At 46.1% G+C, this 144,179-nt stretch overlaps 4 protein-coding genes, 1 long non-coding RNA gene and 1 pseudogene across 10 annotated transcripts in view; 2 read left to right on the top strand and 4 right to left on the bottom strand.

Annotated features, from left to right (window-relative positions):
* Window positions 1-2,505, bottom strand: part of LOC144114691 (uncharacterized) — a 9,809-nt gene extending 7,304 nt beyond the window's left edge. For 4 of the 5 annotated variants that reach the window (XM_077648575.1, XM_077648578.1, XM_077648577.1 and 1 more), the window contains exon 1: window positions 1-2,505. This exon is cut by the window's left edge. In XM_077648575.1, coding sequence (XP_077504701.1) covers window positions 1,288-2,190 — 903 coding nt within the window. In that variant the 5' untranslated portion in view covers window positions 2,191-2,505 and the 3' untranslated portion in view covers window positions 1-1,287. The other variant, XM_077648576.1, reaches the window with a different exon arrangement.
* Window positions 2,506-2,636: 131 nt separating this feature from the next.
* On the top strand, window positions 2,637-11,726 carry LOC144115946 (uncharacterized). The gene is made up of 4 exons (XM_077650583.1): window positions 2,637-3,008; window positions 3,761-3,854; window positions 5,116-5,833; window positions 11,588-11,726. Exons 1-4 carry the CDS (start codon window positions 2,856-2,858, stop codon window positions 11,724-11,726), a joined length of 1,104 nt encoding a protein of 367 aa, XP_077506709.1. The 5' UTR covers window positions 2,637-2,855.
* Window positions 11,727-31,255: 19,529 nt separating this feature from the next.
* LOC144114690 (uncharacterized) lies at window positions 31,256-48,336 on the bottom strand. The gene is made up of 3 exons (XR_013311085.1): window positions 48,012-48,336; window positions 45,377-45,528; window positions 31,256-31,453 (listed from the first exon to the last, which is right to left on the bottom strand). It is a non-coding gene; the product is annotated as an uncharacterized LOC144114690 (long non-coding RNA).
* A 1,648-nt stretch (window positions 48,337-49,984) lies between these two features.
* On the top strand, window positions 49,985-54,928 carry LOC144114688 (uncharacterized). Of its 2 annotated transcripts, XM_077648573.1 has the most exons (2): window positions 49,985-53,363; window positions 53,436-54,928. In XM_077648573.1, exons 1-2 carry the CDS (start codon window positions 50,086-50,088, stop codon window positions 54,166-54,168), a joined length of 4,011 nt encoding a protein of 1,336 aa, XP_077504699.1. In that variant the 5' UTR covers window positions 49,985-50,085; the 3' UTR covers window positions 54,169-54,928. The 2 variants fall into 2 exon arrangements, with proteins under 2 accessions (XP_077504699.1, XP_077504697.1); XM_077648571.1 differs by having other exon boundaries at window positions 49,985-54,313.
* Window positions 54,929-59,148: 4,220 nt separating this feature from the next.
* Flo1 (flotillin-1) lies at window positions 59,149-128,790 on the bottom strand. The gene is made up of 11 exons (XM_077648574.1): window positions 128,255-128,790; window positions 123,210-123,285; window positions 120,523-120,613; window positions 115,572-115,715; window positions 115,030-115,149; window positions 106,023-106,118; window positions 105,608-105,727; window positions 102,482-102,742; window positions 100,033-100,170; window positions 71,443-71,649; window positions 59,149-67,054 (listed from the first exon to the last, which is right to left on the bottom strand). The coding sequence occupies exons 1-11, from the start codon at window positions 128,301-128,303 to the stop codon at window positions 67,025-67,027; spliced, it is 1,332 nt and encodes a 443-aa protein (XP_077504700.1). The 5' UTR covers window positions 128,304-128,790; the 3' UTR covers window positions 59,149-67,024.
* LOC144116418 (zinc finger BED domain-containing protein 4-like) lies at window positions 117,163-117,970 on the bottom strand (annotated as a pseudogene).
* Window positions 128,791-144,179: the final 15,389 nt, after the last annotated feature.

Genomic DNA, 144,179 nt, shown 5'->3' with positions numbered 1-144,179 from the left:
GTCAGGAAACATCTTTCTATAAATGCAAGTTGCTGTGTCACCCCACGAGCAGGGAATGCCCTTTGAAACAACTGACATTGCAAATATGGCTAAGCTTCGCACACTTGATCCTGCAATGAGGCACATGGCTTCCCTGCGAAAAATCTATTGTAGTTTGTAGTCTTGGGCACTAGAAGTACACCGTTTGAATCTCGCTTCTTTGCTGCTGCCTCCAAATGTTTTGTCATGTTTGCATGCCGCTTGACAGCAGAAGGACCATGCTGAGCACAAGAGATTGTAACGTTGCGTAGGACGCAAAAAGCATGCATGTCCTTGACGCCTGGCCTGCACCAAAGGCTGATTACATCCTTGTTGTAGCCCACTTCATTCAGCACTGAAGTGCAGGAATTTTGTGCACTGCCCTTCAAAGAATAAAATTACCAAGAAAAGGTCAAAAGACAGTAATTTCGCTACTAATACAACCTAACTGCAGTCAAGGACAGATTTTTTTCATCCTCCAGTGAGACCGTTGGTCCTGTCGTGTTTGTCTCTTTTTTGTCCCCGTATTTCGCACCTTTTTCTTTGTGAATCATGAACCAACTAGCCCAAGCTAGAGTTCTCCACGTTATACTGGCGCCAATGCGATAGCCTTAAGTGGTACACCTGCTGCACAATCCGACGAAGCAAACATGATTTTATCGACGAGACAACGTAGTAACATCTCGTAAAATGAATGACGCAACCGAATACCGGCAACTTCGAGGAGCCACAAGAAAAAGACATGCGACACGTGTATTGAATGAAGCATGTGCAGTGCCTAAAACACAATTCTATCAGTAAAAAATACGACCCGCTAATTTATGCGCGTCTGTTCTGCCGCTTCAACTAGAGCAGTGCAAACGACGACACCGTCCACTTTCCTAGCAGATATGCCCGCTCAAATGGACGGCGTCAGTGTTTGCAGCACCTGTCTAATGCCCAATGTCTCCGTCGAACATGCTGTCGTTGTCAGATGAGAAGGGGAGTTGGCACTGTACAGTGCCTCGTCCCTGGGTCACACATAATCCATCAACTCATCATCATCCATCCGACACCCCCGGCAAGGCCCCCTCACCCTCCATAAATGGGGGGAGAGTTTTTGTTTTGGGGCGAAGGTCCTACCCGGAGAAGGGCCGCAACGCGCCATAAGGGCGGTTACGGTCGCGAGGCGGCTGCCCCGCTATCCTCGTCTTCATCCGAGTTCGAGCTGCATGTGGTGTCGCTCAGGATGCTGCAGTCTCAGTTGGTGATGGCACCGCAGGACTCGCATCAGCGGCTCGCCTCGTCCTCGGACTGCGCGGAGTCGTCCCCTGTGAGAGAAGGCTCGCGCTGCGCATCACGCCGTCTGCGCTTCCTCCGCGCCCGGCGGGGTGGTAGGCTCGCTCTCCTCGTCCACGTGTTGCACCGGCTCATGCGGGCTGGCCGGCTCCTCGCTGGAGACTGCAGCCTGGGTGGCGGCAACAGGATCCGAGTTATTTTCTGGCGCGACGGGAACCTGCGATGCAGCAGCGGCAACCATCGCACGCTTCGCAACAGACGCGAAGGTGCGCGTCTCGCATTTCGCGACAGCGTGGTCGCCGCCGCACTGGGGACAGGGCAGCTCGCACGTGGCGTGGCCGAACACGCCGCAGCGCGCGCACAAAGGCACGTCGAACGCACGTGGTCGCGAGAACCACAGCGCCGGCAGACACGTGCGACACCCCCGTACTTGCACTGCACCGTGGACTCGGCCCCCTGCAGGAAATTAAGCAGCGCGGACTTCATCTCCATCCGCGCACGCCTGGTTCCACTCGGCACGCTGTCAAAGCCAGGCACGTATTCCAGGGCGATGTTCTCGACGGGTCCATACTGCTCCAGTGCTCCGCGCAGCTCCGAGACGTCGATGTCCACTGGGAAACCAAAAACTCGGACAATGGTGCTCAGCGTCCCGCGGTACGCAAAGCGCACCGCGGTGCCTCGCACCTCGATTATGGGGTTCGAGAGAAATCGCTGAACGGCAGGCTTGGACCTGAAAGTGACCTTAAATCGGCCACCTCCAAAGTCCTGCATGCCGCTCAACTCATTCTTCGAAAATCTCGTCACAAGCTCTTTGCAAATATCAACATTGCACACGCCTTGCGGCACGTGGCCGAAAAACGTGTGCGGTCGAAGCCGCTGCACAGGCGGTGACATGCCTGCAGCGCCCACTCACCACCTCCACGATAGGCCTAGGCTTGCTTGGTGCGAGCCATGGTGCCGGACGCGAACGCTGGGAACGGACGGACTGCCTTCGGAAACGGGCGACGAGCGACTGCTAGCACTGACGTTTTGTGAACGAAGCTTCCGCTTTAAATGGACTCATCTTTGCTCATCTTGAATGCCCATGCACAGGAGGGTTTGCAACCGGCGGGGAAAATCCGACCAAAACATTCTCCCCCAAAAACCAATTATTATTCACCACGCACAACAACGCACGTGCTTCCTTTGTTAAACCTCTCTGGGACTGGATTGGATTGACATCCGATGAAAACTGCTGGTCGCCAATGGCCGGCGTTATTTCCTGCAGGAAACCAGGGGGCAGCACTCTCGGCTAGGGAGCCTACATGTCGCGCCCCCTCCCGGCTTAGGGTGGTGACTTCCTTTGACACAGCACATGCCGCCTCCCGCTAAGACCCATGTTGCCAGCGCGTGTGTTGTCATGGTTACGGGAAGACGCCGCGCCATCTTGGTCCCCGCCGTGCATAGGCGCGCATTAGCTGCTGCAGCAGTTGCGTCTTCATCGCCGTTCCTCGTTGAGTGGGACAGTCATATGTTGTCGGTTGTTGCACTAAGTGCGCCAGGAAGCTTACGCAGCAGCAATGCCCGGGTGTTGCGTTCCGCAGTGCTCGAACCACTGCAGGAAGGGCACACGGATGTTTCGTTTCCCGGCTGACTCCAACCGAAGAAAACGTTGGCTGGCACAAGTAAAGCGAGACTGCTGGGAACCCACTGCTGCTTCTCGCATATGTTCTGTGAGTACCGTACCTTTTTCTCTTTTGTTACCTGCTCGCTTGTTATGTTTGGTGTACTGTGCTTCACGTTTACGATAATTAAACCACGGCCGCCTCGAACGGCGTGCGCGGCGTGGGTTTGATAACAGGCTACGCATTGCGGGCGTGGGTGCAATCTTCTCGTTAGTTTTTAGATGCGCTGGCGGCGTGTCTCGAGCACCAAGGGCGAGAAGCAACGGTTCGCATTCGCCCTCGCTGACTGTAATTCTCACGCGAGTGCACTCACGATATATTGGCGCCCGCTTCCTTGTTTGCGCTGTAATACATGCGCCAAGACTCATGTCAGAGAACATGACTGAGGTAGTGAAAATAAATTTCTACATCTCTCTGACATTGTACGCGTTCGCTGTTTCGTGAGCGCTGTGGTCGGAGGAACTTATTTTCAGTCAGGTCTGGTTATCTAGGCACCGTTCTGCTGTACGACGCTATTCGGTAGAAGAAGATTGGAAACCCAAGATCAGACTAAAAGAACACATTTTGTATATGCCCGGTTACTGGCATGCATATGAAGCCTTTAGGAAGCCCTTATCCAGTTTTTTTAGCTTGGCACTATAGCCTGGTAAAAGACAGCATGTGAAAACATTACAGCAGGTAGAAACAGCTCTGTAGTTGTAACGCTAGTCATGTTCCGGTTTGCAGCATTTGTCACAGTTATGTGCAGGTATGAATATACTTCTTGATGCTTATGAAGTACTTGCTGCCATTCATTTCAGGCACATTTTGAAGAAACAAGTTTCGAGCAAAACAGACAGGATGGCTTAAAGAAGCTAAGGCCAGATGCGGTTCCCACACTTTTTACTTATCGAGGTAAGCTTCTAATTTTGATCCATCTCTTAAATACAACTCTGCCTCATTCATATGAAATGTTTGCAAAGAAATTTGTCTACACGTATACGGTAGTGCTGTGGTTGCTTTGTGCAAGCTCAAAAATGTGCGCTCATCTGCTTTTAGAAGGCTGCAAAGAAAGGTTCATCACCATCAGCATTTCAAGGTCCATAGCAGGACGAAGCCTATCCTACTGACTTCCCTTTAACCGGTTCCTGTGCCATCTGTGGCCACATTATCCACACAAACTTCTTGGTCTATTGATATGGCTTTTATATCCAAGCATTCCTACAGCGCATGTTTGCATCAGCATCTAGATCCCTAGCTAGAAATTTGTTGGGATCCATGCAATTCATTTCTTGTAAAACTAAATCGCGGGCATAAAAAAATATGTATATTGCACGTTATTGTAGGATCATGCATTCGAACAGCACCTTCAAACATAAAATCACCTTAAGCCGTGTTTTAACGGCTTCTGCATTACCTCTGGCTCATTTTTCACTGTAGATTGAAAAAAAAAATGAATGAATGACAATTGAAATCTTCCGTGTAAGCCATAAAGGTATAAAGTATGGCACTAAACAAAACTTTTGCCACCTAACTCTCTGCCTACCCCTACTATATTTGCTTTTCTTGAACACCCACTGCTTCCCTAAGGGACTACTGTTTATCTTCTCTACACATTGAATGCACTCATATATATGATACTAAGATCCAAAACGTAACACACAGATATAGCCTTGTATTCAAAGAGCACAAGGCCACCTATAGTGTGTTTATACTTTGTATAGCATCGTTTTTTCTTTATAATTCACCCGACGCCTGCGAGAAAGGGGGCGTCTAGAATCAAACAAATATCCTAAAGCAGACTGCATACTGTGCTGTCTCATTTGTTCTATGTCACCTGGCACAGAAGCTAAAATGGCAAAATTCAGGACGATTAGTAATTCTAGTTGCATCAATGGTACCTCAGCTGCTAACACAACCTGCTGTTGAGCACAATTTTGCACGACTGAATCATTGCCAGTTGTAGCATGCTTTCCGACGCTGTTAAATATGCACTGGCGGTAAGAAATCTAAAGCCCCCCAGTACAGCTTTGGGGTCTTAAAACCCAACTGATATTACTACTCCTGAAGTTTATTTGGAAGTTTTATGCAGGTACTAGGTTGCTCTTCTGTAAATGCAGAATTTCTGCAGTTCTTGAGTGTAGTGCTACCCTATTGACTGAATTTTTTATTTCAGCCATCCCGAAACACCGGAAGCCTCCGAAGAAGCGGTCTTGCTTTCGTCCGGCCACGCCAACGCAAAGCCCAGTACTTGACCCCACCGGAAATGAACCATGTGGTAGTGCTGCTCTAGAGCCTGTCTTCGCATCAACAGCCGAACAAACACAAGACTCGGCTGTGAGTGACAGCATGAGTTCCCAGGACACTGTCAGTCCACTACAATGTGCTCAGGTACCAGGGTATGATCTACCTTTAACAACCACCTTGCTGCCGCCCAAAGCTGTCGACACTGTTATCTATGCAGAGAGCGTTGCCCATTCCTTTCTGAGAACAGATAAAGCCAGTGGGGAAGATTCCACTGATGCAAGTCGACTTCCTCTGCCCGCAGCTTCACCCATGGAGGCCGAATCCTTAAGCGCTGAAAGGTCACAGCATAGTAATGAGCGATCAAGTAAAGAAATACCTCAAGCTGCATTCACACTTGGTTCAAGTACGGCTTCAACTGACTTGTCTCTTCAAAGACAGAATGCTGAGCTGAGAAAGAGAAATAAGGACTTGGCCCAAAAGTACAGAAACCTACAGAGGCTTCACGAGCAAACAAAGAGAAAACTGCGCAGTCTTGTAAAGAAGTCACAGTCGCCACAACAAAAAATGATAACCTTGGAACAATTACCGTTCCTCAAACACGACCAGAGAAGGGCTTTGACGGTGAAAACTACGAAGGGCCTTAAGTGGTCTGAGAAGACTATTCGAGAGGCCCTTCAAATAAAGCACGCATGTGGAACAGCAGGCTATGAATTATTAAGATCATTATCATATCCACTGCCATGCAATAGGACATTAATACGAAGGCTTCAAAATATTAAATTTTTGCCTGGAGTTCTTCATGAAGTTTTTAATGTCCTGAAATCCAAAGTAGCCACAATGCAAGACATAGAAAAAGACTGTGTGCTCTTCATGGATGAGATGGAAATCTCCCAAGGATTTGACCACGATCGCTCGCTTGATTGCTTTTTTGGGAGCACTACATTGCCGGAGTCCGCTACAGATGTTGCCAACCATGCTCTTGTGTTCATGGTTGGTGGCGTGAACACGAGGTGGAAACAGGTTATCGCCTATCACTTCACTGGAAGGTCGATAGATGGCTCTATTTTGAAGGACATTGTGTTCCACTTGATTGAGCTTTGTTTTCAAATCTCGCTTAGAGTGCTTGTTGTCACAAGTGACATGGGAGCTGCCAACCGTGCAGTTTGGCGCCTGCTTGGCTTGTCCAACCACAGAAACTCACAGACTGTCTGCAGTATTCCGCACCCGCACCTCCGTGGCAGGCAACTATTCTTTATGGCTGACCCCGCCCACGTCTTGAAGAACATCCGTGCCCAACTACTCCGAGTGGGAGAATTCACTCTGGGTGAAGAAACTGTTAAGGAACAAAGTCTTCCTTCTGGCACTGTCAAGGTGGAGCATGTTGAAGCAGTGTTGAAGTACGACTGTCAAAGTGAGCTGAAGATTGCAAATAGGCTGTCGGAAATCCACATCAGCAGTGGACATTTCACTACCATGAAAGTGAACATTGCTGTGCAATTGTTCCGTGAGGCTCCTGCTGCTATCCGATATTTAATCCAACAAAAAATTTTGCCCCCCGAAGCAGAGGCTACAGCGTGGTTTTTTAACCTCGTGAGCAGGTGGTACACCCTTATGTCGGCCAGACATCCGGTTGTTGCTCTGAGCGATATAGATCCTTCAAAGCATAAAGAGGCCACTGCGCTTTTGGAACTGACGTGCAGCACTTTCCGTCAAATGAAAATGGGAGCAACGGCACATTGGAAGCCTTCACAAGCTGGCCTTCTGGCATCGACCACTGTTGCTCTCAGCCTGTCGCAAGACCTCTTGGACAACCAAAGCTACAAGTATGTGCTTCTTGGCCGGCTCGTACAAGATTGTCTCGAAAACATATTCTCTGTGTTGAGACTCAAGAAGCCGGTCCCTAGTGCATACGACGTTAAGTGTGCACTGAAGCTGATTTGTGTTGGACAGTTCATGCACACACCTACAAATTCTAGCTACGAGGTTGATGACAGCTTGCATCTAGCTGACCTCCTTGACCCAACTATCCAGAGACATGAAGGACAAAACCAAGAGCCTGAAGAGCTAGAAAACCTGTTTGTGTGTGCTCTCACAGAAGCAGAATGTGACATTCTTGCTTATCTAGGAGGATTCCTGGTCAAGTCTGTCATGAAGTCCATTGGTAACTGTAGTGACTGCAAAAATGCCCTTGTTGGAGATGCTACAAATCAGTATAGCAATCTTATTAAGCTTAAAGAGTACGTGAAAAATTCTGAGAACCTCATTTATCCAACGCAAGCAGTGATTAATGTCCTTATAGAATGTGAGGAGCAGTTTAAGACTTTTGCAGATATGAAGGAAATCATGGTGCTCAAAACCCCATTTGCTAGCATTCTGAATGCCCTGTGCAAGGCTGTCAAGTTGAACTTAGGTTGCTGTGAAACGCATCATGCTCAGACAGGGAAGGTCCTCCTGACAAAATATGTGAGGACAAGACTGAGGATCCATCTACGACAGCAGCATGCACAGAGGGTGGATGGAATGTCTAGCAAAACATGTGCCGCAACAAACCTGGTCTGAACTCTGAGAAGGATGGTAACATCATATGCTTAGATGCTTGCAGTCAGCTAGTTAATGATTTGGCCTTGCTTTCGTTGTTTTTCTATAGTTTGACACAACTCAAGAAAATAGGGGAGATGTCCTTAAAGAATTCTATCCAGCCAATGGCGCCAACCGATTTTCATGACACCATGTTTAATGCTGGGAAGTTGCATCGCTGGGAGTGGCAGATGAACGGCAGTTAACCGTGGCTTAATCGGATTGACCGCGTTGTCATGAAAATCGGTCACTGCTATTGGCTGGAGGGAAACGGTCGGGGGGCATCTGCCACTACTTCCTTGGGTTGTACCCGAATATAGCACTCTGACACTTTCACTGTGTATGTCGTGTGTACTTTGCTCGCCTGTAAATTGTTCACGTCTTTCAGCATATTTTTATGTCACCTCTCTGTAGCAAGCTGTTGCTTGCAGATTGTGTGCACTAACCAATGAAGCTGCTTTGCTTCAGTCAGCATTTGGAAATAGCAAACTGATTTACAGTGCGTGCCACTAGTGTGTTCATCAAAGGTGAAGTTTTTAGGAGCAAGTGTTGGAACTAGATGCAAATGTGTAAACCACTGTTTCAAGTCTTTTGTGAAGTGCGTAACAGTCTTATTTTTGTGGCTGGAGCATCACTACCATGCCTTGCATTATTTAGGGGCTGTAAAACATACGCTCCCACAGAGTTGCCGTGGTGTTTCTCATTATCATTTGAGTTGTTTGCATTACTAGTCCTGCTAATTTAGCCCATTTATTGTGTCCTCTGTACTGCACTCATGCAATTTGTTCATGGCTATCAGTATATTTTGTTTTATGTAGAAGTGTTCATTGAGCAACGAAGCTGCTTTACTTCGGTCAATGTTTAAAAATAATAAGCCTGTTTGCAATTACACCATCAGTGTGCGCACCAGATATGTTTTACAGGAGTGACTGATATGTGTACAAAAATTTCACTGGTTTCACAGATGCTGATAATGGAAGAATGTAATTTCATATGCACTTTAGCTGGCTGCGGATGCTTATATATTCTGTCAGTTTGCTTGAGAAAGAATATGAGCACCTCCCCTTTAATTGACAGTTGCCAGAAGTGTGTCGGCAATAAAAGAAGCTTCTTGAATGTTTACACGAAGGCGTCTGAAAATGTCATTTGGTTTCTTGATTTTAGGTTTTCTCACTTGTCCCATTGTTTGTATTGCTCCTCTTTCTCTGATTCCATTCCAGCAAGTCTCATGTTACAATCTGAACATTTGAGCCTCCTACTGAACACCCTGTGTAAGTTAGTTTCTCAGCACACGTGGAAAAATGGTAGGCAATGTGAAATGAAGCACTGCTTTAATGTTAACTCAATGGCAATCTGTACAAAACTAAGACGCTTACAACACTCGATCTTAATTTGTTAACATCAGCCTCAAGATTCCCTAAATTTTTTTAAGTATGTTTATACCTTTTGCTGAAGCTACAGTGTGCTAGTATGGGGTTGCATAGCTCATTGCGTAGAGCATGTGTAATTGCTCACAGAAGAGCAAAATGCACAAACTAATGGTACATTGCACACGCAAATGCCATTGTGATGTCGGTAATAGAACTACTGGGGCACTTAAGTCTCTTCCCGTGCTGTGAATGCATAAGCATTAGGTGCTACTGTTTTGCTTCTGTTGCGTGGTTTTATTTTGAACCTACATAGACCAGCGTTAGCTCGGTTTACCGTTACATTTTCGATTCTACTCATCGAGACCTTTCAACGATATATGACGATGCTATAGCATTAGGTTCAATTTTAAATCAAATAAATAATGGTAATTAAGACCTGCTATTACTCCGGTGGAATTATACTCGACATAAGCTATCCAACGATATATAGCTTGATGATGGAGCATAACGATTGATTTTTAATCACGGTTATCTAATTAATGGTCGGTAAGACAAGATTAGTTCAGTGCAATTGTACTCAACATAAGCTATCCAGCGACTTAGTGATGTAGCGTAAATTTCAATTACATTACAATTAACTAATTACCGGTAATTAATTGAGACCTACAATTAGTCCGGTGCAATTATACTCGACATAAGCTATCCAACGATAGAACACTTGCGGCGATTATGCCCGACATAAGCTACACAGCCACTACGGCCACATTCTGTACAGGCCGCGCATGAACCAAGTAATTGATAAGCATTAAAAAGTGGGCCTGCGTAATCTTTTGATTACCGTCATAACATTAAATTCTGAACGCCCAACACCTAAGCTCGGTTAGTGCTCATCGTGAGGAGGAACCCTTTTTACGTAATTGATAAGCGCTGCATTTTGGCGCGATGACGCGCGCAGAGGAGAGACCCGTTCGGAGTGTAATGCACCGTCGCTGAGAACTGCTCTATGTCGTCGGAACGGCGTCATCTGTTGGTACTAACTTCGAAAGAAACGCCGATAAACTAGAATATAAACTAATGTTGTAGATCGCCCCAGCGACCGCGCCACTGAAAGCCGGGGATGCTCTCTTCAAGGGGACCAACATGGCTGCCCGTCATGTTTAGCGGCCGTTTTCGGCAACACTGGGAGAGATGTCACCACCCTAAGCCAGGCGGCAGGTATGTAGGCTCCCTACTCTCGGCGAACAGGCAGCGCCGCCGGTGGCCGCCGGAGCAGATGCGTTGGGAGAGTCGCGGCCGCCTGGGTCGGGCGCGCTCCCAGTTTGGGGCGGTCGTCGGAAAGTTTTCGGTATATTTGCAGCGAAGTGGTGGCGATTTGGCCTAGTTGGAGTGACACAGCGATAAATAAACAGTTCGGAAACATGAAGACACCGCACAGAGAGACATGGATGAGCCCTGGTTTTATGCTGGGTGTCTGTTTCCAAGTAGCAAAGCACGAGAAACGGAGCAGACGACACAAGGAGAAGTGTGCCCAAGGGCAAGAAGCAACACACAGCAACGGATTGAAGGGAGGGGATAAAAAATACGGTGAAGAAAGAAGTAGAAAAATACAGAACAAGATTTGTGGCACCCCCCACATGTGGTACAACGCGACACAAAGCCAGCCACGAGCAAGTCGATCAAGCGGGACGGCCGGATTGTTGTGAGAGGTGAGGACGCACTTAGGCAAAAGCTGCGAGAATGAAAATAAAAAGAACACTGCGAAGGAAGTGGCGGCGGAGAAGGAAGGAAAGGGTACGGAAGAAAGAGGAATGAACGGAGGAGGAGCTGAAACGGAGAAAAAATACCAGAAGCTGACGAAAGGCCTGAAAATTCGCGTACGTCGGCCAGCTAGGCTCATAGGAAGCGACATCTCCCTGCCTGTGAGAATAATTGAGATAACTGACGTAGTAGATTGGCAGAATTTTTTTCAAAGGCTTCAATTATCTCTCCGGTGGGTCGGATTCCTCTTCTCCTGATGACAGAATAGTTTTAAAGGACGTACGGCATGTAGTGGTGGTCTTCGCAGCGAATCTAAATAAGACGTCCTTTGATCATTCTCTCCACACTGCACTGGTATGCGCACAGGAAGTGGCTGATCTAGTATACTAGGTTGACCCTTTAATTACAAATTTTCCGACTGGAACATACGAATTTAAATTTTTTATTTGCCTTCGACATACACTTTTTTTTAATTTTGTTTTCGCATCTGTATGATGATTGAGAAAATCATTGTAACTATAAAATTTCGTATCGTATTATTTAAAGACTCCATTATTATTGGAAAATAGATACATATTTTTTAGCCTGTGTCGGAGCCGAGTGTTTGTGGGGCCCTTCCCGGGAAAAAAAGTTACAATCCACAAAAGGGAACAAAAGCACTGACTAACACTTGCTGATATCGTGACAAAACCACAGGTTAATTGAGCATTATGTAGAAACAACCTGCGTCGGCGCGCGCCACCACGCGCGTTCTGTGGTTCCTAGGGCACGCCCTTTCGTTCTGTCGGCTAGGCTAAATGGGAACACAAAATACAAGGGCCACATTGCCGAATAGCTCGATTTTTTTTTCAGATGGTGAGAAAAATTACGAATGCAGGGGTTTGTGAGTGCCTTCTTTTTCTCTTTTGGCAACGTCATGCGGCGAATCCTGACATGATCGCCGCCTCACTGCCCGTCGGGACAAGAGCCATTCACGTCGCTTCGGGTCGTAGAACTTGTTTGGGGACGCGAAAAACATTGTCCCTGGGGAGTTCAAGTATGTTCTATTGTAGACTGCTGCGCAGCAATTGAAATGTGACCACAGAATATCCCCAAAGCAACGAGCGAAGGAAGAATACGACGCGCTCCCGGGCTAGGGTGCCTCGATGACATCGAGGCACCCTATCCCAACGTTTTAAAAACGTTGCCCTATCCCGGGCAGTTTTGCTGCATCCCAGCGGCGCAGGCCGGCGCGCGTCTCTCACCCGGTCTGCCCTTTCCGCCGCGAGGGGCGCGCGCATCGCGCCGGAGTTAAGAAAGCGTTATTTTCACCCATGGATTATGGATTGGCGTCATTTGTGATTTGTGGATAGCGGTCGTGCGTGCGTTTTGCATCACTTGCCTGTTTGATCGGCCTCTGGAGGCTCTGGACGTGTGGGTAGGGTCGCTAGAAATACTTGCTAGTCTGTCGTTCGTGCGGAGCTCTCTACGGAACCGGTTGGCCGCGCCTCGGATGAATGCGCAGGGGGCGCTGCACACATTCGGAACGTCGTGCCTGCAGGGGCGGTCGTGCCGTGGCTGCGGAAGCGATGCGCGCTGCTTCTTGGTCGCGAGCCCATAATACTGGTGTTTTTTTGCCAAATCCATGAACGCTGACTGGCGTGTGTGTTGGTGTGTGTGTTCATAAGGACGTGTCATCGCGTCATGTCTAGACAACGTAACAAATAAGCGCCACATCTTGTCAGCTCAATGCTCCATGCATTGAGCATTTGTAGGCAAATGGTTTAACGCACCTGAGGGTCGGGTGCACACTCAAACCGATACGAGAAGTTCGGAAAATGGACAGCCAGAGTGTTTCGCTTAAAGCCATGCCGAAGATCACCAGCATGCACCCGAATCACGAGTCTTTTGAGAAAACGGGAGTTTCTCCAGCATTCCAGCTATTTGGTGATGATATGATTACAGATCTTTTTATTTATCGCACCAAGTTAGCACGCTCTTATGACTTCGTGGAAGGCACTGAATCTTTTGCAAAAAGAATGAATAAGCTTATTAGTATAATGACTGCACGTGTGCCAAAAGCAGCGTTATACCCGCAGTCACCAAACTTTTTTTAAACGTGTTCCTTGAACACTTCACAAAGTGGAAAATTCATGCAAAGGCCACAATGCAAAATTTGATAATGCTGGCTTACTGTATCCGTCTGACCCCTTGAAGAATATTATCACCGTCTTGAAGACAACTTCACCACTTATTTTAGTGTGAATAAGATGCGCTAGAAGAGCATTGTTGACTTCGCTGATATTTTAACACATGTACATTTTCCGCCTCTGGCCCCTGTGAAACATGGACGTGAAATTGTAGATGGCATAATCAATTTCTATATTCTGCTTCGCCTGCGCTTCTACATGAAGTAAATCAATGTTGAGAGGGCTGCCAAGAAAGAGCAGCCGAAGCTGTTAAAGATGAGATGCCATGTATGTGGTGCAAACAAAAATGTGGGCAGCCTGAGTGCAAAGTGATGGAAATAAATGTGTTTAACAATGGTTTTATTTTGTGCTATACATTATACTGATCCTTGGGTATCTTTTCCCTGACATTACGTGTGACCTACATAGCATGGGCTAATAATGCCATTTTACCAAGCACGGGATTCGAAGAACTACTTACAATGCATGCTTGTGTTCATTACTTCTGTAACTCGGTTGCCTAAGCACTATAAGGAATGCGTTCCTGCAGTTTGCCTAAAGCACATGATTTACAGGACTCAGGTTCTCATCTTACATCTTTTAACTGCGTGTGCATCTAGAAGATTCCAGTGTTCAGTCTTTCTAGCTTCAGAGTCCGTAGAAGTTGAGATCGGATCAAGAGCATGAATGAAAATACCGCTGTCAATTAATAGCGCTCTGTTGCGCGCACACACGGTCATGTGGTGTAGAATCGTCGGTAATATTCTTGATGCAAGGATATTTTTATTTAAATTCCTCAGAAGATGGTATATGATACGGCATGGCAGCAATATTGAGAAAGGAGAATAGGGTGTAAAAATAAGTGGGCTCCTTTCGCCTTCGACTCTAGAACACACGCACAAAATTTGTTCGCAAGAAAAAAAAAATCGTTCGCGTCGCTACGCCGATGACTGAACTGCGCATTGCAAAAACGCGGGTAAGCTTAAATAAAAAAAATCAGTGCAATCGCATGCGTAAGTCACCTGAAAACGCGCAGGGAATTCGTTTCGCGGGGCGAAACGCGCGCGTCTACCGCAGACGCCGTTGCTGGCATGGCACACCGGTTGCTCGCAGCGCCACCGCGGCGGTCATTCATCAGCAGCCCCCGCCGCAGCCGGCGGACGGCAGACTAGCAAGTATTTCTAGGGACCCTAGTGTGGGGTAAAGCCCGTGTGGGGTGGGCACATTCGTTGTGAAAAGATGCTTGTGTGCTTGCGTGGTTTGTGTGCTCGCACTTGTGTAATGCCTGTGCCTTGTCGTAATTAATTGACCTTATGAAAATACGCTTTCAATTCGCGTAATTTATGGGTTGGTGGGCTCATCCGTTTCGAACTTTCATCCTGATTTGCGCAGAGTATAGGCAAGTTAGTAATGTGAATTCATTACATGTTGCAATGGTCAGAAATACGATCAGGCACGGCGGTTCTGCAGTCCCCGAGGCATTCGTCGGTCGAAGCGAGTAGCGGTCCCATACGTACAGGGTCGTCTACCCTGAACACGCAAGTGCGTGGCTGCACTCTGCAGGGCCACTGCGTCCGACAGGTCACTCATCGCAGTCGAGTGGCGCAGAAGTTGGACCTGGGCTTGGCGCTTCGCGTTATCTGCCACTTCGCTTCGATGCGCTGCTGTGTCGGACGCAGTGGCCCTCCAGAGAGCGCGACCATGCGCTCGCGTTACGGCAATAGAATTAAGGTTCTTAGTGGCACGTTGACAGGACCAGATGGTATTCCGATTATATTAATAAAGAAGCTTGGACCAAAATCCAAGCAAACATTAATAGAGGTAGTGAACAAAATGGTAGTGGATGGCAAAGCCCCCAATGAATGGCGATCAAGTAGAATGAACATGATTATAAGGGAAAGGGGGACAAAGCTGACATAAGTGAATACTGTCCCGTATCAATGACATCTGTGGTTTATAAGGTGGTGATGCAGATTATAAAGGACAGGCTGCAGGCTTGGGTGGAGAACAAGGGGTTGCTAGGGGAGCTACGAAATGTGTTCCGGAAACAGCTTGAGGAGGTTGGAGGACAATCTGTTTCAATTGAGATTGCTGAAAAGGAACACAGGCCCCTATGGCTAGCATTTCTGGATATCAGGGGAGCCTACCACCACGTTATTCAGGAGGATTTGTGGGACATACGGGGCATATTGGATGTGGAAGATAGAGTAATTAATATTTTAAAAGGTATATATAAAGGTAACAAAGTGCTTATAAAATCTGAAAAAAATGTATCGGGGCCTATAGAGATACAGCGGGGGCTTAGGCAAGGATGTCGTCTGTCTCCTTTGTTGTTCGATGTTGTACGTGCAAGGGTTAGAGACCAAACTAGAGAGGAGAGGACTAGGCTTCAACTCTTCTTTTTTCAAGCAAGGAGAATGAATTAAACAGCCATTACCGGGACTAGTGTATATGGATGATGTAGTGCTAATGGTTGACTGCAAGGAAGGTTTTCAGAAGTTGATAGACATCTTTGGTGCAGAGGGATTTGATTATGTTTCAAGTTTAGTAAGAAAAAATCTGCAGTCATGATATTTGATGATGAGGGCCGGCGGCGAGCATAGAATACAGGAGTTCACACTAGAAGTGGTGGATGAGTACACGTATCTTGGGGTGTGGTAAATAACGGTGCTGAGTATCTAGCAGAGCATGAAAAATATGTAATGAATAAAGCTAGTAGGAATGTAGCTGTCATGAAAAATAGGGCACTGTGGAATTACAATAGGTATGAAGTGGTAAGAGGGATCTGGAAAGGGGTTGATGGTTCTTAGCCTGACTTACGGTAATGCGGTCCTGTGCATGAGACCAGATGTTCAAGCAAGGTTAGAAATTAAACAACGTGTTGTAGGGAGGCTAGTTTTGCGAGCACGTGGCAATACACTAAATCAGGGGGTACAGGATGATATAGGATGGGCGTCGTTCGATAGCAGAGATGCTAGCAGTAAGATAGCATCTGAGGAGCGATTTAGAAATATGGGGTAAAGCAGTGGGCTAGGAAAGTTTTCAGATACCTGTACATCAGGAATGTTGACACGAAGTGGAGAAAGCGAACTAGAAAATTGACAAGCACATATCTGGACAGCAGTCGGGGGGCAAATCAGCAATTATCGGTTAAGAAAAAGGTTAAATAAACAGAGAGAGCTCTGTGGAAAACAGGGATGCTGACGAAATTGGCACTGGAAACATACAGGATTTTTAAGCAGGAAATTGCCATAGAAAATATCTATGATAATTGTAGGGGAAGCTCTTTGTTGTTCAAGGCCAGGACGGGAGTTTTGCGGACTAAGACATATAGAGTCAGGTACCACGAGATAGAAATGTGCATTGTGTGCGGAGATGAGAAGGAAACGTCTGGACACTTGATACTTCTCTGTAAAGGGCTTCACCCTGCAGTGGAAAGCAGTGGGGCTGATTTACCCAAGGCATTGGGGTTTAAGGATAGTGAAGGAAAAGTAGATCTTAAGCTGTAGAAGTAACCAAGCGAAGGTTATCTGGATAATGGCTGAATTAATCGAGACAAGAATAAAATTTCACAAGTCATGGCTAGGTGGCTTGAACCACCGCACGATTTTAAGAGTTCAGCCTTTTCCATCCATCCATCCATTGTATTCCTACTAAGGGTGGACGGCCCTGTACATTCTAGACATAAGTGAAGGGCACGAGTCTTCGAAGGGCACTAGGTGAATATTGCCCACGTGCTAACTATTAAATTGCATGGGGATCTTGCAAATCTTAAAGATGCTCTGCCTCGTTTGAAGTTCCTGGAGTCGTTTACAAGATACTCTGTGACAATTGTAACTCAGTCTACATCAGGGAGACAGGAAATCTACCAAGGCGGCTAAGAGCACTGCAATAATTTCGGCAGGAATCAAACAGCCTCAAGTGCTGTGGCAGAACATGTGCAAACAAGGCATGAAATTGCTTGTGATAATATGAAAATCATTGCCACTGAAAAAAATTCGTAAGCGTGGCTGGACCTGGAATCCTTTATAATAAAGACCATGCTGAATACACTCAACAGAACAAAGGGAAGCCTTTACCAAAATCATTGCGCCGATTAGTTAAGGCTACATAAGCTTCTTCTTTCATGATTGGTCCTTCATTGTGAACAAGAAACCTGTAAGGGCTCCGAAATGTAAATCAATGTGTTCGGCATGGTCAGTGACCCAAGTTTCATTCTACCTTTAACGCAAAATGGAAACTCTGCGACGAAGTGTGCCCTATGCCCCTAAGCTAACAGCAGTTGTGCCCTGCTCCCACAATATATTCCACAACCGACGTCAAAAAGCAGGTTAGGAATCCGTTTTGCACCACTTCTCTTAAGCTGTCCTGGCTAAATCCACGCACTTTTTGTGTTGGCAGAAAAAACATCCCAGACAATTGGTGTACTGCAGTGGTGTTCTGTGGGGATACTTCTGTCAGTAGGTCATGCTAGATGGCATTTCAGTGGAACATACCCCCCCCCCCCCTCCTTAAAATACATTCACTTGATTGTGAGACTGAACGTCTTTTAAGAGATCAGGATACTGGGTATAATAGCGTAATAATATGAGCAGGAAATAAATTGTTAGTAAAGCTTTGTAGGGGGCTAGTTGATCGTGCATACTGAGACCGGGGAATGCTAGATTCTAGACAAGGGAACAGCACCACATAGCAACACCACGAGACACGAGCGCTCAGTCTCAGTATGAAATAAATTGGTTTGCTGCAGCTTATTTATCATGTTATCATTCCTTGTTTGTGTGTCTTAACTGCTCAGACTGATATGCTTTCTTCAGATCTAAGCCAACTTTCTCAATAATAAGTCACATTGTAAGAAATGCATATAAGCAGAAGTAATTGTGAAGGCACGTTTTACTTTGTGATAGGTGTCGCAAAGAGACTCAAAATTGGCAAATTCTTATTGGTTGGCATCAAGGAAAAGTTTTTGTTCATTTTAAAAAATCTTACTACTGTGTCGATATTTATGTATGGTACTTGCTATTGGAATGAGGTCCTCGACATGCGCATGGTGAGCCACAATTTCTTGGCACTAACTTTGTGCTTTTGTAAAGGTTTATTGAAGTGATGTTAAAAGAGCTGGGATCACGACTTGGGACCAGCGTAATGGGAACCACTGGAACTTACAGAAGCACAATGCATCCTTCAACTGGGGCCATTTGATTTTGCAGTTTAATGATTATTTTAATGTTGGATAGTTGAAATGCAGCTCTTGCTCTCTTATTAATATGAGTGGTTATCACCTTTGACGATGCCCTAAAATCTCAACTTGACAATTCAGAGGTATGATCATGTTATACGTAAAGTGTTTCAAACTGTACTTGTAAGTGATCAACTGTCCTATATACGGTACAAAAAAATAAGTAGGTGAATGAGCAGCATATTTAAAGACATCAGACAAAGCAACAAATCATCCATTTAATTTATACAGAGGGAAGAAAGTTTGACAAATGGCACTCACCAAGCCAAAAAATGGACAAGCACTCCAATATAATCACCAGTAAACAAAATATATTAGGAAAAAAACGCTGTTTCAGGCAAGTTGTTTTGATACTTTAGACGTAACTGCAGCACAAACATCCACATTCCAATTAAGGAAGACACGCTTGGACGGATCCTGCAGCAGCCACGTGTGTGTGTGTAAGGGAAAGAGAAACAGCTTTATTATGACAACACGAAGCACCATGGACATCCTGTGCCAGGGTCACCAAAGCCAACTGTTCAATATCAGCTTGCCCGAGGCTGTGGGTAATGCTGTAATTGAAAGGCAATGGGGCAGAACGAAATGGAACGTTCCAGGTTAGCAAAGGGATTGCTGCTAATGGGGCATGCATGGAAGGCTCTGAGGTGGTAGACGAAACAATGGCCAGGGGTGAGAGGTGTATCTTAAAAAGGATGCACTGAAGAATACGAAGTTGGGAGGCAGTGAGAGGTTTGTCTGCAACAGGAAGGCTACAAATGAGATCCGCTCATGTTGCCACAAGACGATTACTTTGTGTCGGCTTTATGTGAATCTGGGTGCTTGTGCTGCAGTTGAATCTGTAGTTTCTTAGAAGCCTTTCTTAGAAATAACATTGTTTTAATGCATATAAAACATTATTATTATTGTTACTGTTATTATTAATTGAAAAAAAACCTCTAAAGATGTCACAGATTAGCCCCTTCATGGAAGAGATAGTCTCACCTTGCACTGATAGTTTGCTGCATGATCCTGGATAAAAAGCTGATAATTTCAGTCAATGTTTCAGGCTTGCAGCAGGAATGGGATTAACTCAACACAACATCTGTACACTAAAAAAACCTTTACCTGGTTTAACATATCTTCTGAGGCTCTCGAAAGGGAATCCAACCAGGTTAGTGCAGTTTCTAGTGAAATAAGCCCGCTTCACTGTTACCATGAAATCATTGTGCTTTTGCAAACATTCTGATATTTTTTATTGATGAGGTTCAGGAAAATGCTGTAATATGATCTGTAAAGCTTCTATATGGGTCACTATTCAAGGGAAGGCAAAAGAATGCATTGAGAACAACTAAAAAATTTAGCTGGTATTGATTCCATCACAAATACTAGAAAAATTTCTATTTGAATGCATGACATAATTTTTTAACATTCTCTGCTCTTTTGAATCATCAATATGGCTATATTACAGGAAGGGGCATTGCATTAATTCTTTGCAAATTTGCACATGCACTGTATTCATCATTTGAGAAATTGTTTAACTGCGCTTTCTTTCTCAATGTTCAGAAAATAATTCATGCGGTGAGCTATGAGATTTTACCAAGCAAACTGTACTCATTTGGCTTTTAAGGTCCCTTTTTCACTATCCTTAAGAATTTTTTGCATGATCATTTATCATCATCATCATCATCATCATCAGCCCTACTACACCCACTGCAGGGCAAAGGCCTCTCCCATGTCTCTCCAATTAACCCTATCCTTTGCCAGCTGCATCCACCCTTTGCCTGCAAACTTCTTAATCTCATCCGCCCATCTAACCTTCTGCCGCCCCCTGCTACGCTTACTTTCTCTTGGAACCCACTCCGTTACCCTTAAAGACCAGCGGTTATCTTGCCTTCGCATTACATGCCCTGCCCAAGCCCATTTCTTTCTCTTGATTTCGACTAGGATGTCATTAACCCGTGTTTGTTCCCTCACCCACTCTGCCCGCTTCCGATCTCTTAACGTTACACCTATCATTTTTCTTTCCATGGCTCGCTGCGTTGTCCTTAACTTAAGCTGAACTCTTTTCGTTAGCCTCCACGTTTCTGCCCCGTAGGTGAGTACCGGTAAGATTATGCTGTTGTACACTTTCCTCTTGAGGGAAATTGGTAAACTGCCACTCATGATATGCGAGAATTTACCATATGCGCTCCACCCCATTCTTATCCTTCTAGTTATCTCCCTCTCATGATCCGGATCAGCTGTCACTACCTGCCCTAAGTAGACGTATTCCGGCACAATTTCTAGGCTCTCGCTGCCAATTGTGAACTGTTGTTCCCTTGCTAGGCTGTTGAACATTACCTTGGTTTTCTGCATGTTAATTTTTAGACCCATCGATCTGCTCTGCCTGTCTAACTCGTTGATCATGATTTGCAGTTCACTTCCTGAGTGACTCAGCAAGGCAATGTCATCAGCAAATCTCAGATTATTTAGGTATTCTCCATTTATTCTTATTCCCAACTGTTCCCAATTCAGGCCTCGAAATACCTCCTGCAAACATGCGGTGAACAGCATTGGCGAGATCGTGTCTCCTTGCCTGACGCCCTTCCTTATTGGAATTTTATTGCTGACTTTATGGAGCACTATAGTAGCTGTGCAGTTGCTATATATATCTTCCAGTATTTTGACATAAGGCTCTTCTACCCCCTGATTACGCAATGCCTGTATGACTGCTGAGGTTTCCACTGAGTCGAATGCTTTCTCGTAATCAATGAAAGCTATATATAGAGGTTGGTTATATTCTGCGCATTTCTCTATCACCTGATTGATAGCGTGAATATGATCTATTGTAGAATATCCTTTACGAAAGCCTGCCTGATCATTTGGTTGATTAAAGTCTAACGTTGCCCTGACTCTATTAGCGATTACCTTAGTAAATACTTTGTAGGCAACGGATAGTAAGCTGATCGGCCTGTAATTTTTCAAGTCCTTGGCGTCTCCCTTCTTATGAATTAAGATAATGTTTGCATTCTTCCAAGCTTCTGGTACAGTCGAGGTCATAAGGCATTGCGTATACAGGGTGGCTAGTTTTTCTAGCACGATGTCCCCTCCATCCTTCAACAGATCTGCTGTTACCTGATCCTCCCTAGCTGCTTTTCCCCTTTTCATTGCTTCTAAGGCTTTCTTTACTTCATCTTTCGTTACTGGCGGGATGACGCATTGCTGTGCACTGCTGTCTTTCTCATTAGCGTTCTGATTACATTGGCTACTGTACAGGTCTGTGTAGAACTCTTCGGCTACGTTAACTATTTTATCCATATTGCTAATGACATTGCCCTGCTTGTCTCTTAATGCATACATCTGGTTTTTACCTATGCCTAGTTTCCTCTTCACTGTTTTTAGGCTACCTCCGTTCTTTATAGCATGCTCGATTCTCTCCATATTAAACTTCCTTATGTCGGCTACCTTGCGCTTATTTATTAACTTTGATAGCTCCGTTATTTCTATTCTATCGATAGTGTTAGATGCCTTCATGTTTTGGCTCTTCTTAATCAGATCTTTCGTCACCTGAGATAGCTTCCCGGTATCTTTTCGAACTGTCCTACCGCCTACTTCTACTGCGCACTCCGTAATTATTGATGCCAGGTTATCGTGCATTGAATGAACATCAAGATCATCTTCCTCAGTTAAAGCCGAGTATCTGTTTTGCAGCGCTATCCTAAACTCCTGTGCTTTCCCTCTTACGGCTAATTCGTTAATGGTCTTCTTCTTCGCTAGCTTCTTCCGTTCCCTCTTCAAGTCTAAGCTAATTCTAGACCTTACCATTCTATGGTCGCTGCAACGCACCCTTCCGAGGACGGCCACATCCTGAATGATGCCAGGTTTAGCGCATAGTATGAAGTCGATTTCATTTTTAATCTCACCATTGGGGCTCTTCCAGGTCCACTTCCTTTTTTCTCGTTTGCGGAAGAAGGTATTCTATGATCATTTATTATTAGATTAAATAACCAAACCGAACCTGGTGATAAACTGCCAATATATAGAGGCTGGTAAACCACTGGATTCTATTTCACCATTCGTATTCGGCAAAAAAATTTAAAACTAATGGTTTTGGCTCGATAACTTAAGGTGCTTTGTCTTCCAGTGCATGGACAGCACAGTTTTACTCACAGATCAAGCACACTTTGAGACAGCAATGCATTAGTCGCAGGAGAACGTGAATTGTGTGATTAAATGGTTTTCTGACAATGGAATTTCAGTTAACACAAGAAAATGATCTGTTTCAGGAAGGCTTATAGATAGAGTGGTATTTTTACTTAGCCATGGTTCTCTCCCCTGCAGCTGTATACCAATAGAACATGTGAACTGAATCAAATATCCTGGCATATTCTTTGATACTATAGCAATAGTTTATTATGACGTGACCACTTCATTTATGTTTGCATCACATTACGGAATATTCCATGGTTGCTCTTTAATGTGAAGTCTTTGGCTAGTATCCATGAAAGAAAATGCAAAAATTCAGACATAGCACTCTTAGATAAGGTATCACAAAATTTGTTTCATGTCCTTCATGTTGATATTGCCATGTGGACAATATAGCTTGAAGAATGTTTGAAATGTGTTTTTAATAGCTATCTTATGTCATCAATTGCTTGCATCTTCCTGTTTCTAGGTCTTACATCTTTCCATTGTCTTTTTTACAAACAGTTACTCATCAGCGCTTTTAGAAATCAAACTTTAAAAAATCAACTTTTCATCAATGAGCTCTTGACTGTGACATCTGTGCACAGCATGAAGGTGCAACTGAAATTGCTGTATTAATCTCCAACTTTTACTGCATTACCACTCGCAGTCTTCTGGCAGTGAAAAAGCCACTGTTGTCTGTGTGCATGTGTGTGTGGAAGGTAAAAGAAATTGCCTTTCCCAGACGGCATCTTCAGAAAGAGCATAGATAAGGTGAGACAAAATGTTTAACCATGGCATATTACATACCATGTCATGTAAAAGCAATTCTACTTGATAGCACACTTCTTGCGAATTCACATTCCCACTCTGTGTGCACTATGATCAGTTTGACTGCAACATTTCAAAAAGAAAAAAAAAACTGTATTTGTTGTGCCTGGGATAATTGTTTCTCGTACCTTTTGCTTCCTGTTGCAGTAATTATATAGTCTGCCTTATCTGATGTGTGTATCTACAATCTACAATTGTCAGACTGGGAGACAAATAGGAAGGAGGTCTGGTACATTGTCAGACATATTATGCCTTTTCATCAATGTATAAACAGGATGAGTGAAGTAAATTTTATTTTCTGCTCAATAAATGACCTGATTTGAAACTTTGTATGCAAGCATTGTAACATATTGATTTATGATTGATTTATACTGCAATCTGGGCATTTAAATTCTTCTACAGGGGCTACTGGCACTTTATGTCTACATCATTTTTGCACTGAGCACAGGCTCATGCGACGTATATTCTTCCATGCTTTACCCTCAATGTGGTACAATGTATGCATTACATAGTTTTCTTGCCTCAGCAGCTTTGATAACAATAAATGTCAAGAGCTCTCAACCTGACATCTTAATAATAAGGAAATTATTTCTACTTCTACTTAATGAGAAAAGTTCAGCTTTGTGATTCTCAAGTAATCAAATGACCTATGTCCCGCATTACAGTTTAATCCCTGCTGTATCATTCTGCTTGATAAAAATTCCATACCTTTCATTGAAAATGAAATGGCTCCTATAGACGCTTTACAGCACCGTATCATGGGGGCTGCCATCTTTGGTCACGTGAGCACGCCGCCATTGCACGCCTCCTGACTGCTCCGAGCGCGCCTCGTCGCGACGGCTGCCGCGTCTGATGGTTCGGTTCCAACAGGCTGTGTTTCGGCTGATACGGTTGTAAAATAGTGGGAAGGAGACAGTATGGTTTGTCCAAAGATTCGAAGGACACGTGAGAACTCTAATTTGATCTCTTGTGGCCTTGAAAACGGTGTCCGGTTTCATAGCCAGCCGATGGATGGATTTCCTGATACTTGTCTTTGCGTCCGCAGAAGGCTTTGCTGAATGTTTTTTTATTGTTATTATCTTAATCGGCAAGGTTTAATGCTTCTGCGGCAGCGCAGGTCGTTGTAGTATTCTGTACATGCACGCAGACACCGCTCTAAAACGCTCGCATGCACATCGTACGCATTTGTTTGCAACCTGTTAACGGTGCTTAGGAAACCGAAAATATTTTCTATTGGTTTGTTAAGCACACAAAGGTAACAAAAATAAATAGACACACAAATGTTAACTACCATGTATAGCAGTACCATTCATCAAGCAGCCTTCACAATCTGGCGCGCAATCGTTTCGAAGGATTCCGCGATATAATTGTTATAACGCGCACAGCAACGCATTCACACTACACGAAGTTCATAATTATGTCAGTCTCACACATGAAATTGCGGTACGCTCCACTCTCGATATGCGGACATGAAAATGCTCGAGGTCTCGTTGGTGGTAAGTAATCAGCTTCTCTCTGAGCGCTGGCCTGCGGGGTAACTTTTAGTGGCTGTCTCGCATGGACCGCGAGGAAGTGGCAATCATTCAGCCCAGCAGCCGTAACGCAAATGCTGTATTCCGAATCTGGTCCACGAAAAGTGCTCTACTTGGAGCGAAGTTCAAGAGTAGCACCAAGACGGCATACAATACACGGACGGTAAGCGTTGTCCGTTCGTACGGCTGTGCAGCGCACGATCTACAGTAGCGGCATGTAGGCGCATAAGTCGTCCTTCTTTTCCGTACCTGATCTGGCCTCCGGCGCTGCTGTTACTACAATTGCCGAACACCTTAACTTACGAGCAATGGGGCCTCACTACACACGTAGGCGCAACTGCACAGCAACTGAAAGCACGAAGTGACGGTTTCGGTGGCGGAACACTTTGATCATGAAGCAATGTTGCGCACTTACCCTCGCAGATTTTCCAAGATCGTAACCTTTCTTTCTATATTGGCCATCTAGCACTGGCGGACGTGTTTGTCGCGTTCGCCCGTTCGGAAATGATGCATGGCAAACGGGCGCGAACAGGGGCAGTACTTCCTTGTGCAGTTCGGTTCCGTGAGGCTCGCAAACGATCGCATCCTGCACCTTTAAAGGCGGAACCGCATGGCGCGTTTTCCGCGAGCGAAAAACGCGACGCGCGGTGGACGCCCGCGTTGCCGTCAACGCGCGAGCACCCGCACGTAAAAAGGGGATCGGCGCCTTCGCGGCGCGTTTTCCGGGTTGCCAGACAACGTAACTCCCAACGACATGAATTGTCCCTGCTACCGCATATGTAATATGCCCTTAAACTTACACAACACTGCAATAGAAATAATCTTAGTGTAATTACATAACGACATTTTTTTCCGAAGTATATTTATCAAGCTTAATTTCAAGCAGGAAGAGTGTGTGCGAAACTGGGACTATGTACTTTCTGCATGCCAAGAGGCCGCTGCTTGTTTACAACTCGACATAGAAAATGGAGTGTCGGGCGCTTACTACAGAGCAGAAGGGGCGGTCGCGTATATCCCACAGGACGCGACGCCTCTCCACTTCCGTGATAAGGGCCTCGTTGAAGACTGCTTTCTCCATTTTCGATGAACACGATGCGCGCACGAAACAGTAGCACGTGTTTTTCACGTGCGCGCCGGTTCTGCAGAGCGAAAAAAAAATGCGCCGAAGAGGTTCCGTCGAGATGCGCAGAGAGTAGGGCCATCTAGTGGCAAAACCAAAAACCAAAAATGCCACGTGACTTACTTGAAATCTGATTGGCGGACGCGCCCCGGACGCGCCGCGCGAGGCGTTTTTTTCTCCTCCGAGTAGGAGCACGCGGCGGCGCGATTTCGTGACGGATCATACTGGGCACGCGTCAAAATGACGCGCGCGTCCCACCATCCGCGCGTCAATCGCGCCTGAAATCGCGCCATGCGGTTCCGCCTTAACTCTCTGTAGCAATTCTTGCAATCCACAATAAAGCACGTATTTCCTCTGCCTTTCCCCATCTTCGCAGAAAGAACACTTCGGCAGCCACCCGCGATATTTCCATTACTGCATCGAGGCGTACACTCCGGCGACTTACGAGGTCCGTAATGGCGCCGCGTTCCGAGCACGTCTGTGGCGCCATCTGGTCTCAAACGGAAGAACTGCGCGCTGTAAACGGTCTATATGGCTACAGCACTTACTTGAAGGAGCTTTAAACCTATTTTTTTCTGCGGTCGAGAAGATATGATATCAGCTAGTTAAGATGAAATGTAATTTGCCTTCACTGGGTAATTGCCAACTGGATTTACATACACGCAAGAGAAACATCCTAAATTGAGAATTTGGCATAGTTGCAGCTCATATGAACCAAGATCACCCAGTCTCAACCAGAAACCTATTGGCCACAGTTTTAAACAAAGAATCATTGTTGTTTGCTTATATGTGATGGCACACCTTCTCTTCCAAAGCATTGTTCCAGCTGGAACTAAGTGAAACTATAATCAAAACTGAGCTGCACCTGAAACATAACGGCAAATAGTTCCAGTTAGCGACTTAATAGAAGTTAAATGCTTCTGTCTTGTACCAGCAGTAGGTCAAATTCATAAGCATGGCAGATTTCTAATGGTCTCCAGCTATGGAAACCACAGGGTTCTATGTGGTGTCAGTTAAGATATGTCACATTAAACTGTCTACATTTTCAGTTGGTACCAGTCGAAAGCCTGCAGGCATGCATTGTAGCAGTGTTAAGGCTTCTGCTGTAATCTTTCTGTGTGAGATGTGTCCTAGTTTCGATTAGTTCTTCTTTTATACGGAACAGCTCTTAAAGAGATCTCCTTTGACACCGGCTGAACATGGAAAAACAGTAACAGGGAATAAAGTGTATATACACTTTAGTTCCCGTGGCGGGAACTGCTAGAGGAGATAGCTGCGTACGCACTTGTAGGCGTGGCTGCACGCCCTTCTGGCCCATGCGATTTCGCCCATTTGGCCATCGTAAACTCATTGCGCTGCAGCCACAGCGGGAATCATATTTTGAAAAATCTAGAAACTGATGCGGATATTACGGGCAGCTATAATTAACCTTTCAATAAATAAGGCGCATTACTGTAATTGGTAAAAATTAAATCTTATATATTAATCACCAGCCTGCTTGTTAAATAACACAGGTTAGCTTTATTTTGACGCACTCTTTTAACACAAAAAAATCTATTTAAAAATTGTCACGTCTTCGGTGAAAGACACTGTAGAGCATCAATTTTTGTGTGTTTATTGCATGTAGAGTGCCTTCTAGAAGATAAATTAGCCTCGGCTTATATATAACTTCCAACTGAAAACTCTCACATGCACCTGCTGAATGGCATTTATTTTTATTTTTTGTGCAATACATGCCTTACTTATTTTCTTCTTCCGTAACTACTACGTATTTCACATAGCAATAAAAACTAGTTCAGCTGCAATTACGAGTGCACATAGTGGAATGCATTTCTCCAGTGATTATTTCTCTGTTGTAAGCTATCAACTTGCATCAGCTCGCCCTGTTACCTATTCTTCTGGCCGAAAACCTTAGCTGCAGCCATGGAATCAGCATTCTTGGGCATGTGTGACATCTGTGGTCATATCATCCAAGTGGTGATGTATCTGATATGTGTGCATCTGGGAGAGGATGGCCCTATGAGCCATGTACACCTGATATCTAAATATATGATTTTTTGGTATGCTAATGTGCTGAATCATATAGATGAAATTGGGTATTCCAAAGAGGATTTGATCTCATTAGATATACAGCAAAACATTACTTATTTTATTTAAAGTTCCAGAGACAATATGAAGTTCAATTTTTAGGCTGCATGTACAGCCTAAGGTGAGAGTTGAGTGTGCACTCGTGTTCATGTACAATTGTTAAATGCACCAAAGCGTTGAATGCAACAGAACATTGCCGTCGCGTTTTTCATGGGACCGCAAAAAGAAAAAAAACTGCAGCCAGGAAACGTAGTAGCCGAATGTTTAGCGTGAAAAAAATTGTGCAGCGTTGCCTGTAGTTCTTCATTATTGTGACATATATGCACCATATGCTTCTCTAGAATTAGCAAGGCTGTGTGGTTCTCACGGTCGTTCTGCATGTGCAAAGCTTCAGAAACGCACTGCGATGAGTCTGGGTTAGCCTGAGCAGCTGTCTGTGGAAGGGATTTAGCAATGAAGAGGGAGCATGCCTGGAGCGTGCGAAGATGCGGTACGCGTGCGCTTCTTCGCTGTTATCGCGGTGGCCGCATTAATCCCCTAGAATCATCGCCTTTTGGAATCTAGAAATTGTGTATTTTAAGGTGCAGGTGACAAGAATAAAGCGGATGGCAGAAAAAAAATTGTCGGAGCCAACCCACACAACCGCATTTCGTACAGCGCTATTTGTGCCGTCTGCCGCGACATAGTTTCGTTTTTGTGCTTTGGGTCGTTCGCGCTAACGCCGCAGCGGCGATGTAACTGTGCCAAGAGACGCACAAAAATCACATAGTCTGTAAGTGTGTTGGCTTTGGCCTGGGTGCCTCCTTCCAGAAGTTGCCGAACGCAGCGGCGAACAAGCGCCTATATAGAGTATACGCACGTGTATAGTCTCGCTTTTTCAGGCCTGCGTCGCCATTACGCGTGCATTGAACGAATTCCGGGACGGTGTAAACTACCATCGTGAGATGACTTTCTCGACGTACGACAAGGGAATTATGCAACAATTGCATTATGTAACAGATATAGGCGATCGAATTTCAGTTGCAGGGGTTTCTGCGGCAGCTGGACTACCCGGCTCATACGAAAAAAAAAATGTAGCACAGGGGAAAACGCAGCAACCGCGGACGTAACAGCGGGGGTCTACTGGATGTTTGTTTTGCAAAGGGAAAAATCAATCCTGCCTCTTTTCATTGCGAGCGCTAGAATTGCCCTAGCTGCGGAATTTTATCTCGTATCGATATCGCCGTTTCGCTGTTCCGCCTGCAAGCACCATTATCAGTGCGTTTTGTAGTAAAACCTTTTATGCGGGATCCTTCCTCAAACACACGCTCACACAGTGAACTCTTGTTGTTTTGTGCTCGCTTTTATAGATCAAACTTTCGGTAAATCTATTGGAACTGGATTAAGAGCGCCAAGATAGTGGACGAGTGTGTGCGGCGGTGGTTTTGTAGCCGTGCTCCCTTTGAACTGTCTTATATATAAATTTGTCGCTATAATACAATTTTGAGATTTGCGACGTCCTCCGAAGATGAAGACAATATATCTAAGGGCCATTACGTTTAGGGACAAATTATGCGCGTGCCATGGGAGGGAAATATATGTATATATGACCACGTACCAATGGTCAGGCATTCGACGTCTCGACACTTCAAACTATTAAGCGACCGAAAATTTGTTCAAACTATGCTGATTAGAAACGAAGGTTAAGGGGACCGAAAAATAGTTATTTGGGCCGAGTTCGGAATAAAGAGCCCGACCAGAGGGGTTGGTACGGGTCTATTCATTCTTATGCGACCGCTCATCAGCACTGACAGCGGCGCCTCATAGATTCCACTCGATAGGCCCCGCATGTGCTAAAATAAGCTGGTCCCACGTCGCGACAGGAACAGGAGTGCAGCTGGGGAGAGAAACTGCACTTCGAAGGCACCGTGTGACTGGGGTAGTAGACGAGTGGTACGATGGCTGCATTGCCATGCTTCATCAATCAGGACAGGTAAGCTGTACGGCCATTGCGTACGCTTATATTACCGGTAGCTTTGTCGCACTGAAATACGCGATTTTGACAGGAGCGAAGTGCCAGCTTGTAAATACCGCAGGTTTGAATTAAGAGATTTCCCTGTCTGTGTACAGTGCGCGCACCTTACACACCTCTCTAGCAATAATGGCCCTCAGCAGCTGAGAAAGTTAGAACAAGAAAAAAATTAATGACTTTAACAGGAGACGCGAATTCACTCAGCGGCCTAGCTCAGGCCACTGTTCTGCTTGAGGAAAGATAGGTGACAACAGTAAGAGACTATAAATCAAATTTAGCAAATATTCAGGGCCTTTCATTAGTTAAAAGCCTATTACCCAGTTTGTGTGCCCGAAGCATAAATCATGAAAACCAGGTTAAACCCAATTCCTGCTCAAAAAGTGCCTTCTAGAGAAATGTAGTTTTCCAGTGCAACAGGCTGAAGCTACCGTATAGAAACTGGCAGATGTCTTGCACCTCGAGGCAATGGATAAACTGTCCATGTGATGGTTTCCATGTCATGTTGCATGGCATGAATTACTGGTGGAAGACATCGTTTTCTTTATTCTCTTTTACAGTGCAGTTGCGGCTCATACCAATTTCACAAACTGCCAGCAAGAGCCCAGTGCTACAGAATCCGCCTCGTTTGCAGCGAATTGCAATCCCAGTAGCATTGCTAGGACAGTTACCTTGCCTTTGTAAAATACCTACATGGAACACTCAATTCAAAGGGCCTCGATTACAATGTTCAGAAAGAGCTCCCCTAGCACTGCCAATGCTCAAGTGCTGAATGAGGTGCTGGTATGGGTACAAGCATCCCACTCAGTGAAGATGCAAATAGAAAAGGCACTACCCACCTGTAAAAAAGTTGAAACTGGCCCCTCCTATGCATTAAAAGTAGACACGTGCAGTGCCCACAACCATCCTGTTCATTATCTGATTTACATTTTCAGTGGGCTTTAAAAGCAGTATGTTGGTGAAATTTCATTTGTTCATTAGCTTCGTGGATCACTTTCTGCTGCAATGGCAACAGGAAGGCAATATGCGGTTCTGCAGCAACACTTCAGACTGTGATGCAACACACGGCAAGCACTTACCTCAGAGATGAGTAGGTTACTCAGAGGAAACAATGTGGTGACTGGGTATGGTCTTAAAAAAAGAAAAGCTGCTTTGTAACACGGTTTTTCTATATGGCCAACGAAGTTGTTACTCATTTATACATACGCTTCATCAATTACTGACAAGGCGTGTCAGTAGGAATACTTTATTTGGCACGGAAGTCCTGGGCGACGTGGGTCTAATGCGACTCTGCTTGTAGGCCAAGGTACAGGCTTGTGGGCATAATCTTGAGCCAGTAGCCTGGAATGGGGAATAGGTGCCTTCGACCAGAGAATGACGCGCCATGCAAGGTCGGCTGCTGCATTCCCTCCACTAGTGTCAGTCATACACTGGGTTGGATGCCATAAAAAGAGAAAAAAGTATGCAAGCTCAGAACAACAAAATGCAACTAATAAACGACTAAGAGAAACCCACAAACAAATACAAAAAAATGGAATGCATATGAAAAAAAAAAGATAAGGACATCTCCCAACAGACTGCAGCAGCAGCCCACGCACTCCTGTAATGGCTTTGTGTATGGACATTAGAAAGGTCCTAAAAAAAAAAGATAAAAGGAACATTGTCCAAGGTGTGCCGGAGAAACCACACACAGAGAGAAGTGTGTACAAGGCAAAGACCAAGAATGAATGAAAATAGTCAAGACAAACAACGAAAGGGTTTCTGAAAGGCTTCTGACGCTGGCACACAGGAGATCACAAGCTCCATATGCTAAACCCAAAAACTTAAAGGGGCGGAGACACCAAATTTTTGGTTGGAGTGTGCTTAGCTTCAAACATTGCATACTCTCACCAGGCACGCGACACGTGCTCCCCGATTCAAATATGCGCATTAAATATTATCGCATTATTTATACTGAGCGATTTCGGTCTGAGTGTCGGGGTGCGTTACGACGTCTATCCCGAGGAAGAGCAGCAACCCTGGTCATGTGGGCTCCAAAAGTAGTGACACAGGGACCACTGCATCGTCTGCTCTCATACACATGCTGTGCATACCAGGGCCTTTTTAACTGCTGGCCAGTACTGCGATATGCTTTATTTTTGCGTAGTTCAAATATTAAAACAGATATTTGAAATTACAATACAAACATGTTTCCACAAAATGAAGTGATGAAAAGAAACATTTCACACAAATATTTTATTCCTCCTCATCATTATCACATCCTAAAGCTTATTGAGCATCTCAATGAATGAGGGGAAATCATGTAGAATGGTACAATTTGTCTTAGCCATAACAGTGTTCAGGAAAAAACATGACAGCTTGACTTTGTAAGCTGCCGAACGACAATATTTCGGCTTTTCCCTTCTCGGCCTTGTGGCGAAGATCATAGCACCAAAGCACGGCCTTGTGGTAGAGCATCCGCCTCACATTCGGGAGGGTCCATTCCCAGCGCCGCCGGGTACCCACCGGTTTTTTAATGGGTGCAAGATTTCCCCCGGCATGGTGCTTGTCTCATCTAGGGTGAGATGCTCGGTAAAAGGGTCTTCGACCAAACCGTTACCTTAACGGATCAGAGATAAGTTCCGCCGTCAAGCAACCCTAAATCTGCCTCGTGAGGTAAAAGCCCACCTTTTTTTTTTACCCGTCATGCACATCTGGCGATGCGTGTGAGCCAGCCACAATGGTAGCGAGCAAATACCGCTGTGCTTTGCTCGAAGGGGGTCTGTGAGTGGAGAGTGCCATGGCACATCTCTCGTGAGGCTAGAGAAGGGAAAATTTCATGAACGTTGAAAGTTTTGTAACTAGCACAAGGAGAGAGTTTTGGACTGTGGGTTTTAACCACGTGGAGTCGTTTTCGTGCCCGCATTTGACGGGAATTTTGAGGCACAGGCTATCCTTCCCACGCGGTGCACCCCTGGAGAGCCGAGAGCTAGGCCGGGGACCACCTGTTCTTATTGGATTAACCGGCTGGTGGACTGGAGGCTTGCGGGAATCGAACACACGACTCCCCGTAGCCGAGCACTCAAGCACGAGGCCACGGCTGCGGTGGAAATGCTCTTCTTGTCACAGTTCAGACACTGAAAAGGCATATGATGTGATGTGGCATTGTTGAGAAACATTAATGACACAAAAAATCGATGAACAAGAGTGAGAGCATTAACAAGACGATTTCTTCCACACTCCCTTGTGATACTTCCAGCTGTGGAATGCTGCCCCAGATGCAGCATTCTTGACGGGACATGGCCCGCTTAACTCTTGTGTATAGGTTTAACCACATTGGAATCCCTGGCCGTAACGGAGCCACAGATGCTGGCATATTTCAACTAGGAATCTGTGCAGGAATTTCAGCAGCTGTTTCCTCTCTCACTAGACGAAAAGTGCTTGACTGATGCAGACTCTTAGATTTGGAAGTTTGTTAAAATTATGCTCACAAGTTTTTGCTTTCTTTTAATGGTTCATAAGAGTGGTGGCCATATGTGCTGACATTACATGTGCTTTCACAGAAGAAACAAACAACTCTACTATGACAAAATTCTGGAAAATTTCTAAACGGAACACTGTGCATGCTTTCAGGGGCTTCATACACTGCTCATTATACTGCAAAAGAATATTTCAGGCTTTCAAGAAGGAACCCTTGAACAAGAGGGCTGACAAAGGTTGGTTTGCTCATCACTGAGAAGCACTGCCTTTTACTGCTTTTCCAATGAAGGCACACTCTGGCATCCCTTTCGATAGCAGCAATGCCACAGGACAAGCACCAAGCAATTTCCACAAAAAGTAACAGCTTTTTATGACCTCATCATCACAGCTCGAACTGCAGAGAAACTAGCCTCTATTTGTTTGTTTCTGCAATAGCCTACAAGATTGATGAGGCCTGAGAGCAAAATTTACAGATCGATTTTGATGCCACACTAGGGTGGCGTTGCACCTCGCATTGCACTGAAACTGCATGAATTCTGCACATTACTAAGACTACGGCTTATTCCCCAGAAAATACTTCTGAACGTAGCTTTGTCTATTCATATGCACCAGACGAAATTTAATGAGGAGTGTGGCAACCTGTACAGAACCAACCAGTATATACATACAATGCTCACTTAATTGAAGACAAGAAAAAGTCAGCTAAAACAGACAGGCTGCCATGCCTAAGACTCATTAGAAGCAAAAATATGTCATGACAATGAGAACGGACCGTGTGCTGGACACTCACAGTAGTGTTAAAACTCGCGGCAGACAACTGCGTTAATTTCAGCACGTCCTTTTCCCAGAGTTGGCCGCTTTCTTGATGGTATCCCTCACAATTCCCTGATTTTTCCAGGTAAACGAAATTCCTCTGGCAATTCTAGGTTACTAGACACCCATTAAAACCGTTAGAGCCCTTCAAAGAAATACAGTAGAACCTCGCTGTTTGGTTTTTGGTTCGTGTAATCTGCAGTATCACAAGACCAGAAATTATGCGTGTTGTGCTATTTTTATTCACAATACAAATCCTGGATAACTTTTTGAAACGATTCCCTGGTATACGTGTCCATAATTTTGCCCAATTCTGACCATATGATGCTTGGTTTGGTTTGGTTTATGGTGGTTTAACGTCCCAAAGCGACTCAGGCTATGAGAGACGCCGTAGTGAAGGACTTCGGAAATTTTGACCACGTGGGGCTCTTTAAAGGGACACTGAAGAGAAATTGAAGTTGGCTTGTATTGATAGAATACCAGCTCCTGATCACAAAAACGCCGCTCTTACTGAAAACAAGCTCTTGTAAGGTAGAAAATAGCAAGAACCGAAATACAGGTATCGCCACCACACGCCAATCTCGCAAGTACAAGCGTGGCGAGGTCGTAGGACAAGAGACGCCACCTTGGAGGAATTTTCCTTCCTACATGGTGACGCGAATCTCTGAGGCTGACAAAGGAAGGTTGCGCGGTTCAATATTGAAGTAAGTTTTGTTTTAAAACCAATAGTGCCCTTTTATCACACAAGGAAGGCAGACAAAAGACAACATGAATGTTAGAGGCAAAGAAAACCGATGCTTGGCGGCGCCACAGGCGGCCAGGAGAGTTTCGATTTATTATGGCGCTTCGAGTCTATGAGGTTTGCGTGCTCCGTGGTTTTGTTTTTGACACGCCTCGATTTACAAGCGCCGAACAGCAGAAGAACTCCAAGTGCCGCTTCAAGTGCTGGTTAACCTTTGAAGGAGCCTGTTAAGGCTTGTCAGATGATCGCCACGGTCGATGAAAAACTATGATGGCACGATGGTCGGTGATCGTAAAAGGCAGTTCGCAGTATAAAGAGCTTTTGTGTCTTCGCGCGCTCGCCCAGCAAAACATTCTCGGCTGTGCCAGTCAACTTCAAACTACTTAACGGAAATCGTTTATTAGGGACGGGAGCCAAGGTACAATGCAGTTAAGAAAAATTGCTGATGACCTAGCTCTGTTAGGCTACCTAGGGTATACGTTGCGAAAGCGCGGAGATTTCTGCATCGGAAGGGTGCATTCACTAGATGCGCCTTTATTGATGAATTTACCCTGAGACATCGTGGCAGAGTGGTCGCATCTCCGCCTTAAACAGCAGAGGTCCTGGTTCGATTCCGAGCCTCGGCACAGGATTTTTTTTTATTCAGTGAGTGGGCGGGGGTTTCATTGGCTCCCATAGATGCCGCCACTGAATACGTTGGTTAGCGGCTAAGCGCAGGCTCTGTTAAGGCGTGTTTATGCTCCGGCGTGGCGCGCGCGCGCGCTGCACGGCGATGTCACGTAGGCTAAAGCGAGACCCTCTATACTCCAACTGCGCTCTACCGCCGACGCGTTTGGCGGCTTCGGCGCACTCTAACCGCACTGTCGGAGACTTGGAGCATGTCTCTATTTCGCGCCGAGTACGCCAGCCGCCACAGGCGCGGCCAGACTGAATCGGCTCCGCGGCGAGGTGCGCGTTGTGACGTAATTCAATAGCTTCCGCAGTTGGGCGGAGCTGTTCTTTTAGAGCTTTCGGCTAATTTAATCCATTCACATTACACATCTGAAGGTACACGCAGGTGGGCAAGAGAGCCCGATCCTGTGGACCCGTTGGATCCAGCGGAATCCATTGAAGTGTCATGCGTCGGCTTTAGTTTCAGCCGCCAACTTTAAACTCGACCGCCCTTAAACACCCATCCGTCTTTTGTGGCAAAAAAATAAATAAATAACTTAGCCCTTGCAACGATGGGGGACCTCGACGCCGTCTGCTGCACCGTGCAACCGCGCCGTTCAAGGAATCACAATCCGTTGGCCCAAAAGTGCCGGCCAGCCTCCGATGGGCACAACGCGCCGACCTTGTCCTGGCCCCTCGCAACTCCCTCCACTGGGTTTAAGATATGTAATTAGCAACGGCTGCTCACTGAGGAAGGGGGAAACGACCTGCCGGTGCCTAACCTAACCGTGCTCCCTCAAAAGCATCGCACGCTCTGTGGGGCTGAGGTCGCTGAAATGCAGGCCAGAGTTTTTGCGAGAACTACGTCGTTGGGTTTGGGAACAGGACCGATCGTAATGCTAGCAAGACGCCGGCACAAACGTAAATGAAGCGGCGGTAGCAACTCCCGATAGATGCCTTCAACGTGCGGCGGCGGTAGCTTTCATTTCGGCAGCTGCTAGACCGCACCGCTAGCTGCCAGAAATCACGGAGTCTGCATTTACGTCACGTTTCACGTCACTCCATCCTATGACGTCATAAGAGTTCGCCGTGATGTCATAAGAGTTCTCGAGTTTGAATCGGAGCGGTGGGAAAAACTTTTTCAACTTCGAATCCAAATTTCTTTGAAATAAATGCACCTTTCGCTCCCAGACAAGCAGCAACAATGCCATGAAATGCCGAACTATCAGATTTTGCTAACAAAAAAATTTGATACAGTTCTCCTCAGTGTCCCTTTAACGTGCACTGACACCGCACAGTACACGGGCCTCTAGAAGTTTGCCTCCATCGAAATTCGACCCCCGTGGCCGGGATCAAACCTGCGTATTTTGGTCCAGCAGACGAGCGCCGTAACCACCCTGCCACCACGGCGGCTGACCATATGATGCATTCAGAGACCAAGAAAAAATGCCAGCCAAGCTAGTCATCATTTTTTTTGGATGCTTTGCCCACATGCACCTGAACACTGCGGAGAAGACGCCGCTGCTGCCCTGCACAAAGGCAAGGACACAAAGCTTCTTAAAGGGGCACTGAGGAGAAATTGAAGTTGGCTTGTATCGATAGAATAGCAGCTCCTGATCACAAAAACGCCACTCTTACTGAAAACAAAGCTCTTGTAATGTAGAAAATAGCAATAACCAAAATACAGGTATCGCCGCCACAGGCCAATCTCGCAAGTACAAGCGTGATGACTTCCTAGGACAAGAGGCGCCACCTTGGAGGAATTTTCCTTACTTCATGTAAGCCACGAATCTCTGAGGCTGGGAAAGGAAGGTAGCGCACCGCACCGCTAGCCGTCAAAAATCACGGAGTCTGTGTTCACGACACGTTTCACGTCACTCCGTTCTGTGGCGTCATAAGAGTTGCCGTGGCGTCATAAGAGTTCCCTGAGTTTGAATCAGAGCGGCGGGAAAAACTTTTCAACTTCAAATCCAAATTTCTTTGAAATAAATGCATCTTTCGCGCCCGGACAAGCGGCAACAAAGTCATGAAATGCCGAACTATCAGATTTTGCTAACAAAAAAAAAAATGATAGAGTTCTCCTCAGTGTCCCTTTAAGAGCAGCTGCGGCTCTTCCACAATGCACAAGTCTAACGGGACAAAGTATCTGAAAACGGTAAGAAATAGTTGACGGACTGGACGTGCCATGAAACTTCAGCCCCATGGAAAAAAAAAATATGGAAACAACTTGCAAGCGCTAGAAAATGAACTTTTCAAAATTTGTGCCAGCACATTCACAAAAGTTTTAATGAAGTGAAAGTGACAATAAATGCCAGGGACTAGGAAATGGCGCAAAATCTGGACATAGGGACAATCATGTGCAGACCAGCAAAAAAATTTTTCGTAGGTGCTAATTCAAGCTTGTTGCTAAACAACTGCATTCATAACATAAAAAAAAATATAAAGGGGATAAAGGGGGGGGCAAGACAAGAAAATAAAACCTTTGCCCTAAAAATGCAAAAGGCCTTGTATCGTACCGTTTGCAGACGCTATCATGTCAGGATTTCGCATTCATTGAAAAGCAGTGTGTGGCAGGCTAACCAGCAATTAAATTACTGTAATAAAATTACTTTTCTCGGTAATTTCTAATGTAATTCACTACTTTTGTGGCCTGGTAACTTAGTAATGTAATGAGCTACTTTCAAGCAGTAATTTCATGGAAAAGTAATTAATTACTAGAGATATTACTTTTGCTGCATACAGAGTCCATGCTTCTCGTATCTGACATGCTTTGGCCTCGCGTTTGTGGAGATGCGCATATACAAAGCAAAGATGCAATTTATGGGGGTTTAACGACCCAAAGCAAGCGACTCGGGCTATGAGGGATGCCATAGTGAAGGGCTCCGGGAATTTTGGCCACTTGGGGTACTTTAACGTGCACTGACATCACACAGTACATGGGCCTATAGCATTTCACCTCCACCGAAATGAGACTGCCGCAGTTGGGATCAAACCAGAGTCTTTCGGGTCAGCAGCCGAGCACCATATAACCAATGAGCCACCACGGCGACTCCCTAAGCAAGAATAAATTACGGAGGGAGCTTGAGACTACTTCCATGCTTTGAAGGCGAAAAACATTCACTTTTAATTTATACTGTTTCCTTCCTTTCTAATGACACACCTACTCATTAGCATAGACTCACAGGGCAACTTATGCAATAAATGAATCATTACTTGCCAAGAAGCAACGCGGTTTTGTGGCCCATGGGTTGTGCGGTCGCTTCGCAATCTGGAGGCCCTTGGTTCAATACTCTGCACCCTCGGAAGAAATTTTTCTCTTTGCTGATGATGTCATTAATTGGGGGTTGTGGACCACTTTTCCTGGACATTGACGACGATGCTGGGTATCGATGTTAATGTGCCACTTAAGGCTTGTGCCTTAAAAACGCGCAACCAGTAATAGCCAGCACCCCAGGGAAGCGGCGCACGCGGACGAGAGGTGATGTGCGCGCAGGTGTCAGCACTGCTTTGGTGAAGAGTCTGCATATCAGTCACAGGACTGCTACGCATCTCCCTGCACTGCATACGGTCTCACACACAAACGCACTGCATGGCCAACAGGAGAGCTCCATCATCAAGGCATGCCATATGACACCTTTAGGCAGACGTACTGCGAGTGCTTGAGCAAGTACTTTGACGTCGCCGCACTGACAAGAAGTCTCAACTGACACATCTAAGAAAGTTGGTTGTGTGTTGTCGGGTTTTTGTGGCCTCATTTGGGGCCCTATTTCTAACTCAAGGGCAACACAGGCAACAGCGTCCCAGAGACATGCAATGTATTGCCACTAATCTTGCCTCCAGAACAAATCAACTGAACAGCAGAATTGGCAGCATCTCGCGCCCCTGTGCACTTCTGGGATGATGCGCGGATAAGCAGTCAATGCACTCCCGCTGTTTACGTGGATGACAAATTCTTCAAAATCAGGATGGTGGGACCATATTACACATTGAACGATGTACTTCTGATTGAAGAGCGATATGAGAAAGATCTCATCTACATCAGCAAAGCGGCTGTTCAAATTGACTAAAGACGGGCAAAATTTCTGATGCCCATTTTCAAGCCCAGTGGCGGTGCAAACAAAAAACTCAAAATTTTGCACTAACTATGACCAATGCACAACATTTTAGTATCGAAACTAAGAAGTAATTTTTATTACTTAAGGCAGATAATTGTAATGTAATGTCATTACTTTTTGAGACCAGTGATTTGTAGTGTAATTTAATTACTTCTGTGATTTCTAGGAAAGTAATTAGTAATGGAATTTGATTACTTTTAAAAAGTAAGGTCAGCGGCTGCCTAGAGAACTTCTCAGTGTCCTGAAGTTACTACGCAAACGATGATACACCACCTAGTTTCCTTCATGTGACAATGTCCATGAGAAAAAGGAATATTGTGACGAAGACGACAAAGCTGGCTGTGGTGCGTTACAGAGCACTCGCGCTAGGCCAACGGCCATTAAATTATATCTCTGCCATCGTTTATCACGCCTCACTTTTTGGATGGCAACCACGTCACAATATTATACACCACACAGCAGTTGCACTGGAGGGAATGGCCAAGAGCATTTTCCATTTGGTTTTCTGCATGCTAAAGGAGTATAGACACGTAATTTTGGTGGCATGTTTTCTTCTCTACAACGATGCAGAAAATACTACTACGCATGGATCACCATGTGATATTTGCCCACGGCCGCTAAATAATTCATAATTGAATTTTTTTTCTGTCACGCTGTTTCAGTTTCAACAGCCGAACAGTTGGTGTGACGTCAAAGAGTACTTCTGTGTCACGTGAGGCATGGAAAAACGCCAATATAATCGCTGCTTTGTTATAATTTACTACAGTGCTGAAGCCAGCCTTTCTCAAGAGCCTGAATGACAACTAATGCGGAAACAGCGATTATATATGGCAGTTTTTTCATGCCTCACGTGACCTGTAAGCACACGTTGGCGTCCCAGTCCTCATTCGGCTGTTGAAACTTAGACCGAAACAGCACGAGAAAGAAATGCAATTATAAACTATTTAGTGGTTGTAGGAGAATACCAGGTGGTAATCCATGTATAGCAATGCCTTACGCATCATTACAAACAAAAAACACGAACCCAAAAGTTAGGTTCTTTAGACCCACCATTCTGCTCACTGATCTTGCTTTGCAGTTCATCTCCTGAGTGAATTAGCGATATCACCTACGAATCGCAGATTACTAAGGTGTTCTCTATTAACTCTTATCCCCAACTGTTCCCACTCCAGGTCTCGGAATAGAGCAGGTATTCCTAAATTCCTCCTGTTTACAGAATTACAGGAGGTATTTTGTTGCAGAGGAGGCATTGTGGAGACTCATTTTTTTGCATGATTGGTGAAGTCTTAGACACTGCAGTCCAAGAGTTCTCCAGCACAGTTTGGTATTGAGCTTCCATCATTGACAAAACGCCATCCAATGAAAGTAATGCCTACATGGAAGCTGAAGACAGCTAAACCCGTACTGTTGGAAAAAACTGCATACGTGCTAGACACTTGCTTTTTCGCTCAAATACGGCTTAATAGAGCAGCTGGGACACGGGACCTGGCTTACATGCCTTCGAGGCTGCACTCGGAGCTATGCGATTAAAAGGTTTCGTCTACGCATTCTTTGAAATGCCTCAGGTATCATCTTTTACCAGGTCAACGGATATACTCAGGCTGCTTTCAGTTCGGCCATATTGTTACGTGGCGACCAGCCGAATAATAAGCGGCGATGAACGATGGCAGTGAGATGATTTTAATGGCCACTCGCGTATAGTGCGACCTTTCTGTTCCTGCGCCACTGCCAGCTTTGTAGTTTTCGTGACACTACCCGGGGCTGAGCGATCGTCCTGATAGTGAATAGAAGAAGACAATGACGGAGAGACGCGCTCAGTGGAGATGGGTTCAGAGGACGGTACAACAGAAATGGCATGGGGAGAAGTGCTGGCCGCCACGGTGAAAGATGTGTTAATGAATCCTGGTCCACAAAGCTTCCGGGTCACAGGTTGCCAGGAGCCGACGGCCAAAGCCCTTGGACGCACCGAATGTCATGGGCAGGGGGGTGGTGTCCCCACGTGTGGGCGGCATCTCGGGTCGCCGCAGTGTAGTCATGTCAACATGGCTTGTGGTCAGGGCGTGGGATGGGGCTGGGGTGAGTGGCGAGGTCGGTTCAGGTCCGGCGGGCTGGGGCACAGCTGGGCAGGGCGAACCAGGTGCACACGGCCGATGATCACGGCAGGCGGAGGACTCCGAAGCTCCAGGACCAGAATGGGGCTGATACCCCGCATCTCACACCTAATGTTACGTGGCGAACAGCCGAATAATAAGCGGCGATGAATGATGGCAGTGAGATGATTTCAATGGCCGCTTGCCTATAACGCGACCTTTCCGTTCCCGCACCACTGCCAGCTTCGTCGTGTTCGTGACAATATTGCCGCTTTGCACATAGTTTTTCCGCAGTGCCACGAGGTACGCCTTAACAAATTTTTACTGTATTATGCATACTAAGGTTGCTGAATTTGATGCGTCTTAGGGCCCGTTCACACTTGTCCAAAAATTCGGCGAGCGAAGCGGATTCGGCCGCTTTTGATGCCGAGCAAGGTGGAAAGCGGGACGGCGAGGGCGATTGGGCTGGACCAAAATTTTTCGTGTTCGCCGCCGCGGAGAAAAACATGGTGGCGCCCTTCGACGCAGGACCCCTCGCCTCGGAATGAATTCGTCGTTGTTGCGGCCTTTTTAAGCGTGTTCACTGGCCATAAATCGGACACCGGTACACTGCTTCGTCTCACCTCACCTATAAGCAAAAGTATAAATGATAAATTTGCTTCATTTTTTATTTAGAGCAACAATTCTGCTGCCACTAGGCTTAAGAGGAGCACCGGTTTCGTTGACAGTACTAGTTCCCATCCTGACAAGCAGATGGCGCCACTAGGCTGGGCGTTTCGTTGCGAGTCTGTTTGCATACACTGAACTAAAAATGGGAATGTGCCTGCGTTTACGTACGTAAGCGTACATACGATTATGGTACACAGACAGCATCGATTTATGCTCTTTTTTTAACCATATCTGTGTACGCCGAGAGCGGTGACGTGGTGGCCGGGAAGTGTGTGGACAAGCGAGAAAGAGCAGCGGCGTGGTGGTTCCGCCTCGCCCGGGCGTCAACAAATGAGAACAGCTCTTAGTTTACCCGGCGAGCGAAGCGGATTCGCTCGCCAGATTTTTGGACAAGTGTGAACACGCCATTAATGTGAAATCTGAACCGATTCATACACCTCCTGCAGTAAGACCCATGAGCCAACTATAAAATTGAAGTTCTGATCTATTGCTATGCGATGCGTTCAGAACAGGTGCTGTTCTTGATGGTCTCACAGATAACTTTGACCACAATGGCAACACAGACATCAAAGGTTGCCTCCAAAGTATAGCTTTCCACCATTCGTGGCATGTTTTCCGCTGCTCTGCTGTCTTTTTCCACAGTAGCCCATTCATAACACACCTCAGTTCTGACTGCGGGGCCAATCAAGCAAACAAGCCTTATGCAGTGCTGTTCGGATGAACCTTATGGCCATGCCGCTGCTCTAATTACGCCACACCACTTTCGCTCGGCCCCATGGCGACATTCCTAACAGAAGTGGGGGAAGGAGGAAGTTGGAGCACCACAAAAGCAAAATGTACAACAAGGACGTAGTGCAGTGGCCTCGCTCAAAGCTCTTGCCCTGAGCTCAAACAACACAGGTACTTCTGGTTGAGCTTACAACTTTATCATGCCCGAGCTGACAGCTCACCAGCCACACACATCGAAACACAATTTTAATTACACATGCCAACAATGCCACATCTATTAAGATATGGAAGATGATGTTAAGCCATCTATGCTCTAACCAACCCAAAATTCTTACCACTGTCAAGTAGATGACCTCGGTTCCCTTCGGCAATACATCCAGCTCATTACTGTTCACAGCTATAGTAAATTGTTATTTTGACCTCAGATTTTCTCATCAAGAGGCACAAGGGCAATTGGTTAACTGTCTGGTTCTTGGGACCAAGTGCCATTAAGTAATCACTACAAGCTCTGGGCAAACACTCCCTGAAGGGGCCACTGAAGATCTTGCACTAAAGTTGCAAATTATACTGTTTGAAAGGGCACTACTTTTTTATTTATTTATTTGTACCTCAAAGGCCCACAAGGGAGTATTACATGAAGGGTGTGCTGACATGTATTAAAACCTCCTGCCACAGAATTTTTCAGAAAAGGCAAACATAAGAGCTAAACTATTCATCTACATCCTTGAGGTTTTTTTGCTCCCATAATTCCTACTGCACTAGAAGTCGTGTGTTGGTGCTTGAATTTGAATGCTACACGCCCATATGCATGCACCACACATCCTTTACCAGCATAGCACCACATAAGATGATGTCAATGCCTCATTTGGGGGCAAGGGGTGCAATCACACAGAACAGTAGGAACCCGTGTCCTTCGGGTCAGCAGCCGAGCCCCATAACCACTGAGCCACTGCAGTGGTGTTATTACATTAAAAAGAAGAAACCATGCACCCAAAAGTTAGGTCTCTATGCTCCCTTAAAGAACAACAAGTGGTCAAAATTTCCAGAGCCCTTCACTACGGCGTCCCTCATAGCCTGAGTCGCCTTGGGGCGTTAAACCCCCATAAACCATAACCTTTCAGCAAATAACTGTCATCATTTCATTAAATAACACGTGTCATAGCTTCTCTGCTTCTTTGACCTACACATGGAGGAGGTGAGTGACTGAGGCGTCATAATGAAAACCTAAACGGTCAAGTCGAGTCGCATGGGCAGCATTTCAGCGCTAATTCGCAAGTCGCCTGTGTGTATACATGCAAAGATTTTTCTCTGTGAAATGACGATTTCTTAGAGCAGGTGCATATTAAAACTTCTTTGCAATTTGCTGCTTAAAAATTCTTCCAAGTGTTTCAGGATTTTGGTGGTCATTGGTGTCGGCGGCATGCAGTTGGCTGCAATTTTGTGACAACAGCAAGGCTATCAGACAATCGGGCCTGCACTCGACCATTCGTTTTAGAAGCGGCCAGTGCCAAGCTGCATTTGAACTGTCTGAACTGATGCTGCAGGCTGCCGGCACTACCGCGGAACTTCAAAGAACTAGTGCAGAGAGTGCAGCCAAATCAAAGAAACCTATCATGACCACAATCTTAACAAAGTGGTAGTTTGGGTTTGTTGGTATAGCATATTAGAAGACATAGTGGAGCACAACAGGACAAAGAAAAGGAGCACGCGGGACGAGCGCTTATCCTGTGTGCTCCTTTTCTCTGTCCCATTGTGCTATACGATGTCTTCTTCTAATATCACCACAATGACCTGTCACACACTGCAACAGTGCCTTGTGAGCCTTATGCACCTCACAAGCTTGCAATAGTCAACGGACATCAAGCACATTGTCCACAATGTTCATCTATTTAAGGCCTCTTAACAGCATTAGCTGTAAAAAGGTCGTATGATAAGAGGCCTTAAAAGGAAGCTTGCTTTTCCAGTTGCCTCATGCGCTCCATGCTAGTTGGCCACCTGGGTCCGAACATCCCCACGTAAAACCGATGCTCAATGCAGGTGGCACAGCACTCATTTTAAAATTCTCACAGAAGGTGGAAGGCTCACCTTGTGGCACCTTAGAGCCTTTGCTGCCTCAGCATTTTAACGTCCCATTTGTTCAGCCTCTGCGCCAGCAAGCGAACGCCGGACTCGAAGCAGGAATCGGGAAGGCCCGTGCATACCAGAAAGCTGCCTGCCAGTTTTTCAGGTGCTGTTTTCTGAAATAAATATGAATTTAAAAGAACATGCTTTGCTCTGCAAACACCAAAGCATAATCGCTTATCTCGCCGCAATTTTTGTACCTGTTTTAGAAAGCGAATTGTAACAGAAGCACACAATTGTAAAGTGCAATTAAGTCAACACACTACAGACTTTCCCAGCCGCGAGGCCACTAAAAATCGGACCGCGCATAAAACTCATCGCACAAACGGTTTGTTCAACTCACGACCGGCTTTATTAATATTAAACCCGGTCGTGGTTCAACTAGACTGTTGTCAAAAGTTTCCCGCCTTTTTTCAGGAGCATGCAAAAGCTGGTAAATATGCGTGTTTTACATGACCATGAGTTACGTTGGGCTGGGTTGACGAAAGATATAAAAACACGCTCAGCGCTTGCTCTTTTCCATAGACCTGCACAGAGCTTTTGAGCAGAAGTTACGATAAAACAGATGAGTCTTTTTCTCCCGGCCTTTGGGTCCACTGCCGGGCAAGCGTGCTAAGTGCTAGTCCTGGGTTATCTGCTAACACAAAATATTCGGGTGCAAGGAAGTTGACAACGGAATGCCGAGTGTCAGATAACAGGCAATCACTCAGTATGTGCATACCAAAAGCCAGAAAGAACAAATTACTCACGTGTAACACAATCGCGCACCCTTTTCGCCGAGCGGCCATAGTGTTACTGAAAGCAATGCTCGGCTCGGCCCAAACATGGCTCAAACAGAAAAAAACTACCGGACGTGACGTCTTTCCTTCAAACCAGATGCGACGTCATGGGTTTAAAAAACGCTTGGGTTATTTCGACCTGGTTGCAGCAGTCACTGCCCCTTTAAATTGGGCGGTGGCTCAAGCCACCTAGCCATGACTTACGAAATTTTACTCGTGCCTCGATTTTAGCCACCAATTAGATAACCTTCGCTTAGTTACTTCTACCCGCTTAAAATCTACTTTCCCTTCGCTGTCCTTAAACCTTAATGCCTTGGATAAATCAGCCCCGCTGGTTTCCATTGTAGGGTGAAGCCCTTTACAGAAAAGTATCAAGTGTTCAGTCGTTTCTTTCTCCTCTCCGCACGCAACGCACAACATGTCTATCTCGTGGTACCCGACTCTATATGTCTTAGTCCGCAAAACTCCCGTCCTGGCCTCAAAGAACTAAGAGATTCCCCTACAATTATCAAATATATATTTTCTTTGGAAATTTCCTGCTTAAAAATTCTGTATGTTCCCAGTGCTGTTTCGTCAGCATCCCTGTTTTCCACATAGCTCTCTCGATCTGTTTCTTTAACCTTTTTCTTAACCGATTATTGCTGATTTGCCCCCCGACTGCTGTCCAGATATGTGCTTGTCAATTTTCTAGTTCGCTTTCTCCACTTCGTGTCAACATTTCTTATGTACAGGTATCTGAAAACTTTCCTAGCCCATCGCTTTTCCCCCATTTTTCTCAATCGCTCCTCAAATGCTATCTTACTGCTAGCTTCTCTGCTCTAGAACGACGCCCATCCCATATCATCCTGTATCCCCTGATTTAAGTGTATTGCCATGTGCTCGCAAAGCTAGCCTCCCTACAACACGTTGTTTAATTTCTAACCTTGCTTGAACATCTGGTCTAATGCACAGGACTGCATTACCGAAAGTCAGGCTAGGAACGATCACCCTTTTCCAGATCCCTCTTACCATTTCATACCTATTGTAATTCCACAAGCCCTATTTTTCATGACAGCTGCATTTCTACTAGCTTTATTAATTACATTTTTTCATGCTCTCAGACACTCAGCACCGTTATTTATCCACACCCCAAGATACTTGTACTCATCCACTACTTCCCGCCTTAACTCCTGTGTTCTATGCTCGCCGCCCTCATCATTAATGGTGTCTTCGACTGGTCGCTTTAGTTCGCTCTAGAGCGCTCTGAGAGGCGACCGCACTTTCGGCTGGTGGAAACCGGCCGCCCTGACTACATTCGGGTGGTTCTTTCTGAGCGCTCGCCTCCAGGGCGCTCCGAGAAAAAAGTCGGAGCGGCTCCGAGATGAGTCCACGTGACAGTGCCACTTCCGCCATTTCGCGAAAGCGGTGCAAGGCTTCGGCGTCCCCTGCGCGTAGGCAGAAATGTAGGCTTTTGACGCAGTAGTAGCGTCCTTGCTGTGTTGTGTTTTGCGGGTGCCGCGCTGTGTGAGGCAAAATGTCAAAGAGACGCCGGATAACTACGCTAGGAACGCGGTCTGTGTTGCTGTCGCATGACAACAGTGACTCCAGCAGCAGCTCAAAATGTCAGAGACGCCGGATAACTACGCTAGGAACGCGTTTTGTGTTGCTGTCGCATGACAACGTGACTCCAGCAGCAGCTCAGGCTATCCACTAGGCGATGTTCGGAAAATGAGCGTCCCGTGGGACGGAAAGCCGGGGTAGCGATCGATACAGGCTAAGCGGCGACCGCGATGCAAACTGTGCGCGGCCACGTGCGGCTAAAGGTAATCAAGGGACCTTACGTGCGACTACTGGGACGGTATTACGGGCCGCGTTGACATCAGCAGCGGGCTGCGTAATGGTTCCGGAAGTTCCGTCTTCCTTCTGCCTCCTGCGCTTCCGCTCCAAAAACTCGCTGACCATTCGGCTTGATCTCGCTATGCTCTCGGAGCGAGAGCGGCTCCCACTCTGCCAGATACAAGGTGGCTAGAGTGGGCTAGCCACCCTAGCCAGATCCCATAGAGCTAGTACTGCCAGATCCTAATATCACATGGAGGATTCTTCCTCCATGTAATATCATGACTGCAGATTTTTCCATACTAAACTTGAAACCTAATCTGTCTCCCTCTGTACCACATATGTCTATCAACTTCTGTAAATCTTCCTTGTTGTCCTATTCTCCTTGCCTCCACCTGGTAGAGTTAGCATGAAGTGCCTCAAGCGCTGACTGCCGCTCTTTCCACAACCCAAAAAAGTATTCTAGTAAACTGTACCTTCGTCCTGTTTTAGGTACTTTCAAAACACATGGAATTTAATGCACATAGGGAAACCTAGAGACAATCTCAACTTCCTGTTGGCGGCGGACTTTAGTTCCCGCTTTCTGAAGTGGGCGCAAGTGAAGCCACCGGAAGTTGGATGGCATGTCCCGGAAGTTTGGTGTCTGCTGTGTATTTCAATGCAAAAAGTCGCGTCTTTCATATCCTTCCGTCCTCAGTTTTTCGCGTTGTTTTTATGTAACGTCTGCTGTAATATCAAAGGAATAAGCTAGCTGAAAGTGATAAATGTGAGCATTGTTCGGAGAACACCAATTTCAGAGGAACAGAAGTGAACAGGCATGCATGTCTCACCATGCCGCGGCGAAGGGGTACGTGCATTAAACACTGTTTTCTGACCTGGTTCTTGTCTTCCGAGCATAATTAGGAGTAGTGGAATGACGATGAGCCTAGCTAATCTTGAAAACAAATTTTCATGTAGCAAAGAACAGGCAATGGAGCGGAAATCCTGTCACTCGAAGAGCCACTCGTTGTACAGCTGCCGCTGTTTCAATTTCGGGTTGGTGGTGGGCGATGTCTCCTCTCATCGATGACAGGTGATGTTTATCGCTTTAGTGTGCCATTTGCCTTCCATACGTGCTTTTAATCTAACTCTATAGCACAGCCACACTTCATCTACTCAGCACGAGAAACGACCGATATACCTTTTGGGCGCGATAATGTGAACCACCAAAACACCGACGGCACCTCACCTTGATTGTGACCTCTACCTCGCTCCGGTTCGGTCTAAACATAATTCGGTAAAATGGTCGCTGCAAAGTCGGCTGCCTAATGATGGTTTATGGGGGTTTAACGTCCCAAAGCGACTCAGGTTATGAGAGACGCCGTAGTGAAGGTCTCCGGAAATTTCGACCACCTGGGGTTCTTTAACGTGTACTGACATCGCACAGTACACGGGCCTCTAGAATTTCGCCTCCATCGAAATTCGAGCGCCGCAGCCGGGATCGAACCCGCGTCTTCCGGGCCAGCAGCCGAGCGCCGTAACCACTCGTACCGCGGCGGCTGCTGCCTAATGAAGGTTTCCACCTATTCCTTCTTAAATTTATCCCTCACTGATGGTATAACTTGCGCTTAGAGCGCGACGACTTTCATCACAACAAAGAGCAGAGTTGACGCAAGCGCAACGGGACGACACAGAGCTGAGCAGACGAGGCTCCGTGCGTACTGCGTGCAGCGACCTTCTGTCGTCTGCTAGTGGCGTCCCATAGCGATGCAATGGACCCTTATTTTTGGAACGTTTTCACGAGGTCTTTGCTGCTTTCCTCATGCAGTTGACGGCACAACAGGTAGGCATTGTCATGAAAAAAAGACGAGAACGCCGAAAAGACAAGGTGCTAAGTGGAAAACGAAAACTAAAACAGAAAAACCGTGCTGAGGTCCGATTTTATGCACTGCCAAAGGCTGACTTCCGGGACATGCTGCCCAACTTCCGGTGGCTTCACTTTCGGCCGCCCGATGCGGCATCCAGGCGCCATCGTCGCAGTTGTTCAAGCGTTGCCGTTTAAATCACCGCACCGTATTCGAAGTGTTGTGGGAGTGCGAAATGCAGAGGTTGAGACAATGGGGAATCGTGCCGTCTGGCACTTGTGAGATGCGGATCGAGGGATACTGTGAAGCAAATGGCGAGTTGCTGATTACAGCGAACGTTAAGCGCCGCATCAGTCGCAATCGCATCGTATGCGCCGACGGTAGCAGCTACAAGCTTGTTGGAAAGTTCGACGTGATATCAGGCCTTCGAGGAAGAATTCCGTCCAGAATACTCGACAAATTTGTCCATGGTGTACCATCGAACTGGAGACAAGTCGTGTGGGGCTGGTCCAGACCTGCAGAGAACACAGACGCGGGAATCTACCGCAAAGACGGAAACAACGCGAGCCGGAAACAACTCTGCATTGCTCAGCCGCGTTCTCCTAAGAAACGCCGAGACGCAGTGCTCAACACTCCACAGCTCAGACCTCGGACACGGACCAAGAGTTTTCGGGATGGATCTGTTACTGAAATTCCCAATTTGTCGACGGCGAAGACGCAGCTGACGATCGCTAGTGGCGAGGTCAAGGCTGATGCCTTCGTGAAAGATGTTAAAGTTGTTGTCGAGAAACTCCCCCTGTCCAGTATTTCAAGACTGGCTAGTGCTACCGGAGTGATGAAACCCAGTTACAACACCGCTAGTGTCGCGCCCAGCCCAGTGGTGAAAACAAGAAAGCAGTCAGCTGAAAGTAATGTGCCAGCATGCACTCGCAAAACAAGATCGGGACGAGCGGCATGCCTTCAAGAAAATGACAGATTAACAAGAGCAAGGAAGAAGACCGCAACAACGTTGGATATGAGACGCACAAGTGCTTCCCGTCCTCCTGCTCGTGCCAGTGCTGGAACTGGTACTAAGACAGAGGTATGTCTTGACACGATGCTCTCGCCTGCACGGTCAGCTAGTGCTTGGCAGAATTTGTCGGGTGATGAGCAAGGCACACAAGGCGTTTGTGAAGTATATAGAATGCTTGAAGCTTCTACACCTAGCAAATTGGCAAAAAGGAGGATGCAAGATGTACCTGCAGTACGTAGAAAGATTTCCCAGCAGAGACTTGCTTGTGCTGCAAGCACACCAGCACCATCTCAAGCCAAGCTGACAGGGCAAGTCCCACGACGATGGGAAGAGCGAAGTAATGGCCAGGGGCTGAGGAAAGATGACAAGGAAAATGAGGAACCCAAACCTATAAACGCTCGAAGGCCTTCCAACAGGAACCGCATCTGCAGTGATCGTGAGGTACAGAGGGCACCCGAGGTATGCCAGGCTGGTAGCGGTCAAGGTGTGCAAACAAGACAACAGTCTAGAGCCAGTACAATGGAATTAGGAGAGAAGCGTGCACCAAGATCATTGTGTGTTCTACCGTTTGGGCACAACTTGAACCTGGACAGTTCCCTAAACTCTGCAAGTAGCAGGAAAGAAACCGGTGTTCTACGCAGAGGCCGCTCATCTTGTGACATTGTTAAAAAGCAGCAAGCACCAGCTAGAACTCTGAGAACAAACTCTAATGCAGTGATCAGTGGTCAGCATCTGATTCATGCCACGCTTGCTGCAAATGGTACAGAGCCTCCATCAGGCAAGCGAAAATTGAGAGAGAGGAGCTTGTCAGGGCATCAGGATGTGGTTGCAAGCAAGAAGAATGTTTTCTCGACATGCAAAAGTCTGCCAGTGAAAAGAAAACGTGCTGCCTCATCGTCACCTGGAATGTTGCCTGGGAAGAGAAGGTCTGCACGTATTTTGGCTAAAGCTAAAACAGCTAAAGATGTGATCGAAAACCAAAGTAGTGCCAGAAAACGAAAACAATCAGAAAAGCCTAAAGGAAAAGTGTACGCCCTTAGTAACAGTGCTAATAGAAAATATTGCAGACAGCTTCACAAGAGAGAATTGGGTGCCTCTGTTGGACTCTGGCAAAGAAACAGAAAAGGTGAAAGTCGGAAAGAACCCGGTATAAATCCTCCAGATGCAGCAAAAGTGGATGGCAGTAATATCACTGAAAAGGCTGCGTCCAGGCCAGTGCTACCGATGAGAGTCACACCGAAGAGTGTACAGCTAAGTACCAAGCAGGAGTTTAAGAATGATGACAAGGAGAGAGAAAAACCAAAATCTCAAGATAGTGAAAGGTCATCTGATGAAAAGAGCACATGCAATGGTCATGTGATGGAGGGTGTTCCTGAACACAAAGGGGTGGGTCTTGGTGCGTCCCTCAGTGAATGCCGTATTGCAGGCAGAAGCATAGGACCTGGGGATGAGCTTGCATTCGAGTCATTGTGCACTTTGCCTGCGAGGCGCAGGCTAAAGCTGGACGTTCCACATGAGACTGCAGCTGGGAGGCAGGAGGCAAATGTTCAGTGCAGGACCCACACACTGAGAAGTTACCCAGTCATAAAGCAGCAGAAACCAGCCAAAACTCGACGGAGGAACAGTTCCACTGTGATCAACAGTCATCATGCCATGTTTAAAACAGGAAACACACAACAGATGTCTGACCAGCAAAATTTGGGTGAGAGGAGCTTGTCAGGGCACCAGAATGCAGGTGCAAGCTCAGAGAACATTCTTTGCGATAACCAACAGGTACCAACTATGAGAAAACGTGCTGCCGCATTGTCATCTGGAATGCCTTCAAAGAAGAAGACAGCATGTAATTCTCCTGAAGTGAAAAGTGCAGGCAATGCTGGCAGAAAGAATGGCAGTGCCGTAAGCATAAAACGAAAGCAATCAGAACAGCTTGATCAGCAAGTTTGCAGTAATGCTGCTAATACAGCCCATTATGAACCGAAGTGTCCTGCTGAAGCTCGTGGCTTTGCTTGCCTAACAGAAAACAAAAAAGTTGAAAGTCAGAAACCATCTAAACTAGGTGCTACACATGTATCTAATATGGGCAACAGCAGAATAGTTAAGCCCAAAGCAGAATCAAGTCCAAGCAAAAAGCAAGCCCTGGCCTCCAAAGCCCAAAACCAGGACTCAGACAAGCCCAAAGCATATTCAAGTCCAAGCAAAAAGCAAGCCCTGGCCTCCAAAGCCCAAAACCAGAACTCAGACAAGCCCAAAGCAGAATCAAGTCCAAGCAAAAAGCAAGCCCTGGCTTCCAAAGACCAAAACCAGGACTCAGACAAGCCCAAAGCATATTCAAGTCCAAGCAAAAAGAAAGCCCTGGCCTCCAAAGCCCAAAACCAGAACTCAGGCAAGCCCAAAGCATATTCAAGTCCAAGCAAAAAGCAAGCCCTGGCCTCCAAAGCCCAAAACCAGAACTCAGTCAAGCCCAAAGCATATTCAAATCCAAGCAAAAAGCAAGCCCTGGCCTCCAAAGCCCAGAACCAGAACTCAGACAAGCCCAAAGCATATTCAAATCCAAGCAAAAAGCAAGCCCTGGCCTCCAAAGCCCAGAACCAGAACTCAGACAAGCCCAAAGCAAAATCAAGTCCAAGCAAAAAGCAAGCCCTGGCCTCCAAAGCCCAAAACCAGAACTCAGTCAAGTCCAAATCAGAATTAAGTCCAAGCAAAAAGCAAGCCCTGGCCTCCAAAGCACAAAACCAGGACTCAGAGCTAAAGCCTTCTCGGAGCTCTCCACAACTGACAAAGGCACTACTTGCAGTAACAGCCAGGAAGGGGACTCTAAAACGTAAGGCCCAGATCAGAAACTTGGCGGATGCTCTGGCTGCCAACGATGCATGTGATGATTTTTACCATGACCGTCAGCAAACCGAGGTTATACCAAGCAACTTTTTTGAGGACTGCTGGGATGAGCTGTCTGTTTGCCGACTCTCTGGCATGAAAACACCCACACTTAACTCTCCATTGTTCAGCAATCCAAGGACTCCCATGTCTGCTGCTAGTGTATGCAGTACATCGACACTACCATCTCCAACAGCAATGGATGCTATTGTTCAGGGCATCCAGAAGCGGGAGAAAGCCGTTGCCTTGCCATCCATTACACCAAAGCCTAAACGTAAGCAGCAGAATTTGAAGACAGTGCTTGAAGACCTGCAGAAGCTGGAGAAAAAACTAAAGAAAAGCCATCTCAAGGAAAACTGTGCAGACTCTGATGAGGACTCAGAGGAGTCCGACTCTGATAGTGATAGTGTCTTTACCGAGAGGCCTTACTAGCTCAGACTCTGTCACTTTTGTGCTTTTCTGTAGCAGTGCTTGAACTGGGCTCTTTGTGCTGCAAGTCAGCTGTAGCATTTGAACTGTGTTTCAGTTCCAGGTGACCACCATGTGACCAGTTTCTGTTACTGCTCCTGATTCTCTGACAGCATGTGCACTTTTATACTTTTTCTGTTGTTTAGAAGAACAGAAATGAGTTCTGTGCTGAAAAGTTGCTAGCAGTTTATGAAATGTGTTTCAATTTTAACCTAGTGACCATCTTTTAAACAGAAGAACAAGGTTCTGGGCTAGTTGGTAATGCATTTAAACGAGCCAAAACTACACCAAATTTGAAGACTTTAGTGAAGAAGTGTCTTCAGTGCCACTCTCCCCCCTCCTTCCTTTTTTGCTGACTCTCCACTGCTGAGAAATGAGATGGTGCCACTGGTGCAATTGCTGAGAGAACTGTTTGTTTAGTTTCGTTGTCACTGAAGACAATACGAATATCAGTTTTTCTGATCGATTCAGGCAAGTACCCCAAACAAATGTGGTATAGAATAATTCACCGGTTTAGTTGACTGAAGCATTCTATGGCGCTCGTTTAACTGTGGAACACACCGTATATAGTGCACATTCGCATTCTTAACTTGTGATGAGGGAAATTGATTTTTCTCAAAATTTGTGTACTGAAAATAAAGGTGCCTTAACTGCTGTAGCGACCTTATACTGAAACTGTGTATATTATATACATTTCAATAAATTGTGTAGACTATTATTGACAGTAAGTTGATTCTGTATGGCCTATTCTTAGCACACCCACTACATCACTAGATGGCAGCACTGAAAAATGTGCGTTCAAAATGAGAAGACAAGCTGGAGTGTGGACTACCTGACTGGGTGATGAATAGGGGACTATGCCTACCGAGTTTTGTAGCGAAAGCTACATTGGCCACGAACCCGTGTCGAAACTGGGAATCGAACTAGGGCCTTTGGCGTTTGAGGTGGAGGCACTACCACTCCGCCACGACGGCGCATGTAGTGAATGCGCGCCTTTCATATATTAAGTTTTCCAAACCAGATGTCGCTGCGCTTTCGCTACGTATATCCTGGCCTAACAGAGCTAGGCTATCATCAATTTTTCCAAACACAGTTTAATCTGGTGCCCCGTATGCCTCAGCGTAGCAGCCGAAAGTTCAGGAGACGCTGCTGGATCACATGCCAGATGTGAAAATCCTCCAGTGTATGTTAGTTGCTTGCGTACACATACCTGCTTTAAGAAAGCCCTAGAGAAAAAAAGTTTAGTGGGCCCAAAAATCAGCTCATCACCTTGGCGGCAACCTATCGAAATACTCTGTAGGGGTGGACAAGAATGGGGGGAAAGTAAGGGGAAGGTTAGGATATACATGAAAGAAGCAACCAGTCTATGAAAACAAGGAAAGCAAAGTGGGAATGACGTCATAAATTGGTTGATTTTAAAGAAGAGAAGCAGCTGAGAAATCGTGTTTGGCAAGAAATTATTCGACAATGACGAAGAAAAAGGGGTACATACAGTTGGAGGGAGCAACGCCAATGACCTTTGCATGTTGCGTGCCATGTATGTGGCATGCAACAGAATGGTCCAGCCTTTGGTCACACTTGCACACTTGTTGCAGAGGTATGGCTTATATCTAGGAGTTGGACTTTTCGGTTTAAACCAAAAAAAAAGTACGCAGACTTTTTTTTAGAATTCGGCTGTAACCGAAAAACGTCGGTATTTTTGGCTTGCAAGGCATAGATAATTGGCTGCTGAATGCGAGTTATGCTCACTTAAGGTTGAAAATTAAGTAGGGAAGCCAGGGGCATGATACGACAATTGTAATGTAGGATAAGCAGCGCAAATGTGCGATTTGAGCTATTGCTCTGCCAGCTTGCACGCCTCTGCAGACCGGGAAGCATCATCTCTTGCCGTCTTCTAGCTAAGCACTGTTCCTTCACTATCATCACCTGCTAGCAGTTAATTGGGTTATTAGGTTAATCAAATGTATGTAGGACAATGACACGAAACCGCGAATGGGCCCAAAAAAAAGTATGTTTTGGCTACCATGACGATTAAGCGGTAGTTCCATAGGTGCCATCAACACACAGACTACATCATGCCCAACCTTTGCACTCAATGCAGCCTGACAACCCTACGATAGCATGTAAACCTAATTTTTAGAAGTAAACTTCAACTTCTGTTCTTGTCTCCCGGCTATCTCATTTAAATTGAGTCGCCATTTGCACGTTAATTACTGGTAAATGAATTGTTCAAGTTGACAAAAATACCGAGATAGACTTTAAATGACTTTTGACCGCACAGAATTGCTACATTAAGTCGCCAAAAAAGTCAGTATTTCATTTGTCGAAAATAATATTTGCAAAAAAAAAACGAAACCATAGCGTCCTGAAATAAACACCGAGGAAAGGACACCGAATTTTCAAAAAGTAAAAACCGAAAGGTCGAACCCCTTTATATCATTGTTCTTCAAGACAAACTAAGTTGCACGCAGCAAAACTGGCTCACAAAAAACTTTCTCACCTTCCCCTGGGTCACTTCTTACTCCTTCTTCCCACCCACCCCGCATTCAGAGGGCCCACGTCCAGAACCATCTGGATCAACACATGCTCCTGTAGTGGCTATGACATTGACTGCTTTATTAAGACAGACCGACTATGACAGTCGCTTTAAATGCTTGGTGTTACATCTGCATCGCTGCAGCAATAATGACATTCTCTTAAACTCTACAAAACCCCCCTTGGCGGAACTGCTGCAGTAAGCCGCTTTCTTCCATGGAACACCTATGTCGAATGCTTGGATTTGCTTAGTCAAGTATAGGCTCCCGATGGCTGCTGCAACATGCTAGCAGATGGAGACATATGCCACTGCCGTTTGTTTCTTCTCATAGCATTTATTTCATTAGGTTTGTGGCACGCTTGTTTCCTGCAATCACAGACCTGAGTTCCAAATTATTAATGCATTGCTCTAATCTAAACCAGCCCAATTCTCACCCCCACCCACTTGACAGACCTTGTTCCTTGGAGAACACTATGGCCGCTTCTGGTGGCCCACATCACCCACATATTGGGCGACCATCACAGTGTGCCGAGCAGCAGCCTCAACCCACTCACTTAAACCAGCAACCCGATCCTTGGATGCAACATAGAGTTTTTGCTCTCTCTTTACTGAAGTGGTGCTAAGAAAGAGAAGAAAGGGAATACAGCGTATATTTATGTATGTGCACACACATTAGTCAACCGTACTTGCTTGGAAACTGAGAGAAAGCTTAACTTATGGGTGTTTAATGTCCCAAAGCGACTCAGACTATGAGGGATGCCGTAGTGAAGGGCTCCAGAAATTTCGACCACCTGGGGTTCTTAACGTGCACCGACATCGCACCGTATACGGGCCTCTAGAATTTTGCCTCCACCAAAATTTGACCACCGCAGCCGTGATCGGACCTGCGTCTTTCGGGTCAGCTGTCGAGCGCCATAACCACTCAGCCAGCGCGGCAGCTGCAACTGAGAGAAACAGCAGACTTGCATACACACACTGGTTACTTGCCATGACATAACGCAAGTGATGACAATTTTGTTAAGAGCAAGTTGTCATAAATTTATCTCTAATTGCAAGAGTGACATAGGATTATGAATAAAATTCAAAGCACAAGAAGAATAAAAATGGCAAAAAAATATTGGCTGTGGTTTCATCATCATCATCATCCCGACTACACCGACTGCAGGGCAAAGGCCTCTCCCATGTCTCTCCAATTAACCCTGTCCTTTGTCAGCTGCATCCACCCTATGCCTGCAAACTTCCTAATCTCATCTGCCCACCTAACCTTCTGCCGCCCCTGCTACATTTGCCTTCTCTTGGAATCCATTCCGTTACCCTTAAGGACCAGCGGTTATCTTGCCTTTGCAGTACATACCCTGCCCAAGCCCACTTCTTCTTGATTTCGACTAGGATGTCATTAATCAGAGTTTGTTCCCTCACCCATTCTGCTCGCTTCCAGTCTCTTAACGTTACACCTATCATTTTCCTTTCCATGGCTCGCTGTGTTGTCCCTAACTTAAGCTGAACCATTTTCATTAGCCTCCACGTATTTAAGCAAATACTGCTATTTTTAGCAAACCTCCACAAAAAATGTCTCCTTCCACTTTCCATCAGCTGGAGAAAAAGCAGTCAATGTGACCAAACAAAACAGTAAGAAACAAGTGATTCCTACACGAAGAAGGGCAAAGTAAACATCTGACTAAGCAGCAACTGCTGCACTGCATGCAGTTAAGGAACCTGGCAAATGGAACTTGCACGTCAACACACGGGCTATATGGCGCAGTAGCTGGGAGGCTGGAAATAAATGCCAGTAGCAGTCGAGGAAAAGGTGGAGTCATTGCAACTACAGTGTATATCAGGCGTGTACTATGTGCCAAAGATGTGGTTTCATGAACCGATCAGCTGAGCTCGCATGAACGCTCGTGTTTCAAGTTTGCACCAAACCTCAAATTATGTGGAAACAAATTTTTCGAAGTATACAGCTATGCTTGTGCAGAACAGGATAACTTAGAAATTTTTTGCGACCTACAGATGACTGCAGTGCGAGCTCTGCTTAACTAATGACTAATTCTGCACTGTATGTACTTTTATAGTAGTAACAGTATGGAGAGGTAATATTAGAGACTTTAATATTACTGCTGTTGAACAATAAAAGTGCTATTCAAATCGCAGATTTTTGGTTTTCAAGCACCTACTTACCATTTTACTTAGATGCCTGGATTTCCAGGCCCCACACGTGCAAACAGTTACACTAGTTTCTTGAAAGCAACCTTAAGTCTATACAGTGGTTTGAGTGCTGTTTCAAATGCTTATGCTCGGTGGAATTTTTTTTTTTTCAGCATTTCTCTTTATGGTCATAAAAATGCATTCCGTTTACCATTACCTGAATAAAATTGGTTGCACAAATATGACAACAGTGGATTTTCCCTCATTCTTTGTAAATATTTTTATTTCTCACAAGACATACAGCACCTGCTGAAAGAATGAAACGAATAAGGCAGGAACGTACACAGCACACTAGGCTAGAGGCTATTGCTAATATACACATAAAATACCTCTGTTTGGACGTCACTGATGTTTGCAGAGTACCAAAGCGGCTGCAAACAAGCAACAACCAAGCCATACAAAGAGAAACTGGCATGGCATAAAAATACCCCTTCCCTCTAAAACAAAAGGGCACAGGGCAGTCAACAGGTTTGCCAATGGCACTGAGATGGTCTCTATTCACTACTACTTTTTCTTCTTGGGAGGATGGACGTTTTGCTGCTTTAACGGAAGAGTATACCTCACGACAATCATTCTACTGCTGAATCCAAGTGAAAAACGCAGGCTGGATGCTGATGGATACGCAATGGTCTGAAAGGTCACATTTCCTTTCACAGCAGTCACATTTGAAAAAAAAAAATATTGGGGGCCCTGTTGTTGCCAATTATGATTTTCTAATCTTCGCTGCTCAGTCGATACTCAATAATTTGAACTTTGAGAGACCTGAAAAATTTGAATTAAGGGGAGCCTTTATAGTACATTTGGTGCGGACAGGAATAAAACATAAGCAAATAAATTGAAGTTCACATTAAGAGAGTTTGGACTTAAGGACAGTCCATTATACTTTTGTGCTGCTGCACAAAGTTGCCCACTATGTTAACACGCAAAATGACACAGCAAAGCAGAAAATGATTTTATTAACTGTCGACTAAGCACCACCAGTGCGCATAAGAGTTGTCAACCACACCCCATTTATCTGTATATCTTTGTTAAATCCTGCATCTACCAGCGAGTTTTCAGCTCCCATTTCAAAGAGAGGGGAAAAAAAAAAAAAAGACGCCAGGCAGTACGTAGTAAAGCCTGGTTAATATAACTTGCAGTTATATGGATTACTCAAATGATAGATGATTTTTGCTGGGACTAAACTTTTGCAGTATATTCATACCCTGCTAAAAGGGAAACTCGCTGTTCGGACAATGAACTGGGTGAAAATGCACAGCACCCATTGTGGCCCATGTATTTTTGCCACGTTTATATGGACAGTGATGTGACTGACACTTCAAACTTCCCTAAGAATATATTGCCTTTCGTGCATTCTGAGTGCACGACACCTTCCCAGGGCACTGTGAGAGCTCAGATGCCTCAGTGACTGCCTTTTTGTATTGTGGTTTCATAATTTACATTCGAATGTGCCTGGTCAATGCACCTCTTCATCTGTTACGATATATTGCATGAACGCCTGTGAAGAAAACTCCCTCAGCACCTTTGATATTTTGACCAGTCATCACCCATCAGTCATCTGCGTGCAAGGATGTCCTAGCAGTCTGTGAGGTGTGGAGAACCAGCCATACTAGCAGACACCCTATGACCTGTCTCATGGCTTGGGCTTCAAACTGCCGTGCAATTCTTGGAAGATAATGGCAACCAGAATAATGCACTTCTAAGTTTCCAAGATCTTCCCCAATTTCACTTTACTCACAAGCTATGTGCAGCAGCACACTTTAATCTCAAAGTGCTTTTCTGAATAAATTTTTTTTTTCTACAGTTCATTATTGCAGATTACTCCCTTTATGGACAGTTTTGGTCCAGAACCAAAGTGCCCATATTAATGAGACACGAATGTGGGCCACAGGTCCAATGCCATGAACAACGAATGTACAGTGCGTTGATGAACTACTCCTGTAAAGAACTAAACTGTGGTGCTTAATTTTCTCTGGCTGGCATAAAGGTACTTCCACAGTTTATATGTTTGTCGTAAATGCAAACTGTTGTTCTTGTATTGGGCTGTTCTTTCAAAGATTTCAAGACTGCAGCTTAAACAATTTGGCAAAAAAAAAAGGGTAACTGTTCATTGCTCAAGTCCAGCAAAGCGTTCATACGAGATGACACTGGGAACATAACAGTGGTGACATAACTTCTTAGGAGGTTGCGTTGTCCTCCCATTGCAAGTGAATAAAAAAGATGAAGTGAATTGAACGTGAATTAAATTGAAAACTCTAAAAATCTCTAACATAAATGCTGATCGTGACAGCAAGACAAATTATGTGCATACGAAAATATAAAGCAATTCTTCTGCTCAGGCATGCAACAATTCTGCTACACGTCGGAAAGCTTGAAAATCATCCTATACTCTCATAACTGAGGCACAAACACATGCATAGTGAAAAGGTTTTTTTTGTTCTTGCTAACATAGCATTTCTTGAGTTAATAGATCAGAGATATTTGTAACAAGTAGCACAGCTGCTCTGGCAAAGATATTCAGAACCTTGTGGAATAATGTTCTATCAATGCCTTCCTCATTAAAGCACTACGTCTTCCTTGGGTGGACGTTCATTAATATGTACACTACACACTGCTACAAAGTAGCTTTATAAAGTTCAGATGCTCAGAGACAACAGAGCCCTTTTTGTCTGAAAGCCACATGCCACTTTTCAACAGTCCCACATAGGATACAAAGCACAGGAGATGCAGGTGCAAAATGGTAGTGCTCCCTCCTACTGCTTGCTGTGCTTGCTTTCACTAGGGATCGCAACAAAGAAGCATGCATTTTAGAATAATGCCAAAGGAATGTTGGTCATTACTCTATTGTCAAGCACCACACCAAATTTATTACTGAGCATTCAAAGAAATGCTTCCATGACACGAACTGTTAGTACTCGACAGTATCAGCCTGCGTTAATCACATGTGCACAGCACGTTCTAAAGCAAGACTTTTCCTTTGCCATCAGCCAGTCTGTAAAGTCAAAATGACTATGGCAGTGGTAAACACGATCTTGTACCACTCACTTCTATGAGATACAGTTCCCACCCTGACCAGTATATCCCCCGTAGACTGCTTTCCTGGAATAACAAAGCTTTCTTTGAAATTAAGTGTTTTAACATGTTTACATTAAAAACGTGGGCTTAAAGAATCATTGACAGTTTGCCTAGCACTAAGGCTGCAGACAAACGCGACAGGCCTGCAGGCCCAGTCATTGCAAATGCCATTCAAAGGGGCGTTTTGCATGTAAAACTGGCATCATCAGCTAATGCAAAATAAAATAAAATTGCGGGTCTGATGCAGCTTCCAAATCTTAATTACTGGTAACCCAGCATAATGGTTGCAAGATGCTGGCTTAAAGAAAAATCTCCAAGCTCCTTTTCCTAGAACCCACTGAAAACAAGTTTTTTTCTTTTTAAGTTGCATACAGAGCGAGAGGTTCACTATTTTCACACATTTTCTATAGCTCCCAACATTGGAAATAAGACTCCACTGCCTTGAACATCGAATATATATGTGAAAATCTATCACTGCTAGGTCTGCGTGAGCTGGAAGTAAATGTCTGTGTGATAAAAAGCTGGCGAGCAGTTCATGGCTAACAATCAATAGTTATGTGCCAGCAGAAAGGCAACAAACACATTTGAAAATGGCATTGCATATTAACATTGCTCTCCACGGCTTCAAAGCTAGCAAAATGTTGCACAAGGTATGGGCATAAAAACAAGAAATCCTGAATTCTGTAACTTTTACAAATGAGTACTAAGGAAATTCCAGCGTTTTTAAGCAGCACACTGTTTTTGCATTATATATGCTCGAGGCTATTTTTGCAACCCTTTGGCAGGGGTATTTGCACATCATTGGTAGACATTAAAGGATGACTGAAAAGCTTTAGTGACTGGAAGTGCATGCACAATAAGTAAAGCTAGCCCCGTTGTAATCATCGAGGACCTCTAAAACATTTGTTGTGCCAAAATGAAGTTTTCCTTCATTGTGAGCAGTGCATATTGAATGACTTATTACCATTGACCATTACTCTACTGCAAGTAAAAATTGCAGTTGTGGCTTTATCTTGAACATGAAAATGCCTCCGCCATTCTTGCAGTACTATTAAAATAATGGTAAGGACAGTTCACGTCTTGTAATCATGCGGATGTGATCAGCTCCGTATCCGCTACATCAAAACTCTGCAAGCTGTCTGCAGCTAGCTGCAACCTGCATGTGCTACAAGCTGGCTTCGCCAACGAGACCATAGTTAGATACTGAAGAACTAAGTTAATGGTACCACCCATCATATGTGGTGGTCTACCTTAGTCATCAAACTTTGTTAATCATATTTCTAATAGACTAAACGGCAGAGGTGTCAATAATACATATTAGTGAAAAGCATTGAGGAGCGTACAAAAATACCTTCTACAAGCCAAGCTTTGCATTTTTCTTTCAGCCATAAAAAAAGCTTAAAAAATTCAGGTTTCAAAATTAAAAGAATTTAAAACCACGTGTTTTTGTGCTGCAACTGCAGCACCCTCAAATGCACAGCAAAAGAGCAGTTGTCCTCCCCTCCAAGCTTTTCCAGGCAGAGCTTTACACCTGTTTGTTTCTTAGTTCCCTTTATTTTGCTGGGTTTTACAACATGGGAACAAGGGCCTCAGCTCTTATGACGTGCCAGCAGTTCCTAGCAACTGCAAAGTCCTGCTTAGCAAAACATCAGTTGTAAAGTTGGGTTCATTCCGCATATTTCACACTTCTGCAAGAGGAACATGCTGAAATGTATTGCAAATTTAAATTTTGCTCGCAAGTTTTTTTAAGCTAAGAAGCAACTATGCAAAACCTCGCTCATCTGAAACCCTTCCAGCTTCTCAATGCTTTCTTTAACTTAGAAGATAAGCTCATTAGTTTTAATTCATCATGTGCACCAACAGCATACTTACAATTTTAATACAAAACTGCTCAAAAGCAAAAATCCAATTCAGCATAAATGCTTCACATTGAGAAGTAAGCACACATCTACATCTTGTGCAGACCTTTGTGAACTTTGAGCCAGAGATATGAAGCTGCAATGCTATGTGTTGATGCACAGACACCTTATAGTCCACATTTAATGCAACTTTTATATTTCACCAGAGTACACACAATAAAAATTTTGTGGCAGCATTACCTTTTCGAAACACGGAGCAATGCTTGCTCCGACAAAGCACAGGCACTGAAATTCGAAGAGTTTAGTACGACCTTAGAAAAAAAAAAAAACCCTTTCGACATGGACAAAAAGAGCACACTAAAGCACAGTCTCAGACTTGGGTCACAATAGCAAAGCTATCTCTTAAGGAAGCAATTATGTCAGACCATTGAAGGCCTGAAAAAAATATCCTTTACTCTGACCTATTCTATACTTCAAACAGAACACAAGATAAAAAAGTCAAATGTTAGATCACTTTGGCCATATCATATGGCACCATAGAAGTATCAACTATGTACCACTGAAGCAGGACTTTTTTTTAACCCTTCAGCCATTAACCTTGAACTGTACTTGTCATGGGAGGTTTGTACCAATATCTTCAATGACTAGTCACTTGTCCGGCCTGATGTTGCGATGCTCCCACCACCAAAGACTAGTTATGGTCAGCAATTGCGTTCATTGCAATTTTCAATACTAGAGGGTGGTATTTATCCACGAAATATGTTTTGAGCCTTTAATGCGTGTTTCAAGCCTGACAACAGTCACTTTTGCTAAAAATCTCCAAACAATTTGGAGATTTTGGCAAGTTTTTCGGGAATGAATTTGGCGGTTGAAGGATTAAAGCAGCATGCAAACTTATACACTGACATCAATTTTATGCTGCATCCAGGCATAAATGTGAAGCCCAAGTGCATAACAAATTTGTAGTGCCCAAAAGGAGCTTACGAGAGGATATTTCAGCTAGGTTGGCTACAGGAGACTACACACATACTGCCAACTCAGCTGTTGATGCACTCGTGGACAGAAGTGGGAGCCAGAAAATTTTTTATGATGTACATCAGCATTCTGCTAAAACAGTGGATGGCATCCATAAAATTGAGCAGGCAAAACATGCCCATAGCTGTACACACTGCAAATGCTTGGCTGTTGCAGCAGTTTTGCATGCAATGATAGAGTCACTGCCCTCCTTGCTCCACTGAAGTCTTCTAACAAAATGAAAGATTTATGGAAAACTTCTAATAATACTAGAAAATTTCAGGCTCGTTCACACTATCCAAAATCCTGATTTTGCCCTCAAAGAACTTAGCATGCAGTATTCTAGGAGTAAATATATATATTTTTAACAGGAAGCGTGTACCATACTAGAGATCCTTTCTGCCACCGTTCCGCTCAGACGCATCAAAGGCATTGCGCCGCCAAATGGATGTATCACCCAGTAACGTTCCTCACCGGCAATGACAAAAACAATCTTTTGAATGAGCCAGCCAGTAAAATGGCTTTATAAATTTGTTCAAATGCACTTGCAGCCAGTATGTGCTTGCATAACACTAATTTTGACTGCTGATAGGAACTGAACAGGACACTTCTCATTCACGTGTGAAAGAGCAAATCCATACTGCACAGTGAATGTAGAGCAAGCATGCATGGAACAGCTGGCATACATGGCAGTACAGCACACACGCAGTCTTTCATACAAAGCAATACAGCAATTTTTAATGAAACCGCTTTAGAGTATATAACAGGACTTTACACAGACTTGACACAACTTGAAGCTTGCTTTGGTAAACTGAACACAACATAAAATTTATAGGACTCAATAAATGCTGCTTACTTTTCTCGACGAAACACTTTCAAAGGCAACACAAAATAACACGCAGAAAGATGAGTGCTAGACAGTCCACAAAGGACAATTTTTGCTGTGGCAACGATTCCCTGTGCAGTTTCATCAGTTGGCCCACAAGGATGTATGCTTGAGAAGCTGCACAGCTTCTGACATATGCCATAAAAACTGGGTGGTAACAGCTAGGTGGACACCTCCACCAAGATAACTTCCTTGGTGACAATCATCTTGCTGTGCAACTCCCCCCCCCACTCCCTCCCTTTTTTTTATACAAGAAACAGGAGCATAATAGAGTCAATGTTATACAAACTGCCAGCTTGCATAACTGCAAGTAATGACCACTTGATTATATACACAACTTACGCCATAGCTCACACATGACAAGCCTTAACTGATGTGTTTATGGCCGAAATTTTCTTCTAAAATGTAACAAAGGAAATCACTAAATGACATCTTTAGATCAAAATACAAGCTTCAAAGAACATCGAACGAAATAGCATAAGCTATCGCCTTTATTTTAATTAAACAATGTACTGGCTGCTGATCTAGGCTGTCCTCCAGCTCATGGCATAACTTACATTTCTTTTTCAAAGCACATTACACTGAGGTTTCTAATGCTGCTGGCAGATATATTTTGCTGCCGCGAGCTCAGTGACGGAAAACACTGCTTGGTATGCTTATACAAGGCATTGAAGGCAAAGCTTTTGTGAGGCCTGCAGCAGCTACAAGAAATGGCAAAGCACATATATAAAAATAAGCAATGAATGCAGTGATAGTGAGGCTAAAAAGCTATCTTAATAGAACAGCCACGAGACACCATAAAATGTTAAAAAATATGCAGGCTTTAGTGTAGGTAGGGCTAAGATGATTCAGCAGACCAAGAGGTAGTCCAAGCTAAAGCTGATACTGAAGCTACTGTGCATTTGCCAACTTCCATCACTTAAGTTTTGCCTTCAGGCAAAGCCAAGCCACATGTTTAATTTCAAAACCTGTCTCATACGCTGCTGTAGACAACTGCCAGTTTCACAGAAGGTAAAGAAAGTTACTACAATAAATTTTTAACAAGTCCTGATGCCAAAGCACAAACGTCCAGGAAAAAAAAAGTAATATCAGCGCATGTACACCATACAACACTAATAGAAACAAATGAAGCAAGAGAAACTTCGACGAGCTACTCAACAGGCTAACATCATGAACGGTGCATGGGTTAGACTGGGCAATGCAAGCAGACTCCAATGGTCTTCAGCTGAGATTCATGAAGCCCCTTCACATGGCGGCTTGGGCAGTCTTGGTATTCTGAAGGGGAAAAAAAAAAAATGGAAGACTGAAGTACAGTCAAACCTGGATATAACGAAATTGAAAAAAGTTCGCAATTTTTCGTTATATCCAGGTTTTCGTTACATGCAGTTTTGGGTTAAGACTGGTAAGGATTATGCCAAAACGAAATAAAAATTCGACAGATATCAATTCAAGTGAACTCGCCATTCAAAGAATTTATTTAATAGAGAAAAACTGCGTAATTTTCGCTTGCTGTTTTTGCCCGATCGAAGCCACTACTCGGCGCTCCAAGGAAACTAAGGCATCCATGGCTGCTTCATCGTCCTGCGAGCCGACGAAATGGCGCAGAACGTCCACCGCGTCCATCAGTTCCCTCGCGGTGGGAACAGCACAAAACGTATCAGGCTCTGACGAACCGTCACCTTCAAGGCTATCTTTAACGGTTTCGACAAGTGCCGCATCAGTCATCTCTTCCGTAGCCACGGCGCCGTTGTCCACGAACAAAAAGTTGCACAGCTCGACACCGTCGGGCACCCCACCGTTCATGCGTAGTTCATCCCACGCTTCTGCGACCTCGGGTGGGCTTGAAGGTTCGTCTTCAGTGACTGTAGCTTGAATGGCCTTATTTACCTGAGCCTTGGCGAAGCAATTGGTGATCACTTGTGATCCGACCTCTTGCCACAACGCAGCAAGCATTTCGATTGCTTGGTAGATATCCACTTTTGTTGGCCATTCAAGGCGGATGTCCAGGAGCATCTTCTGTATCAATCGACGCCGGTAACAGCATTTAAAGCTGTTAATAACCCATTTGTCTAAGGGCTGTACCAGAGAAGTGCAGTTAGGTGGCAAATGCTGCAGCTCGACATTAGAAAGCTGTAGGCCTTCCACATGGTGCGCGGAGCAGTTGTCAAGCAGCAAACAAATGCTGTGAACTTGTCGCTTGACATCTTGGTTGAGCTCCTTCAGCCAGTCGTAAAAAATTGCCCGCGACATCCAAGCTTTGGAGTTTGCCACATATTTTACTGGCATCCGCCCTGTTCCTTTAAAACATCCGGATCGGGCATTGCGGAAAATAACAAACAGGATTCGCTTGTCGCTGGCATCAGTGTTGGCGCAAAGCAAAACCGTCACGCGGAGTTTAATTTGCTTTCCACCGCGGCAGTCTTCTCCTTTCAGTGAGAACGTGCGGCTCGGTAACATTTAAAAAAAACAGGGCCGTCTCATCAGCATTATAAATGTCGGCAGCTTCATAGTGGCTGAAAATGCCGGGAAGCTTCTTGGCCACCCACGAGGCAGCAGCATCGCTGTCTGCGGAGGCAGACTCGCCAGATACCACTTTTCCGATGACACCGTGCCGGCTTTTAAATCCTTGTAGCCAGCTGTTACTCGCTTTGAAGTCGTCGTGGCCCAGGATACAAGCAAAATCTATGGCTTTCTGCTGCAAAATCGCGCCACTTATGGGCACGTTTTGTGCTCGTCTGTCCAAAAACCATGCAAACACGGCGTTGTCCACATCAGCATACGTCGACGTCTTCAGTCTTTTCTTCTGGGCGCTTGTGCCCGACTCCATCGCACTGCGGATGCTTTGTTCTGCAGCAAGAATGGTTGACAGGGAGCTGGCTGGTATATTGAAGCGGGCAGCGACATCCTTTTTTTTCGCCGGCGGTAACCGCATTCAAAATCGAGAGCTTATCTTCAAGCAACAAAACTTTGCGTTTCCTCACAGCAGAACTCATCGTAACGAACTGACACCGTAAACACACACCAACACACACACGTCAACACGCTGACGAAGAAGGCTTACCATAACTGCGCCGCAACACCACGAAAAATTTGTCATAGTAGTGCCACCTAGTGTCAAGCTACAAAATGAAAGCTTAAAAGTTGCTACGCTTGCCACGGAGCGGCGATAGCGGCGCTCAACATCATCATCATCACTGAGGTCTGCTTGTTTGCTGCGATTGCAAGCGTTCTGCTCGCGGTCTACTTTACCTTTTAATATAAAAACTTACTTAAACAATATTCATTAAAGTTGCGCACTGCCCGGTCAAATTTCGGGCAAAACATTACAAGATACAGCTCGATGATCAAAGCCACGGATTCGTTACATCAAGGTCAACTGCCGCAACGAGTTCGTTACATGGAGGTCGCCTATACATGGGCTTCAATGGGGGATGTGCTGGGGAATTGAAAAATTTCGTAAAATCCAGGAATTCGTTACATAGAGGTTCGTTACATAGAGGTTCAACTGTATTATTCGAAGCAAAATGAAAATTCCTTTTGAGGAAACGAAAGGCGCTGTAACTGTCGCTTCTCAGTGGACACCTCAAATGCACCCTCATGGAAGGAAGAAGGTGTGAGAGAAAGAAGAAATAGAGAAAGAGGTGCTATGGTAGAGGTCTTTGGTATAATTTTAGCCACTTGGGGATCTTTAACGTGTACTGACATTTCACAACACACAAGTTCCTTTTACATTCTGCCTCTACTGAAACGTGGCCGCAGCTGGGTTCGTGCCCAGGTACTCCAGCTCAGAACCACTGAGCCACCATGACAGGTGCTAAGCCCTCTGGCTGATATGCAGAAAACAGCTTGTTAGGGCTGCACATGATGCCAAGTGGCTATTTGGGTACTGAGAAACTAATGGAACTACCAGCATCGCTGTGCTAGTTGAGTTGAGAGGTATTATGCACAAAGCAACACCATGAAACATGGCATAATGGAAGATGACAGGTTAATTTTAACCACCTCAGGCTCTTTAACATGCATCAAAATCTCGTGACTTAGGCTTTGTTGTATTTTGGTGTAGCCTAAGCCAAAATGGAGCTCATTGTGGCTGGGAATCCAGTTTGTGGTCTCATATTCAGTAACAAGTCAACTGGGCCACCACAGTGAGTTACTACACAACTTGTATGATAGTAAATAGATTACAATAAGCTATTTCCCACTGAGGACTGAAAACAACAGTTTGTAAAGCCAAAGACCAAATATAATGGATTCAAACTGAACTGTGACACACTATAGTGAAAGCCAATTGCAGCAAAAGGAAGGAAAACGGATTGTAGAAAGAAGGAATGCCTTTCTTCAACCAGCACAGACTTCAGTGTCCCAGCTCTAAGCATGAATGCATATTACCTTGCATATTTACAATTAATACTGGATATAGTGATCAACTTGAAGGGGATTGTGAAACAGTTTGACATATTGATAATTCAATACACAAAATATGCCAACTAATAAGCTAATCAGTAACCTAGAAGCAAGAATAAGGTACACCCACTCTAGCGGCAGACTTTCTGCAGTGGTGTGTGACCCACTGCTTAAGCACTGCTCACTCAGCGACAGCTGTCTTGCACCAATAGCTATAGGTAACGTCTGCCTTCATTGCTAAATTCAAGTTCTTGCTCTTCACTGTGTCTGTGGTTCCAGCAACTACAAAACATTGCATCGTGAATGGAGCATGAAAAATGCATCACAATGCTCCAGGCAGAAAACTTGCACCATGCCAACTGCAGCACCACCCATTGCTCCAAAAGCAGTTGCTCCAGCGTGGTTTCCCCTTCCTCTGTTGCCTTTTGCACAGTCCCACCCGATGTGCCCCTATCACTTGGTTTTCATGACATCTACATGTGGTTAGCATTGCTTGCAAGTGTCCGAGACCACATTGGCCGCGCAGCCAATGTAGCTGTGCTCGACATCGAAATCGCGCGGCGCATGGCTCCACGTGAGAAAGGTGAACCCGGGAGCATCATTAAGAGAAGTATTACTGCAATATATGAGCACAACAGTGCTATACTTTAGCATGGGACTTCTAAGAAGATGTTAAGACTGTTCGATATAGATGATGTGATACATTCAGGATCAACTGTAATGCAAGAGCGCAGCATAAAAAGAACTTAAAAAAAAATTCAGGGGGGGCACCCTGTTGACATAAAGTGCGGTGAGGCGAAAGCCTTTAGCACGGTGTTGTTGCTTGTGTCGCTGATGTGTGGTGAAGATGTTGATTAAAGACTACAAAGAGCATTTAGGCGGCATCCTTCCAGATCAGCGTTTAGGAGGCGTCTGGAAAGATTGCCTGGAGAGCTCCTCTCGAACAATGGTGGCGCCACTCAACGACATCGCATGCTCATCAGCCACACAGCTATACCATTTTCTCTGAGATGCCACCAGACTTATCTCGATTGATCGTGGCTGCGCGCAACTGCTTCCACATTGTTTCAGACTGTTGTAGTTTCTTTGGTGCCTTATCGCGATGATGTCATCAGTTTGATTGACAGCTATAGTGTGACGCTTTTCTTCGAACATCCCCGCTGGCGAGTCACGAGCCTACAAAGGCTTTCGCCTTAATAGCACGAAAATTACAGTGTCACTTTGTAAATACGAACTCCCAACGAACACATAGCACTTACCCAGGCACCAGCTGAGGCAAGGTTGCGGTCCTTGCCACACACGGAGCCCACATTGACGCCTGTCAGCTGGTGAACCATGCTGGTTGTCTTGGTGATGATGTCGATTACCTCGCCAGTCAGCTTGCCCGCCCCAACCTCGCCTTTGCCTGAGGACACCATCACAATGCGCTTGCACTGAGAGATGGGTGCTGCCACCTCTGCTGCCACCTGCAACAAGATGGAGCATATTTCACTCAAAATAACTGAAAACAAGCTGAAAAACAAGAGCACATTAATGTCTGCCCCAACACAATGTGCCTGCACACTGACATTTGCAGCCAAGGAACTTATAAATGAGCAAGGCAGCCTGAAGTGGGCAAAGTAGCCTGATGTGGCTTTGGAAGCATGCATGCTGTGCACAGATACAAACCAGCAGAATCTCACCCGATGGCATGTTAAGTGCACACACTACTGGGGCAGCAGCTGGATTACACATCCCATGCAAAGTCTGCATGGAGCATGAATGGGTGAGGCCTAGTGTTAAAGCCATGGGAAGTATGAAAGAACACAGGAGTGACCTGAGGGCAATTGTGTGCATTGGAAGCATATGCTAGCACAAAAAGGCATGTCTTCAATTGGTGAATGAAAGTCATTTTGTGTACGTCACATTCTTTCCTGATTTTCACCTGACAAAAGCACCAAGCTGACCTTATGGGCTGCCCGCCACCAGAGAACAACAGTGCCAAATCTAAAGGTTCTTTATGTGACTATCAACAGCTTGTGAATTGCATGTCAAACGTTTCGGTTCCATGTCTTACTATGCTTGCAACACACAGTGGAACATGAAACTGTGTAGTGCTCAGATGGAGCATAGGTTTCAAGAGCATGAGAAGGCATGCTGAAATGCAGAATTGTGGCATCTACTCCTAAGGCACACGCCGGGCACATGTGCATCCTTAGAGGTCACACACATACCAGGTAGCTCGCTACTCACTGGCATGCTTTGTATTTCAGAGAATGGCTGCAGAAGGTGCTGGCGACACTTTGGCAGGTATAGTGCTCCATTTTCAGCAAAGTTACTAAGGATGATGTTTCACATACCACATTTACTCACATAATTTGCGCAGTTTTTTTCCCAAAAATTAAGGCTTCAAAAAGAGGGTGTGCAAATTAAGCGGAGATTTCGTGAACACGTCCTAAAGAACTCTGAAAAGGCCATAACACAGAATGTATAAGGTATACTGCTGCGTATAAGTCAACCCTGCAACTCACGCCCCTCGCTGGTCAAAAATAGTTAGACTTCCAAGTACAAGCTGATACATACCCTCATTCCCACCCCAGACCTACGTTATGTAGTTCCCCACGTGATGGCATGACGGTGCATGTGCCGCTCAAAGCAATAAACGCGGAACGATACAATTGCAAAGCCAGCAGTCAGAGGCAAATGGAGATACAAGGCAATAAAACGGCACCATCGCATGTGGCCCAGCTGAGTAGCGACAAACAGAATAGCCAACGGTTCAGTAGTTTCGAATTCTGGCGCGACAGATGCTTCGAAGGTTACCAGAACTTTGCTCTCGCAGCACTCATATGGGAAAGCTACCGCCGGCGCGAGCGAGCCGGGTAAACGGCACACAATTGACTTTTCCTTACCAGAACCAATTTACAAATGAATTACAGACTTTTTCTGACACCACTCACTCACCTTTCAAAGCTTCCCAAGCCTGCCCTGTGCACAACCATATGCGTATGGTGTCCTTGCATAGCAGCGAGCGTGAAATATGCGAGCTAGTTTCTTTAAAAAATCTGGATAAAATGTTGGGGTGCACATATTATACGAGTAAATATGGTATTGTACATAGCACGAGCCGAGCTTGGCTGTGAAAGTGTTGCTTGCAACTTGGTGTCAACTGAATCTTCTTTGGTTTTAAAGCCAGTCTAATTCTAAACCATGCAGTGTGAAAGTGGTTGAATTGGCATGCCTGTATCTCTAAAATAGGTTTCTAGATCTCCGGTGAAGAGGGCAGGAAGAGGGGATTTTTAACACAAAAAGCGAAAAAGGTTTGGGCTGGTTTATGGGGTTGAACGTTCTAAAGTGACTCAGGCTATGAGTGATACTATAGTGGAGGGCTCCAGATAACTGCGACCACCTGGGGTTCTTTAATGTGCGCCGACACCGCACAGTACTCTTGCATTTCTCCTCCATCAAAATGAAATAGTCATGGTTGGGAGTGAACCTGCATCTTTTAGGTCATCAGCCGAGCAACGTAACCACTGAGCCACCACAGTGGCTTCAAAATATAACAAGGGTTGAGGGGGAACCTCAGTATGCTAGCCAATATTTCGACACAGCAAAACGAAGACAAGTTCTCTAGTCGAAATATTTGACAGCAGTCTGAGGCTTTCCCTCACCCCTTGTTCACTTCGTTTTATGTTGTAGTTCTAAAGGGCCACTTGTAGGGGCAGGGGGTAGCTGTGAAACGAATATGATTACACGTGGTTTGAATTTAAGACATACACATTCTACCAAAGCTATGAAAAGAAACAGATGTATTGCACACACATTTTACTTTACTTGCTATCAGCATAGTTTGTTTTTACAATACCTGCAAGGCCTGCAGGCATTACATCATCATCAGCCTGACTATGCCCACTGCAGGGCAAAAGCATCTCCCATATCTCTCCAATTAACCCAGTCCTTTACCAGCTGCGGCAACCATACCCCCACAAACTTCTTAATCTCATCCACCCACCTAACTTTCTGCTGCCCCCTGCTACACTTACCTTCTCCTGGAATCCACTCCATTACCCTTAAAGGGACACTGAGGAAAATGCTATCAAATTTTCTTTTGTTAAAGGGACACCGAGGAGAACTCTATCGAATTTTTTTCGTTAGCAAAATCTGATAGTTCAGCATTTCATGGCTTTGTTGCCGCTTGTCCGGGAGCGAAAGATGCATTTATTTCAAAGAAATTTGGATTCGAAGTTGAAAAAGTTTTTCCCGCCGCTCCGATTCAAACAAGAGAACTCTTATGACGTCGTAGGACGGAGTGACGTGAAACGTGACGTAAACGCAGACTCCGTGATTTCTGGTGGCTAGCGGTGCGGTCTAGCAGCTGCCGAAATGAAAGCTACCACTGCTACACGTTGAATGCATCTATCGGGGGTCGCTGCCGTCGCTTCGTTTACTTTTGCACCGGCGTCTTGCCAGCGTTACGATGGATCCCGTTCCCGAACACGACGATGTAGTTCTTGCAAAAACTCTGGCCTGCATTTCAGCGACCTCAGCCCCACAGAGCGTGCGATGCTTTTGAGGGAGCACGGTTAGATTAGGCGCCGGCGGGTCGTTTCCCCCTTCCTCAGTGAGCAGCCGTTGCTAATTACATATCTTAACTGCAGTGCAGGGAGTCGCAAGGGGCCAGGACAAGGTCGGCGCGTTGCACTGATCGGAGGCTGGCCGGGGCTTTGGGGCCAACGGAGTGCGATTCCTTGAACGGCGCGGAAGGGCCAAGTTATTTATTTATTTTTTGCCACAAAAAACGGGTGGGTGCTCAAGGGCGGTAGCGTTTAGAGTTGGCGGCTTGAAACTAAAGCCAGCGCACGACGCTTCAACGGCTTCCGCTAGATCCAACGGGCCGGGTCCACTGGATCGGGCTCTCTCGCCCACTTGCATGTGCCTTCAGATGTGTACTGTGAATGGATTAAATTAGCCGAGAGCTCGAAAAGAACAGCTTCGCCCAATTGCCGAAGCTATTGAGTTACGTCACAACGGGCACCTCGCCGCGGAGCCGAATCGATCTGGCCGGGCCGGAGGCGGCTGGCGCGCTCGGCGCGAAATAGAGACATGCTCCAAGTCTCCGCCAGTGCGGTCCGACTGCGCCGAAGCCGCCGAACGCGTCGGCGGTCAAGCGCAGTTGGAGTATAGAGGGTCTCGCTTTGGCCAACGTGACGTCGCCGTGCAGCGAGCACGCACGCACGCTACGCCGGAGCATAAACACGCCTTAACAGAGCCTGCGCTTAACCGCTAACCAACGTATTCGGTGGCGGCATCTATGGGAGCCAATGAAACCCCCGCCCACTCACTGAATAAAAAAAAATCCTGTGCCGAGGTTCGGAATCGAACCAGGACCTCTGCTGTTTAAGGCGGAGATGCGACCACTCTGCCACGATGTCTCAGGGTAAATTCATCAATAAAGGCGCATCTAGTGAATGCATCCTTCCGATGCAGAAATCTCCGCGCTTTCGCAACGTATACCCTAGGTAGCCTAACAGAGCTAGGTCATCAGCAATTTTTCTTAACTGCATTGTACCTTGGCTCCCGTCCCTAATAAACGATTTCCGTTAAGTAGTTTGAAGTTGACTGGCACAGCCGAGAATGTTTTGCTGGGCGAGCGCGCGAAGACACAAAAGCTCTTTATACTGCGAACTGCCTTTTACGATCACCGACCATCGTGCCATCATAGTTTTTCATCAACCGTGGCGATCATCTGACAAGCCTTAACAGGCTCCTTCAAAGGTTAACCAGCACTTGAAGCGGCACTTGGAGTTCCTCTGCTGTTCGGCGCTTGTAAATCGAGGCGTGTCAAAAACAAAACTACGGAGCATGCAAAGCTCATAGACGCGAAGCGCCATAATAAATCGAAACTCTCCTGGCCGCCTGTGGCGCCGCCAAGCATCGGTTTTCTTTGCCTCTAACATTCATGTTGTCTTTTGTCTGCCTTCCTTGTGTGATAAAGTGCACTATCGGTTTTAAAACAAAACTTACTTCAATATTGAACCGCGCAACCTTCCTTTGTCAGCCTCAGAGATTCGCGTCACCATGTAGGAAGGAAAATTCCTCCAAGGTGGTGTCTCTTGTCCTACGACGTCGCCACGCTTGTACTTGCAAGATTGGCCTGTGGTGGCGATACCTGTATTTCGGTTCTTGCTATTTTCTACCTTACAAGAGCTTTGTTTTCAGTAAGAGCGGCGTTTTTGTGACCAGGAGCTGGTATTCTATCGATACAAGCCAACTTCAATTTCTCCTCAGTGTCCCTTCAATAAAATCCGATACTTAGGCATTTTTTGGCTTTCTTGCCACTTGACCGGCAGCAAAAGGTGCATTTACTACTAAGAAATTTGGATTCGAAGTTGAAAAACTTTTTCCTGCCACTACGATTCAAACTCTGGACTCTGATGATGAAATAGGACAATGGTGATGTAAAGTGGCGGAAACGGAAATGAGGACTCCGTGACTGCAGGCAGCGAGTGAGCGCTCCTGCCTAGCAGCAGCCGAAATGAAAACAAATTCCGGTCGGATGTTGAAGGTTTCTATCAGCCGTCGTCGCTTCGTTTACGTTTGCACCAAAGTTAAGATGGATCCCGTTCCCGATCCCCACAACTAAGTTCTCGCAAAGAACTGTGGCCTGCATTCAGCGACCTCAACCCCACACAGCATGCGATGCTTTTGACCGCTAAGGCAGCGGGTCTGGCAAGAAAGTCCTAGCTCCAAGGAGTCGGCAGCGTCGCTGTCACCACCGAGCCACCGTCATGACTGATGTGTAGCAACTGGTACGTGCGGGCATATTTATGGTTTATGGGGGTTTAACGTCCCAAAGCGACTCAGGCTATGAGAGACGCCGTAGTGAAGGGCTCCGGAAATTTCGACCACCTGGGATTCTTTAACGTGCACCGACATCGCACAGTACACGGGCCTCTAGAATTTCACCTCCATCAAAATTCGACTGCCGCGGCCGGGATCGAACCCGCGTCTTTCGGGCCAGCAGCCGAGTGCCATAACCACTCAGCCGCCGTGGCGGCTCTGCGGGCATATTTAAATTCTGCAATAATAGTCCTGGTAGGGCTGGTTATGCAGCCCAGCATCTTGGTACGTTGACGAAGCGAACATGCTGCGTGGTGTGTTTGCCAACGTGTGGGTGTGCTGAACATTAGTTATACACAGCTCTTTTTCCTTCTCGCAGTTGCGTGCCGTTGAACGAACTTTGTCCAAGGAGCACTTAGAGAGGCACTTGGAGGTCCTCTGCTGCTCCGCCCTTGTGAATCGAGATAACGAAACTATGCGGGCACACAGAACGCACAGCCGCAAAACATCCCAAAACATATCAAAATGCCCGCCTGTTGCACCGCCAACTGCCAGTTTTCTTTGACTCTTAACATTCAGGTTGTGTTTTGTCTGTCTTTCTTGTGAGATAAAAGTGCACTGGTGGTTTCAGAACAAAACTTATATGTGTACTTGAATATCGATCAAACACGTAAGCTTCATGTACATTTGTCAGCCTAAGAGATCTATGGTATGTTTTCTCCTATTTCATCGATTTGGCCTGTGGCAGCGATACCTGTTGTTTAGTTCTTGCACCTTTCTACCTTACGAGAACTTTGTTTTTAGAAAGAGGCGTTTTTGTGTTTAGGAGCTGGTATTATATCGATGCAAGCCAGCTTCGATTGCTCCTCAGTGTCCCTTTAAGGACCAGCAGTTAAATTTGCCTTCGCATTACATGCCCTGCCCGAGCCCATTTCTTCCTCTTGATTTCGACTAGGATGTCAATAATCCGTGTTTGTTCCCTCACCCATTCCGCCCGCTTCTGGTCTCTTAAAGTTGCACCCATCATTTTTCTTTCCAGAATTTGCTGCAGTGTCCTTAAATTACGCTGAACCCTTTTCTTTAGCCTCCACGCTTCTACCCCATTGGTGAGTACCAGTAAGATACAGCTGTTGTATACTTTTCTCTTCAGGGATATAGGTAAACTGCCATTCATGATCTGAGAGAACCTGCCATATGCGCTCCACCCCATTCTTATTCTTCTGGTTATTTCCCTGTCATGATCCGGATCAGTGGCCACTACCTGCTCTAAGTAGACGTATTTCCTTATCACTTCCAGCACCTCGTTACCAATTGCGAACTGCTGTTCTCTTGAGAGATTATTGAACATTACTTTGGTTTTCTGCATATTAATTTAAAGGCACACCATTCTGCTCTGCTTGTCTAGCTTATTGACCTTGCTTTGCAGTTCATCGCCTGAGTGACTTAGCAAGGCAATGTCATCAGTGAATCGCAGATTATTTAGGTATTCTCCATTAATTCTTATCCCCAACTGTTCCCAATCCAGGCCTCGAAACATCCTGTAAACAGGCAGTGAATAGCATTGGCGAGATTGTGTCTCGCTGCCTGACACACTTCCTTATTGGAATTCTATCGAAGACTTTATGAAAAACTATGGTAGTTGTGCAGTTGTTGTAGACGTCTTCCCAGTATTTTCACATAAGACTTTTACACCCTGATTCCGCAATGCCTGCATGACTGCAAAGGTTTGCACTGAGTCAAATGCTTTGTCGTAATCAAAGAAGGCTATATATAGGGGTTGGTTATATTCTGTGCATTTCTCTATCACCTGATTGATAGTGTGAATATGGTCTGTTGTCGATTATCCTTCACGAAAGCCTGCCTGATAATATGGTTGATTGAAGTCTAAGGTTGCCCTGACTATTAGCGATTACCTTAGTAAATACCTTGTAGGCAACGGACAGTAAGCTGACTGGTATGTAATTTTTCAAGTCCTTGACGTCTCCTTTCTTATGAATTAAGATAATGTTAGTGTTTTTCCAAGCTTCTGGTCATAAGGCATTGCGTACACAGGGTGGTTAGTTTTTCTAGCACAACCTAATTTCCGTCCAGCAGATCTGCTGCTACTTGATCCCCACCAGCTGCTTTCCCCCTTTGTGCTGAAGGATTTCTTTACTTCCTCTTTCGTTACTGGCGGGATGACATACTGCTCTGCGCTACTGTTTCTCCCATTAACGCTATGATTACATTGGCTATTGTACAGATTTGTGTAGAACTCTTCGGCCACTTTAACTAATCCATAATGGTTAAGACATTGCCCTCTGTCTCTTAACGCATACAACTGGTTTTTACCTATGCCTAGTTTCCTGTTCACCGCTTTTAGGCTACTTCTGTTTTTTAGAGCATGCTCGGTTCTTTCCGTATTGAACTTCCTTATCTCGACTACCCTGCTCTTAATAAATTTATTAACTTTGATAGCTCTGCCAGTTATATTTTGTCTGTAAAATTCGATGCTTTCATGCTTTGGCGTTTAAGATCTTTCATCTCCTGAGATAGCTTGCCGGTATTCTGTTGAGCCATCCTACTGCCTACTTCTGCTGTGCACTCCTTTATGACAATTGTGAAATTATCGTTCACTGCTTGAACATTGTCCATTGAACATTGTCGCTGTCCTCAGTTAAAGCCGAATATCTGTTCTGTACCAATATCCTGAATTCCTCTACTTTCCCTCTCTTTGCTAACTTGTTCGTGGGCTTCCACTTAACTAGTTTCTTCCATTTCCTTTTTAAGCCTAAGCTAATTCAAGACCTTACCATTTTGTGGTCGCTACAATGAAAGTTTCCGAGGACCTCCACATCCTGCACGATGCCAGGGTGAACGCATAATATGAAGTCATTTTTAGTTTTTCCATTGGGGCTCTTCCATGCCCACTTTTTGTTCTCTCGCTTGCGGAAGAAGGTGTTCATGATCCATAAATTATTTCTCTCTGCGAACTCTACTAACAACTCTCCCCTGCTATTCCTAGAACCTATCCCATAGTGGCCTACCGTCTGGTTGCCAGCCTGCTTCTTGCCCACCTTCGCATTGGAGTCTCTCATTAGTACAGTGTACTGCGAGTTTACTTTGTTCATTGTCAATTCCACGTCATCATAGAAGTTTTCAACGGTCTGGTCATCATGGCTCGATGTCGGCGCGTAGGCCCACACCACTTCATCTTGTACAGGCTGTTTCACAGTTACGAGGGAAATTCGGAGCGCGTCGCTTCGCGATGCGGCAAGCTGTGGAATCTCGTGCCGCTGGGAAGCTAACGTATGCGCTGACGGCTGAGGGGCGGAGTCTCGCCGCGTCGTCTGCTACGGCGCAGTGCGCTCCGCTCGGTCGAAAAGCAGGTGGATTACAAGGGCAGGGCCACGGTTCTCGTCGTTTTTTGTAGCAGCTGAGCTTATAGACCAAAAGAAAGGTTTTGCCGCGCCAACCTCTGATCCTTCACTGGCAGTAATGCTATTGTATAAACTGCCTTTGCAGCATGCTTCACCTATACATTTTCTTTTCCGAAACCGCAGTACTGATATCGTTCAGTTCTAGAAATGCAGCGTGATGAAGACAAATTTGGCGCGCTATTACTTGGAGCGTGAAAGAGAAACGAATCACTGCAGGTAAAACCAATCCCGTACAGCCGTATGGTTTAGACACAACAAAACGAATGAATATTATGGAGTCATGCTTACAGAATATGCTCTGAAAGTGCTGCTTCTCGACCGCAGTTGACTGCCCCGGACAGAATGTAGCTGCCGGTAATACAAACGTCATGCTCCGGAATGAGCCTTTGTTCACGACTGCCCTGGTGACAATGCATATTTCGCGTGGCATAGAAGCGTAAAGAGAATCGGTAAATGCCGTGTTTATTCCCAGCACGTCAAAATCGGTGATACTGATGAAGGTGGCGGTGACTCAGCGTTCCTTAAAATAAAATAGTAGATGTCATCTCATTGCTTTCGTCATGGTGGGAGGCATTATTCTTTGCAAGCGCAAGCAGCATTTTTGAACTCTGTATAGTTCAAGATAGTTGGCGGTCGTTTCTTTCTACTCGATCGGGAGTCTTGTTATATAGCCATCCTTGTAAGTTATTTGGCTTTTTCAATGGCCTGTGTACCAGAGAACGAAAGGATGAAGATGGTGCACCTTTGTTTTCGAAATTACACTCAGAAACAGATTGCTGAGACGACAGGTCGTCTGATAAAAACAGTGAACAAAATTTTACAGGCCCTCAAGAAAGAAGGGCGCATCAAAGATGCCTCTTGAGGACGTCCACCAAGGGCTACAACTGAGGAAGAAGATTTGTGGATTGTGGCAGCTGCGGCAGACAATCCCCGTGCCTCTCTGCAAGAAATCCGCAAGAGCTTGAACTTGAATGCTTCTAAGGTTACCGTCAGCCGTCGACTTAACGCTGCTGGCCTAAACAGCCGATCGGCCGCTCAAAAGCCTCTACTTCGCAAAATCAACAAAGAAAAGCGGCTTGCTTTTGCACAAGACCATCAAAGTTGGACGGCCAGAGAGTGGAAGACAGTGGTCTTTAGCGACGAATCCACGTTCACATCCTTGTGTGACCAGAGAGCGCGAGTATGGCGCCCAGCCAGGACACGGTAAGCTATTCAGTTCAGCTTAACTATTGTTTCAACCGGTCCTCCTACCTACTCTTATTCTTTAGAACGAATTGTTTTTCATGTATGACATTAAGATACGAGTTTATAATTAGTTTTGCTCTCCTCGCGCGCTGCTTCAGTGTAATTTATTTACTATTGTGCACATGAATGTTTCGTCGTCTATAAAAATATAACGCTTCGAGGAATGCCATGCCCCACTGGAAGCTTTATTTGTCATTGTCTTCAACAGCCGCCGGCGCACGGCCTTATCACCGAGATTGTAGTGCATGAAATGACCTTGTTAGTGCTCGTTGTCGCGAGCCGCGGCTTTATCACATTCTTTGATGTGCGAGATGTGCTGAGATTTTTCCCGAATGATTACGCGAGGCACAACTGCTTCTGTATCGTTCGAGACGTTTCCAGGTTCACTAGGCCAGTTATCTAGACGGTTCTTCGCCCACTTTAAATTGAGCGCTGACGAATGCAACGGGCATTCGTATAGATCGACAACCGCCGAGCACGCTTGCTGCTATCGCCGCCGGCGATTGCTTAGTTCTTATGCGGGCACAAGCCAGCCTAATAAAAAGCTTACACCAGTGAATTTCAAGCCTCCTCATTTTTCGCCATCGGCACTGTCACCCGGTAGTTTAGAAGAACTTCTTGTTGGGCTAGTTGGTGCATTGCTTTGAAGAACGATGTTGCGCATTCAAAAGAGACGACCACAGGAAAACACCAAGGAGACAGAAAGAGCGCTCTTTCTGTCTCCTTGGTGTTTTGGTGTTTTCCTGTGGTCGTCTCTTTTGAATGCGCAACTTGGTTCTTCAAAGCATTGTCACCACTACGTGACAGTATCTTTGAGCCAAGTATGGCAGAATGATTTGGTTATCAAGTAAGGCAAGTCAACCATGGCACTTCTTATTCTCATCTCTTTCGTGATTTCAATATCCGGTTAGGGGAGTGCATGTGCTGTGATTACGGCATTAGTGGAAATCACTGCCGTGGACATGAACCGATTATATTGTCAATATTAACTTATAAACATCAACCCATACATCCGGTATTAGATATTGGCAGTTCATACAGCTCATTTGTTTTTATTTTCAGATACGATCCGCGCTACATGCAACAGGTCGCTGCCAGTGGCCGCACAACCGCAAGCGTGTGGTCGTGCATCACAAAAGGCAAGCTCAGTGCTACAAAGTATGCAGGGATCATCGACGATGTGTTGATTCCGCACCTGCTTGCCGGCCCGTTTCCGGAAGGGGACTACATATTTCAACACGACCGGTCGCCAATCCATACCGCTGGTGTGGTAAGCAAGCTGTTAGAAGAGCGCGGTGTCACCGTCCTAGCGGTGTCACCGCCCCAGTCCCCGGACCTCAATATCATTGAGAATGTCTGGGGCTCAATGAAATCCTCCCTGGCGCGCCATTCTCTGCAAGGCTTATCCGAAGATGGCCTCTGGTCCATCATTCGCAGCGAATGGGACGAGCTGCGAAACAACACGGCGTTGACTGAATCACTCTACGCTTCTCTGCCCTCACGAATGGGCGCTGTCATCACTGCTACTGGGGAACTGACAAGATACTGAGAGAAGTTGCAAACGTTATATGCCCATTCTCTATCGGTGGCTGAGGGCTGTGAAACCATTCCCTTTGGCAGGGTGCAGCACATTTAACGAATTTTGTTTAAGTAACATTGCGCCATCACTATTAACATTTCATTCCGTCCAATAACCACAGATGTGCGAAATCTTTTTCCTCTTCTGTTTCCTTTTTTCGATTTTGTGGTCAATAAACACCCAAGAAATTGCGCTGCAAATTTTGGTTTGCTTTATTTTCTCAGGTAATACGGTAGAACACACATGTAAGGAAATTAGTATTGCTATCTTGGAAAACAAGAAAAGATGCTGATTGTTTTGGTTTGATTTGCTTTATAGGGTTTAACCTCCTAAAGCGACTCAAGTTATGAGAGACGCCGTAGTGGAAGGCTGCGGAAATTTCGCCCACCTGGGATTCTTTAGCGTGCTTTGACATCACAAAAGCAGGGGCGCCTTGCTTTTCGCCTCCACCGAAAAGCGGCCGCTACAGCCGCGCATTTGGATTCAGCATTCAAGCGCACTAACCACTGAGTCACCGTGGTGCAGAGAAGCATGCTGTCAGAGGTGGTATATAGAAGAGCAAAAGTTGCACTAACAAATGTTCTTTACCATACCGGCTCAGTTCCCATAAAAAATGATGAAGGCCATGCGCTGCCTTTGTAATCCTCCTGCTCTCAGACCGAGAAGAGTGCACACGCTCCGTAGCAGACGACGCGGCGAGACTCCGCCCCTCAGCCGCCAACGCAGACTGCGCTTGCGCGAGCTTCCCAGTAGGGCGCGATTCCAGCGCTCGCCGCAACGCAAGGCCACGCGCTCCGAATTTCCCTTTAACTGTGAAACAGCCTGCACCTATTATTAAGCCTAACTATGATAGCTGCCACCCTCTTGTTAATATTACAGAACTCCTCTATGTTGCCAGCTATATCCTGATTGATGAGGAATCCCACACCTAGTGCTCGTCTATCCGCTAATCCGCGATAGCACAGTATGTGCCCGCCCCTTTTTATTGTATACGTGTCATCTGTCCTCTTAACTTCACTAAACCCTATGACATCCCATTTAATACCTGCTAGTTCCTCAAACAGCACTGCTAGACTAGCCTCACTAGATAAGGTTCTAGCATTAAACGTTGCCAGGCTCAGTTTGCAATGGTGGCCTGTGCGTAGCCAGAGATTCTTAGCATCGTCCTCTGCATCACAGGTCTGACCACCGCCTTGGTCAGTAGCTCCGCAGCCGCTGGGGACCGAGGGTTAACTGGTTTGTTCATAGAAGGTTGTTGCCAAGTGCTACATCAGGGTGGCCAAATCCTTCTCTGGTGAGGGAGTGCGTTGTCGGTTCTGGTCACCCAGATCAGGTCGCACTCCAGGCTTGCTTATGCAATTCCATCGTGGAGTTTGCTTTTTTAAATCCAGTGGAGAATTGCGTGGCATTAGGATTTGAACCTCTCTCCTCTTGCATGCGAGGCAGATGCTCTACCTCTACGCCATTGCTGCATTCCACAGGGAAGGGGAATCGTAATATTGTAAAGAACTTTATTTTGTGACTGATAAACTTTGGGCAATTCTCTGGATAACACTACTGTGTTTAGTGAAAAAAGTCAAAATGCCAGTTTGACTAAATGAAGAAGCTTACTGAATGCTGTCATAAAGCACTGTAAGGTGGCCAGATATATTCTTACTGGAGGAGTGACGTTAGAGGATTATTCGTGGAGCATGGCACAGCGTATTGTTAGCAAAATGTAACAAGATGGCTGTAAGGTTGGCGCCATTCAATCGCCTCTTTCCATTTTAACCGGCGCCGTAATAACGACTGAAAAAGCCGCTCTACGAGCGGCGCGGCGAAAGCATCGCTGTCGTTAGTCTGGACGGCGTTCGCTGTTTCACTGGAAGCTCGTTTCCGTGCTCTTTTTTACCAAAGTAAACGAGAAGTCTCCCCTATCAGTTGAAGGTCGCGTTTCCGCCCGGTCGCGGCCTGCGGGAAGAAAGCATCCTCCGTGGCCGAGTGCGGATCGCCCACAGGTCTGTTGTGGGGAGAGGGAAGGGAAGCATGAGCGCCTCGCGGCTTTCTTCAAAGGGTTAAACTCGCGGAGGGCGCGCTTGCGGTTATCGAGGGCACCCCTTTTCTGACAGGGCCGGCGCCACACGGCGTGGCGCGGTGCGGACACTGCCCGGTGGCTGCGCGCCCATTTGCTAGCCTCATCTGGGAACGGTTAGCGGCATCTTACCTGCCCCGAGGGGGGGTGTCGCGGTCCCTGTTGCGAGAGAGCGTTCGTTGCCGCGTTTGCAAGCTGCGTATGGCGCCAAGGCCGGGGCTTTGGGGAGAGAGCAAAAACACATGTAGTGACGAGGCTCCTCCTGCTCGCGGCTTAAGAATAATTCAACTTCTTGCTTTTTTTTTCTTTTCGCGTGGGGAGAGAGCGCGGGGGCGCGCGATGCTCTGCCGCCATCGCGACACAGAGAGATTTTGGTCTCGACCGGAGCCAGGCACGCAGACCGTGCTCTCGAGTAGCCGTGGAGTGGGTCCACGGGGCGGCTGGTCAGACATCATGCTGTCATGTACATACTCCTTGTAAATAGTCGTCTGTGTAGATAAAACCTATATCAGTACTCGACAAGAGTCCCTGTCTTCCTACCGGCTCAGTACTTCGTTGGAAAAAAGAAGAACGAAGGAACAACCTCTCCGTACGACAAGAAAAGAAGAAAAGAACCACCCTTTACTGTGGCTCCAAAATAAAAAAGGGGAAGCTTGGCTTACAGGGTGGGCGAGAGCATCCTTTCAATGCTCTCTTGCGATGCCTCCTGAAGAAATGCTACAATGTTTGGCTGCAAGTTCAGATAACAGAATTTCACAATTTCTTATAATGTTTAGGATGTTCAAATACTTCAAATAGTAAGTGCGCTATGTGAATCGAATTGAACACCAAGTACAATTATTTGCAAACTATTTGCAATTTCAAATAATCACACACCCCTAGTATTTCAGAACTACTAAATTTAACAGATCTAAAAGTGTGCAAAAAATAGCAATTCACATCATCTGTAACAGTTTATGAGATCAATTTTACTATCTTTAAATAAAAGTGTCTCAGTCTTAGTTCTTATGTCAGACATCTGGCATTGCAAGGAGAATTTTGCTCACATATTTCATTTGGGTACCTAACAAAGCAGTGCCATAGTCCAATTTGATAACTCCTTTTTGCTCATACCACCGTTTTATATAGTAGTGCACAAATATCCACGGTATATCCAGTTTTATATATCTGACAAACAGTTTTCCACACAATTCAATTCCCACTACCTTCTGTTTGAAGTGTTCCAATTTTTCAAAACTGAAAATTTTCCACTTTCAGTCAAATGCTTTCCTAAATGGTGCTGACTACTTCAGTCCTGATGCCCTCGCCACTGGTCAATATTGATGAACTTGCTTTTTCTTTGTACAACCGATGCCAGCACATGGCAAAAGCATCCACACCATGATGTTAGGCACTGCATTTTTATGCCATCATGTACCGTTTTTGCCAAAAGTAACAGAGCAGCCACGATAGTGGCTGGAGTGGCCAAGCGGTGGCACTGTGGTCTCCGGCGCCGGTTGCTGCTCCTTGATTGAGAGTAGATCTACCTTTTTTCACGAAATGTGGCGCCCCCTGGGTAGGGGCGAAGATTCGGGTTGAAAACAAACGCACGTGGGAGGCGAAGGCGCGATCTGGTTTCACGAGGAGCCAGTTGCGCCCGCGAAGTGTCAAGTGTATGCTTGACAGCTGCTGCCATCTGTCGCATGCACCTGTCACTAACATGAACTGCGCATGTGCAGTAGGAGCTGGCAGTTTCATTTTCAACCAGTGGAGCTAGAGGAGAAGAAGCGTGCATGTGCAGAGCAGCTTTGAGATAAAGGCCGATTGGTCGATGTATGCCTGAACCCTTGCTCTCTTTTCCTGGACGATACGAAGTAAGCAAGTAGCACATGCAGCGAGTGATTTCGCGCCTTCGGAGTGCTGTCGTACTGAGTAAGGGCACAGGCTTACATTAGCCAGTTTACACTCGCAGCCGGAGAGCAGTGGTCAGTGCCGGAGTCAGTTACGCCACCACTTGAATGCGAGGCCGCTGCGGCCGCCGGTGTGGCTCCTCGGTTACATTTGGCAAATACAGTACCTCAACGGTCCCACCATAACTGCAAATGATCACTGTGACAGAAGATGCTGTGCGCCTGAGAATGAAGCTTCTTGCCGCAAAAATACCAGAGAGGGCTGAGCTATGGCATGCATGCGAAAGCATGCACTCCTGTTACTTTTCACACGGACAGTTTTTATTCTCCACATTATTTTTTGTTCAGAACCTGAAAACTACCTTTTTTAAAATTACAAGGAACAAGAAAAAGAAATGGATCACTCAACAGCCCACACAACTGCATCTCTGACAGCACCTAGTGCTGGGCACGATGGAGCAGTATCTTGAAGTACACTTTTATGCGAAGCATAAGGAGCTTGTCGGCTTGTTTGGTTGCGTATGGTGTCAAGCCTGGGTCGATGCAGTGTCAGGTCAAACAATCACATATGGTCGGTGTGTACGATGAGATGCATGACTAAGCATGACACGTAATGGGTGGTCATGACAAGCATGTCATGTCATGAGATGTCATCAAACTGCAAGTAATGACTGGAAGTGACTACAAAGGCCTTGATGGGCACCTCGTGGTATCGCAACCCAGGTTTGGCAGTTTCTAGGCGTCTGCTAGTTTTTTTTTTGTTTCAAAGCAATTTGCTGTGCACATTTGAATCAGTGCATCAGAAGGACTGCACCAACAGCCAAAACAAAATCACATTGACCCACAAGCACAAGAACAGTCATTTGCAACTTTTTGTGCAAGTTTCTCAAAACGACACTGAGTGCTACTCCTGTCCGAAGCACACTTCAAATGTCAATAGGTACAGCCACTTTCCTTGAATAATTAACTTGCAGGATTTGAACTGCCAAAGCTAAGGGTTAAAAAAAGTGTGGCATTATTGATGTACCGAGGAGGAAAATTTGCTGCTGAACTCACTGCGCTTCTTTCTGATGTAATGCAACAGCATTTACGATCTTACCAAGAACCTTACACTGATCCAAAGCAGAGACAGGTGGGCCAAGTGCACTACGGCTGTTGAGACACTCTGAGGATGCCTTCCTTGGCTCTCGCTTTGTTGTTGGGCATTGTGAGGGAGTGTAGAAATGTCTATCTGGTGATTGTGTTGTAACTAAGGCTGCTGCTGAACCTCTATTTTGTGAGCTGCCTAGTTCCATTTCACCTAAGAAGCACTGCACTACTTCAATGGCAGCATCTGACGCTCCACGACCAGCGAGACATCTGGCCATAACCGTGCCACAAGCATGTCTGGCAAACTCTTTAAACTCTTACTGGTCCCATATTCAACGAGTTCCACTTCCATACTGGACTCTTTCTCATAATATGTTAGTTATGTGAACACATGAATAAAATATTTGCTTTGGAGTTTATAATCTGCCATTTTTTACGACTGTTTTATGAGAAGCCATTTCATTTGTAATTTAAGCTATGGTTGGATAAAACTCAAGAATGAAACTCAATGACCATCAAACGAGGCTATCTCTAACCAACTGCATCAACCTATTGACATGACATCACAGTCAACAGCCTTGCACCCGCCATGGCCACAGGCACTTAGCTGCATACTAGTAGATGTAAAGAGTTGAATGCAGTGTCATCAGAACAGGGTGGCACCAATTGTCGCAGGGCCTCCTTCGATATATACTGAACGCTTCATTTTGAGTTGTATCCGACTAACAGTTTTCATATTAAAAAATATCAGATTTCCAGCAAACATATTCTCGTTCAATCTGCACCCAGAGATTCTTCACACACCTCCTGCTTTAAGTATCCGTTTTCCAATGGTAGCGAAAGATTGGCACTAACTTACAGAAAAAGAGGCCTTACAAGAAAACTGAAGAAATAACGAACAGCAATCTATAATGCAAGATTTTCTCATTATCAACACCCTAAACCTTGATTCTACAAGAAATTTCAATTACTTTGGTATTGAAATTTCTTTTGCTCAAAGGCAGTTGACAGGTTCTCACATGCCAAAGCAATACTGTGGGCTACGAGTAGGGGGTCAGATTTTTTAGTTTAAACTGGAAATCCCCCCACAACACACACAAACGAGCACAAACAAACAAACGATGCAAGTACGCCAAATTTAGTGTGAAATTTGGTCTTAACCGAGAAAGGTCAGCACTCTTGGGACGCAAAGCATAGTTAGCTGGCTGCTGAGTACTAGTTACACTCAGTCAAAATTGAAAATGAACTAAGTAGGTGGGTCAGGGGCATGATGAGACTGTGGTATTGTTGGCTAAGCTACTTAGTTGTGTGATTTGAGGCATTTTTCCGCTTGTTTATACTCCTCTGCAGACCGGGAACTACCACCTCCTTGCCGCCTGCCTAGCTGAGCACTGCTCGTTCACTATCATCCCCTGCTTAGAGCAGTTAGTCGGTTAAGTAGGTTTGCAAGTAGAACACTGCATGTAGGACACTGCATGCAGGATACTGACAAGAATCTGGCATGGTCGCCATGAAAAGTATCCCGATCGGGCAATCACGATAACTGAGCCGCAGTTCCATCGCTGCCATCAACACATGGACCACGTGATGTTAATTACTGGCAAACGAACTGTTCACGCCGACAAAAATGCAGAGACACAGAATAGACCACACAGAATCACATTAAATCAACGAAAAAAAGTCTGCAATTCATTCGTCGAAAATAATATTCGCCGAAAAAAACAAACAAACATGCATCCTGCAATAAACACTGAAAAAGTCTGCCCAATTTTTGAAAAATAAAAACCAAATTGTTCAACCTCTAGTTATGGCGCATGCCGTTGTGGAAGCATTCAGGTTAATCAAACCCAGCTGAGGTTCTTTAATGTGTGCAGCATTGGTGCATTTTTGGATTCAACCTGAACAAAATGCAACTGTTACAGCTGGAATTGAATCTGTGAATTTGCTCCCAGCAGCCAAACAAAATGGCCACTAAAGACACCATGACAGGCTATTACAATTGTATTTGAGTTCTGTTATCTAAACTAGTGCTTTTCTATTTCCTTTTCATTTCCAGGTATTTAGTACTTTATTTTGCCTCATTTTTTTCAAACACTTTGATGTGTGTGCTCTGCCAACCTTGACCTGTCACTATTTCCCACCCTGCTACCATTTTTTTTTATATAAGTAGCTACAAAAAAGGGGTGTGCATGCCCCCTGTGTGTATCAAAAGCAGGCACTGAAGTTATGCATTCTGGCAAGCATTCCCACAGCATCAAATCTTATACGTGCACCTGTACCCACTCAATCAGTTAAGTTCAGCCATATATCGCAAGAACAAAATCCTGAGGATGCAGAGTTGAAAAAATTATGAAATGCAGCTTACAAGCTGCTGATAGGCAGAAAAGAACTCAAGATTCAGATGAGCTCAAGCTTATGACACGCGAAAGCAAACAAGACAGGGAGGTGCCTTATCTCAGGCATAACCCCTCATGGCTATTGGCATGCGTCACTGTGGGAAGTGGTAGAAGCTCCACTAGTCCCATCTCAAAGCTTATGATCACAGTGGTCACCACATGATAGAAATTGCTGTAATGAGCACTGTGATGTTGATGAATGAAACATAGCTAAGTTGATCTTAAATTTTTTAAAAATTGCTACGTTAACTAATTTCAGTCATAATGACTGAACAAATTTAATTTAGGGCTTGTCTCGACAATTTTTAACGCTATACTATTTAGATGGCTAGCGAAATTTCATTGAGGGCTTGTCTCGACAATTTTTAACGCTATACTATTTATATAGCTAGCGGCTTGCACATTTACCTCTCACGCTACAGTGTAAGTGTCATTTGGATTCCACAGCATAAAATTGTGGTGATCACAGGTTTGACAGTTACCACACCTACACGGGCAAGTTGGACTGTGTGCGTCAAGACTTTGGTGCAAAACAGAAGGCACAAATTGTACTTCATCCCACATGTGAATACAGCAAAGAAACGGGCACTGTAAGTAGGGGTGTGTGAATGTTCGAAACTTCGAACAGTTTGCAAATAGTTTGCGAACAGTTCTTTCTGTTAGATTCAATTTGCATCGCACTTCAACTATTTGAATAATCTGGACCTCCTAAACATTCAGAAATAATGAATTTTCAGTTCATCTCAACTCTCTGCATTTCCAAACAGCAGCATTTTGCATTGCCACACAAGCTGACTGGCTCTTTCCTCCCAGAATTGACTGCCCGCATGTGGCAGAAGCACCATCGTGCTGATGCTAGGCCTTGTATAAAAGCAATGTGTTGACGGCCATCGAGAGCCGCCACTGCGCTACGGTGAGAAAACGAAGTGCAGCACCACACAGCAAGTCGTTGAGTAGTGTTAGTTGACAACCAGCTATGAACCTGACTGGCAGCGATTCCCTCATTTTAAATCCATGTGCGCTGCGTCTCCCATCGTAGTGAAGCGGCCTACCTTGTGGAAGATAGCAGAACGGGAGGGGTTGCAGCCTGTGTGAACTGCTGCGGTTGTTGTGTGGCGATCGCATTGATCATTCCCAATTTTCATCTGTTAGAATGTTCTGTTAGAATGTTGAAACTGCGCATCTTAAAACACAAAGGACAAGAAAAAAGCGTACGACAGACATTGGCCTCGATGCTAACCTACAAGACCGCTCCGCGTACAGCATAATCCCTGTGCTGGGGCATTTTAAGTTGTGGTTTCGTTTTTGTGCCTTCGGTTTGTGACAGCGTTTGGGCCCACTGCCGGGCTTAAAATCCAGCGAAACCAATATGCGTGGGCTAAGCGGGCTATGCGTAGTCATGAATACGGCGTTTGAGACATCCCACAATCGGCGATTTGTCATGATTAAGCGTGGAAGGGATGGTCCCGCCTGCGCTGCAGCTCGGGTTGCTGCGTTCATGTTTTTTGTCAGCAATCCTATAGCGTTTTGCTGGCAAAACAATACCTGGCATCTTGTCCCTCCGATAATCAACCACCAACATCACTTCTCCAAGTTATCTGGCTACCTTATGCTTCATGAAAGCATTCAGTAAGCTCCTTTGTCATGTTAAGCAAAACAGTGATTACACTTTTTTTACTGAATGCAATTGGTATACAAAGAATTGCAAACAAGGTACAGTAAAACCTTGTTAAAGCGTACTCACCTAAGCAGCAGTTCTGCTTACGATTAGTCCCATGAAATCTCAGACTCTGCTTCCATTAAAGTTCATGCATTTGATGCACGCTTGCAACGTAGTGGCTTACCGTGAACATCTCAATTAGAGCGTACCTACCACCTACAAGGCTAAAGGGGTACCTCGTAAAGCATCCATGAACTATATCGCACACCGAAAGCTTAACCGGTGCTCCTAAAATGCAGACTTTTTTTGGCTGCATAGACCATGGCGATATGTAGGTAGTGATAAGGGCAGCACGTGATGAGCATGCTTGCAGCTGCTGGCACATCGAGAGAGAGAACACATTGGCAGCCTTGCAGAATCCACTCTACCCCTTGTCCCTGGTGGTCAGGCCGCCAGCATATGTCTGCTGCCCCGCCACTACCCTGTTCACAAGCACAGGTATCCGAGTGGCCTCAGTCTGGGCGTATTCATAGTAACATATATGTTAGGTTGGGACAACCTAAAAAGATTGAAAAATAATAAGCCCCTGCCTGCACCACTGACATATAACAGGCTTATATTCATAGCAACAGCAGTCCCTTATTGCTCAGCATCTCCGTAGTTAGGCTAGCCGTAGCAAAGTTTCGTTTTCCTCCATGTGCCCCAGTCGCCATTGCTGTGTTGCTAATTGATTGGCGTCACTGCGCAGCTGTGATTCGGCCTCTTCTCGTTGTCATGATACTGCTCAGGTAGCACCGAATGTTACATTAGTTTATGGTTTGTGGAGTTTTAACTTCCCAAAGCTAGTCGAGCTATGAGGGACAGTGTATTCGAGGGCTTTGGAAAATTTCGACCACCGGGGTTCTTTAACACGTACTGACAGCATATGGGCTCCAACATATCGCCTCCATCGAAATGTGACCACAGCAGCCCAGACTGAACCTGTGTCTCTCGGGGCAGCAGCAGAGCATGTTACATTGGAACATCATTACGCTACAGCGCATACAGCTTGTTCAATCAAAAAGCTGTCGGCGTAGTACAGTAAAACCTCGTTAACCCGGATCTCACAGGACTGGGAAAAATGTCCGAGTTGACCGAATTCTGGATTATCGAATGTACCATAAAAACTAGAAAGAAATGTATGCAGCATGAACGTACCTTTATTGCTTGAAAAACTGCGTTATTTTGGTTTGCTTTGTTGCCAGAATCTGCGCTGGAACATCTTTTTCAACCCCAACAGGTGATGGTTCGCACGCTCACTATCACGTGTGGGATACACTGGTATCCCCCCTCGTCCCCCGCGACAGCGGCAATGGTGACTTCCACGTGCGCGCTGGCCACCAGGAATGTGGAGAGAAGGCACCCCTGCGACTGCTCATTTCTGCTCCAGCACTGACGTTACGTCACGGCAGCGCGCTGCCTTCTGCGGAGAGGGTTGCATGCCTGAGCGTGACGGCAACGATTTGCTGCTAGGGAGGCAATGCCCGAGGAGATAAAAGGAGGAACTCGCGGCGGGAAACGGGCTCTCTCGCTGCCGGACCTGACCTGAGTGCCCCGAGGAACCCTTTTCGCTGCCCACTGGCCCCCAAACCCAACGCCGGTCGACGTCAACGACTTGGTGAGCTACTGAATATCTATTTACGGATAGAACCATCTTCCTCAGTGTACTTTGCCTTGCGTTAGGATAATAAACTATTTCCTAGCGTGCCCTGACGTTGCCTATTTCGTCCGGACCTGCCGTGGCTGCGACTCAGCACCACGAGTTGGGGAAGCGCGTTGCGTACTTGAATAACGCCTGCGTGTAGCTGGCATGGAAGCTCACTTTCCCGGCCGGCTGGACGCAGAGTGACCCCATACACGGGATTCTAGTATGCAGAATTTCTTTAGAACGGCGAGAGCCTCAGCGGCCTCCTGCACAGTGCGATGTCGCGGCGGCTGATATCGATTGTTATCAAAACACTCATTTTCCTCCACGTCGAGCACTTCCGATATGATATCGTCAGTCAACTGGTCAGCAACAGCAACACCATCGCCAATAGCAATGTGGTCGGCAAGCCGGACATCAGCAGGCAGGAGAAACTCCAAGCTCCTGTCATCTGTTGCTTCGTCACCCATCCTTTCAGCGTCCCCGGGAGGCACATCTACATCACGGTTGTCAGGGCGGACAAACCCGCTGTGCCTGAAGAAGTTCGCAATGACCTCCGCAGACGTGTTGCTCCAGACATGTGCCAAGATATGGACTGTGCTAAGGAGGTTTATGTCATATTCTCACTCTGCCTCCTTGCAGAGCAGCATCCTTTCCATTACATGCCGTCTGTACTTGGTCTTCACTTGCTGGATAATGGCCTGGTCCAGCGGCTGTAGAGCAGTCGCCGTTTTGGTGGCAGGAATGCAAGCTCGATGCATTCCAGCCCTGTCACATTGGTGTGTGCGCTGCAGTTATCTACGACAAACAAAACCTTGCGGTTTTTGGCGGAGAAGCGGTGGTCGAGCTGCCGCAGCCAAGTTTGAAAAATATCCATGGTCATCCATGCCTTTCTGTTTGCTCTGTACTCTACAGGCGAGCATTCTTAAAGCACCTAGGGTGATTTGCTTTGCCAATTAGAAGTGGTAGGCGCTTCATGCCCAACGTATTTGTGGCGAGGAGCACAGCTACCCTTTCTTTGCTCCTCTTGCCTCCAATGCATGGGTCACCCTTGAATGTGATTGTTTTGTTCAGCAAGGCCTTGAAAAAAAGTGCCGTTTCATCGGCGTCAAAGACGTTGGCAGGTTGGTAACGAGCCAGGTATCTGGGAAGCTCGGTCGACTTCCAATCAGTGATGCAATGTTCATCTACTGCTGCCTTCTCACCACACATGTTCCTGAAGACCAATCCATGTCTTTCTTTGAAGCGTGTGAACCATCCTTCAGACGCACTGAAAGAGTCAACTTTCATTTTCATTGCGTATCTCTCAGCCTGCTGACAGATCACCGGCCCGCTCAGAGGAAGTTGCCCACTGCGCATATCTGCGATCCATCGTAGCAATGCATTTTCTAACGCCGGGTGCGCTGCCGCCCTGAGCCTTTTTCTTGTTCCGGTGAACCTGCCGCTGTCAAATGCTTCAAGAATTTTCTTCTTTGTTCTTCACGTAGTCACTCAATGTGCTCCTTTTGATCCCATACTTTTTCATTATCTCTTGCAGAGAAACACCTTTACCGACCTCCTTTAATATCTTCACCTTCGTTTCTAAATTATTGGCTGGCTGCTGTTGACGCTTCACTGGGTTGGTGGCCGCCATCACAGCAAAGCGTGACGGCAGTGACAGGACGCACTGCGGCTTGTCACACTCTCAACACAAAGAAAGCAGCTGCAGTGTCGGCGTAGACGTGGCGGCAGTGACAGCACGCACCAGCAGTCGAATGCAACACACGAGTCCGCACACAACATGGCTTTTCACACACTTGCAACACAAAAGAACGCAGCTGCAGCGTCGGCGTAGCATGGGCAGCATGCGCGTAGTCCCAGCGACAAAGTCAGCCCAGCAAGCTGTCCAGTCTCCTTTGCAGCCTTTAGTGGTTGCTGGATGCTCGAACAGTGCGCTGGGTGGTGGCTAGCACCACCTGACCACTGAATGCTCTCTCACTATCATCATCGTATTTCTCACGTCCTGCGGCCGTTTCTCGTCTTGTTTCAGTTTGAGCGGCTCTCCTCCGCTGCACCGGCTTCGTCGTCGGTTAGGGGTGTTTGAACGTCCGGGCCGCCGAGTATGGACGCTGCGATAGCTCTTGCCGGGGTTGTCCAAGTTAACCGATATGCGGCTAAGTGCTGCCGAGTTAACAAGCGTTTAACACCATTGAACTACACACATTTTTGTCGGAACCACGGTGCAGGCCCGAGTTAACCGAATTTCCGAGTTAGCTCGTTTACCCGGACCTCCATTTTACTGTAGTAGTCGCCAACGCATGTCGGAAATAATCTGGGGCTACGTAAAAAAAATCTTATGATAATTCGTGGTTCTAGTGATTGATTATTGGTGTGTGATAGGTGATGACGAGTTAATGAAATCACTGTAACTGATTAATTAAAGAAATGAAAAAATTGGAAAAGGGGGTTTAAAGGTGTCAAAATGCTCAGAATGAAAAAGCCAATGCTTGATGATGGTAACGAAGAAAATTTAGAGTGCGTAACTGATCAATCAAATAATTGAAACAATTGAAAAAAAAATGAAAAATGCATTCAAAGGTGTTTCCAACGGGCAAGGCATCGCGGCAAATGGGCGATGCCGTTCCGTGAACTCCCTTGGCAGCGCTAAACACGCCGTCACATTCTACTCTTAAAGGCGAAGCTTAAGCGTCCTCCAATTTTTTAATGTTATAATTAATCTGTACTGTTATGCTATATCATAAACATTAGTTTTCAGATGATATGTTTAAATGAAAACTATAAAACAACATAACGAATATATTTCAAGTATTGTGTGGATCACCATGGATTGCGCGCTTCCCGTGTGCAGTGCTTCCCAAGTGGCATAACTCCTCCACGCATCTCGTGTTGGGACAAAGTTCCGAGTGTGGACTATCAAGGAGAAGCTCGACATTAGAAAAAAACGTGTGGAAAGAAAAAAACAATGCTGGCACGTGAGAGGACCCCTCCACAAACAGTGTGCTGAGTGTGGAACAAGAGAGCTGGGTTCCACACTTCAGACACTGTTAGTGCACCCTTTGAAGCTGCACAATTACCTGCAATGCCACCTCAGTGGCACATATTCCATATTTACTCGCATAATTTGTGCCCACACATAAACTGAGTACTCTTAACTTTTTACCTGGATTTTGAAAAAAGAAAAAAAAAATTTTACTCATATATTTCGCGCTATCTGCTACGCCGGACCACCAGCATGTATGTGGGCGCGCGAAAGATTGGTGCTGCTGCACCACAGTGTGTGGCTGTGAAAGGTGCGAGTGACGAGGGCACGAACTGTGCACAGTTAACCTGGCTCGGTCGTGCTAGCTTTCCCAGATGAACAGTTGTGCGTGTGCCCGAATCCGAAACTACTGAACCGTTTGCTGTTCGGTTTGCCGCTAGTCAGCTGGGAAAACTACATAACGTGCTGCGTACAGGCGGCAATATACACTATATATTGGGCGTTATGACCATTGTAGCTTTTTTAGGACCTATTCAGAAAATGTTTGCAAAATTTGTGCACCCCCCTTTTGGAGCCTTAATTTAAAGAAAAAACGTGTGCAAATTATGAGAGTAAATACGGTAATTACACATTTCTATGATCCTACATTAACAAAAGCTTCTCCGTGTGCCTTCCTTCGAAGATAACCTCAGATATCACCTTTTACCAGATCAGTGGATATACCGTATTTACTCGCATAATGCTCGCACTCGCGTAATGCTCGCACCCCCCACATTGGCTATCAAAAATTGGAAAATTTTTTTTTCCTCGCATAATCATCGCGCCCCCAAAATTACTGCCACGAGCCGTCTGCTTGTCGTAGCGATCGCCATCTATTGACTGCGGCCACAACTAACTGCCATGGTTGGGCGCGCGTGCTACTAGGCGGCGGTACTGCGCTATCATCCGCTGCCACCGCCGCTACCGCTCATCCACTCGCCACCGCTACGCCATTTTGCGAAGGTGTCTCGTAGGCCTCGTTTGCCTTGTTTGCGTGTTGCACCGTGCTCTTTGTGCCGCTTCGCCATGGGACGCTACGCAAGCTACACAGCTGCTTTTAAGCTAAAAGCTATTGAGTATGCGTTGGAACATGGCAACCGCGCCGCCAGCAGACACTTCGGCATCAACGAGTTTTGCGTCCGGTATTGGAGACGGCAGCACGACGAACTCAAGACGACTGGTAAGACGCGCCGGGCTTTGCGTGGACGGAAGACTGGGAAATTTCCTGCCGTCGAATCCTCTTTACTGGAATATATCAAGGCTCGATGAGCGGATGGGTGTGCTGTGTCGATTGATTTGATACGGAACCAAGCACTCGTAATCGCAAGAAAGGAGGGCATCCCGGTGCAAGACTTCCGCGCTAGTAACGGGTGGGCCACACGATTTATGCGGCGCAATGGACTCTCGCTCAGGAGGCGAACGACGCTTTGCCAGCGCCTGCCCGCACCCTATGAAGAGAAAATAGTGGACTTCTATCGATTCATTATCAGGATCTGGCAGGAGAAAAACTTCTTGCTCTCCCAGATAGGGAACGCGGACCAAACTCCGCTGAATTTCGATATGCCCAGCAGCAGGACAGTCGAACAGACAGGCGCTCGGACTGTGGACGTCATGACTACAGGTGCCGAAAAACAGAGGTGCACGGTCATGCTAGGCGTGACGGCGGACGGGCGGAAGCTCCCACCGTACGTCATTTTCAAGCGGAAGACCCTCCCGAAAGGAAAGCTCCCCCCGGGTATACACGTGCGCGTCCAAGAAAAGGAGTGGATGACCGTGGGCGGACCTTATGGTGGACTGGGTGAAGACTGTGTGGGGGCGGCGACCGGGAGCGCTTCTTTTTCCGTCGCTCCTCGTGCTTGATAGCTTTCAGGGCCATCTTCAAGAGTCGGTTCGGGCGAAGTTCAAGGAACTGCGCACGGACCTGGCTGTTATACCCGGCGGCCTCACATCAATGCTACAGCCTCTTGACGTATCTTTGAACAAGCCATTTAAAGATAACGTCCGGAGGCTGTACGCAGAATGGATGGCCGAAGGTAAACCTGCTCCGACGCTGGGCGGCAAGATCAAAAGACCGTCCATGGAGCTGCTGTGCGGATGGGTATCAGAGGCATGGGGGATGATTGATGTAAACATGGTGGCCAGAAGCTTCAAGAAAGCAGGAATTTCGAACGCCCTGGATGCGACCGAGGACCACCTGGTGTGGGACGACGAAGAAGCATCGGAACATGAAGAAACCATCGATTCCAATGTCGACACGGACTCTGATGAAGAGTAGAATTGCCTGCAGGACGTACGCAACGCGAGTAGTGACGGGGAGGTTGCGCGCGGCAAATAAAGTGCTTTAGCAGCTTGAGCTTACGTTCACCCTGTACTTTCATAACGAAGGAAAGTTACGCTTGAAAGTAATGTTTCATTATATTTACAATTGCGGACCTGACAATCCTGATCTTTGCTGACATTTGCTTGAAAATTTTCCCCGCATAATTATCGCACCCCCAAACTTCGCGTTGATTTTCAGGGAAAAAAAGTGCGAGGATTACGCGAGTAAATACGGTATTTAAGCTACTTTCAGTTAGGATGTGCTCTCCCTTTGCGCATAGTTTTTCCATGGTCCCATGAGGGTATGCTTTATCAATGTTACAATGTATTAGTCTAAAAAATAAAGTCTATTACTATTACTACTCCACGGTTTCCCATCCCTTACTTAATGCCTGGTAGGTCTTGCAAGTATAGTAAATTATTACTGGCATCAGTGAACACCAAATTTGTTTGCAAATACCTCTGTTTCTACAACTGTTTTTTGCGGAACAGAATTTTTCTTAATTGAGCTACATAAAATGATACTTGAAATTATTTGAAAATACTTGATTCGATTCGCAACCAACTTTTATTATATGTATTCGCTTTGCAACCGAAAATTTCATATTTGCATACTGTAATGTCCTGCTGCCAAGTACAGACATGGCAGCAGGCGAGTACCTTTGGTAGAGTGTCAAGCATCATGTCGAGGATGGCTGCCTCCTTGTATTCTCGGAAGGCGTCTGCTTTCTTGATCAGCTGCTCTGCTTCAGCCCGCGCCTTGCTCTCAATGGCAAATGCCTCGGCCTCTCCTTTCAGCTGCAATAGCAGAATGAACACAAGGTCGCATAATAAGTGCAAGATACTTTAGGGCCTTGTTTTTAATTAGCAACATATAATATTTCAGGAACCTGGAAAACAACAGAAGTTAAAGTGAAGGACTTGGTGCAAGTTTTTGTGGTTCCTTTCGTTCAGTACAAAATACTCTCACATTTATCCCACTGAAAAGCAGCTATGGCTAGAAACAAAACACGAGATCTCCGTTCGCCAACAAAATGCATTACACATTCAAGTTGCACATATATGCAAAAGTCCTAGGCGATGGAAACTGTGATTACATATTTTCTGCACACAAAAGGCATGCTATATAAAATGGACAAAAAAAAACATTTGTTTCTGTTAAAAAACCATGACACTGCAATGCTGAAAAAAAAGTTTTATACAGTTTCATGAACAGAATTAAAGCTGGGTCACTAAGAAAAAGTGAACCAACACCACACAGAAAAAGACAAATAATTTAAATAATTTTTCCACAGACTAATGCACTGCACCTAGATCATCATCATCAGCCTGACTGCGCCCACCGCTGGGCAAAGGCCTCTCCCACTTCTCTCCAATTAACCTATAAAGGCATGTAAGGGCCGCACCCCATTTTCCCAAAGGAAATATCACCAAAAAATATCCCTGTAAGGGCCGCACCCAAACTTTCCATCACCAACGCAGGAATAGCCTTCGAAATGCACGCGCCGTGGCCTCTGCGATCAGCTCCGGCTGCGAGCAACGGTGTGCTTGATCGCGGAGGCAACGCATGCGCACAGGAGCTTCCAGGTGCTGCCTATGGATGGTGCCCGAGGCAGTGGCTCATCATCATCAACATTTTCTTCCGCCGCGAGCTCCCGCTATCCATATCAGCATTAGTATCACTGGCTCCAGTGTGGCTGTTAAAGGCCTGGTAGTTGTGGTAGCGCAGTAGTTTGCCTTAGTTGGGGCTTTTGTGTGCTGGCGCCGAGCGTTTCAGTTTTAGCACGATAAAGCAAGCACCTTAATGGCTAGACGGCTGGGAGTTTGCTGTCGAACACGGCAAGCGTGCGGCGGGCAGGAAATTCGATGTGGCCGAGAAGTGCGTCCGACGATGGTGCAATCAAAAGGATGCATTGAGGAACATAAGCTGCAAAAAGCGCGCTTTCCGAGCCAAGCCGTGCAAGCTTCCCGAACTGGAAGAAGAGCTGCTCTGCTAAGTGATGGAAGCGCGGAACAACGGCTACGCGTTGACAGCGAAAATGCTGCGCGACTACTTGTCAGATCAGCGTGCACCAGAGCACAGCAGCAGCTCAGAGTCTGAATACTCCGCGAGTTACGACTGAACATAGAATAAATGCCGCTCATTCCCTGACTGATGTGTTTTTACTTTAGAAAAAATTTTTTTTTCGCACATCGTATGTATGGGCCGCAGCCCGAAAATTGGCCCTCAAATCTGGAAAAAAAGAAGTGCGGCCCTTACAAGAGTTTATACAGTAACCCAGCCCTTTGCCAGCTGTGGCCACCCTATCCCTGAAACTTCTTTATCTCATCCGCACACCTAACTTTCTGCCCCCCCTTCCTGCTATGCTTGCCTTCTCTTGGAATCCGCTCCGTCGGGAGCCTAGTCTTGAAAACAAAAAAAGAAATTTTTATTAATGTAGTCACAGTTAAGAAATCTTCACCGAACAGGTATTTTTGTGTGCCGATTTCAAATATGTCACTTAATTTCATGTAAAACAATTCTTTGAGCACTTATGTAACTGCTATGAAAGTTATTCTGAAATTAGTTTTGAAATAAACACAGAAAAAAGTCCACCGAATTGCCCGAAAATAACCGAAAAGTCTAACCCCTAGACATAATACAGCCTAATGCATCAAGTTAAAAAGAACTGAGAAAAAGACTTCAAAGTGCAGTAAAGTATAGAGTGCGCTAAGCCTGGCAACAAGTCACCTGCTGTTTATGAACCACAAGTACCACAGCTGAAGAGAAAAAAAATTAAACCTTCACTTTCGACATGGTGGACTTTCTGCATACTGGAACCAGTGGTAGACATTGGTTAAGTCCTTGCTTAGAGCAGATATAATCCTAATCAAGCAGAATGCGCATTATGCATGGTCCATGGGGTGTGATTTCCAATGTCAACAATAGCACAGTTACGACTTGACTTCCCTAAGAACCTTCCGTAACAGTAAAATTAAATTGCATGCACTTCAAAATGAGAGTAAAGCACTATTACAGAAATATACCTTAACATTTCCATGGGCACCACACTTGCTAGCTACAAAACAAAAAGTGATACAGCAGAGGGAGGAAAGCATGGAAACTCACACGAACTGCTTCAGCCTCAGCTTCAGCCTCCATGATGACACGGTTGCGGTTAGCCTCAGCCATCTTCTCAAGGCGGTACTTCTCAGCCTCAGCAGGCCTGCGGACGGTGGCCTCGAGTTCTTTCTCACGGCGCATGATCTCCTGCTCCTGCACCTGAATCTCCTGGGACCGCTCGATCACCTGCACCTGCATCTGTTCCTCCTTGATACGCTGCCGTGTCTTGGCCGCCTGCAGGCTGTATGCCAGGTCACTGTCTGCTTTCTGCACGTTACAGAGAAAAGAGGGTCAAGTGCTTAATACGCACACCCAGCATGCACGCCCAGGAAAAAAATCTCAAAACTGGCACCCCGTTCATAATTTTGCAGCAAGCCGGCAAGAACACAAATGCCTTACGATTTTAGCAATTCAATATAAACACAAAAGGTCCTTAAAGCTACAGTCAGTGACCGGGTGTACATTTCTAGGGAAGGGGAGCACTTTAATTGCTTCTCGCATGACTTTAGGTAGCTGCAGGACATTGTCCCTTTCTATTATGGTGTTCAGGCCGAGCTTGACGAGAATCTCTCGGCCCGCTTTGGTGCTTGATAGGCGTGAGATCTGTGCCGTGCGCTGAGCCTCGATGATTTCGTCAAGGGTATTGTGGACTCATCGGCCGTGTCCCTCCGGTTTCCTCCGCTACCCCACATATCGAGTATAGGGATCAGTTATTCACGTACAACGAGCTCACTAAGCACTTTTATTCAGGCAGATGAGAGTTTCCCCTCCCGGAGAAGAAACTAACCTGCAGCCAGTCGGTCACGTTACGGTTGCTCCAAACGAATTCATACCCCAACCCCTGGCGCATGAAGCACATCGACCCAGACTACGACGGACAACATGTGTGTGAACAGTGCAGCGTGCAACGAACGTGTAGACTTGAACCATTTGCTGTGTGGTTGTGCATCGAGTGACGCCTACACCAAGAACAAGGAACATTGGGACAAGGTGCTAAAAAGAGCTTCACTACACGACCAGCTTCGGGCTGTCCAGGAGGCCTGCGCGGCGGAGGAGAGCTTCGGGCTCTCTGTGCCGACAAGGGAGCTGCCCCCCTACACCTGGCACCTAGCCGAGTGTCCTTCAGGACCCCTACTATGGGATATAAAGTTTTACCACCACCACCACAGTCAGCGACAAGGTATGAAGCTGAGTCAGTTGGCAAAACTAGTTCCACTGCAGGTGCAGACGCATAAATTGAAGACAACAGATGAACATACAGTGCAAAGTGCAGTGCCCTGCTCACTTTGTTGTCTTTGATTACTGCACTTGAATCTGTAATGGAATCAGTAACAGCTATACAGTAGGGGCGTGCGAATATCCGAAATTTCGAATACGGATTGAATATGTTTGATGTTTGGTTCATATTCTTATTCAAGAAATTGATATTCGAGAATGTCCGAATATTCTACTTTCTAATATTCGCACTGATAGTAACTGCGCAGACTTGCATAAATTTGGCCGTGGCAAAACCACAATATCTGAGAAAATTATCCGATGATAGCGTTTAAAGTGTCAGGAAAACAAAACAAATGCATCCTCTTTGCTTTCTTCTCTGGCGTTTATTGAGTGGACCGATTTCATTCGGATGCTGCTAGGCTCGACCTCGTGTGGAATTTTGCAAGTGGACTTTCCCACATGACACCTGATGTGAACAAAATGGCCGACCACCTGTTTCAAACAATCACAACGAGAAAGCGTGCTGTTTTTTCTTTGATCCTTCCATAATGAGTTACATACTTAATGTCCACACCTATGACATTCATCTTGTTGCCTTCATAACTTTCCTAGCACGAGTTCCGCCATCTCGTTTTGGTCAACTATGATATGCGGGAAAGCCCACTTATGGAACTTTACACGCGGCTCTCGAAAGGGAGAGTCTAGATGTCACAGCAGCGCAAGCAATTGTGTAAAAATCCCTATTTCAAGGTGCCCTATTGCAAGGGGGATTGTAACCCGCACTCCTCTTAAATGCGCTCATCAACGATAGGAGGGTTCCTGTTGCTACAGGCCAAAAATAGCCTGCCAGCATAGTTTTGGTTTCTGAGCATCGCCGCTTGCCCACGGCGACGGCAGCTGTCAGCCAGCAGGTTTACTGGTCGTCTGAACCCAGTTCCGCGCTGCTTTCAGACACCGAGTGGCGCGTCGCTGGTCACGTCGTCTTCCTTTTTAAAATAGTCTCGCCATTCCGACGCCAACGTGCGTTTCCCTCACTTGTGCCCTTGTTTTCCCAGCAAGCCGAAATTGTGAACTCGTCACGGGCCTTTCGGTGTTTGTGTGATGGAACCTCCTTGTAAGGCTTCATCATACTTTCGCATTTTGGGCTTTTTTTTTTCAGGGGTGCAGGGAATTTCATTAATTTATCTTCGGATAATCCGGGCATTTCTTCCAGTCCCTTGAAATTCAAATAATAATGGTTTTACTAGGCATCATGTTATTTTTACTTCCCAGTCATGTATCATTCCATGAATTTCATTTTGCACGACCACATTACAAGTTGCACACTGTTAGGCTGTCTAATCAAGTATAGTATACATTTCTGTGCACATCACTTTTTTTTTATATGGTGCTGAGTCAGTCTAGCTTTGTTTGTTTTTGTTGCAAAGAACCACACCATTTTGAAAAAAAAAAAAAAAGCGGGGGGGGGGGGGGGGGCAAGATTTCCCTGTATCATTTTCCGAATTTGATATTCAATTCAAATCTACCCCCCCCCCCAAGGTGGTGTAGATTTAATTTGGGAGTGACTGCTAATTAGCATATGCCTTATCAATGTCATACAGCTACAAAGGAAACCAAAGCTTTCCTTTGTAGCCGTATGGATGCACTAAGGTTGATGCTAATGAGTAACTACTCCTGGTCAAGACAACTGCCAACAACCCTGCACTAGTTGGACCTTTGTAAAGTGTCTTCATTCTTTTTTTCAAAGCTTGCTCCTACTTAGCTGAAACACCCTGTATATTATGCACAAATACACAATTTAAATGACCCAATGGCCTCCATGTTTCCGGTAAGGGGAGCTAAATGCAACATTGTGCTCAAAACAGTAAACCAGAGTGGAGCCGGTATGAGCCAAAAAAAAAACAAAAAACCAACCTTGGTGTTGACTTCCATGTCATAGGCAGCCTTCTTAAGCTCGAAGTCCCGCTGAGCCTTGGCTATCTCGGTGTCATTGAGGTAGCGCGATGCCATGCGCTCCTCCTCAGCTAGGGCCTCCTATAATATTTCAGTTCAGCAATTACTTCCCGATTGAAACTACAATAGCTGCACAATTTCTACACAAGTTTCTTACGCAAACACAATTCCCTGCAGAGAAAAAGAAAAAAAGCAATGAACACACAGAAGGCAGTCTTAAGTTATCTCCTAAACCAATGAGTGCATTGCTAGCCTTGTCTCAGTTACGCAAATATATATAAATGGGATTCATCTCATTATTATCTGAGGCTCATGCAGTTTTAGGTTGCACTTAACTTATTCAGAAACTTTATACAAACTAGCACAAAGCACATACCTTGATCTGCGAGTCCCTCTGTGCTTCAGCTTCTCCAATGCGGGCGTCTCGCTTGACCTCCGCCGTTCTGGCCATACCCAGAGCCCTTAGATAGCCCTAAAGAAAAGAATTCATAAGATAACACAACCATTTTTTAATGCTAGCTAACCTCTTATGCCACATTTGCAACAGGTGCTTGTAAACGGTTAATAAAAGTTCGTTTTATGGAGTTTAACATCCCGAAGCTACTCTGGTTAAGAGGGATGCCGTAGTGAAGAGCTCCAGATAATTTCGATCACCTGGGTTTCTTTCAATGTGTACTGACATTGCACAGTACACAGGCCTCAACCATTATGTCTCCAACGAAATGAGACTGCTGTGGCCGAAATTGAACCCGCGTCTTTTGGGTAAGCAGCCAAGCACCATAACCACTGAGCCACTTCGGCGGCTAGTCAAGAGAATAGAATTCACATCTGACAAGTAGCACGAAAGCTTTTAAAGTGACGGCTGGTCAAAATCACATGTAGATGAAACACTAATAGCAATAAAAACTGGCGCAAAATGCAGAACACCACAAAATCAAGGATGACATCTTTCTCCAGCCATTCTTCTCATTCCGATGCTCTGCGTTTAGTGCTGGTTTTTGTTGCCACAAGTACCAACTACACCATTATGAAGTTCTGTTGTGACACACAGACCATTTCACTGGGTGCACGAGCTCTTTATAGATTCATAACATAGCATACTTCCCACCAAAAGCATAAACAAGCTGCAACTATCAAAGCATGCTAGGTATAATGTAACCATATTTCTTGCTGCCACTAAATCGTGTTTACTATCTCATACTTTGTACATTTCATCTTCAACATACACACATACGGCCTATCATACCATCCTTCAAAAATGATATTGGCACTGCAAACCTCGGGGCCCATTATTTTCAAGTTGTGTCACTTTCGGCGGCACATGACTGGCTGAAATGCCGGCTGGAGGATATCAGTCCTGTTGTGACTGAGTGCTTGTAGCAGTCAAATTGTAGCAATTGCTGCCATGTAAGGTACGGTGACATTTTTGCTCTTTGCTGATAAACAGAAGACGACCAAAGAAGAGGTCAGCCAAATATTAAGTTGTGCACCAAAGCCCATAGTGAAGAGGCGATCTACAGCTTCTCCGTCCAACTTATGAACCTAAATAAATACAAACAATACTCCAAAACCTTTCTTTTTTGAACTCGTAAAGGCTGGACAGGCATTTAAAAAAAAGTAATTTGTGTGACTTCATGTGGCTTTACAGTGACATGGTGACCACTGCAGCCACCTATCGCCCATTGCAGACTAGACAACAGGCAGCTAGTTCGCACACCACGGCAATTTAAATTTAGCTCAAGGGCAAAAAAAGAAGAGAGGAAAATTTGTGGCGTGAACTCACTCGCTGCACAATTCACGGACACAAGCCACCGTACTAAAACAGCAAGACCCAGTGACAACTTCTGGATAACAATGAATTGTGAAATGCGTGTGTGTGTGTGTGTGTGTGTGTGTGGGGGGGGGGGGGGGGGCGGGGGGGGTCAACATCCTGAAGTGGCACATGGGCTATGAGTAGGGGTTGGACTTTTTTGCCTTTATATTTTGAGAATTTCGCAGACTTTTTTGATGTTTATTTCAGAACTCAACTTTTTTTTTTCGGAGAATATTTTCTGCATACTAATTTTCAGTTCTTTTTGGTGAAATGTATCATGTCCCCGTGTGGTCAAAAGCGACCTATATTCCATTTCATACATCAGATGCAACGCAGTGAAAGGCATGGAAGTAGTCCACATGAAAAATAAAGGGAGGCGTGATACTTCATGCTTGTTTTGTGGCTGAGTGCTCTTAGGCACGAGAAAGCGACAGTGCATTGCCAACAATACCGTATTTACGCGCATAATCTGCGCCCTCGCATAATTTGCGCACCCTTAACTTATCACCCAGCTTTACAAAAAAAATTTTTTACTCACATATTTTACGCACCGCGCTGTGCTAGACAACCATCATGCATGCGGGCTCTACCCTATGGCTCTACCCAGTAGCATTCGGCTATTCCGCGTGTTTGTTTGGAAGGCTTTTTGAATCTTTTGTGCACTGGGCGTTCATGGCGGTGTCAGGGGCCGCTGTTACAATCGCGGTGGCACCAGCGGCATCGCCACTCGGAACCGCCAGCAGCGCTTCCAGGGAGGATCGGCAGCTAATAGAAGAGCCAACACCGCTGTTTGTTTGGCTGATGCATGTGACTCGACTGCCGGCTACGCTTTTCTTGGTGGCTCTGACGGCTTGTGTTTGGTTGTTCGCTCATGTCTTGCGATGGGATATCACAACTATACGGCAAGTTTCAAACTGCTTGCCAGCGCCTTATCACGGCGCGGAGCGGCGAAGCCAGCGAGAATAATCGCGTGTGCACAAGTTTGCCCATAGACGACAATCGTTGTGTCGGCAAACTTGTGCGCACGTGCGCTATTCTCGCTGGCTTCTCGGCTCCGCGCCGTGATAAGGCGCCGACAAGCAGTTTGGTCAGCGCTCGTGCGGTACTGTTAAAAAATTGTGTGGTGTGATATTTGATTTAATTATTCGCGGTTGATTTCCTGGACGAAGTTGCGAAAGCAAACTTACAGAATCCGGAACTACCGAACAATTGGCTGGGCCGCAAGCGATGACGCTGTTTTAGCGTCTTATTCAACTTCGTGCATGTACCTTCATGCCATCACGCAGGGGGGGGGGGGGGGGGGGGGGGGTTGCGTGGCCTTTCATTTAGAGTGAACTTTTTTTTGGGGTCCGGCCAGCGTAGGGTGCGGGTCCGGGTGCTGACGTATACGCAGCAACATACACTATACCTATATAGCGCGTTATGACCTTTGTGGAGTTTTTTAAGTAGCGCTAGCAAAATCCTCACGTAATTTGCACATCCCCTTCTTAGAGCCCTAATTTCTGAATAAAAAGTGCGCAAATTATGCGCGTAAATACGGTAAGTGTGCATTTAATCAAGTTTATGAAAAATGTATTACGTAATAGACATACATGCAAAGAATTCATTACTTTTCACTGACTACAAGGAACGCACTACTTTCCGATTGCGGATGTAGGCAGCGCAAACAAGAGCACTAGCTTTGACAATATTGCACCTGATGTATAAAATAGAGTACAAAGTTTATCTCGGCCCTTTTTTTAAATGAGCAGCTCGTGTATCAGTCATTAACAAACAAATGGTCAATTTAGAAGCCATCCAAGAAGGACTTCATACTGTCGTAACAAGAACTAAAAATGTTGAAGTGAAATCACCGGGCTGAGAGAAAACAAGTTAGTTTCAAATCCTGGCTGCCATGTTCTCGTTCACTCTGCACTGAATGAGAGGACCATACATCATGTGGTCCGCGTGCTAATGGTAGCAACAGAACTGCCGCTAAAAGTTACGGAAGCCAGCACATGACACTTCTGCCGTTTATGCATGGTTTCGCATTGATGGTTGCTTGTTACGGTTCCAAGAGTTGTCAGTGTCCTTACATCAGCCAGTGATAAGACTGATGGAGCTATATGACCGACACCGCTTAGCAAGGAGGTGAAGCCTTTCGATCTGAAATGGCGTGTCTGAGTGCAGATCAATGCGTGAAAACTCAACCACAGTGGAAAATTCCAAAGATACCATTCTTACCACGTTCCTGGTTCAAGCAGTTGCTTAGTTTAACGCTCTGTCCTACTGCAACTGGTACTGACTAGCCAGCTAGTTGTGACATACATACCAGAAATACTGACCTTTTTCAGTTGAAACTGAATTTAAAAAAAAAAAATCATGAATTCAGCGTACTTTTAATAGTGTTTTTTTTGGTTTAAACTGAAAAGTCCAACCTCTAGCTATGAGGGAAGTTGTAATGGAGGGCTCCTGAATAGATCTCCTGGGGTTCTTTAATGTGTGCTGACATGACACAGCAAACGGGCGCCTTTATGTTTTACCTCCATCGAAAAAGCAGCCGTCACATGCTGGGGTTGGCCGGGATGAGCTATACTTGCTGTATGCAACATCGCTAAATGCAGCTGCATGCCAACCATGTTCCTTATAAGTGGGCTTCAACGGTAATTAACATTTTGAAATGGCAGTGAGAACTAAGGTCATGTCTGCCTGGATAGCAGGCGCACAGCACCACCCAACTCAAAAGCAGCGAGTTTGGAGTAGTTTGGCATAATTTCCCCAGTTTTTATCAGGATGTCACAGCGTATCTGATATGGTGCAGTTTGGTGCATTTGGCACAACAGCGGCATCACTGCTGTCTTCACTGTGACATGCCAGGCATCGCAAGATTAATAAAGCCACATGAGTGAAGTTCCAACGCAAGAAACAAATACAGTTGAACCTCTATGTAACGAATTCCTAGATTTTACGAAATTTTTCAATTCCCCAACACATCCCCCATTGAAGCCCATGTATAGGTGACCTCCATGTAACGAATTCGTTGTGGCAGTTGACCTTGATGTAACGAATTCGCGGCGCTGATCATCGAGCTGTATCTCGTAATGTTTTGACCGAAATTTGACCGAGCAGTGCGCAACTTTAATGAATATTGTTTAAGTAAGTTTTTATATTGAAAGGTAAAGTAGACCGCGAGCAGAACGCTTGCAATCGCAGCAAACAAGCAGATGTCGGTGATGATGATAATGTTGAGCGCCGCTATCGCCGCTCTGCGGCAAGCGTAGCAACTTTTAAGCTTTCATTTTGTAGCTTGACACTAGGTGGCACTACTATGACAAATTCTTTGTGGTGTTGCGGCGCACTTATGGTAAGCCTTCTTCGTCAGTGTGTTGACATGCGTGTGCTGGTGTGTGTTTACGGTGTCGGTTCGTTACGATAAGTTCCGCTGTGAGGAAACGCAAAGTTTTGTCGCTTGAAGATAAGCTCTCGATTTTGAATGCGGTTACCGCCGGCGAAAAAAAGAAGGATGTCGCTGCCCGCTTCAACATACCAGCCAGCTCCCTGTCAACCATTCTTGCTGCAGAACAAAGCATCCGGAGTGCGATGGAGTCGGGCACAAGTGCCCACAAGAAAAGACTGAAGATGTCGACGTATGCTGATGTGGACAATGCCGTGTTTGCATGGTTTTCGGACAGACAAGCACAAAACGTGGCTATAAGTGGCGTGATTTTGCAGCAGAAAGCCATAGATTTTGCTTGCATCCTGGGCCACGACGATTTCAAAGTGAGTAACGGCTGGCTACAAGGATTTAAAAGCCGGCACGGTGTCGTCGGAAAAGTGGTATCTGGCGAGTCTGCCTCCGCAGACAGCGATGCTGCTGCCTCGTGGGTGGCCGAGAAGCTTCCCGGCATTTTCAGCCGCTATGAAGCTGCCGACATTTATAATGCTGATGAGACGGCCCTGTTTTATCAAACGTTACCGAGCCGCACGTTGTCACTAAAAGGAGAAGACTGCCGCGGTGGAAAGCAAAGTAAACTCCACGTGACGGTTTTGCTTTGCACCAACACTGATGGCAGCGACAAGCGAATCCCATTGGTTATTGGCCGCAATGCTCGGCCCAGATGTTTTAAAGGAACAAGGCGGATGCCTGTAAAATATGTGGCAAACTCCAAAGCTTGGATGTCGCGGGCAATTTTTTCCGACTGGCTGAAGGAGCTCAACCAAGATGTCACCCGACAAGGTCGCATCATTTGTTTGCTGCTTGACAACTGCTCCGCGTACCATGTGGAAGGCCTACAGCTTTCGAACGTCGAGCTGCAGTATCTGCCACCTAACTGCACTTCTCTGGTACAACCCTTAGACAAAGGGGTTATTAACAGCTTTAAATGCTGTTACCGCCGTCGAATGATACAAAAGATGCTCCTGGACATCCACCTTGAACGGCCGACGAAAGTGGATATCTACCAAGCAATCGAAATGCTTGCTGCGTCGTGGCAAGAGGTCGGATCACAAGTGATCGCCAATTGCTTCGCCAAGGCTCAGGTAAATAAGGCCATTCAAGCTACAGTCACTGAAGACGAACCTTCAAGCCCACCCGAGGTCGCAGAAGCATGGGATGAACTAGGCATGAATGGTGGGGTGCCCGACGGTGTCGAGCTGTGCGACTTTTTGTTCGTGGACAACGGCGCCGTGGCTACGGAAGAGATGACTGATGTGGCACTTGTGGAAACCGTTAAAGATAGCCTTGAAGGTGATGGTTCGTCAGAGCCTGATACGTTTTGTGCTGTGCCCACCGCGAGGGAACTGATGGACGCGGAGGACGTTCTGCGCCGTTTCATAGGCTCGCAGGACGATGAAGCAGCCCTGGATGCCTTAGTTTCCTTGGAGCGCCGAGTAGTGGCTTCGATCGGGCAAAAACAGCAAGCGAAAATGACGCAGTTTTTCTCTATTAAATAAATTCTTTCAATAGCGAGTTCACTTGAATTGATATCTGTCGCATTTTCATTTCGTTTTGGCATGATCCTTACCAGACTTAACCCGAAACTGCATTTAACGACAAACTGGATATAACGAAAAATTTGGAATTTTTTTCAATTTCGTTATATCCAGGTTTGATTGTAGAATGTAACTGAACACTTTTTTGTATATCTCTTTTCTGACCACCAGACAAATATCCAAAATGCACTACCAGCACGCTTCCGCTCTTCCTCCAGAAACGGTCACGCAGACCTTTACTGTTCACAGCCTTTCGTCAACTATATGCTAACCATACCATAAGCAAGCTATGACAATGGTATGGGGGCTCTACATCTATTGCAGAGCACTGCAATCCACTGAGTTATTATCAAGGCTGGGTCTTCAGAATAGTCAACATGGCATGTTCTACTTGTGACGTTTAGCTGGAGGGCAACTGTCTAGGGCAGAACTGCAGGAGAGGCACTTAAAGGTAAAGCAGTGTATGGTTTCACTGCACGTGAGAATTTCAGATAATAAAGTGGCAGGCTACTAAGCCTAAGGGTCTACTTGACATGAAACTGCGAAGCAGGCCAATACACTAGTGAGCACACTACCAACATAAATCTCTAATAGGAAGAATCAAAGCTGCTTTACAATGCTGAAAACCACAAAACAAAAAATGCCCTCAGCTCACAAAGCACCCAGATTTAGAAGCAGCACTTACCACAGGGGTAAACAATAAGAGCTACTAAGATATTGCATTGGCAGCCCCATCATCATAGTGAAGGCAGTTGATTCAGCATGGCACTTGCACACGTGATGTCACCCCATCAGAAAGGCAGCACAGACAACGGTTACATAAAGCAAGTAGCTGGCGTGAACTTTAGAAAAAAAAAAAAGACACAGAAATGAAGCAGACCCACATGCCTCATTGTCGTAAATGATGCATGCTTCAATGTCACATATAGGCTCTTTGGTTTGAAGAGGATAGATATTCCTTGAAGCACAGTGAAGTGCTAACAGAACTACTAACAATGGCTGCATTACAATAAAAAAACAAAAACCACCAAGCATTTCCTCAGAACTAAAACTATAGTGTTCCAAAAGCTCCCAGTACCGTACCTTAACACATGCGACCATTTTCTTTAACATTTTCGTCAGTTCGAATTTTTCTTTAATTAGAACTTCTGCAGGTTTTCTGGGAAGTTCAAATCAACAGGCTTATACTCAGGGCCCTTCACTTATGGTTTTATTTTTTCCAGAATGTGAGGGGTAAAAATTAGGTGATATTTTTATGCTTAAATTCAGGTAAAAATTTGGCCACTCAGCAAAAAAGGTCCATAATTCAGTTTTTGCCGGATCATTTTTAGCAAGACAAGGCTCGTTTTTGTATAGGATAGAAAAAGGGCAATTTTTAGCTTGTTATTAAAACAATCACAAAATGGAATGCGTCTGTTAACACTTCCGAAATGACGTATTTGTACCAACCAGCCTGAACTACCATCCCTTCTGGAAATGGCAGGTTGTACATAAAAACGATTTACCACATCAGATCTTTTGCCTCATTTAATTAGTTACTCCACCGAGTGAAGTGCCAATCTTGTACGTAGCAGTTCAATCTCAGTGCAAGACCTGCCTGCCTTTTGTACACTATGAAAACAATCAACATTACAGCGGCCATTATAAATGTGCAAGTGCCTTGGAGCAGGATGTCATTAGCACGGATAGGGCTTGATACAATGACGCCAATAAGACATCTGGCCAGTACCTGTGTTTTGGCCCCTCAATTATGAAACACTTTAACTTATCCTCAAATTAAGCTGCATCATGAATAAGCACTAAAACAATTTTAAGATCACCCATCGACCAAAAACACCCCTTTTAGATAAGCACGACATACCCACCAATTTTTGTGTGGTCTTCAGCTTTGTGCAACTGAAAATGCGCATTCTCTACGAGGCATATATTCGGGCAGAAATTGGGTTTAAACCAACTGTAAGAAATCTGCTCAGGACGCAAGAATCAGGTAAAATCATTTTACCCGAAAACGAAAGGCCCTACTTATACTGTGTTATCTGATGCTGGATTGAATATAAGCAGCTCAATCTGCATGTGCATGCTAAATGACAGTTTGTAGTAACTAAGTTCATAACCACATATTACCCTACCTAAGCAGTTCTAACAAGTCTCTTTGGAAAAAAAAATATACATATGCTTATTGTGAGATGCTTTTTAGTGTTCATAAAATTAATGTCACTTCTTTTGCATTACAGCTGCTCGCCAGCCCTTTCATGGGGGGCTGGGGTCAGACTTCTGTACCGTGCTGCAGCATTTTGCAACTGCATTTTTTTATTTCTACGAATTTACTGTTAAACGACAAATCATATGTTGCCACTCACCAGAAGTAGGTTACAAATCATATGTTACCACTCAGCAGAAATACATGAACAAGGGCGTTTGATAAATTACTCACGTACGCACGTAATAAAGGTGGAGCTAGGCTAAAGGTCAAGTGTCCTTGTGTTGTTGGCAACAACTACTAAATCCAAGTCAACAGGTACAGCAACTAACAATATTGGAAAAAAAATTTTGCAATTACCAGTTTGCAAATAAGTTAATGATGGTGAAATTAGCATACCTCGTCATCGCTGATGTCCTTGATGGTGTAGGACACCACCGTGATACCCATGTTGACGAGGTCGGAAGAGGCCACCTCGAACACCTGCTTGGAGAACTTCTTTCGATCCTTGTATATCTCCTGAGGACAAAAAATGAACAAAAGCTTATGCATACTTCCAAACATAACACCGAAACCTATCACACTGCAAGTTTGAAAATGAAAAGTGAGAAATACTGGAACAAATCATGAGCTTACGTTGTGGTGGCACATTTTTATACAAACAGTTCCATTGCTAAACATTAGGCCTTTGTTTAGATATCTCAGAACATTTCTTAAATCATTTGGCAAAAAAGAAGCACGATATGACATCTCCTCACAGACATGTTAAATGTTAACCATGTTAAATTTAAATGGCCTGTTGCAAGGCTTCTGCAATTCGGACACGCCAACTTACACAAATGTCAACAATAAATATAAAGCCGAACCGATGACTGTGCCAGCCTGAGCAGAGAAACACCTGCTTCTGCTGCCTTCCAGACCAGTGGGGAAAGGGTACTCACCTCAACACTCATGGTGCCCATGATTGCACGCTGGTGCCCTTCCAGGGTCTCACGTGCGATATGCATCACCTCGTCATCTTTCTTCCCCAGAAATTGTTCACACGCTGCTCGTAGCATCTCCACATTCTGGCCCTGGATCTTTACCTGCCCCAAAAAGAATGCAATTTAGATGTAACCCCACTAAATCATTAGGACAACGTGCATGGGCTTAGATTGAACACATCCCACAGCAAGTATGTGTGTTTATCTCCTGAAATTAGGTAACTACTGTTTAGACTCACTGGGACAATACTTCAGAGCATGATGTGCATTCACTATACTCTTAACAGCTTCTGACAAAGTATGGTCTGCTAAAAAATGGCAACAGTATTAACAGCCTTGGAAATTGATGCACAGGCATAATGTACAGTCAGCATGGCCTTCTGCACGGGCAGCTTAAGTGATGTTTATAACACATTGCAAGGAACACAAGCAAGAAACGATGCTAGGGCCAATTAAATTGTAAGTAACCTTACAGCAGCAATTTCTGGCAGCGACAAAAATCATGGCATAAAATGCAATCATGCCTAATCAGTGATAAATAAAAATTATGCTAGCAAACTGTGAAGTTTTCTACTTTAAACCTAAATAACTGTACTGGTTAAGTATTGCGTAGGCTTGTGCGAATAGTGCTTTTTTAGTTCGAAGCGAATTTGTAGCGAATAGTACTTCGAACACTAGCAAGTAAAGAAAAAAAACGGCAGAGGGCTAAGGTCTGGGATTTATTCAAGGAAAGTAAACAACTTGATTATTTACGAAATTTTACCAATTTTCGTGCAAAAACACTAGCTGTTCCACATGCTGGGGTTTGAGGTGCTCCCTTCTGCAGCTTACAACGGCTCCTGCAGTCGAAAAAAGCCTTTCACTTCTTGTCTAGGTGGCTGGTATCAAAAGATACCTACGGGCAGCTGCAACCAGGGTTGGGTAAAGGTGGCTGCCCTTGCTTTTATGCGTTGCATATTGCAATCACTCAGTTCAGCCCTTGGGCGCGGCCGGGCAGTCACCATTGACCTTTAGCGCAACCACGTGACGTGACGTCACGACAGCCGGAGGAAAAGCTGGGCCCCAACTCGCGCGGTCGCGCGCGGCCGCAGCCACCACCTGACTCCCGCTCCTCCCGCTAGGGGCGCTGCACCGGCGCGTGACGTCACGGAGGAAAAGCTGGGCCCCAACTCGCGCAGTCGCGCGCGGCCGCAGCCACCACCTGACTCCCGCTCCTCCCGCTAGGGGCGCTGCGCTATGATTGACGTCACGGCATATGTATAAAAGAGTTGCAACGCATTCTTGGCTTAACCAAGCTAAGTCTGGCCATTTTTTTCCATCACATAAGGGGGTCTTTGGCACGGGAAAGAAGGGGGGCCTTCAAGTACCCAACAACCTCATCAGAGATTGTACGGCTTGACTGATGATGTGCACGCCGCGAACTGAAGTGTGTAAAAGCACTCCACAGAGATGGGTCTGCAGAGCAGGTGCTCTTCTCACTTGTTGCTGTACAAATTTGATCAACTGGCACAGTCTCTTCTGCTGCCGTCGTGAGTAGAGTGAACGCCCATTACTTTGTGGGTCGTTCAGCATAACAAACATCTTTGAATCTAGGATCGATCAACATTGCCAATGCAGGAAGGCGTGACATCTTGATATCAGGGAACCTCGCCTTGATGCTACGCAAAAGGCTTGAGGCAAGTAATGCTGCCCCACCACCTTCGGAAACATGTTCAGCTAGAACCACCTCGGCACATAGCAACAGGGGAATGACTTGTGACAGCGTGGGATATCTGTCTCCAGACAGTTCAGTTGTGGCATGGTCAACAAGGCTTCAAGACTTGTACTGCTGCATTCATAAGCTTCCACTCACTAGCGTTCAAGTTTGGAACTCCGTCAGATCCTGAAAGTTCTACAGTGATGACTGCATGGAGCTTCACGAGCCAGGCCATCATGGCATGCTCACTGTTCCATTGCATCAGGACATCTTGTATAACCTCGAGAGAGACCAGCTGCATGTTTCTCTGAATTTCCTGAAGCCGTCCTTGGGCCTTGGCACTCCGTTTGTATCTAGCCACAATCGCTCTGGCCTTAGCACAGAGCTGCAAAAATCCTGACACTTCTCTTTTGGCATTACTGACACACAACTGAAGGGTGTGTCTGAAGCACTGCACACCACTCCAGGACAACCACGCTACTGCAGAAGTAAAGTTGCTTCCATTATCTGTAATGACGAAGATCGGCACAGTATTGTGGGCTGGAAGTTCCCACTCCTCGATGACACCTGCGATAAATAGCTCCAGGTTTTCTGTAGTGAGAAAGTCTGTCATCTCCGTGCAAGCCAATTCATGCTTGTGTTGCACGAAGTCACTGTCCATGACGTGACAAGTTACACAAACGTAGCTGTCACTTGCCCGCGATGTCCAGCCATCAGTTGTGATTGAAAGCAACTTCACTCCGCTTGCAAAAATGTCCCCGAGCTTCTTTCTCACCTTCTCTTTTCTTGATGCATAGAGGTCCGGAATAATGGCTCTCGAGAACGTTGTCCGAGACTGCATGGCCTAATCCGGTATAGCGAACTTCATCATGTCGAGGAAACCCGGTTCTTCTACAATGCTGTAGGGGTGTATACCACGAGCTACGAAGCGAACTATCATTTTTGTCATCTGTTGGGCTTTTGGGGCCGACGCTTTGATTTTTGGCTTGAAACTGTCGGCTATAGATGGCTGTTGACCACTTGCCTTGCTTGCCCCCCTGAGCTTGGATGGCCTTTCGCATGCGTCCCGGTTCTCTTGGTAGTCCTTGTGCAAGTCCGGGTGTCTCCTTAAATGCGTTGCTAGGGTTGTTGTCGTACTTGTCGGGGTCTTCAGGACTGCCTCGCATTTAAGACATCGAGCTTCGGTTCCCGGTGGACTCTTTACAAAAAAAGTTCCAAATCGGATTGCTGGCCGCATGCAAGTCCCTCATGGTGCTCTCTGGAGTGGTCCAAGGTGGCTGGGATTGATCAAATGCCGCCGCAGCAGAGAGAGTCGTCCACTAAACGCAATCAACCACACCACCACGTCGACGAGATGCGTTTTTTGACGCCTTTGTTCTGAGTATAGTTCTGTTTTTCTGGCTTTGTTTGGATTGGATTGGGAAAGTATTACTGAATCTAAAACCAAAACTCCCAAAAATGCCTTCTCCCTGCCGCGTGTGGCTATTCATTCAAGCCGAATAGTTCGAAATTTCCAGATAACAAAATTTGAAACGAAGCGAATATCGTATAGCGCATTATTCGTTCAACTATTTGAAAATATCGAATATTCGCACAAGCCTAGCATCGCGGCATACCGAAATATGAATGTTTATGCACCATAACTGCAGTGATAATTCTTTTACAAGAAGTTATGCTGGCGGTGCCTCTCATATACCCAAATGGGCACCTTTTATCGTAAGATTGGTGTAGTTCTGAGACAACCATGCACTGGAAAACCACCACTGGCCAAATAAGCTGCAATAGTTATAGAATTAATGGTTTATGACTTGGTCTTAAATAGACCATGCACTCAGTTTGCTATTTTGACCACTGAAGTCCTGCAGACCACCAAGTTCAATTTACAGACCAGTATGCAACCAAAGAACAAGCATCCCAAAGCCTTGGATGTCCAGGGCTTGCCGCTCTGACCACAGGAGTGCGCAGTTTATGGTTGTAATACACCAGCTGCATTCACCCGCAAGAGCCGGATTAATGCACAACCCAGGGCCAAAAACAGATCAAGCACTGCATTCGGTGCACTTTCTGCCCTGGAGTCAAGCATTCCCTAACTTTCCCAAAATTTGCCCACCCATGTTGAAAACCGCTTTGCTTATTTCTTTCTGGTCATCATGACTGCAGTCTGCACTGCCTGTAGCTTGCAGCCTTCACAGCGGCAGATCAGAAGTGCCTGTCTGCTTAGGATGCCTCACTGGAGAAAACCGCATTTCTGCTCTTTATGCTTGCACATCAACAGTGTTTTCGCAGGCTGAGTGTATGGCACCAGAAAGAAGGACACACAACAAGGACGGAAGGGCAATGCACCCATTTTGTTGTGTGCCCTTCTTCCCGGCATTACGCACATCACCGACTAGCCCAACAACAAGTACTTCCACATTTTCACAGGCACCTGCAGCTAACAATGTGCAAGTCATGCACATGTGTGCTTTGTATAAGATTAACTCTACAACACCGTAATGCACAGGCAGGCACAAACTTATGTTGACCATGCAAGTGTTTATCTTACTGCACTGCTGAGTTGCCTAATGTGCTTATATGCTGCTGTTAAGAGGGCACTTCACATGCCCACTTTGGGCCCATAGAGCTGTTTGCTCAACTGTGTGTATGTGAAGGCTTTTATTCCTCAAGTTTTATGCAAGGAGGCAATGCTATGGCAGCATGAAATGATATCGTAAGCAAATGAAGAAAAAAGTTTCCGTGAATTCTGAGCCAAGTGTGAGACCTTATCAGAAGAGAAGCAAGCAAAGAAAGTCGCTCGGCTGGCCATGATAGTGTAACAGTAGCTCGAAGTTTTGCACAAATTTGTAAGGATGGAAAAGACATCGCGAATATGCTATTGGACCAGCAATGTTATTGGCAGGAAATGAGTGTGCCAAGTGTAGTCCTGACACAGTGCTGGTCCATTAGGTGACATAGCAAAGTAGCACTTCAGTTGAGGCTTGTGAGATTTGGAAAATTCTGTTTCCAATGGTACATGATAAACACTTTCGAAACAAATATTCCTATAGCTAGGGCAACTAGAGCACATTAATTAGAAACAGATCTGAAAGTCTTCTCATAAGTAAGCCAGCATACAAATTTCAACAGCTGACACAAACAGCTGCTGCTGCTTACACTTAAGCAACTAATACTCCAACAGACTGATAACAGCACAAAATACGAGCAGCCACCAACCTGAGCTATGCCAGTGACTGATATAGGAACTCCCTGCTGTGTGTAGACCTTGGGGCTCTCAATTGTCAAGGTCATGGTGTTCAGGCTGATTCTGTGGAGATAAGGAAGAATGGAAGGCCAGAGGAATGGAAGGGCAGAAGAAACCGGAAAGCGAACAAATTTCATTCCCAATGAAATTCCACCTGCTTTTAATACAACGTACACGTGCTTCTGTCTAGTTGCAGACAATCTTTTCCAGACCCTGTTCACATGATGTGCAGTTGTTTTTCGAATGTCTAAAAACTAATTCATGCCGACTAAATGTGTCATGGCCCTATGAATTTGCATTTTCAAGAAATGCCGGGCAGAACCAGAGCCCCCAGCATTCCTCGAAGATGGCTGTTTTGGTTGTAAGTAGCATTATACTGACAGTGGCCAAGTGACCTTATTGTGCTTTACTGTGGAATTATTTTGATTTCAATACCTATCCTACACTGCATGTATTTAAACACATACAGCTAGTCGATGGCGGTATGGTTGGATAAACGTAATGGTGCTTTTTGAGCCTGTCTTCGTGGCTCTCATCATATTGTGTCAACGTGTGCCAAGCACTCCAACTGCCACAGAGGTACAAGGAACACTGCAAATGTTGTCACTGCAAAAACATGAGTAGGAACACCAAATTTCAGTTGTGCTTTCTTTGGAATGATGTGCAAGACATCAGTAAACATGGATTGCCATGTGGTATTCACCTAAGCAATGTTCATAATTCATAACTGGATTTCTTCTCTAAAGTAGTTTTGGTTTCAATAATCGAATGGTGGCTATGACATTCCACCCAAATTGAGGTCACACAAGACATATGCAAGCTATGATGTAACCTGCTTGTTTATCAGCTGTCATTCTGGCTCTTTATGTAGGCTGCTGTAAATGCTGGAATGAATTAAAACAACGCAGCAGCTACTGCATCACGGTTTTATTTTAGTCAGCTGACCTCAACTTATCTATGATGTTATAGCCACTGTTTGGGTGTTGAGACCAAAACAATATCAGAAGAGGAAAATAAATTGTAAATTATTTCCTGGGTGAGGTGAATTCCATGTGATGATTACGAATAAAGATGCCTTAGACCACCATTAAAAAATCATGCACCCGAAAGTTTGATGCCTCTGCTGCTTTAAAGGGGCTGCGAAACACTGAACGGATGCTGGCTATACTTCAGATGGATTGTTGATGTCACACAGATGCTGACTCAAAGAATTACAGGAATCGATGCATAGGAACGGGAGTTATTCAATTAAGAAATTTTAATATACAAGCAAACAAAATACTGCCCTCAACTCGATTTTCGCTGGGCTTCCCATTCCCATTTCACTCTCCCAATGAAGACACCGGGAGGGACCAATCAAAACAGCCTATCTGAGCAAGTCACGGAAGTTTGCAAACCATAGTTGCTAATCACTGTAACTTGTTCTTGCCAAGGCTGGTAGTGCCATTTTCATGGTTACAACAACCCCTTGAACGTCCAGTTGACCCAGTGATGCTTCATCATCATGTAAACGGCGCAGAAGGGAGCACTGATCAGTGACGTTCCTGGACTTATGGATCCGAACTAGAGTGCAAGATACTGCGACGAAGTGACGCCCTGTGCAAGATACTAGATACATTTAGGATAGTGCATACCGCTACTGCTTACTGCATACTATGGCCGCTACTAGGAACGCGCTGACTGGTCACAGCGGGAAAGGAGCGCGCACTGTTGACGGGAACATGGCGCCATCTGGTGCCACCGCCTGGCAATCCTCCACAAGCCGACAATGTGCACTGCTAAATTTGAAACCAATGGGTTTTTTTCTTTGCATCCTTCCTTGGCACCGAAACGGACGCTTGTAGAGTGCAATGGCTCGATCGGATTGATTCCGCAAAGCTGTTCTCGGCTACATAGAGAGAAGCTATAAGTGCTATACGCTAGGCCGTAGGATGTGTAGAGAGAGGCGCAAGGTCCTTCGAAGCAAAAAAATAGCCAGTCTCTCTGGTCGTGTATTTTTGTTTTACTTGCTTTACAAAGCTTTTATCTAAGACAAACAAGTTGGTTTTGCTGATGTAATATAAAACGCAAAAACTTGACAAAACGTATCTGTTTATTAACACAATTTGCAGTATATTTACTGTTTGTCCAATCATCAAGCTCCCACCCAGTGATGTCATATCCTCCACTAAAAACCACCACTGTATGGCGACACCGTCAGTGCCCTGAATTTGTTTTTGAGCGCTAATTAAAATATTAAAAAACAGGAGTATACGCAGTTCGACCGATGCTAATAGCATCACTAAAACTCATTCTAAGCAACCAACAGGCAAAATGATGCACTGATTATGTGTTTCGGGGCCCCTTTAAGAAATTAATCTACAAACTTTTTCCACATGCAATAAATAACCTCTGCACCTCGATGCAATTACTACGTTTTTAATTTTGTGCAACAAATGCTGGGAATAGGGCAGCACAAACCTTTGTCACAGAAAAGGCATGTTGAAACATACATAATGGCAGCTCTTTGGAAAGAAAAAAAAATAACTAGGGCTTCACAGTGGGTGCCTACCAAGAAGCTAACAAGTTCTTTGTACAAAAAGTAGGAAACAACAAGAAGAGTTAACAAATATGAAGTACTCCAAGCCTGACATCTGTGCACCCTCCATCCATCACTCACTTCTGCACTCTCTGGATTATGGGCCACACAAAGACCCTGCCTCCAGGAACCAACAGCGGGTGGGCATGGCAGCATCCTGTCAGGGCCAAGAACAAAGCAGGTGTGACGACTTGCAATATGTCTTGTCAAAACATTTCAGACAAAAGAACAAACACGTGCCAAGAAGAGTAAAACCCAGTCTGTCCAAGGCTTGCGTGTAGATTTGTTCATAACTCAAGTCAACAGGACCCTCAATTTTCTATGCTTCTAGGTGACAGTGGGCATAGTGTGGCACAGTTATTGCTAATACTTAGTTTGGTTTCAGTTTTATGGTGTTTAATGTCCCAAAGTAACTATGCTGTAGTGTAGGGCTCCGGACAATTTCGCTCACCTGGGGTTCTTTACATGCACCGACATCACACAGTACACGAGTCTCTAGAATTTCGCCTCCAACAAAATGAGACTGCTGTGGTAGGAGTCGAACCCATGTCTTTTGGGACAGCAGCCGAGCACCAAAACCACTGAGCCACCACGTTTTTTTTTTATCTCACATTTTGCAACAGCACACCAATTACAAAACTCCAGAAAATACAGCAGACACTAACAAAATTACGCACAATCTGCATTACCCTAAAGAGCCCCTGACCAAGTCTGGGCACTGCAAAAACAATAACTGCCTAATCAACAGACTCCCACTATTTATAACTAGGACCTTTTGTTTTAGGGTCAAACACAATGTACCCAATTCTTGCATCCTGAACAGATTTCTTACAAATTGGGTTAAACCCAATTTCTTCCCAAAAATGAGACTTCTAGACAATGTTGATTTTCCAGTTCACAAAGCTGAAGACACCCAAAGAAAATTTTTTGGATATCTAGTTCTTACTCCAGAGGGATGTCTCCGGTCAACTAGGGATTTTAAACCTCTTTAAACACTAATTTTCAAGAGTTTGATGAATTTGAAAATAAGTTTGAAAACGGCGATCTAGAAGACAGATGCCAAAAACATGGCTACCAACAAGACGTTTTATTAGAGTGAGTCTCTGTACGCAGCGCTACCCACGCTAACGAATTTGAGCTAAAAAAAGTTATATTGCCGAACTTTTACCTCCTCCTCCCCCCCCCCCCCCCTCCCCCCCAAATTCTGGACAAAATAAAACCTAAAAATGAAGGGCCCTGTTTATAACATATTACAACCATGAATGCTTCGAACGATAAGCATTGAAATAAAAGCCCACTTGCATTTTTTCCTGACAGCCAATAATCTCCTTTCTTTTCTAATGATGAAATGGGCATATCCATACTACATAAATGATGAATTCTTAGGATGGTTGGGTGCATTAATTTTGACCCGAAAAGATTCTGTACATTGTTATTTGAGCTAAAAAAAGTTATATTGCCGAACTTTTACCTCCTCCCCCCCCCCTCCCCCCCCCAAATTCTGGACAAAATAAAACCTAAAAATGAAGGGCCTTGTTTATAACATATTACAACCATGAATGCTTCGAACGATAAGCATTGAAATAAAAGCCCACTTGCATTTTTTCCTGACATAGCCAATAATCTCCTTTCTTTTCTAATGATGAAATGGGCATATCCATACTACATAAATGATGAATTCTTAGGATGGTTGGGTGCATTAATTTTGCCCCGAAAAGATTCTGTACATTGTTATCGCATTAAGGTTATGTACAAAAAATGCCCGCATGAACAAAAAATGTATATGCAAACATATTTTTAATGATAATGATGCGCAGTGTATGTTGTGATATTATTTTGAATCTATGTGAGAAGTACTCTCTACCCGCAGCATTTGCAAGGTATCGTTGCGATGGACCTGACACTAGCCTTGGCTATGAGTCTAGTACCATTGTACATAGTTTCACTGTACATATTTCAGTTTTCAAATAAAAAAAATGGTGCAGAAGATTTCGTTGGTTGATCATGACTAACCTGACAAACCATCTGATTGAGAGATGAATTCACTGCTCGCTTATTACCACACTCTACAGCTTTCTTGCAATAATCATACTTTAGCAAAGCGTCATGCACAAAGCACTACTGTTATCAGACACACCCAGGACATAAGTGTAAGGTTAACCCTTTAAAGCCCAGTGTCGCAGTTCCGTGACATACCAGTTGCCCACCGTGTACTCTTACTACATGCAGTTTGCATGCAAAGTTTGCTGTCAGCATGACCTCGGCGTCCAGAGCTTCCTGGTCAAAATTTTTTGCGTCACTGTGAGCATGTCACTGTGAGCAAACAGTGAGAGAACGAAAAGGGCGCATGAATATGCCACTTCCAGCCAGCGCACTACAATCGTTGGTCTCTCCTTTTCTGACAAACACTGCATGGAAAATAGGAAGCCATTTGTTGGACAAGACATTTTGTCTCTGGGCTTTTGAGTTGGTTCGAGGCCTTCAAATTGGTTTTTCACAGAACTCTGAATAGCTTCAAAAAATAGATTGTGTTAACTGTTGTTAATTGGCAACATGCCAGTCTCAAATTTTAGCGGCACAAGCAAAATTCTGATATTAGCTTTTAAATGTGGATACACTATCTAATATAGCATGGAGGTAATAATTTTTTGCTTTAATTCCTTCATAACTTGGGCATTAAAGGGTTAACTCGGTATGGTGCAGATAGGGCAGAAGATGTAGACTTATTATGTAGCTCCTCACCTCTCTTTATAGAGGAGGATAAAGGAATTGCCCTCGTGAAGTCTAGTCATTCTGCCTGCAAGATAAGCAACCTAGGAGAGGTGATGGCTAAGAGGCATGGTAAAATTGTTCAATTTCATAGGTTGTAACTCCGCTATCTATACGGCCTCCCAGGAAATTTTTGTGGGCGCAAATTCCTAGGATGACGCCTTGCAACTGCTGGAGAATAAAGGATAAGGGAACGGGGGGGGGATCAGGGGTCATGTAATTGTACAATAGAGCAAGGGTGCGAAAAATTTGATAAATATATAAATATGACCATGCTCTTACAGAAATGTAAGTGGCCATTACAGACAGCACTAATAAGTATCCTCTCAATGCCTCCTAGTGGCTGCTTAAATACAAGAGAGCCATGCACTAATGCCTAGTCCAGTGCCGACACTCCCGGTAAAAATGGTGCCCTCATTGTAAAGTTGAATATTCATGTGGCTATGATGGCAGGCATGATCATAGACTACAGACAATCAGGCTCGCACAGAACTCAAAGTGTACATTGAGCCAACTAATGGCCACAAAGCAAAGAAAATGCATCTGCAGTCGTCGACCTGAGAGTGCCCGAAGTTGGCTACCCACTTTCAAGATAAGGCTCCAAAAAACACTGAAAAGAACCTCAAACATCATCAACAAGTGCAGTCATGGTGGCTCAAGTGCAATCTGGTTGCATCTGATATGGCAAAAAGAAATGATTCAGAGGACGATAAAACAAAAGTTAAACTTGCTGGTAAAATGCAGGAAAATTCTGAAAGCAAGCATAATTCTTGGCTAATTTAAACATAATATGAGTGAACATGCCCATTTCTCTGCCGTTTGCTGATGAGAAAGGCATTGTCAGCCAGATAAAACTGCAAACATAGTTCTCTTTTCCTAATTTCTTGAATCTTAAGTATTGAACTTGTGAGTGGACTGAGCTGAAGCAGTATCATCGTTATTTTTTTTTATGTACACTTACCATGTGTTTTATTCGTAGGATACATGCTGGTAGCAAGAGGTTTTTGTTAGAGTGTGCATCTTATCATACGGTAAGAGAAAAGCTATCACACCTGTCACTATTACTGCAAAAATTTTGAGTACAGTGAGCAGAAAGAAAATGATGAGATTCAAGTATGATATCCTGGTGAAATACTGCAATGGGAACAAAAGGAAAATTATTACACAAAAATTAAAAGGGCACCTCTATAAAAAAAACGGGAGGAACTTTAATTTCTTTCATCAACCACATATGTACAGACTATTCGTGAAGAGACACAAAAATGGTAGAATTCACTGTCTTTAGGTTGCATTGAGTGAGCTCTCAATTCAAAGGAAGAGTTGTACCAGACATTTTGAGTCATATCAAACTAAATTTGCCCATGAGGTAGCGCGCACGCACACAAGAAAAAAGCGCGTCAGACAATAAATTATTGCTCATAAAATAATAAATTTATTGCTCATAAAATAATAAATTTATTGCTCATAAAATAAACGGTCGCATATATGTCAAAATACAAAAAGCCACCACTGGTCGGATTTATACACACGGCATACGGCGCATAGTGCGGAAAACGAGCTTCCAGTTACGAGGATGACAGCAGCTAGTTTCCCCACATTAAGCAAGGGTGGTTATTTACAGTCAAAAAGCTTGTGGCGGCAGGTCAGCTGCAACGTATCCTGTAGTGGTGTCGTTCAGGGCTTACCTGCCAGTCAAACACGTTCAATGAGCATGCAGTATTTGCACTCAGGGTTATGCCTGCAAGTCTGAAGACGTGCAGACATAAACCACTGATTGTAACATTTAAAATAGTGCATTTCTCAAGCACTCTGCAACGGCAGCACACGCGACCTTATGATGAGGAAGCTCCAAAACGTGCAACCTACTGGGGCTTTCCCCAACGTTAAACTATGGCGATGGGCCGAGTCGATAAGGAGAACGTTTTTTTTTTGTTCAGACGTAAGCAGGAAAGTAAGGAAATTTTTTTTTTTTTTTTGACAGAAAGCAAAACGTCAGTCCTATCCGTCAGATCCTATAGGAATGCACGCGCCGTAACTTTCTCGCGATTCGTAACAAGCTAAAAAAATAGTCGCTCCAAACTCGCAAAATCTGCAACTAGTAACACAGCTTAAGGGGAAAAAAAATGAAAATGCGCTTGAGACATTGCGCTTTTTCACGCAGTTTCTTCGACTGAACGTTTATTCGCGATACTGAACCCGTGAGATGTCGAGGAATTCAGAGCGTTCGACTCTATGAAGGTTGAAATTCCCAACCTAACCAACCGGGTCAAAACCCTAGGCCTATTGTTGATGTTTTGCGCGACGGGTTCCCAAAGGGGCGGGGCGTCGAAGTAGGAAAGCAGCTAAAACAAACTCACCGGACACAACCAGTGCCTCGTTGGGGCCACAGGCGACGAAACCTACCATTGCGACTCTCTAGTGTTCACCAGCGGGGCAAAAGCAGCGGACGACAGAGCATACCAACACAACTCCCGCTTCTCTCTTGCTTGCCCCTCTGGCAGACTTCGCTCGCGCTCGATCGCGCCGCTTGGTCACTAATGTGCGCTGGCGCCGCGGTAAAAAAAATAAAGAAAACAAAAATCGTTGGCGAGCCCAATGTTGCCGACTCACGCAGCTGTTGGCGCTAAACTTAGTTCTCACGGTTCTCATTCAGAGCTGCACTGGCTGCACTGCAGCCAACTGCAGCGCTGTGAGAAGCGCACAAAAATATGATCGTGAAAATATGGCGCATGATCAAATCGACGCAGGCATTTCGCGGTGGGAGGGCATGTAAGCAAGTTTCTTCCTAGATAACAACCCGAGAGCACTATTTTAAAATGTCGGCCAGAGAGTCCGGATTGGGAAGGTGTAAAGACCAACGTGATGACCGCGGCGCTTTCCGTCGGCCGCGCGTGGCCCCTCTGCGCACCGATGCCGCCAGGAGGAATGTGGCGCTGCTAGTAGCGGCGCGTTAAGCTCAGCCGCGTCAGCCTTGCGCACGCCGTAGCAGTTTAGTTGTTTCGTCACCTGTATTGGAGTGTCTGTAGCAGCGTTTTCTCATCCGAAGGCGAGATGCCTTCAACAACAAAAAAGAAGACGGAGCGTTTGTGCTTTGCGCCTGGGTGTGGCATGGGATACAGAAAAACAACAAAAAAAAAAAACTTTGTTCCATGCCCCTGCCTGCCAGGGAATGTTTGCCAAGTGGTCTCGAGCGATCCCAAGTGCTGATAAGGCCGTCAGTATCATTTTAAAGTATTGTCACCATCCTTGAAAACGAACTTGCACATGAGTTCAGCCGAACGCGCTTGCATGCCGAAGCTGCGGAAGAGGTATTCTACAGTCAATTAGTGATATGTGCCAAAAATGAGTCGTTTTGAGCATTCCTTTGCGCTGACAGCATAGTTGTACGTGTTTATTACCTCACAAGGATTATTTTTTTTCCTTAAGGGTATAAATCAGGAAGATAGTGAGAAGAAACGGAAAACACTGAAGCTTTGTGTGTTGTAGATCAAATTCTGAAAAATTTTCCCCCTCACTTGTAAATAAACGATTTCATGGCCAGATGTGCCGGTTCATTGTTAACATGAGCGTCAAGGTGGCATACATGCTACAGGTTCGCAAGCGGCAACAAAAACCGGTTTGTGCGTTGGGGCGCCTGGTTTGTGCTTTGGGGCGCCTTCATCCTATATACCCGCCGCGGTGGCCACTAGTGGTTAGGGCGCTCGGCTACTGATCCGGAGTTCCCGGGTTCGAACCCGACCACGGCGGTTGCGTTTTTATGGAGGAAAAACACTAAGGCACCCGTGTGCTGCGCGATGTCAGTGCACGTTAAAGATCCCCAGATGGTCGAAATTATTCCGGAGCCCTCCACTACGGCACCTCTTTCTTCCTTTCTTCTCTTAGTCCCTCCTTATCCCTTCCCTTACGGCGCGGTTCAGGTGTCCACCTATATATGTGAGACAGATACTGCGATATTTCCTTTCCCAAAAAGAATAATAATAATAATATAATAATAATTGGTTTTTTGGGGAAAGGAAATGGCGCAGTATCTGTCTCATATATCGTTGGACACCTGAACCGCGCCGTAAGGGAAGGGATAAAGGAGGGAGTCAAAGAAGAAAGGAAGAGAGAGGTGCCGTAGTTGAGGGCTCCGGAATAATTTCGACCACCTGGGGATCTTTAACGTGCACTGACATCGCACAGCACACGGGCGCCTTAGCGTTTTTCCTCCATAAAAACGCAGCCGCCTCGGTAGCGCAGTAGGCAGCGCGTCAGTCTCATAATCCCAAAAAGAACGAGTTTTCATTTTCGCCTTCAGCCAATGCGACTGCAGTTTTGAGGTCCTACAGCACGCATTACAACCTGCTCTTCTCGCCGTACGTACGTGTAGTGGCTGCGTTTCGGTGGCCGCGCAACGCAGAGTGTCAGTGCACGTTGAAACCCAGGTCGATTAAATTATTCCGACCCGCCGCGGTGGCTCAGTGGTTAAGGCGCTTGGCTACTTATCCGGAGTTCCCGGGTTTGGACCCGACCGCGGCGGCTGCGTTTTTATGGAGGAAAAACGCTAAGGCGCCTGTGTGCTGTGCGATGTCTGTGCACGTTAAAGATCCCCAGGTGGTCGAAATTATTCCGGAGCCCTCCACTACGGCACCTATTTCTTCCTTTCTTCTTTCACTCCCTCCTTTATCCCTTCCCTTACGGAGCGATTCAGGTGTCCGCCGATATATGAGACAGATACTGCACCATTTCCTTTCCCCAAAAACCAATTATTATTATTATTATTGGCTGCCGCCATTGTCAGCAAGCATGCAGTTTTTCCCATTATGCCTTAAAGTCAGCAAGAATGCAGAGTTTATTTCCCATTATGCCTTAAATTTATGCACCTTATTTATCTTTATTCTTACAGTTTGATGCAATGCATGAAGTGCACTGCTGCTTATGACATCAAAAATGATTTTGTTGCTGCCAGACTAAAATAAAAGAACTAGAGTGCCAACTCAGCGTTCAAATCTTGTAGCGCTGACGGTGAAGGCATAAGATAACGTATGAGCAAAGAACCGATTTATCAGCGGTTCCTGAGTTTAATATAGGCAGACATTAAAGGTAGACGGTGGTTGTTATTACATCCAAATGTTTTAAGTAATAAACTATAACGGATGGATGGAAACAACTTTTATTAGAAGAAAACAAAAGAAAGAAAAAATCTTCCATGGTGGTCTCCTATTGGTACAGGAGTCCACAGGCTTGTGCCTCACATAAGGCTCGATCCACCAGCCATTTCTGGCCGGTGGGCTGAGCGGTCCGTAAAGCAGCCTCCCAGGAAGAATGAGTGGAATTGGGGATGGGGGTACTGCCTGTGGGGAAGGACATTTCCAAAGGTAGTGGAAAAGTGTGGATCTGGGCACACCACAGGTGTTACAATGAGGAGGAAAGGTGGGGTGAAAGCATGAGAGACGGTAGGGTGAAACAAAGCAGCCCGTCTGTAATTGTCGTCATGCGGCGCTGGATAAGGGAGACAAAGTACCGTGGGGTGGTGGTAATTTCATGCGGCTGAGTTTGTAGAATGCGGTGATTTGATGATACGTATAAAGGACCGATGGGGCCTCTTGCTCAGGGTTGGGTGCCTGATCGTCCGGGGTCCGGGAGGAGAGTTCCGGGCCAGCGCATGAACGCGCTCATTACCGGGGGTCGAGGCATGCCCAGGGATCCACGACAGAGTAACCGTTCGGTTGAGAGAGGTGGCTGTGGCAATAATAAGTTGTGTCGCCGGCGTCGCCACGCCCTTTAGGTAGTGGCGGTATGCGGCCTGGGAATCTGTGGAAATTTCGGTTATGTTTTTGTCAATGGTGGAGTGGGCCAGCGCAAGTGCGATGGCGGCTCCTTCCGCCTCTGCAGGTGAATTAGCTCGGATAGTGGCTGCGCCCCCCCCCCCCCCCCAAGTGCGGTCTTCATAGGCTGTGACTGCCGTGAAGAATCCTACTTTTTTCTGCCACGTCGACATAAAGGATATCAGAGCGGTTGCTGTATGTTTTGGTGTAACAGCTAGCTCGAGCCTGCCGCCTACCCTGATGGAGGCTAGCGTTCATATTGCGCGGTAGAACCTTCTGATATATGTGATACTGCGTGCGCAGAGAAATGTAAGGTGTAGAACTTGTTGGGGTGGGAATGAGTGGATTGAGACGGAGCTGTCGCAGTAGGCATTGTCCTGTTTCTGTGCGACTCAGGCGGACTAATTGGTTGGTGCGTTGAACCTCTATTAATTCGATCACGGTATTGTGGGTACCAGTGGCCAGGAGGCGTTTCGTGCTAACCGTCCGTGGAAGACGTAGGGCGGAGGTGACAGCCGTGCGTATTAGGATGTCTGCCTGTTGTGTTTGGCGCTGAGTGAGTATGTGGTATGGGAGGTGGAATGTAATGCGGCTGATGATTAATGCATTTGTCATATTGAGGGCCTCGCGTTCAGACAGCCCATGGTTGCGTGCTGCCACCCGCTTGATTAGTGCAGCCACCTGTTTGGTCTGCTTTGCAAGAGCTGAAGGGTGGCGGTAGCATCGAGTTTGTTGTTAATAAGAAGGCCGAGAATCTTCACCTGAGACACAATGGGCACTGGATTCCCTTACATGTGGACTTCAATGGGGGGTCACTGGGCAGGGGTTTCAGTTGCAAGTTCCGATTTATTTGGAGAGCAACGGAGGCCTGTGTTTGCTAATTGGGTGGTGGTGATGTCTATGGCAGATTGCAGGATATCCTGGGCTGTTCCAATGGATCCTCCCCTTGTCCAGAGGGTTATATCATCTGCGTATATGCCTGTGTGGGGCCCTGGGATAGCAGCAAGGGCCTTTGCCAGTGGTGCTAGGGCAATGTTAAAAAGTAAAGGTGATAGGACCGCCCCTTGTGGGGTTCCCCGGTTAGGCAGGGGGAAAGGCTGGGAGGCTACATCCTCAAGATAGAGTTTTGCCGTGCGTCCCTGAAGGAAGGCCCGAACATATTGCCATATGCGGGTGCCACAGCCGGTGGTGGCTTTTGTCGTCAGGATATCGTCATGGCTTAGTGTGTCGAAGGCCTTATGAATATCCAGGGCCTGTATGGCTCGCGTAGTGGCTGTACGGCGCTTAGTGTAAAAGAGACTCTTTAAGGGAGAGAAGTAGGTCTTGCGCCGAGATGTTTGCACGGAAGCCAAATTGAACTTTGGAGAAAAAGCCTGTTGTTTCTAAGAACGGTTGCAAGCGATTGAGAATGACATGCTCGAAGAGCTTGTCGGCACAGCTTGTTAAGGAGATGGGGCGCAAATTTTGAAGGGTGAGGGGTTTGCCCGGTTTGGGTATAAATCGCATGCTGGCATGGGTCCAGGCTGACGGGGGCGTCCCAGCGTGCCAGTGGCTATTAAAGAGCTCCGTGAGTTTCTGAAGCGAGACTTCGTCCAGATTGAGTACTGCCTTTACGTTATGCCATCCGGCCCCGGCGCCTTAGAGCGGTGAATACTAAAGTGTGCTCGGCGGACTTCGGTTAAGGTGATGTCGGCATCAAGTTCCAGGTTAGGCGGAGGTAGACTGGGTGGATCTGCTGACTGAAGGAATGGGGGTATATAAGTGTCCCGTAGTTGGGCAATTACATCTGTGCCCTTTTGAAGCTCTAGTTGTATTAGACGTTGTGTGCTTACTTGTGTCTCAGATTTAGTGGTTTTTGGATCTAAGAGAGCGCGTAGGAGGGACCACGTGCGTTTAGTGCTTAATGTACCCTTGAGGTCGTTACAAAAGGTTGCCCAGTTTGCGCGGGCTAGGGTGTTCGCGTATTCGTCTGCCTCACGAGTGAGAGCGGCTATGCGGAGTCTCAATTTACGAGTGTGTCGCTGGTGGCGCCAGCGCTTGAGAAGTCCCTGCGGGCCTCCCATAGATGAGCCAGATGCGGATCAACCTGCGGTGCCGCAGGGGTGTTTTTAATGCGTGTGCTGTTCGCCTGGATAGCCTCCGCCAGACGGTATGTTCAGTCGGTGACAGTACGGGGTTCGGTAGAATAAGCTGTCAAGTATGAGCGCAATTTATCCCATTCAGTGAGGAGCTGTGAACGAGGGCTGAAAATCTTGGAATCGTAAGCAATAGTAGTGGAGACTGGAAAGTGGTCACTCCCAAGGCTGTCTTGGAGCACCGTGTGAGATTTAACGATTATGTTCGGTGTGGCCCATGTCAGATCGGGTGTGGTGTCGCGGGTGACACTAGTGCCAATGCGAGTGGGTACGGTGGGGTTTGTGATCAGGACAAGGTTGTAATCAGCCATTGCGGCAGAAATGAAGTTACCTTTGGGGGTATCCGGGGTGTATCCCCAGTGCGTGTGACGTGCATTAAAATCACCAACCACAAGGAGCTTTGAGGAACGAAAGGAGCCCAGGATGCCCGGAATAACTCTGCCTTTATCTTTGGGATTGCTGTATATGTTAAGTATAGTGAGGTGTTGGGGATGGCGCTTCTATCCCACCGCTGGGCACCAGTTGTTGGATGTGGGTTCTCGGAGTCGCTCCCGACGGAACCACGGACCAGGAACGACGCTTGCTCCGAACACCGCCACCACCACCAGGACAGGACTGCCGACGAGTTAAAGGAGTTGGAAGATGGGAGGAAGAAGACTTGGGAGTTTATTTACATTGTTTACATAGGTAGAGGTCAAAAGGAACTTCTCTCCGAAGAGAGGATCTTAAAAGGAGGCTTAAGGAACCTTAAAAGGGAGCATGATCCCTAAATGGAGTATGATCCCTAAATGATCCCACAATGGGAGCCCACGAATCTTCTTCTTCTGTGGTTGTAGGGAAGGATGAAAGTGGGAGGACACGGGTTTGTCTACTGGAGGGCTAGCCTCCACGCCCACTGCGGCGTGTCATAGGAGGAGGGGAGGGGAAAAAAGATTGAAAGAGGAGAGGGTAGGCGCGCAGCCGCAGTGATAGTCAGTTGACATATGCTGTCCCCTGTGGCCTATAGGCGGCCGGAGAGGCCGGTGGCCTCCAGGAAGGAGAGGAGGTGCCGGAAGGCCTTGGCAGGATGGTGACCGCCGGGGAAGAGAAGGTGGTCCGCTGAGGTGCAGGGGGGCCCATGGAGCGGTAGTGCGCCTCCATGATAGCCCTTGCGGACACAAGGGCAGGACAATCACACAGGAGGTGCTGGGTTGTATCTTCTGGGTAATTGCAGAGGGAGCACCCAGGGGAGTCGGAGAGGCCAATGCGGAAGAGGCGGGAGCCGATGTTGGCGCAGCCTACCCTGAGCCTCAGGAGGAGGCTGCGCTCCTTGCAGTGCAGACCAAGATTTGGAAGAGGGTATGGGGGATGGCCGTTAGCCACCCTGGGATCAGGGTGATCGAGGAGGAGGAGGCGGTCCACTATGCTCCTTGCAAGGTCCAAGGAGCAGAGGTTCTTGGAGAGCGGAGTTCCTGGGGAGTATGCCGCTTTAGCCAGGGAGTCCGCTTCCTCATTGCCCAGGACACCGACATGGGCCGAAACCCAGGTCAGCCGGATGCGGGTACCTCTGGTGCACAGTTCGTCGAGCCTCCAAGCCAGCCTGCGGGCGATGGGTGGGCCCTTGAAAGGCCTCAGGAGGAGCTGGAGGGCTGCCCTGGAATCGGTATAGACGGTTGCATCCTTGATCCCAGGGTGTTCGTTCAGGATGTCTGCAGCCAAGTGGATGGCGGCCAGTTCGGCAGTTGTGGACGAGGCCACAAATGGGAGCCTGGCCTGTCTGCTCGAGTGGAGCGATGGGGCAGTGCAGGCTGCAGCCGCAGATGGACAGGGTCCTGGGAGGACGGAGCCATCCGTGAAAATGGGGACAGTGTCAGGGGGTTCGGCCTGAAAAACCGCCGCGACCTCCTGCCGTAGGCCCACAGCAGCAGTGTTCCGCCTCGTCCGGGAGCTAGGTAGGGAGAGGTGGACTTCGTAGAGGTGTCCAAGGTCCGGGCGAGGAGGGAGGGGGAAGGACTCGGGCTGTCCCCCAACAAGATCTTCAAAGTACTGGGCCGCCTGACCCATTTTGGAGTTGGGCCTGGTGAGAAGGCGGTCCAAGAGGGGGCGCCCATCGGGCGCGTTGTGGAGGCGCTCTATGTGGCGGAGGGAGGTGCGCCTGGAGAGGAGCTCCAAGGGCCATGAACCTGCTTCTGCCAGGGTGGCAGCCACAGGAGAGGAGCAAGGGAGTCCCAGGCATAGTCGTATGGCCGCCCGCAGTTTACGCTCGATGGCCAAGTGGTGGGCCACGCTAAGCCGGACGAGGGGTAGAGCGTAGGTGGACTGCGGGACGGCCATGCCTTGGTAAAGCTGGAGTCCCAGCCTGGGGGTGATGCCATTGCCCTTGGCTAACAGACACCAATAGAACACTCGCTGTTCAGTTCTATACAGTTCTTGGTCCCCAGATTCCCCAAGTTGAGGACGTCTCCGCCACGGTGGGAGTGGCCTATCTTGTATTATCACGCACAAACACGCACCAACGTACATAGGGACACGCCCTCGTCACGTGTCGAGCTAGGGAGAGAGGAGGATACCCTGGTGTCGACGGCGGAGGGGGATGATCTCGTAGCCAGCAAAAAGATTCCGCGCACCGCCGACACCTGTTCTTTAGATGTCAGTCGACGCTCCGGACAAGAACGCACGGTCGGGTCTAGTAGCCAAAAGGGTCGCTTCGTTCCTGGCGACGCCTGCGAAGGCTGGCGGACGACGCCCGCTAATCCACCGCCGTTTTCCCACGCAGACCGTCTTCTACCCGGAACCAGGCAGCATTAATTCCCTCAGCTTAGTCACGACCATTGGGAAAAATAGTTGTCGCTGGCTCACTGCGGCGGCCTCTCTGCTTCGCCGAGAGTGTATCCAGTGTAGCCGCACTCGGTGCTGTCAGGTGCTTGGCGCTCGTTGCGGCGACTTTCCGCGGGCCTTCGCTCCCCATACTTGGTTCCCGGAATCCACTTGGCCGACGCTCTCGGTACTCGGGTCTCGAACGTGGGAGCGATTCTTTCCGCGTGGCTCGAAACCATACCGAAGCAGCTTAGTGCTGGTTTCGAGCAGGTGAGTCTTGCTGACCACGCTGCCAACACACACGGGCGGTCGCCCGAATGTAACAGAGGCCATATGTGTGCCCGCGTGAGCTGAGGTCTATCGCTGAGTGTCCGTGCTTGCTGGCGTGTTTTTCGGTGTGCGGTCTAGCACCGGCATGGATGCTAGTGTCAAGATTGCCGTACGTGGCGTAAGGACTGCCGTGCGATAACCGCGGATATGAATGCGATTTGTTTCTGCCTCTTGCAGAGCGATGACATGGGGGGATTAGGGGAGTTTGCGATATATGCTGCTAGTTGCGCTTGTTTTCGGGGTATGCTGCGACAGTTCCACTGCCATATAATTGTTTCTTTTGGTGTAGTGGACTGGCGTCGCCGCCAACTTTTTTGCGTGCTATTTTTGTGTGCCATGTTGCTGGTCTGGAGATACTGGATCAGGACAGACAGCGTGCTGAACTGCGCGCAGCTTGCGAGGCAATTCCTCATGAGGTATAAGTTCGAAAAGCTTATTGATGCCGGCTTAATGTTTTTCCAAGCATGTGTTGATCGTAGCTTCTATCCTGTCCGCCATGGACTGTATCAGCTGTGCCTGGGCTTGCATGAGCTGTTGGTGCATCGCTCCGAGTTGTTCAGTAGCTGTAGTGTTTATTGTGCTAGTGATTTCTGAACGAAATTCAGCGGAACGTATGTCTTGCTTTACCGCCTCTTGAGGTGGAATAGGAATCCCTTCCCTTACGGCGCGGTTCGGGTGTCCGCCGATATATGAGACACATACCGCGCGCCATTTCCTTTCCCCCAAAACCAATTATTATTATTATTTAAGTTATTCTGAAACCTTCCGCTTCGGCATTAACAGCGTCCCTCAAATCCTGGGCAGCGTCTCGAAATGTGCACGCACGAAACGCGCTTCAGTCCAGCTATGCAATACAAACTCGGCTTGTGAAGCAGCACATTTCATGGGAATAATGATGCGAGTTGACGAAACACTATTTTATGATAAAGATTCATTCTTTGACACTAGCAGAAAACGCGTGATAAGCAAAACGGGCTCATTTTCGCTTGAGTGGTTAAATTTAGCCTACACGATTCGCTCATTTTAGCTGCGCGCTTCTACCGTCAGCGCCGCCGCACGACATCCATCAGCGCGCTGCGGGGCCATGTTTCCCCGGCCGGTTCACACACCTTTCCAATCTAGCCAGCTTAGTCCAGATAAGGCTCAAATCCGGAGACATAACAGCGCTAAACCAATGTTTTAAGGAGCCTTCTAGAAAGAGAGAAACAGAAGGATGGAAAGACAGGGATATTAACCAGGCGCTGCCCAGTAGGCACGGAGCAAGACTATATAGGAGGTGAAACTCCCGTCAGCGCGAGCGAGCGCAGGCGACTAGATAAAGTCACAATTGTATGCGCCGACGGGGTCGCATGCAGAGGCGGCGCCATGCGAAGCGTCGTAGGAGCAGCAGCGAAAAAACAAAAAATTCAACGCCCGGGCAGGCGGCTCCGACGTGCGCTCAAAGCAGACGACAAGCAGACGACACGGGTGTTTGCTTCAGCGGGCACGCCGTGACGTTGTATTTCAGTAGTTTCTTTCCAGGCCGACAGGCGCCGCCAGCATTATAGTGGCGCCGCGTGCTTGTGACCTTTTCTGGTCGCTGCAGAAAGCAGAGTTTCCACTCCTATATAGTCTTCCTCCGTGCCAGTAGGCTACCCTACACGTGGTGAGGGGAACACGTGTAGAGTAGCCTTCTAAAACGCTGTATAAAGAGGCATGCTTAGTTTCTTTTTTTCGTTCCAACCTGAGCGCTGCCATATCGGTCGCTGGACTGCTTTTTGCAGCTGGCGCTGCCGAGCGCTCCTTGTGCGTCGCTAGAGGTTGGAAAGGTGCTTTGCAAACCTGGCAGGGAGATAAAAGGGGGTTGTGACTTGAATGAAAAAGGACTTGCTGACGTAATGCAGTCTAGAAGAGACCGATGATGAGGTGTCTGCGTCCATGAAGCATAAGATGCAGCACTAGCGGCACTGTCCGGCGGCTGACCTGTTGCGGTAAGCTGCATAGGCGTGCGCAGCGTTCGCCATTAGGGGGTGCAAAGTTTAACCGCAGCAAAAAAGGGCTTGCTAACGTAATGAAGTCTAGAAGAAACCGATGATGAGGTGCCTGCGTCCATGCAGCATAAGATGCGGCACAGTCCGGCGGGTGACCTGCTGCAGTCAGGTGCATATATGCGTGCGCAGGGTTTTGCATTTGGGGGAGCAAAGTTTAACCGCAGCGCAGCGCACCCCCTCCCCTTTCCAACTCCTCCCACCGAGACCCCTATACGGTCAAAACGCAGCGCAAAGATGAAAAATGGTTATAAAACATTCATTTCAATGTGATGGAATTGCAAAATATACAAAATTTTACTGATCAGTTGTTCTTACTTTCAAGTGTAACATCGGTAGAGGAAGACAGTCCCTGTGCAGCCGAGGCATCAATGTAGAAACGCGTTTCAGAAGGAATTTCCATTCCCTCTAAACCGCAGAAACATATGTCTTTTGCTAACTGCAAAAAAGAACTTGCAAATATCAACTGTGTCAATGTGACCCGGCAAGTATATACTAGTTCTTGGAACGCAACATCACAGGTCCTCGGCCGCCAGTGCCAAAAACCTGCATGGCCATAACACTGCACTATAAACAATGAATCGGTGAAGAGGAAACTGGGCGTAGGCAAAAACCAGATGTATTCGTTAAGAGACAAACAAGGCATATGTCATTAGCAATATGGATAAGATATTTAAAGTAGCTGAAGAGTTCTATATCAATCTATACAGTAGCAAATGCAGTCAGGACGTTGATGCGAGAGGCAGTAGCACGGCACTGGGACATCCCGCCAGTAACAAAACAGGAAATAAAGAAAGCTTTAGCAGCAGTGAAAAGGGCGAAAGCAGCTGATGAGGATCAGGTAACAGCAGATCTGTTGAAGGGCGGAGGGGAGATAGTACTAGAAAAACTAGCTACCCTGTATACGCAATGCCTCTTGACCTCGAGCGTACCAGAAGCTTGGAAGAACGCTGACATCATCGTAATCCATAAGGAAACGTCAAGGACTTGAAAAAGTACAGACCGATTAGCTTAATGCCGTTTCCTGTAAAGTATATTACTAAGGTATTCGCTAATACAGTCAGGACAAGCTTAGACTTAAATAAACCAAATGATTAGGCAGGCTTTCGTAAAGGATATTCCACAGTAGATGATATTCACACTTTCAATCAGGTGATAGGGAAATGCGCAGAATATAACCGACCCCTATATATAGCCTCTGTAGATGGCAAGAAACCATTTGACTCAGTGGAAACCTCAGCAGTCATGCATGCTTTGCAGAATCAGGGTGTGAAAAAGCCTGATGCAAAAATAGCGGAAGATATCCATAGATGGTGCACAGATACCATAGTTCTCGATGAAGTCGGTAAACAAAATTCTAATAAGAAATTTCAATAAGAATAAGAATTCAGAGAATTGGATTGGGAACAGTTGGGGATAAGAGTTAATGGAGAGTACCTTAGTAATATGCGATTCGCTGATGACACTACCTTGATAAGCCACTGAGGAGATTAACTACGAAATATGGTCAATGATTAGGCAGAGCAGAATGGTGTGCCTAATTAATATGCAGAAAACCACAGTAAAGTTCAACGGTCTCGGAAGGGAAGAGAAGTTTGCAATTGCTAGCGGTGTACTGGAAGTGGTAAGGGAATACATCTACTTAGGGCAGATAGTGGCCGCAGGCCCGAATCACGAGAGTGAAATAACTAGAATAAGAATGGGGTCGAGCGCATTTGGCAGGTTCTCACAGATCACGAATGGCAGTTTACCTCTATCCCTCAAGAGAAAGGTATCTTACCGGTACTCACCTATGGGGCAGAAACGTGGAGGCTAACGAAAAGGGTTTAACTGAAGTTCAGGATAGCGCAGCGAGGTAGGGAAAGAAAAATTGGAGGGGATACTTATCTCCTCCTTAAGGATATGATACGATAGCGTAAATGACTTAATGCCTATGTATGCCAAATTGGTCATTCTCAACTTCACATTGATATGTCCCAGGGAGTCCTCATACCACTCCTTGGGCAATGGTGCAGCTGTTACGGGATGTGCCACTGCCCTGCGATGGCAGGTGCTGCCACCCTTCCACCGGTGGGTCTTGTGCGACCCAAATAAGTTGCTCTTCCCGAACAACCTATCGCGATCAACCATTAATTTAACTGCCACTTACCACGGTGGTTAGTTTGCTCACAACACGGTGGGTAGGTTGTGATGTCTCCCCAAGTTCACGTGACCCACCTAAGTTGCTTCTCCGGGGGTGGCTGCCTGGACCACCGTACGCCACCCCATTTATTGCTCCCAACGCCGGCAACGCCGACGTCGGATTTTCTGCGCAACGGGGCCTTTAACGCTATCGCGTTAAAAATGATAAGTGCATAACATTAAGAGACAGAAAGGGGGCAGACTAGGTCAGGGATCCAACACGTACGGGTTAATGGCTTCTTAGTCTAAATCAGGAGGAAGAAATGGGCTTGGGCAAAGCATGCAATGCGAAGGCAAGATAACCGATGGTCCTTAAAACAGTCCAGATTCCATGGGAAGGGAATCGTAGCAGGGGGCGGTAGAAAGTTAGGTGGGCGGATGAGATTAATAAGTTTGCGGAGATAGGGTGGGCGCAGCTGGCAAAGGACAGGGCTAATTGGAGAGATATGGGAGAGGCCTTTGGCCTTTTCAGTGGGCTTAGTCAAGCTGATGATGATAAACAATGGCGGGACATGTCCGACAGAGTAAAGATATGGGAGCAGATTTGGCGTTCTTTAGCTGATCAGGGAAAGGGGGGGGGGGGGGACGGCCGCACCCTCTACCCTCCCTGTGCGCACTCCTATAGTCAGGTGGCTGATTCTCACTGGCTTCAACGCTGAGCAGACCCACAGGAGGTGGTGGATGTCGGCTTCCACTTCCCGGGATTGGAGGTGGTGGATGTCGGCTTCCACTTCCCGGGATTGGCATACATCCGGGGCGGGGAACAAGGCTCGAAGTGAAGCCTTCCGAGTGACGGCAGGTGTCAGCTATATGGTACCTACCTGGATCCCCCAAAGCGCAACCTTCTCTGCTCGGGTAAGGCACTTGGGAGGGTTACCTAACATGGACTAGAGCCAACACTGACTACTGAGCCTCGGCGGAGATCGAGCTGTCGTGCCTAGCAACGTGCACGGTGCCGAAGAGGTCCTTCTTCACAAGAAAGATACCACCATCCAGGCTGAGAAGTTAAGGCAGTGACGACCCAGGTAGCACAGAACATTAGAATAATGTTATAAAATTGTTACAAAATTGCAGTCATGTTGCATTGCAACGTTACGTTAATCTTAAAAATTCATAAATAACGTTATATGTTGCATCTCAAAGGCCAGCAAACGTTCAAAGCAAATATTCTTTAAATGCTGAGTTCTAAATGTTATATTATGTTAAAAAAGGACAAAATGATCGTAACATTTTTTCAATGTTTGAACCAAACCTTCTTCTAATGCTGTGTTCTTGTTAATCTTTAATTCATCATTATACAACAACATTACGAATATATTTCAAGCACTGCGTCGCAGAACTTTTCCCGTTGTTCTTACAGTAGTGATGTATCTTCAACTTGCAGCAATTTGCAAATAAACCTTAGATTGTGTCTGTCATATATTGCAAGCACAACCTCATTATTTTTTAGAAAACTTTGCTTATCACCTATTCACTAGTATCACTCATGCGACACCCCATAGTAAAGGCTATACACAAGTTTGGCTCCATGGTATTCGTTCGGAGGTGAGTATGAGTTAAATATATTGGTTGCGTTGTACTGTAGAGCTCAAGTGTCGACCTCGTTTGTCATTTCAGAGTGTTACAAATCATCATATCACCCCCCCCCCCCTTCCTACCCCTTTTTCCGTGGATAACAAAGGATGATACCACCGTACACCCATGCTTTCATATGGCTCGAAATTACAGAGACAGTCACGCACGAGACTCTTCGCGCCTGAAATGTGCCCGTTAGTCACGTGTGCTCAGCGGTTTTTCATAACGAATAGCCCCTCTTATTAACATCGGCAGTTCTAGGCTTCTAGCCCACATCTTTTTAGAAATATGGACTGAGTGCTTGATAAGAACTGCGCCGTCATGATACTGTGAGCGTTCCTTTACAGCAGGAAAGCTTCTATAGTATACCCATGCTCTCCATGCGCCAATTGCGCCAACCTGCGCCATGGCATTGAGCCCGCTACATGCTGCTGTATACAAATAGGTGGTTTTGATGAAACTGCGTCAACGTCGGGCCAAAGTACTATTTCAGCAGCCAAGAGCCTCGGCGAATGCGAATTGGCAGAGACTATAGCGCTCAATATGCACAGTCATGACTTTTGTTTCTTGCCTCTGTGCCAAAAAAAAGAAAAAGATGACCAAGGGAATCGAACTCTGCCCTGTTTCGTTTTTTTTTCTCCCTTAACCGCCAACTGGTGGTATACACGGTGTACCCGTTGCGATGGCTCAGTGCGTTTGGCGTTCGGCTCCTGATCTCAAGGTCGCGGAGTCGATCGCGGCCACGGCGGCCGTGTTTCGATGAAGGCGAAATACAAAAAACGCCCGTGTGCTGTGCGATGTCAGCGCAGTTGGTTAGAGAAACCCGCGTGGCCTAAAATAAATGGGATCCTGCCACTGCCAGTGTGTCGCTTCGGGACGTTCAACCTCACAATTCACAATTTAGAAAATACAAAAGGAAGGACAAGATACATGCGCTTTCGAGAAGCTTGCAGGCAAAGCAACGCCTCCAGTGCACGTAACTCGCCGAATCGCCAAAATTTGTTGGGCAACAGTGCCGCAATAGCCGAAATAATAAAAACTGATATGGATATTACTTACGGTGGGCTGCGCACCCCAATAAATAAGGAGCCTTACAGTAAGAGTTAAAAAGTTAACTACTCAATATTAGTTAACCAGCCTGCTATACTTAGAACGTCTTAGCTGTATACTGATGCGCTACATTGCTGACAATGCTATGCCGAAAAAAGAGCTGTTCTCACTCAAAAAGCCCTTTTTTGAAAATTTTGAGCGAAATATAGGTGAGACATCCGGTATATTATGTTTATCTGCGCCTCTTCTTGAAGAGACACGCTCGGGATGATGCGGGGAATGCAAGTGGTGGCCCTCACGTCCTCTCGTGCATTTGTAAAATGCTGAAACTGGGCTTGATATACGAGGGGCGGTTACACAACTTCCCTCACAAAATTCCGC

Source organism: Amblyomma americanum, chromosome 1 (genome assembly GCF_052857255.1).
Source record: "Amblyomma americanum isolate KBUSLIRL-KWMA chromosome 1, ASM5285725v1, whole genome shotgun sequence".
NCBI classification, from domain to species: Eukaryota; Metazoa; Arthropoda; class Arachnida; order Ixodida; family Ixodidae; genus Amblyomma; species Amblyomma americanum.
The sequence above is the reverse complement of the archived record's forward strand: the minus strand, read 5'-3'. Positions and strand labels throughout refer to the sequence as shown.

Excerpts from the sequence above, each read along its gene's own strand:
- LOC144114688 (XM_077648571.1), top strand. The coding sequence starts at position 50,086 with ATGCAGAGGTTGAGACAATGGGGAATCGTGCCGTCTGGCACTTGTGAG.
- Flo1 (XM_077648574.1), bottom strand. The coding sequence starts at position 128,303 with ATGGTAGGTTTCGTCGCCTGTGGCCCCAACGAGGCACTGGTTGTGTCC. Across the intron at positions 120,614-123,209 it reads ATAATCCAGAGAGTGCAGAA|AATCAGCCTGAACACCATGA; the intron begins GTGAGTGATGGA and ends TTATCTCCACAG. Across the intron at positions 102,743-105,607 it reads ACATGGAAGTCAACACCAAG|AAAGCAGACAGTGACCTGGC; the intron begins GTTGGTTTTTTG and ends TGTAACGTGCAG.
- LOC144115946 (XM_077650583.1), top strand. The coding sequence starts at position 2,856 with ATGCCCGGGTGTTGCGTTCCGCAGTGCTCGAACCACTGCAGGAAGGGC. Across the intron at positions 3,009-3,760 it reads CTGCTTCTCGCATATGTTCT|GCACATTTTGAAGAAACAAG; the intron begins GTGAGTACCGTA and ends CATTCATTTCAG. Across the intron at positions 5,834-11,587 it reads ACTACGAAGGGCCTTAAGTG|GTTAATTGAGCATTATGTAG; the intron begins GTCTGAGAAGAC and ends ACAAAACCACAG.